Below are 144179 nucleotides of genomic sequence, written 5' to 3' on the forward strand. Positions count from 1 at the left end.
TCCCTAATCGTGTCTATAGGTTAAAGAAAGCCCTTTATGGATTAAAGCAAGCTACTAAAGCTTGGCATGAGAGGCTCACAACCTATCTTTTAGAGAAAAATTTTGAGAAGAAATGGGGGTTGAAAAAACCTTGTTTATTCATAAGTCTAAGAATGAGTTGTTTGTGGCTCAGATTTATGTAAATGATATAGTTTTTAGAGCCACATCTAATGACTTTGCCCTTAGTTTTGTGAACGAAATGAAGATTGAATTCGAAATGAGTATGGTAGGTGAACTAACCTTCTTCCTAGGATTGCTTATTAGACAATTAAAAGATAGAATATTTCTTTCCCAATCCAAGTATGCCAGGGAGTTAGTTAAGAAATTCAGTCTAGAATCCACCAAACACTCTATGACACCTATAAGCACTACCACTAAGCTTAGCAAGGATGCATTTGGAAAAGATGTTGAAGAAAAGCTCTATAGAAGTATGATAGGAAGCTTACTATACCTCACATTGAGTCATTTTGACATATCCTTTAGTGTTGAAGCTTGTGCTAGGTACTAAGCATATCCCAAAGAGTCATACTTAACTACTGTTAAAAGAATTATTCGTTATATAAATAGGACTTTTGAACATGGTTTATGGTATCACTATGATTCTTCTCTTGTGATTATTGGTTATTTGATGCTACCTAGGCCAAAAATGTTGAAGATAGAAACAACACATCTGGTGCTTGCTTTTTTATTGGTGATCGTCTTATGGCTTGGCTTATTAAGAAATAAAATTCTATATCTTTATCTACTACTAAAGATGAATATATTGCTGTTGGAAGTTGTATGAAACTTATGTGGATGAAGCAAATGCTAAAAGACTATGGAATTGAGCAAAAGACCATGAACATACATTGCAATAAATTTAATGCTATAAATATCTCAAAGAATCATATTCTTCCTTCCTATACTAAACATATTGAAATTCGTCATCATTTCATTAGGGGTCTTGTTGAAGAAAATGTTGTCTCTCTAGAGTTTGTCTTCACTGAATTAAAATTGGTAGATATTTTATAAAACCCCTGCATTTTCTTAGGTTTGAGTTCTCTAGGAAATCCCTGGGCATATACCTAAATGACTAGTCTTCAAGAGTTATAGGCTTCAAAGGTTTTGAGTTTATTGTCTATTTTCTGTTTGTTACCTGATTACTACTCAAAAATTGCTATTTTATAGCTTGTAATTAACTCTTTTAAACACTTTTGAGTAGTATTTATTAACTTTTAACTCAATTGGCAAGTTAAGGACCCTTGCAATCGTTTCTAATCAAATTGTGTTAAGTTTTGGTGTTTTTGATAGCTTTTTGATCACCAAAGCAATCTAAGATGAGGGAGAGTTCTATATAATCCATGGCAAAGCAAATGGAAGCTCATTTACAAGAAGAATCCAAGCTTTGAAGCTTTATAGTCCTTTTCCATAAGCAAATCATGAATGCAAGGAGGGAAAGCAAAGAGAGAAATCTAACATGAAGAATTCAAGAGGACAAAAACTGTTGGACACATTTCGAGTACTTTCTGGAGTCTATTTCATGCATACTATATGTCATTTCGAAGCTCGGGAATTTAGGAGTCCAACGCTTCAAACGGTACGCAAATTGGAGTTGAAACGAAGAAGTTATGGCCATTTGAAGACAACCGCATCAAGTTGTGCGAAAATTTCGCAGCTATCAACCTTTCATTACGAAAATTTTGCAGCTACGAAATCAGCTTGTGAAAATTTTGCAAGGTGTTTCGCAGCTGCGAAACCACCTGCAAGCACACGTGTGCCACTTCGCAAGTTGAAACTCCATCTTCGCAGCTGCGAACCACGTTGCGAAATCACCTCCAAGCTGCGAATCAAGTTGCAAATCATCTCTAAGTTGCGAAATCACCTCCAAGTTGCAAAATCACAAATTCAACTTGCAAAATCAAAGTTCAAACTTTCAAAATGGATAATTCAACTTGCAAAATCCACCTGTGTAAACTCATATATTTGCAACCGACTCAGTTAGGTTTTTTCTCAAGATATTTTGCATAAATTTCTATTTTCTCCTTGTAATAAGCTAAAGATATTATTGGGATATTTCTTATAAAATATCTTCTATATATATATATATCTCTGAACCAATGTAAAGAAAGGATCATAGATCATATATGTAATCCGACAAGAGAAGGATCATAGTAAGAAATATATCTACAGAGCACTTGCTCTGCTTTGCCTTCATATTTTTGTTTTCTCGTTATTTTTATTTCTAGCCAAACAAACTCTAAGGATGTTTCCTCAGAGGATGAGTGGCTAGGCTTTTTGTCTCTTGGAGTGAAGAAAGTCGGGTAAGCTTCAGAATGCAAAAATTGGAATTTTTGTTGTTTCAAGTTTTTAATGAAGAGAAAGTGTGACCCGTTAATGGTTTTTATCTTTTTAGTTAACTTAAAACGCCTTAAAATCACCTAGGCCAACACTTGGTAAGGCAAGTGGTCTCCATCCATTGAGATACACTAGTTTATCTCTTACGAGCCTTTGGAAGGTGGTTTAAAGGTAGGATTTTCTAGAATAGCCAACACTTGGTAAGCTTTTGGACTCTAAGGAGACATCCATTAGTTATCTCTTGCGAGCTTTTGACGGGTAATCCAAGGTTAAAGATCACCTTGAATGGCAAGTGTTAGGTGAGAGGTATGAGCCATTGCAAAATGCATCAGTGATAGGGATTTAGTGTTTAAACCCATTAAGGGGAGGCATCTGCATCACACCGGTTCGGGAAATAACTATATGTTAAATCCCCAATGCGAGGAAAAGAAACAAGTGACCGAAACTCTCTTTTTGTATTAGGAACCTGAGCCTAGTGATCTGAAACTCCAAGAAACATTTTTCTTTGTAATTAAAATTAGTTACTATTTTTGGTTAGCTTAACACCAACCTTTTCAAACATCTTTATCTTTTCTTTTAAAACTAACCTTGAAATGAAAAAGCATCAATTCAGCTTTGAATTAATATCAATTGTGGAGTGAAAACCCATCCCAGTGAATGATCCTAGAGCCACTATGCTATGCTAGCTGAGGCTATCCTAGTACATGGTGTAATAGGTTATAAATTTTGTTGATTACTCCCGTCTGAGGACCGAAATCAAGATACACTAGCTGGGTACGAATCAAATGGCGCCGTTGCCGGGGATGGTGCCACTTTACAATGATATCACCTTTCTAGAGTACTTGTGATCTTCATCACAAGTTTGGTGACTTTTCTTTTCCTTTTACTAACTCTTTTTATTTGTTTATTTTTCTTTGTTCATATTTTAGTATATCTTTTATTTAGTTTTTAGTTAATCTTAATAATTTTCTTTTTTCTTTAGAATTTTTTTCTTTTATTTTCTTTGTTTTTAATTCACAAATTGCTAGTTGTGCATGCCATATTAAATACGAGATAGCAGAGGAAGCCATGAATTTCATGAGTTATGTGGCTGAAGTTTCAAGAGGATGGGATGAACCAAATGCTAAAGATATGGGGAGAATGAAGTCTCAACCTAATGCTAAGGGTGAGATGTATATTTTGAATGATGACATAGACATGAAGGCAAAGATTGCAGCTATGGCAAGGAGATTGGAAGAGCTAGAAATAATGAAGATGCAAGAAGTGCAAGCCATCTCTCAGACACTCATTGCAAGCTATGCCTTGTTCCATTTGTCAATCTTATGAGCACTTGGTGAAGGAGTGTCCTACCATTCCAGCGGTGAGAGAGATGTTAGGTGATTGCAACACCTACAACTCCAATTGGAGGAACCATCAAAATTTCTCTTGGAAACCACAGCCACTTAAGTACACACAACCTGCTCAAGCACTTCTGCAAGCCTTGAACCTTGAACAATCAATAGTTAATCTTAGCAAGGTTGTGGGAAACTTTGTTGGAGCTCAGAAATCCATCAATGCTCAGCTCAGTCAAAGAATTGACAATGTAGAGAGTTCATTGAATAAAATGATGGATGGAATACAAAATGATTTATCTCAGAAGATAGATAATCTCCAATATTCAATCTCAAGGTTTGCCAACCTCAACACAGTGCAAGAAAAAGGAAACTTTCCTTCTCAACCTTATCAAAATTCCAAGGGTATCCATCAAGTGGAGGCTCAAAAGGAAGAATCTTCAATGGTGAAGGAAGTTAAAGCGGTTATTACTTTGAGGAGTGGTAAAGAGGTTGATCTGCCCGTATCCAAGCTAGAGCATAAGGAAGAGAGTGAACCAGAGAAAGAAAAGAGGGAGGAAATCAAAGGAAATAAAAATGGGAAAAGCATAGAGAAAGATGACTATGATCTTAATATAGATGAAGAACCACAGAGGATAGTCATCAAGGAAGAAATCATGAAGAAACACATGCCTCCACCATTCCCCCAAGCTTTGTATGGCAAAATCATACAGAGCAAGTCTCAAGTGAGAGATGCAAACTTCATATGGGATCCGGGCAAGCTAAATCAGGATCAAATTTTTTGATGGACTTAGTCTTTTTAAAGACTAGCTAGTCCATATCTTTTTGTTTTATTTTATTACTTGTTTTAATTTTGATTTCAATGCTTTAATTTTAATTTGTTTTGATATAACTTAGACTTTTTGAATGATTAAATTTAGGAGGAAATGCAAAGGAGATGAAGGAAGGTCTCAAGGAACCAAAGGAACTCAAAATCAAGGAAATTCATTGGCCTGCGAAAATTTCGCAACCAAAACAGCCCTTCTGCTAAATGAGGCTTCCTCTGCGAAACCATTTCGCAGCCAAAAGCCCCCCTCTGCGAAATTGAGGTCTCGCTGCGAAACAAGCCTCTCTCTGCGAAATCATTTCACAGCCACAAGACCCCCCCTGCGAAAATTTTAGCAGCTGTGAAACCACTCCCAGGCACACGTGTGCCATTTCGCAGCCCCCCAGGCCTATTTCGCAGCTGTGAAATGAGCTGCGAAATCCCCATTTTGCTGCGAAATGGCCTCCAAGCTGCAAAATGAGCTGCGAAACCCCCTGCGAAATTCCCATTTTGCTGCGAAATCACCTTCGGGCTTCTAAATGGCTACGAAATCACCTCCAAGCTACGAAATGGCCTCCAGGCTGCGAAATTGACTTGCGAAATGGGAGTGGTTTGCGAAAACACCTTGCAAAGCCAATGGAAGTTACAAAAATGCCAACAGAGCCTCACAACCATGCATCTGAAGAAGAGAGCCCCGTGCACCCTGAGATCACACACACGAAGCCTCTCACTCCATTTCTGACCTCCCTAAAACCATTAGAGCCCATAGCTCCAGCTGAGAAGACTATGCCACCTAAGGATACTACTAGAACAGAGGTCAAAGTCTTGATCCAACCCACTCAAGAGGCCACCACAGATGCATAAGCTCCACAGGACCCTACCATTACTTGATCATTTCTTTACTTTTTGTCTTTACATATTATATTAGTATACATAGTTCCATGTTTTGATGTTTTATATTCTGGGATTGGATGTATTACTGATGATACATCATATATAAACATCATTTTTTATTTAAGCTTGGCATTTTTCTATTTCCTCTACTCACTAACTCTTTGTTTTTTTTTTTGAAACATGTGGTTTCTCCTATATGACTCAGACTCCATGTCACTCAGGAGGTACCACTTCCTCCCTATTTTTCAATCGCGTTTGTCACATTGAGGACAATGTTCAGCTTGGTTGGAGGGAGAGTTGAGGAAGGAATTTTTGTGGTTAATACTAAGTTATTTTGGTAATTTAGTTGTTTTTTGCTTAATTTTTAAAAAATTATAAGTTTTTATTCTACTCTCCATGGTTATTAAGGAAAAAATTTCAAAATGAAAAGGGAGAAATTGAATTTTTGTCTTTTTACTTGACTTAAAGTTTGTATTATTCTTACTAAAGTTGATGAATTGTTGAAACTTCTATTGAATTCAACCTTAGTCTTCCACTTTAAGCTATTCACACATTGTGCACAATAGGTTCCGATTATAAGATGAAAAACTATTTCCTTCTTGACTTAGGAAAATTTAGACTTGGTATCTTTGACCTCATTTAATAGTGTTGGGACACCTTATAAAAGGCCAATGAGCTTTTGAAAAAAAAAGAAAGAAAGAAAAATGTTTGCTTGCCTTGAAACCTGAGCAAGGTCTGATGGGTATATGGTGAAAATCTTTAAAACCTGGTGCCCTAAGCCTTCATTGGTTGGGAGTCACCGACCTCAATGCTCGTTACAAGGGTGAAAAGGTGGAGTTTAACATACTGTAGGTGCTTGGGTATTAAAATTCATTCTCAAAAGTCTGGGGTAAAATCCAAGGAGTTAGTGATTGAAAGATCCTTAAAGCTTGATGCCCTAAGCCTTAATTGGTTGGGAGTCATCGATGGACCCCCGTTACATGGACAATTTAGAAAAGAATACCTTTAAGCTTTGTACTCCTACAAGAAAAAAAGTGTGAAATAAAATAGGTGCGTTCTTAGCCTATTAGAGGTTGATCAGTTTGTTAAGCTTTGAAAAAGAACTAGATTGGGAGGAGAGATTAGTTCAACATACTATATTCGGAAGCTAATAAATAACACTTAGATTTTTGTGGAAGAGTAAGGTTTGACCCTTTGGGAGTGGAAACTCTTTTAAAGCTTAAATTTGCATAATGTCTTCTCTTTATGAATTGTTATTAGACAAGTTATTTGATAACTCTTGTTGAAGTTTGAGTTTTATTTCTTTAATGTTCCATGTGAGAGTTAGATCATCATGCCACTTGAAAATTGTTTTTTGATCAGCATGATGTTGTAAATTATAGTACTTTTTATTTTTATTTTTCTCTCTTTCATTGCTAAGGAACTAGCAATATGTCGGTTGGGGGAAGTGGTTCCCTTTGGCCTTCTTTTAATTAGCTTGGGCATATGACTTTTGTTTAATTACTTGATATATTAGCATGATCTTTAATATCGTGAGTTTGTGAACTAGAGAAATATACTAGATCTACATGACTTGATGTGGATTGATTTATAGATATTTGTTAATCACTAGTGATGTACTTGATTCCTGATAATTATCTTTGTACAGTGGAATTTCAACCTTAGTCACATTTTGTACTTGATCAAAATGGCGACTTCTTAAGTTTAACTCATGAAGTAGACTTTGTTCTCTTTGGAAGGATCTATTGTCATGCTCAAATCTTATTATCTACATTCCTTATTTGACTAAGATCATTATAATTGTTTCCCAAAGTGAGTTAGTGCAAAATATTGAATCATAGGTTAAGCAAAACTCTCATACACTTTCCAAGATTCATGTTCTCAACTTTAAGCTGCTCACTTACAACATTTGGAAACACCTTCAAAGTGGATACAAAGGCAACCATAAATGAAAACAAAATGAAAAATCAATATTGATCATGGTGTACAATGCCTTTGCTTTCAAAAGAAAAAAAATAAAGAAACGATATCAAATTAAGGGGAAGTCAAGTTGTGTTGTATGTAGATCAACGAGGCCATGTTAAATAGAAATTTGGTGATCTTAGATCAAATTAATTGGATGTGTACTTTAATTTGAACAAAGGCATGATGATTGGATCTCTTCTAAGTGATCAATTTCGAAATATGGAACTAGATAGTAAGTCATATTCCTTTGAACTTCAATACTTATGTTTCTATGTTGTCCTTTTTATACATTAATGGTTATGCATTAGGTTTTGAAATTGAGATTATGATTAACTCTGACCTTTGAACTTGAACCTCATTCTTAATGGATTGATGTGTAATATTTAAAGTAACTTACCTGATTTATTATTAATTAAACTAATCTTGAGAATTCTTGAACATGATGATCTGCCTGAGTGATTGGAGCCAAAATATGTGCTCTAATGGCACATATTCGATATGATTTATGCACTATAAGACACTCAAATCATCCAACTTGACCCAAATTATTGCTAAGGCCCTAGCCATGAGTTTAACTTGCATTTTGGAGATTTATCTCAGGTTTAAGGAAAGAAAATGGTGCAAGTTAAATCACTTTAGACTTTGAAAGATCAAGAAAGGGTTTAAATGAGGAAAGAGGAGAATCAAGACTCATGGACTATGAGAAAAGGCAAGCAAACATGGATAATGAGGCATGAAGCAAATTCATCAAGTTGCATGAAATTTTGGAACTCAAAATTTGGTGGCAACATGTACTTTGACTTTGAATAGAAATTTAGAGTACTTCCCAAATTCTATTTTAGGCAAGCTATATAATTTTTGAAGCTCTAGAAGTTAGAAATCCAATGCCTCAAACGGTGTGCAAATTAGAGATGAAATGAAGAAGTTATGACTATTTGAAGATAATTGTGTAAAACCAATGGACCATTTCGAAATTTAACTTATGAATTCAAAATCCAATTTGAAATTACCCCAATTTCGAATTTACACACCGCCACATTGATATTTTGCCTCCTCTACTTTGGGAATTGCATCTTGGGCACTTCATTTGCCCTAAGTGGGTCTCACACAACTAGAAATTTTGATTTTATTATTGTTTTAGTCATTGTTAGGTAATTATTTGTGAAATAAGTGGCCAATAAGAACATGCCACATGTTAGCTTTTTTGGTGGAAACTATAAAAACTCGATATTTAGGTTTTCTAGGAGTTATTGATTTTTTTTTAGGAGTAGAGATGACTTGACGATTCTTAAGGGAGAAGAAGAAGACCTTGAAGGTTTTTCTTGGTTTGTTTTCTTTTCTTTTTTTTTTTTTTCTTTTTTTTATTGAATAAATTATTGTTTTTAATTTATTTGATGTCAAAAATGGTTCTTTCTTATTCTTTTATAACCTATGTATGTGAGAACATGCCCATAAGAGACTAAAAGCCATCTTAGGGTGAAACATGAAAACCTAGGGTTAGATTCAAATGAAAATAGTGGGTGAAATTGGATTAAGAATGGAATGAATGACAAGTTAGGGTACTAGTATTGAGATCAAAATACCCTCTAATGTTAGTTTGACTTAGGAGATGATACAATCCCATATTCCTTGATACTAAGGATTCTTGGTAATGTTTTATCTCTAGTTATCAAAGGTTTTGTCATTGTTATCTACCCTAAGGCAAATCTACACAGAGGGGTAAAAGCTTAAAAGCCTTAGACCTAAACCTAGATTCCATGTTCATTCATCTATTAGGCAATTCAATGGAATAAAATATTAGAAGTTAGGATATAGATCAACTCTTAGGTGCGGAACTCAGGTTAATCTCATTAGACCTTGCATTTTGATTACCCTAAGACTATTAAATTATTATATACCCTTGTTTCGCGTAAAGGTTTATACTCGAAGTTGGATTGTGGACCCCTAATCTTGATTAATTGAATTAAAAATCAATAATTATTCTATAATTTAAATAGGTTTATTTAGGAAATTTTCATCCATATTTTATTATGATTTATTTGAATTAAATATTTTTTACCTTTAGTAAATAATTAATCCTTTGAATATAAGAACAAATAAACATATTAGAGTTGATCTCATTAGACGATAACCCGGAGCACTACAAAGTCTTGGTAACTCTATCTCTGGTTTTTATTTGCCAAAGTTATCATGTATTTAGGCTTTAATATTTTATTTACAACATAGATTTGTGGCCACTAAGTTGATTGCTCCTGTGTTTCATTTTCTCTTTTTTGTTAATCTAGTTCATTTTCCTAAGTTTCTCTTATGAATTTTGTTTTCTCCTTGAACTAGCTTGAAGTTCCTAACACTCAAGCATTGTTACCAACGCTCAAGCACTCCATCTAACACTATTACCAGCACTTAAGCGTTGTAAGTTGTCTCTAGCACCACTTTGAGCATTTGTGACGCTTGAGCACTAATTTGCATTGAGTGCTCCTATAGGATATTTAAAGGTCATTCAACACGCCATTTGTTCATTTCACTATTTTTGAGTTGTTTTGAGCTCTCTGGGTTTCCACTTATTTTCCTTTTGAGGTAAGTTCATTTCATATGTCTCATTTCCATACGCATAGTATTATTCTACGCATTGTTTTTAGTATTTTTTTTAGTTATTTAATTTCTCCTCAGATTTTTACCCATTTTATTGGTTTTTAGTGTCCTTTCATATTTCGCCTTAGTTATGGCTAATCATAGACTTTCTCGTTAGGCAACCCCTCTTAGGTCACCTGAGCTTGTCTAGGACATTCTACTCTAAGGTCCTTTTGACCTAGGAGCTTTTTTGATTGAGTGTTTTCCCTATCAAGAGACATGAGACCATTATTACACATCTTTTCATGATAGATGCGAAGAGGTCAAGTATGTCATAGACCTCCAAGCCTTGCAAAACACTCATCTCCCTGCCATCATCAAAGAGCAAGATTATGAGACTTTTTTCTCTCTTCAGGGGACTTACTATCCCCATCTTGTTCGCATGTTCTAATAATACTGGCTAGAGTGACTTTTCGGGTGACTATGTATGACCAATCATTCTTTGTATCATCCTGCTCCATCAGGTGTGTACTTGACATGCTTAGATTAAAGGTTCGTGTTCTTTTATTTTCTCTAGAGGTATAGGCTCTCACTAGAAAGGAGCTTGATACCATTCCAACTTCACTTTTTGTACTCTCTGCCCTCTTCAATTTTTTCTTTTCCAATTGTTGGCTTCTTCAAGCCAGCATGGTTGATTGCTACTTTCTTTTATCTACTCCTTTTACCCGTCTATTCATCACACCTAGATCTGTTGGTTATCTGCTTAGTTTATGCACACCATTCTTTTCAATCAGCAATTTGACATTAGCCAGGTCATTTTAGACACGATGACTCCACTTCATGATCCATTTTTCAGATGAGGCACTTTTCCATTCATCCTCCTCATCTCGCAGATTATTAAGGATGTAGGAATCAAGATCGACCATACACTAGGGGTCCAAGCTATCCCTGCTCTTCTAGATAGGAGCTCTCAAGCGAAGCATTACAATCACGCGTACAAATTGATGACGCCTCCAACTCACTATGGTCCACAAGATTTAGCCTAGTAGGCTGATTAGGAGGCAACAATTGAGGAAGATGAGCTTCAAACTATGGAGCAAGGCACATTTCCCAAGGTAGAGTATCCTAAGCTTGCTCCGAGAACTCGCTCTAGTTAAGGTTGTGCGAGTTTTTCTCGAACTACACAATGGGCATCTTCTTTCGTCAACTTAACTATCTAAGAGACACAGGATTCTATGCCCGTCTTCATCAGATGATGGACTCACAGAATCTTCAGCTCCATGAGATCCAGGGACAACTTAACTACATCATCTCCTAGATCCATTCTTAAGGCACTTCGAGCTTTGCCTTTTTACCAATGCTTAGATGTTTATTATTTATATTTTCTTTGTATATTTGATTTGGATTTATTCTTTATTGCATATCTTATGTATTTGGAATTTTTTTTTGTTAAATATATTAAATGATCTTATTTCTCTTTATCTCTTGTGTCTTTTTCAATGCTTATAATTCATATGCTTTGCCATTTTTGTGACAAAATGGGGAAATCATTGAGATAATTGTCTCACTTAAATTGGAAGAATATAGGGAACATAGGCATCAGGATATTTGAGAGAAAATAAAGAAACTCCTTGACAATTAGGGGGAGTTAATAATTTTTTTTTGAATTTTTTATTTAATTCATTTAATTCTTAAGGGATATTAATTGAAATATTGGAGAAAGTTAAACCTAAGACATTGGAAGAAATTAAATCATCATTTGGAAGCATAACTTAGAACTCTAAGAGAGATACTTGACATAGATGTTTCTTGTAAGATATTTATGTTTGAATTGTCTATCTCTCTACAACTATTCTAAGTCACAAAAGCTTCTTTCCATGGTTTTCACTGTCTATTTTCTAGTTGGAGATAAACCTCTAGGCATTATAGTTGATTTATTGTGTCTTATCAAGCTTTAGTTATGTTTGGTTGATTTGCATGCATATATACTCCTCTTAAGCTTTAATTTGTACCTCGGTGTCACTATAGGGATTTGTTCCCTTTTCATGGTTTCACAATGCATCAAGCAAAATCTCCAATTATCTTGGTTTGTTTTCTTGATCATATCTTATCTCACACATTGCTTTACCTTTGGTATAGTTTTCAATATGTGCATAGGTTACAAGGTTCAAAGATTTGTACTACAAGATGGTGAAAAACATTCTCTTAGTTTATTTTTAATTGAGTGTTATTGGGTTTTATGTAAACTCCATTATGATAGTTTGGGTGGGCTTATGTAATCATGTTTTGTCACAAAATTGTCAAATGGATAGATTGTTAAGACATTGAGTCTTATTTATATGGTATCAATTTTGATCTTTTTAATGTTTGTCCATAAAAGTCATTTTAGATAGTGACTTGGTCTCCATTGAAGATCAAGGATTGTTGTTTATTCAATAAAAAAAGTCATAGGTATGTCTAAAAAGATTTGGCTTGTGGCAATATTAAGCTTCTTTGAGGTATAAAGATAATTGATTTTGTTTTAAACTTAAAATGATTTAAAATTCACTTTTGAAAAAAGGCAAGACCGCTCACGCGGCCTGGAGCGCTCAAACACTCAAGACCACTCAAGTGAACCTTACCGCTCAAGCACTCGAGGTACTCAAGCGATGGATGAGTTAACTCGAGCAGTGATGTTATTTCTACTGAGAATTTTTCACACAAAATCAATTAAGAAACCTTTTAAAACCAAAACTCTTCGGCTTAGTTTCCTATCAATACCTTATTATAACCCCTTGAGGGTTAAAGATATAATATTATTCTAAAGAGTTTCATTGTGGAGAAAGCCTAAAGTGTCATACCATTCCCGGTCTCCCACTCAAAGGATTCAAGTGTTGAATCTTGGATTGAAGACCTTCATCCCTTCGGCAAGGCTGAAGTGATCCACTAGAGCAATTAAAAGTTGTTGCGTTGCGAACATGAATCAAGTTGTAGGTACTGGAGAGTAAGTTTTTTGGGTAAAGTAGTCAAGTAAATCTATGTAACTTGATTTCGTATAGTGGATTTAGATTAATTAGTAGGTCTTAAACCTTGTGGTTTTTTATCTCCACAATTAGCGTGGGGGGTTTCCACGTAAAAATCTTTATGCCTCATCATTTATATCTTTTCAGTATTTGGTATATTGTTTGAATTGCATAAAAGAAAAGATTTGATAATCTTTAACAACTTGTAAGGTAAATAATGGGGATAATACATATCAATCTTTATTTTAAATTTTAAAATCACTTATTCACCCTTCCCCCCTAAGTGTTCCCTATTGGATTTTTGGTTTTTCACTAAGAATAGCATGGTTGGAAACCATTCTATTCTTCTCAAGCTTTAGTTATGTTTGGTAGATTTGCATGCATATATATTCCTTTTGAGCTTTAATTTGTACCTTGGTGTCAGTATAGGAATTGTTCCTCTTTCATGCTTTCACAATACATTAAGCAAAATCTCTAATTATCCTAGTTTTCTTTCTTGATCATATCTTATCTTACACATTGCTTTGTCTTTGGTATAGTTTTATGTATGCGTGCGAGTTACAAGGTTGGAAGATTTCTATTAAAAGATGGTGAAAAGCATTCCCTTAGTTTATTTTTAATTTATCATTATTATGCATTATGTAAACTCTGTTATGAGAGTTCGGGTGGGTTTATGTAATGATGTTTTGTCACAAAATTGCCAAAAAGGGAGATTGTTAAGATATTGAGTCTTGTTTGTATGTTAGCTATTTTGATCTTTTTAATGTTTGGCCATTTTTTTAGATAATGACTTGCTCTCCATTAAAAAATAAGGGTTGTTGTTTGTTCAATCGGAAATTCAAATGTATGTCTAAAAAGGTTTGGCTTATGGCAATATTAGACTTCTCTGACGTATAAAGTGAATCGACTTTGTTTTGAACATAAAATGATTTAATATTGACTTTTGAAAAAAGGTAAAACCCTTTAAGCGGCCTGGAGCACTCAAACACTCAGGACCACTCAAGTGAACCTTACTGCTCAAGCGCCTGAGGCGCTTAAGTGGTGGGTGAGTTGGCCCAAGCAGTTTTATTTCTACCAAGAATTTTTCACAAAAATTCAATTGATAAACCTTCTAAAACCAAAACTCTTTGGTTTAGTTGCCTATCAATACCTCATTATAACCCCTTGAGGGTTAAAAATATCATATTATTTGAGAGGGTTTCATTGTAGAGAAAGCTTAAAGTGTCATACCATTCCCGATCTTTCACTGAAAGGATTCAAATGTTGAATCTTGGGTTGAATACCTTCATCCCTTCGACGAGGCTGAATTGATCCACAAGAGCAATTGAAGGTTGTCACGTCGAGGACATGAATCAAGTTGTAAGTACTAGAAAGTAAGTTTTTAGGGTAAAATGGTTAAGTAAATCTATGTAACTTGATTTCGTACGGTGGATTTAGATTGGTAGGTTATAGACCTTGTGGTTTTTTATCTCCATAGTTAGTGTGGGGGTTTTTTCTTGTAAAAATCTTTGTGCCTCATTGTTTATATCTTTTTATAATTTGACATATTGTTTGAATTGCCTAAAGGAAAAGATTTGATAATCCCTAACACTCGTCGGATAAATAATTGGGATAATGCATATCAATCTTTATTTTAAACTTTAAAATCACTTATTCATCGCCCCTCATCTGGGTGTTCCCTATTGGATTTTTTGTTTTTCACTAAGAATTGCATGGTTAGAAACCGAAATGCTCAACTCATGATTGTTTTGCAAGTAACTTGGAAACGGATAGTGAAAAAAAAAAGGTGCAAATCTTGAGCTTGGATGGCACTCAAAGGAGGAAATATATAAAGGAATGTGCATAGGTTTGTGAAATTGCATAAGGATCAAGTGTTTTGCATTGGGGCTGATTGTTGTTTTTCCTAGAGATAATTAGCTTTGCATTTTTCTTTGGTATCGATTTTTAGATTAAAATCAATGAATTAGTTTGACATTCAAATTAATGGCATTGTTATGTAATTGCCTCTCAAAGCTAAAATAAAATTATATCATAAAAAGTAAAACAAACTGTTACTATAGTTTTTTTATCATCTCTTTAAGGAACTAGGTGATTTTACTCAAAGATTAGCATAAATTCCATAAGATCTAGTTATTAAGTTATTTATGAAAACTCAAATATAAACACATCATATGAATTGAATTATAAAAAAATAAACTAAAAAATAAAATATTAAGTGGAAATAAAGCTAGGGAAATATTTAGAAGAATAATGAACTTTAGATCTAATTAAGGCATCAAATAGATTTCTTTTCAATTGATTTCAATCATACTCTATCAATTCTAAATCTTGAAACGGTAAGCCCTAATTCATCTTTAGATCTAGTAAAAACCTAATGAACTATAATGAATCTAAACATAGAAGAAAGTACTCAAAGTATCTACAAAGCATCACATATGTCAAGTTTAAAGGAGATTTTAAGAGAATTCAACCATTTATTGTTGAAATCTAAAATTTACCAAGAAGAGATGCATTATTATTCTTATTCTTCACCTTGGAACACTCATTTTTTATATATGAAGTATAATTTGGTCTTCATTCTCATGTTTGGTTTTAGAGAAAGTATGAGAAAATGATGTAGAAGTAGAAGGAAAAGTATAGTCTAAATTCAATTTCAAAATTACCAAAATCCAAGTGTAAAAAAGTTCTTTCAACTCTAGAAATAATCAATATTTATAATATTAACAAATCCAGTAGAGACTGTAGTGCATCACCTCCTAATTGGAGGGATAACTTGTCTTGTCTGTCGAATTGGTTTCCCATGGTGAGTGCACTAGTGTATGTTATGCACACTAGACAAGAGCTAAGATGAATCATGATGCCAGGCTATCAATTGTCATGATTTACCAAGCTACTATACTACATGGACCCTTAACCTTGAGAGGATATTGAGTATGTGCCAAAATCGACAAAAGGCTTTGACCTTTGGGTAAGACCCTACCAAATGGAGAGGTTATTCAAGTCAATAATGATGTGGTGAGAAACAACTATGTCAAGGAGCTAGTTAGAGCTTGATCTAGAACCACTACTGATAGTTATGTGGTTGGTCTAGGTGGCATAGGTAATCAAAGTTTTCATTTCAAGGAGCAGTATGACTTTTTTTTTTTTTAATAGTATTAATAGATCATAGGGCCTTTGTTGAAGTTTTTTCCCTAATTATTGTTGTCATATCATTTACCACCTTGGTTGTTGCTATCACACCTCAAATTCTAAAACTATGATTTAATTATAATACAAATGGGTAAACTCATAATTCTAGAATTTGAAATGCGAATTAAAGGATAATGAATAATGTTTGTAATATAGTATTCAATAATTTATTATCATATTTAGAAATTTAAATTTTGATGTACAAATAACAACTAGATTTTTTTTTCAATTATTGTTAAATATGTATTTCCAAATGATAACAAAAGCACAATACTTTATTTTACAATTTTCAAATTTTAAATTTTATTTCTTTTAAAAATTTAGATAACTTGGTCTCATGGATTAAAGGATTATATACCCAATATGTTACCTTAGCTATATAGAAATCTCACTATGGAAAATAGATCATTTTCAAAAGTTACAAAATTTAAAATAAAAAGTGGCAAATTTTTGTTGTTTTCATATCAACAATGCTCAAGATAATTTTTCTAGGTTTTTATCTTTGATAATTTTACTTGGGTGAACTTTTTTGTAAAGAAATTCAAAAAAAAAAGTTGTCAATATATAACTAAAATTGGAAAAACAAATTTTGATTGACCTTAAATTAAGTTTTGAATTTATTTTTCTTAGATTAAAATGGAAGGTACATCGTTATTTACTTTGTAAACTAGAATTTTATTTAACTATTTACAATATGAATAAAAATATAGTGTTAGGAGTAAAATTGTGTAGAGGCATAAATATAGTGTTGAGAAGTGGTGCACTATGCCTAACTTGCACACGCTCAAATTGCACACCTCCTAACTTGTGCACCACTCAAATTGTACACTTTTTTTTTTTTTTTAAAGAAACTACCATTACCATAGTTTACTTGAACAAACCTTCTTAGGATCACTTAAGAGGACACTCCATGAGTTATTATTGTGTCTCTATTAAGAATACCTATTGTTACCAGTTTTCATCAATAATGATCCAATCCATAAATAATATATAATCAACTTACGATCACACCAGTAGGTCAAAGCCACTATTAAATTTAGCACAAGCTCAGTATTCTCTCAAGTTTGAGAGATAGCATAAAGAATCACCTTAATGAAGTCATGACTACTTAATAGCCTTATGTCATGACTCACTGTAGGTCTTGTCCAATATGTAACCATACATACTAGTACACTCACCATAGGAAACCTATCATGATGACCAAAGACCAACCATCCTTCTAATTAAGAGGTAGTGCATTACAACCTCTAATAGGTTGCCTAGACCCAAAAACTAATTGTGAGCAAGTCATCTATTTGCAAGGATCTTGTGACTTGGATCTTTCGTACAAATCCAAATGCACCCAAGTCATATACGATGCAAGAAATGCAAGCCAGAATACTTACAAGATATAATGCATGGAATGAGAATGAATAAAAGTGAACTAAAAATTTATTAATAAATAATAAAATTCAAAAGCCTATTATATTATGTTATGCTTCTAGAGGCTCTATCCTAATATTGTGCACCTTCCAAATTACACACCTCACTCATTTAACAAATTGCACACCATTCCAATTTAAAATAGTTTATGCACTTTCAACTATGCATATTCTCTCTCTCTCTCTCTCTCTCTCTCTCTCTCTCTATATATATATATATATATATATATATATATATATATATTGCTCTCTCTCGGTCTCTCTCTTTTATCTTAGACTTGTGTACCAACACCATGAACCACCTACGCAATCTTTCTTCCCTTGTTTTTAGTTTAATATTTTTATTACTTAACCAAGTTTTATATGTTATCTTTTCCCTCTATTGAAGGATCTTAAACACCTTAGAAACTTTTGTTAGAAATCTCATATTGCTTTATTACTTGGCCCTAGATCACATAAGGTGCATGCATCAATCCTAGGCTTCTTTATATTTAAAGCAGCAAAAACCTATGGCTATAAAAGCTAAAAAAAATATTAAATCTAAAGAGAAAAAGCTCAAACCTACGATCTAAATGTTCCAAGATCAAATTTTATTAAATGAAAGCATTGTGGTTATCATAGAAATTGTCTACCCAACGATTTTTCGCCTGATCTCTTCCTCCATGGATGTTAGGCAAGAGATAATGGTCGATTTCTCTCTTTCTCTTTCCCCTTGAGGGTGGCTAAGGTTCCTCTCTCTAGAATATCATAAAATTGAACTACAAGCTGAAGCCCTATCCCTTAAGGGAGTTTATATAGGCTTCCTTGTGGGCTTAAGTGACTTGAGCTCAAATTGGGCTTGGGTCACCTAATTTAGCCCACTTAGGTCCTAATTAATTAACTAGTCCTAACAAACTCTAATTAATTAATTAGTCCATTTCAGAAAGTTAATTCATAAGATCTAGTGCAACCTTGCAATTTTTACCAAAACACTCTTATGAACACTTATGAATTTCATACCTAAAATACTCTCAAAATGTGTGCCACCATGAACTAGGAGCTCGAGCAAGGATCATTAGAACCAATAGGAAAATAATAGCTTCCTCATAATCCAATTCTGAAGTTGACTTAATACTCCACTACAAAGAGTCAATTGTACTCTAGTATTCTATGAAATTACAATGAGACGAAGCTTGGGTCTGTGACCTATTATTCAATGCATGCAGACTCATCATGAACTAGTATTTGTAATCTAATAGGGTAATGTTATCAACTTATCAAGTTTACCTCTTCAATCCTTGAGTTATATATCTTACTATTATATGATTAATTAAGATGCTCTAATTTCAAGAAACATATGTCAAATTCTACTAAAGGAATTACTATGGCCAAATATTTCATTATCACTTATCCTTTGAATCACCCAAAGGGTCTCGTTGTCTCAATCCCATGAGATGTCATTATGTCTCTATTGAGAATACCTATTGACACCAACCTCTATCAATAGTGACCTAATTCGTAGAGATATATCACCACATTAAGGTCTCAACCATTGGCCAAAGCCTCTTGTCAATTTTCGCACAAGCTTAATATCCTCTCAAGATTGAGTGCTCTTGCAACATTGTAGCTTGGTGAATCATGACAATCTGATAACCTTATTTCATGATTCATCATTGGTCATGTCCAAAGTGTAACCATACACACTATTGCACTCACCATGGGAACCCCATCTCAATGGCTAAGATAAGTCATCTCTCAAATTAGGAAGTGATACACAAGAATCTTTACTAGATTACTCAAATCCATGAACCAACTATGAACAACTTATCATCTTGCAAGGAACTCATGACTTGTATACTCTATGCAACTCCTAATGTACCCAAGTCATTTATAATGCATGTTATATAGGTTGAATGATTAAATCAATATAAATGCATAAAAGGGATAACAATGGGACAATGTCTTGTTTTTAGGGGCTCAATCCCAACAACTTTCTAATGTAAAAATCATGGAACAATCCAATAATCAATTGATAGACAAACTCAACCAACATCAAACCCATTTCAACCTATAATATTGGAATTTTGTATTTTATTTATTTCATCAAAGCATTGTGCATATTGTTTAAGTTACTTATATACAAGTATAACCATTTTATACAACTAGAGTGCTTTGTTTTTATTATTATTACTAAACTTTTCAACATCCAAAACACCTATACTTTAAAATTTTGGCATTCAAAGAGTCTAATCATCAACATAGAAAATCAACTCCTCCTCCCTCCTTGAACCCCTTCAGCTTGGTCTGGAAAAAAAAAGGATTTTAAATAATAAAGGGTGGTCTATAGCTCAATAGAGAAGGGTTCAATAAAATAAACAAGTTTGTAATATGATTTTAAACTACTTTGCACAAATCATATCAACAATTCAAATAAGCATAAAGTTATATCACATCCAACAGTACATATCACACCATATACCTTTCTAGAACATCTTTCCACAACCTATAACAGTTATGGAAGTACATAAAGTATTTTGGGGCTCTCACTCAAGGACTGCGTCATGCCCCCTATTAATCCATGCATGGATATTTCAGTAAATGTTTTAGGTCTTTCAACCTAGGGTGTTTAACACTTCTTCCTTTAGGGACTCTCATCTAGGGACCATTCTCCCTATTACCTTTTACCTTTCTTTCAACTCACCCATCACAATGCCTTACAATAAGATATAATTGTACTTTCTACACTCTCCATGTTGGTCATGCTACATCAAACAAGTTAGTTCCAACAAAACAGAATATACCTCATTATAGCAAAGTATTTCTCAATCATGGGCAACAAGTTTCAATAAGAGTTTCTCATATTCAAGTGTCATACATAACCAAAATTCCTATAACTTCACATCTCTTTCAACAATTTGCTTAACTTCTATTTCCTTCTCAAAGAAAGTCTTGCTATTCACCGTTTTGATTTTCCCAAACAAACAAAGATTATGGCTAGCAATTATTTATTCACAAAAAGTCATTGTCGAGTGTTTAATTTTAAAACGATCTTGGTGTTCCTTACCTAACCAATTTCCTAAACCTATAATCAATTTTTGCATGAATTTCAAGGAGGCAAATGACTATTTCAGCTAAGAAATTCGTCACCAGCTGCTAAATTTTCAGCCACCCACTCACGTACACAACTAAGTTGCTAGCTTGCTTCCCAAAAGAACACAAACTCTTACTATTGCCAATTTTCCATTATCTCAAGTTGTTAATCTTTATCAAGAGAATAAACAAAATTAACTAACCCTTAATCAAACGCAAGTCATTACAACTGCAATTTTGAGAGTTTTTTTCTCAAATTAATTTTTCCTTGATATTATTGATTGAAATGAGCAGGACTAAAATTCATACCAACAGTTGTGGTCTCTTCATGGTTGAGGATTGTTTCATATTTTATAAGCTTGTCATGAAGCTCCTTCAGGCATTGAAGAATGAAATTGGGGGAGGTAGCAGTGAGTCAAGGATAGAGAGTTCATCAACAATGCTATGAATGAAGCCAAGATATTCAGTTATAGATCTTGTTCCTTGATTTTCAAACAGTTGATCTATTAGTCTCATAGCCTGAGAAGATGACCATTTAGCATAAAACATTTTGTAAGGTAATTCGACGTGAGAGTCATAATTTTTAACGAACTAGAAGCTTGCAAAGGCTTGGTTTGTATTGGGGAAGTCGAGTTTGAAATCTGAAAGTGGAGTTCAAAATTTTTGAACTTTTAAGGCATGACATTTTCCCAATGCTAGAATTAATATGTTTATTTTCATTTTCTATGAATTAAAATAAAGGGGAAAATATTTATTTATAAATAAATCTAACTTTTTATATTAAAGACTATTATATAGATCATTTTAAAGACAATGAATATTAGAATGGGAATAAGTCTATGAACTCAAGTATCAACAAACTAAATATATACTTCAATATGGTTTTTGCTTTTTGCTTTCGCTGCATGTTTGTATTAGAAAATAACTATTTTTAAAAATCAAGTGAAACAAAAATAATTTTTAAAAAATAAATATGAGTTAGTTTTACTGGTTTTAAAAAATGAAAGGAAAACATACCCATTTAATCATATTTTTTAAAACTTGTTTTTAAAAATTGATTCTAAGTTAAAAAATAAATAATATTTTTAAAAACAATTTTCAGAAAACATGGTTAAGGTCCTAAATATTAAAAATATAAAACCACTTTGAAGAAATTCTTTATAAAAAGCAATAAAATAATGGAATAATTTATGAAAAACTTTATCCAAGTAATGCTTTGTTCCAAAAAAATTTTGTGGAAATAAGGGTTTATTTGGAAACATCCTTCAAGACCGTTACTAAAAGGAGTTTTTAAGAACAATTTTTAAAAAACAACTCTACATGATATATTTTCCGAAGCAAAAATCCATTTGATAACATAGAATGTTTTTAACTCATCTTTCATGTTTTCAGATATCTTTTAAAAATAAATTTTAAATATAATACTTTATTTTCAATTATTCTTCATATTTATTCCATTAATTTAAAAAATAATTATCAAAAAACAAGTGAAAAAATAAAAACAATTAAAAAATACTATAAAAAAACAGTATGCTTTCTATTTTTAAGAATAAAAACTTGTTTTTTGTTTTTTGTTTTTTGGTTGTCAAAACATGTTTTCTATTTTTCAAAATAATTACTATACAAGCCATAAATCACTCCAAGACAACAAATTTATACCTACTTCCCTTCTCTCTGTTTCCATCTTTTGACTTATCAGAAAGTGGAACTTCTGATTGAAAATTTGATTATGACCATAAGGATGTCATGTTTTGTTATCAACCATTTTCTTGGAAACCAAACAAGTAGAACAGGCAAGAATGGAAAAGATAAAGAGCTAAACACGCGAATGAAAGTAAATGGAGAGTTGGGCAAGTGCAGATCCCTGCAAACAAGTAAAATTGTGTATGTTGGAGGTGGGGGCCGGTATATGCAAGTAACATCGCAAGCATCTAAGCCAAGCAGTACATGTCTAAATTGAGGGCTTCAATTTCACAAGGCCATACAATTACAAGGATTACCTTGCTCCCAAAACACCCTACATTCTACTCGTGAAACTGTGCTTTTTTGCTTCACCTTCACCCCTATTGTTATCCCAACAACTGCTGCCCGCCCAAAGACCCCGTCAGCCCCCTTAATCAGGTTCAAGGTTTCATGGCTAGGGTCGTGTTCGATGCCATCCATTTTGCATCGGCCTCATTACAATCTTAAATTGGTCTAAGGCCCCTTCTGTATAACACCAACACCAAGTTTTGGTTCGATTCAAACTCAAGCTACAAGCTATGCCGCACACGAGACTGAGACCATGAACCGATTCAAAAAGATAAAATGCCACCCCACCACCAGGCTCGTTCCAAATACACCAAGGCTTGGCTAGAGGCCACAAGCTACAAGCTACAAGCTACGCCCAACATGAGACCACAAATCAATCAAAATGATATAACATATCTTCTTATCAAGCATCATCATCCAAAAAGAAGAATTTGTATGATTGACATATCAACCTAATGATTTTCTTTTCCCTAGTACGTCTAACAGAAACCAAATTAACAGAGGACAGTCCCCCTCCATGTTCAAAGTTCCAATTGCAAAAAGTTGTAAGCAGGAAACCAAAACGAATTTGTGATTACCTTCAGTACACAATCAAATCCTTGGATTTGATTTAACCAGCTGCAAAGAGAGATCGGAATTGCCAGTGCAATCAAGTGATGGATGACTTGCAAACTGGGCACGAAGTGCTCCTCGCGAGCCATGGATCAATACACTGCCAAAACATCATTAAAAGAAAAGGACAAAGCTGTTTAGTGGTTTCTTTTTCTAGAAACAAATGTTTCTTGAGTTGAAAGGGGAGAGTTTTTACATCTTTATGAAATTTGTGCAAGCAAGGAAGATGGCGTATGGTATCTCCGATAGTTGGGGTCTCAAGACAAATTGCACAAGATTCTTCAAAGTTATCAGTCTGCATGACACAACGGAAAGACAGAACAGGATTCAATCGTAAGTAAAGATGCAGATCTAACTGTCGGTTACATACATTACCTGTACTGTAGACTGTGGCAAGCTATTCATCTGATTGACTGATGCACCAACATTGTGATTGTTCTCATCAAGGGCTAATAGCATTTCATAATCATTCCTGGACAGAGATTGAGAGATCAGCTCTACATAAAAATCCCTTTAAAAAAAAAGAGAGAGAGATGCCTATAAAATAGCACAACACTTAAAACAAGTGTCCCACGACCACCCTAACAGAACTTTTATAGATTTGCAATAATGCATTCAATATCCTGACTGTAGCACTTCATTTTTTATTTAACATGCAATGTTTTCACATTCAAATTCATTCTTCAACTTTTAACATATAAATTAACAGCCAAACTAAGAATACCATTACTGGTGATCAATAATTTTCATATCAATGAGTCAATAATCAGCCAAAGAAACTTCTTCCTATTAATATACCAAATGCAGATTCTGACAAGATCCATTTTACCTCTTTCTATTTGCTAACAAAAATACACAGCTTCAAAGTCACCAAATATCAGTAAATAATATAAACATACACACGAAGAAATACTATTAAATAAGCATAGGACTTGCTACCGTACGAAAAATAGCATGTAGATATCAAACCAGATTTTTCTTTTGGTGCCATTTGGCTTTTTCATACTACATATATACTTGGAGCAAGCCTCTTCCATTTCTAATGAAGTCACTTTTAGCTACCATTTCTGTTTTCTTCTTGGAAAAAAATATTTAGTACATGTAAGAAAAATTTGTCAGAACCAGTTACTTCACCTACCTGTAAATTTTTCTTCACCTTTTTAATGGATAAATATGTATAAGGAACCTACAGGAAGTGCAACCCAGGCATACATAATAAAGAAATTAATATTAAAAGAGGAATTCCTTATTTAGGAAGCAACTAAAAACGCTGAAGAATAATCAACACAATGAAATTACTATTTAAAAAAAAAAAACATCAAAAAGATATCTATTACATAAGCATCCATAACTGAAGCACAACTTTTCAAAATAAATATCAGGATGCAACAATACATAGGCAGAATACAGAGTCCTACATCTTAGAAATTTGGATGGGAAGGAATAACTTCTTGTTATGCTAGTTACTAATCCCAATGTATGAGGTAGCAGTAGTTAGGTTCATACACAATTGGAGAGGAGCCAATTGAATCTCTAATCATAATGAGCTTACATCAAGGTCAGCATTTCGCAATACCCATGTTTGCAGACATATGGACTCTTCAGCTCTAAGTCATAAGACATGCAGATAACTTTCAAATTTTCCATGCACATATGTCTAGTATAAAAATGGAGACAAGCAGCAGCCACCTTTAAAAGCTTATCAAAGGCACAAAGGAATGGGCTCCAAGGCCCAAACATTAATTTGGCACTCTCTAAATGATAATGGGCTTAGTGGAATCTTATATAATTCAATATGGGTTCCGCCTAGAAGTACTTTCCAGAAATCACATTATGGGACTAGTCAATGGTCATAAGTTACTACTTTCAGTCACTTATCAAAAAAAAAAAAGTTACGACTTTCAGTCATTAGTATTGTCATTTTCCACGAGTCTTTAATGTGGTCTGGCAATCAATCCAAGTTATTTTCAAGTTGCATTACTACTGTGTGACTAGTTCCAATAAGTTATAAGTCCCGAGAGAAGTTCTATATAGTAGTTGATCTGTCTTTTGAAAAGGAATCAATGAATGAATGATAAAATTTCCAACAGTCACTATTTTCTTTGCGTAATACAAAGATCACTTGGGTGTGAAGCCTGGAGGTTTCTAGGAGTGATTCCTAGAGTTCTTATGGTTACACTACTACTCTCCTTGCATTAGAATTTCCTGTTCTGCATCAAAAACAGAAAAATGGGAAATAAGCTTCTGAATTTAAGAGCAAAATAAGGTTATCTTAGAATTATAACAGCCAAATATAATACCCAGATTGAGGTTTATATCGACCAAAAGCTGGATGTGAAGACTAATTTGCTCACCCAATTGGCAAATACAAGTGGCACCATATTCTATCACTGTTACAGAAGCCTAAATGAATGGAAATATAGATCAACTAACCGGTATACTAAAATCTTACTCATTGAAATCACGTTGAATTTGAAGGATGTGACCAGGCATTCTCATATCACCAAAATCACCAACTGCAGCCTCTAATGCTTCCAATATATCAATTCTCTGCATGAGAAAGCAAGATATTCATCACAATTTTAAAATGACACTTGCACAAATGTAAAACTAACCCCCAATCAACACAATAATCACCAATATGAAACAGAATAAAGGGGATGAAAGATACAGTAACATTAAAAAAATGAAGGAGAAGGTTCTATGTAGAAACTTGTAAACTACAAATTAAAAGCAGCTTCGGTAAGAAACATACACCTCTGCTAAAAATCTTGTGGGAAAAGGAATATTGAATAGGAAAAAAACTTATTAAAAACTCTCACCCAAACCTGAACTATGTACAATGACCACTTCCTTTATCATTTGAAGCTTCTTTTGATCAATTAAATCCATAAGGCAATCCAGTTTATTGAACCAAACATTTTCAGCAAATGCTTTTTGAAGTCATCAAGATAGTAAACTAAAAAAATGATCAAATTAATTTCAACAGGATGAAGAGTCAAATCCACCTTCAACTGACTTGCCTGAAAATAACAAATCAAATTTAACTTGTATAGATTCCAAGGCATGGATAGATAAACCGCACAACTCATAATACTAACAAAAAAACATCACAAAGAACACAACCAAAAAAAAATGATAAAAAAAGAAGAAAGAAAGAAAGAAATGAAAAGAAAGAAAGGCACAATATGTCCAGAATCTAATTTGGTAGTAAATAGATCTCAACCACTATGGCTCAGTCCCGATCCAAGGAAAAGGTCCAACAGTCGTTGACATCAAGAAATCATGTGAATAAAATCATATTACAGGAGGGTCATGTGTAAAGCATGCAGGTGCAACTTGCATCAGCATAAAATAAGATTCAACTTTGAACTGTGTTTTGGTTCTATAACATCATAAGCTGATTTAGTTGAAAAGTGAAAACCATTCCATGGTTTTCAGACACATTATGATGGTCATTCGATGGATATATTATACTATATCTCATGGTCAACCAAACAGAGTATAGGATATATTATCTCATCTTACAAGGAGTCAATTGACTAATCCTTTTGCATTGTAGCAAGGCAAGGGTGTTGTGGTAGCTTTTCTCTCTTTTTGGTATTTCACAGGTGATTCACTCCTCTGTCAGAGAGACTCTATGAGGTTGGCATGACTCTTTTGTCAGGAGGAAGCAGAAAAATGTTAGGGGAACTACTCCTTTATGCCTTTTTTTGGATAATTTGGAAGGAAACAGAAAATTGTTTAAGAATGTAGAGCTCTTTGATCATAGACTGAAAGTCCAATTTCTATGTAGCTTGTTTTCTTGGTCCAAGCTGTTTATAGGAGAGATTGTTGTCCTTATTTGATTTCATTGATTGGTTGGGTTCGGCTTGAGGGAGGGGAGTATTTTTGTTTTTCCGTCCCTTTTTTTGGCCTTTTTTGGCGGGTGTTGCATACATCCTGTGTGCTTTGGTACGCCCCTTTTTTGGTGCTTTTCAATACTATTGCTTTTTATCAAAATAAAAAAAATAAAAATCCAATCAACCAAACATGGCCTTACATGTTTATATGCATATTTGCAGTAATGGAAAATATAATATAATATATATACTGGCATAAACCTAGTGCCAATATCTAGCATCTATTGAACAAAATTAAAAATGAATAAATACAAAACCTGGAAAGATTTTTTAGTGTAACAGATCATGGCGAAAATTTGAAATTATCTCCCATTAATCTGATGTCTATCTTTAAACATAGTTAATTCCTATCAACTGACTTTCCTGAAAATAATAAATTAAATTTAACTAGTATAGATTCAAAGGCATGGATGGACAAACTACACAACACACAACGCAAACATAAAAATCACAAAGAACCCAACCAAAGAAAAAAAAAACAATTAAAAATAAGAAAGAAAGAAAGAATGAAAGAAAGGGACACAATATGTCCAGAATCTATTTTGGTGGTAAATAGATCTCAAACACTATGGCTCAGTCCCAATCCAAGGAAAAGGTCCAATGGTTGGTGACATTAAGAAATCGTATGAATGGCAAGGACGGAAATAAAATAAAATTACAGGACAATATGCAGAGAATGCGGGTGCAACTTGCATCAGCATAAACCAAGATCCAACTTTTAACTATGTGATTTGGTTCTATAACATCATAAGCTGATTTTTAGTTGAAAAGCGAATACCATTCCCCAGGTTTGAGTTCTACAGTGACACCTTATTTTGATCATTCCATGGATATATTATACTATATCTCATTGTCAACCAAACATAGAATAGGTTATCTCATCTCTTATTCTATCTCATGTTATATCCAACCAACCAAACATGACCTTATATGTTTATATACACATTTACAATATTGGAAAATATTACATAATATATACATAGATAGATAGATACAGATATTGGTGTAAACCTAGTGCCAATATCTAGCATCCATTGAACAAAATTAAAAATGAATAAAGACATTCTGGAAGATTTCAACAATTTCAGCATAACAGATTAGGGTGATTTTAGTGTAACAATACTGTATCAACCTCAAACTAAACTTCATGTCTACTCTTGAAATAAGAATCATCATAATAGAGAGCATCAACCTACTATACTTTGCCAGAAAGCCTTTGCTAATAAAGGGAACAGGAGAGAGAGATGATGTTGTAGAAGCCAAGAAGTGGAGAAACCATGCTAGTGTTGGGTAAATTATTTTTACTTTCCTTTTTTGGATTCTTCTTAAGCATCTCCTTCAATCATCTCCTTTCAGAGTTTCAGCAGTAAATCTAGATGTAGTCTTTTATGGTACCATCACATTATGCATTAGCCACATTGTGGGAAATTTGATGGCTAGAAAGGAACAGGAGAATCTTCTGAGGATAATAAAACTCTATGTGGGATCTGTAGGACCAGATTGGTTTCTTGACTTTCCCACAGGTTTCAACAACAAAGGAAAGTGTTGTATGACAATTATTTTGATATCCATGAGTTGGAAAACAATTTGTTCCAGTTCTAAAGGGAGGAATACTAGTTGTCAATGATGTACTCCTGGTTGGATTAAACTTAATGTTGATCTATGTGATGAAGAGAAGTGGCAGCCACCTAAAGAAGTATACTAAAGGCGCAAAGAATGGGCTATGAGGTCCAAGCTTTAATTTGGCATTCTTTGGATGATAATTGGCTTTAGCTGGAATCTTATACAATTCAATATGGGTTCTGCCTAGAAGTGATTTATAGAAAAAAAGATTATGAGCTTAGTCAATAGTCATAAGTAATTATTTTCAGTCATTAATGTCATCAATCTTGAACAGAATCATCATTCTAGGTTGGCCGAGTTGCTAGATTGCAAGGCTTCTAGTTGACCTATACCCTACTTGGGTCTTCCTTTGGGAGGGAATCCCAAGGCTTGTGGCTTTTGGGATCCGGTGATTGAGAGGATCTTGAGAAGATTAGATGGGTGGCAAAAGACTTATTTATCTTTTGGAGGTAGGATAACTCTTATCCAATCTTGTCTCACCCACATGCCTTGCTACTTCCTTTCCTTGTTTAAGATACCCGCTTCAGTGGCTACAAAAATTGAGAGATTGCAAAGGGATTTTTTATGGTCAGGGGTTGGGGAAGGTAAAAGAGATCATCTTGTTAATTGGGATGTAGTGTGTAAGTCGAAGGCAAGAGGGGGCTTGGGATTTGGAAAGATTGTTCTAAGGAATGTCGCTCTCTTAGGGAAATGGTTGTGGAGGTACCCTAGCGAGGGTTCAACTCTATGGCATCAGGTTATTTTAAGCATTTACGGATCACACTCTAATGGTTGGGATGCCAACACCATAGTCAGATGGTCACATCGTTGTCCTTGGAAGGCAATTGCACAAGTCTTTCAGGAGTTTTCCAAGTTTATTCGGTTTATGGTAGGAGATGGGGAAAGAATTCGGTTCTAGGAAGACTTGTGGTGGGGGGACCAACCTTTGGGATCCCAATATCCAAGACTATTTAGAGTAGTCACGGATAAAAATATTTCTATTTCTTCAATCCTCGGATCTACTTGTCCCTTATCTTGGAACTTTAATTTTCGTCGCAACCTATCCGATTCTAAGATAGAAGATTTAGAAAGCCTCATGCGGTCACCGGATTGTTTGCATTTGTTATCTTTGGTTTCAGATGTGAGATCTTGGTCTTTATCTTCTTCAAGGCTTTTTCTAGTCAAATCTTTCTTTCTTGCCTTATCCCAATGTTCTGAATCTCCTCCAATTTTCCCTACTAAGTTTGTTTGGAATTCTCAAATCCCTTTCAAAGTCAAGTCTTTTGTCTAGTTGGTGGCACACAAGAAAGTAAATACTAATGACTTGCTACAATTGAGAAGACCCTACAAAGCTCCTAGTCCGGATATTTGTAAGTTATGCATGAGACATGGAGAACCAACATATCATCTTTTCCTACATTGTTCTTTGACGATGGAGTTATGGCACAGATTATTTCAATTAGCCAAGACGGATCGGGTTCCCTCGAGGAGCATTTCTGATATGTTGTCCATCAATTACAATGGTTTTGGTTTATCTAAGAGAGGGGCAATTTTGTGGCAAGCTGCGTGCATAGCTATAATTTGGGTTGTGTGGCGGGAAAGAAACACGAGGATCTTTGAGGCTAAAGCAAGGAATTCAGAGAATCTTTGGGATTCTATTCATTTCCTTGCTTCTCTTTGGGCTTTTTGTTCCAAGGTCTTTAAGGGGACTCCCCTTATTGTGTTACAACTTGATTGGCAAGCGGCGTGTAATTCCTTTGGGTTGGTCTAGTCTAGAGTATTTGTTTGTTATTACATTGTATTTATTTGTTTTCATATTCTTGTAGTTTAGTTTTCTTTGGTGGGAGGATTCCTCATCCTTCTCTTGTACTTCTTTTTTCTTTAATATATTCCATTGTCGTTTCCTATAAAAAAAAAAAGTCATCATTTTCCAAAAGTCTTTTAATTTGGTCCAGTAGTCAATCCAGGTTTAGGCTATTGTCAAGCTACATTACAACTATGTGAATAGTTACAAGGAGTTATAAGTCTCTAGAGAAGTTTTAATTTGAAAGAAATCAATGAATGAATGATAAAATTTCCAACATCCACTATTTTTGTGTGGTAAAAAAAGCACCTAGGTGTGAAGCCTAAAGGTCTCTAGGAGTAATTCTAGAGTTCTTTCAGTGATACCAAACATCTACCCTCCCCTTGTATTTCACTTCCTTGTCCCGCATCACTATGCTACACAGGTTTAGTTATAGGTGTCAGATGTCAAATGGTAGGTGTCAGGTATGTATAGACATCTGATCCTTCACGTCTCAAATATGGGAACTTAGCTGAAAGGTACTTGCAAATAACATAATAAAGGGAAAAAAAAAAAAAAAAAAAAACATTGATATATTCAAAAAAAAAAAAATCACTCTCTTTTTCTCATTTTTGGAAAAGGAAAATGAAAAATCAAAATAGTGAATATCTAAAGCAAAATAAGTTTATTCATCAAGGATCCCCACACCCTTGTCACATTGTGTCAACACAGTACATTGGGTGAAGTTGAGGAGTCTAGGTATATCACATATGTTCATGGGTGCTTCCACTACAACCTAGGAATTTGGGCATTGATGTTCTTTTAGAGATCAAGATCAGTGTTGTCAAAGGCAAAAGGTGATGCCAAGGCGATAGGACTCCTTTTAGCCTAAGGCGAAAGGTGAAAATTAAGGTGATCGCCTAACTATAATAAGGCAATAAAATAGTATATATATTTACCATTTTACCTATTCTATACTCAACCAAAATAAATATTCTTCAATATTCAATACTACTAAATTTTCATCCCCTCTAATGGCTTATAAAATTAGGAAAATAGTAATAATCATTCAAAGTGTTAAATATAATACCCCAAATCATAAGAAAAGTCATATATTTAGATAAATTCATCATATCCATATGCATATTCTAATGTTCCAAACATCCAAAAATTAAAATAAGAAACAAAACAAGATAATGAACGTCCTAAAGAAGCTTTAAGCATCACCGTTGTAGTCATCATTAAAATTAAAATTGTCATCACTTTCATCAAGACTAGATTGGTATCCCTCCATCTCATTATCATCCTCTTCAATGTCCTCTAAATTGCTCTCTTTCTCTTCAAAATCACGTTGTGAAGTAGCAGCCACTAAATCCCCCTTTAAACTTGTCTTTGATCTTGGTCGAAGTCTAGTGGAAATATTTGCATCTCCAACACCTAATGCACTTGCCACTACACCCCATGTCAAGCTATCATCCTCAAAAACCAAGTCATCCTCCGCATGAATGGTGGTGTCTTCTTCACTTATTTTTCCAATCAACCACTCATTACTTTCATCAATATCTACTAATGAGATGGGGTCAATGACATTGCATCTATCATATCGTCCTTTAAGAGCTTGGTTGTATTTAACAAACACCAAGTCATTTAGCTGTTTTTGCTCTAGTTTGTTCCTCTTCTTGGTATGAATCTGTAAACATTTATTAGTAAATGTTACACAAGCTATATTAGTTATAACAACTTAAGTTACTTAACTGATAAAATTTCTAATGTTATAAATTTACATATTATATAATCAACAAAGTATTAAATACTTACGTGCTCAAACACACTCCAATTACGTTCACAACTTGATGCACTACAAGTCAAGCTAAGAATCTTTATGGCTAGTTGTTGTAAATTTGGGGTTGTGTTGCCATATAGTTTCCACCATTCAGCTATAATGTTTCAAATGTAAACAAAAAATTAGTAGACTAACAAGTAATTTTTTATCTAATAGCTAACAAAATAAGTAATTTAATATCTTATTTAGAAATATAAACTTTCTTAAAGTACTTTATAGTTTATACCTGGAGCTAACATCTTCCTTGATCTAATGGCTATTCGAATACCGAAGAGACCCTCTGCATTCTTATAAGTCGACAACTCACGAATGATCTTATCTTGCACATCAATGTCGGAAACTAATCTATCTATACAAGAATATAATCCTGATGTCACTTCTTCATCAAACTCCACACAAGGGTTGTCATAGAAAAATTCTGGGTTTAAGACCTACTGCATGCAAGGGACGATGATGGAGTTGACATTCCCATCTCTTATCAATGATTGAGAAGATCTCCTTGTACTTATCCTCATTCTCATTAAATGACTTTTTGATAGTCTCTTTACATCTATCCATAGCTTTATATATGTACCCCATAGCTGGTTTTCTTTCATTGTCAACAAGTCGAAGAACTTTAACAAGAGGACCCATCACCTTAAGAATATAGACAACATGATTCCAAAATGAAGACATCAAAACTATTTCGGAGACTTGTTTTCCCTTTGCTTCCTTTGCCCATTTACTAGCTAACCACTTGTCAGAAGTGAACATCAATCTCAAATTACGCTTTTGCATATGGATACTTTGTAGGGTAAGAAAACATGTTGCAAATCGAGTTATGCCTGACCTAACCAATTCTCTTTGGTTAGTGAACTCGCTCATCATATTTAGCACCCCCACATGATTGTAGATGAACCCATTCAATGTGATGGCTCTAGTCAAAGTCCTCTTAATTGTAGGAAGTTTCTCAATATCTTCTAAAATGAGGTCTATGCAATGAGCTGCACAAGGTGTCCAATACAAATGTGGTCATTTTGCCTCAAGGAACTTTCCTATATAAAGTTAAAATCATAAAAACCATAATAAATAAAAATGATTAATAATATCTTAAATTCATAATAACATGTTTCAATTCAAATGGCACAAATAAATCCTAAACTTCATCAAATAAAATCTTACCTACCAATACATAGTTAGATCCATTGTCAGTTATTACTTGAACAACATTCTTCTCCCCAATGCGCTCCACAAACTTGTCCAATAATTCAAATGTCTTCTCCCCAGTTTTCATGAATGAACTAGGATCAATGGACTCCATAAACATTGTTCCAACTAGGGTATCTCATTTGCAATTTGTCGATGATACCATCTTCTTTTCTAACACTAGGGAGGAAGACTTGCAGACTCTCAAGAGTCTTTTGTTAGCATTTGGGCATATTTCTGGGCTTAAGGTCAATCTTGACAAGAGTAATATTTATGGTATCAATTTGGATCAAGCTCATCTTTCAAGATTGGCTGAGACGCTTGAATGCAAGGCTTCTAGCTAGCCTATACTCTATCTGGGTCTTCCTTTGGGTGGAAACCCCAGGGCAGGTGGATTTTGGGATCCAGTGATTGAGAGAATTTCAAGAAGATTAGATGGATGGCAAAAGGCATACCTATCCTTCGGAGAGAGAATAACTCTCATCCAATCTTGCCTTACCCATATGCACTGTTACTTTCTTTCTTTATTTAAGTTACCCGCTTCAATCGCTGCAAAAATCGAGAGGTTGCAAAGGGATTTTTTATGGTCAAGGATTGGGGAAGGCAAAAGAAATCATTTAGTCAAGTGGGATGTTGTGTGTAAACCGAAGGAAATAAGGGGTTTGGGTTTTGGGAATATTTCTCTGAGGAATCTCGCTCTTTTAGGGAAATGGTTGTAGAGGTACCCTAGAGAGGGTTCAACTCTATGGCATCAGGTCATACTAAGCATTTATGGTTCACACTCCAATGGTTGGGATGCTAACACTTTAATTAGAAAGTCACATCGCTGTCCTTGGAAGGCTATTACACAAGTCTTTCAGGAGTTTTCCTCATTTACTCGGTTTGTGGTAGGAAATGGGGAAAGAATTCGGTTCTGGGAAAATTTGTGGTGGGGGGACCAACCTTTGGGAACCCAATATCCAAGACTAATTAGAGTAGTCTTGGATAAAAACATACCTATTTCTTCAGTTCTCAGTCCTACTCGTCCTTTCTCTTGGAATTTAAATTTTCGTCGTAACCTGTCAGATTCTAAGATAGAGGACTTAGAAGGCCTCATGCGGTCTCTCGATGGATTGCATTTATCTCCTTCAATTCCAGATGCCAGATTTTGGCCCTTATCTTCTTCAGGGCTTTTTTCAGTTAAATCTTTCTTTCTAGCTTTATCTCAATTTTCTGGATCTCCTCAAGTTTTCCCTTCTAAGTTCGTTTGGAATTCTCAAGTACCTTTCAAAGTGAAGTCCTTCGTCTGGTTAGTGGCACACAAGAAGGTGAATACTAATGACATGCTACAAGCGAGAAGACCCTACAAAGTCCTTAGTCCTGATATTTGCATTATGTGCATGAAGCATGGGGAATCAGTAGATCATATTTTTCTTCATTGCTCCTTGACGATTGGGTTGTGGCACAGGTTATTTCAGTTAGCTAAGATGGATTGGGTCCCCCCCCCCCCCCCCCCACCCCAAGGAGCATCCTTGACATGATGTCCATCAAATTTAATGGATTTGGTTCTTTTAAGAGGGGAATTGCCTTGTGGCAAGCTGCAAGCATCGCTCTTATTCGGATTGTGTGGTGGGAAAGAAATGCGAGGATTTTTTAGGATAAAGCAAAGAATTCAGAGTATCTTTGGGACTCTATTGTTTTCCTTGCTTCTCTTTGGGCTTTTTGTTCCAAGGTTTTTAAGGGGACTCCCCTTAACGTGATACAACTTGATTGGATAGCCGTGTGTACCCCATAAGGAGTGGTCTTTTTAGAGTGTTCGCTTGTTTTTCAGTGTAATTTACTGTAGTTTAGCTTTCTTTGGCGGGAGGATTCCTCATCCTTCTTTTTGTACTTATTTTTATCTATCAATAAATCTGTGTCGTTTCCAATCAAAAAATAAACATTGTTCCAATTGGGTAATTTACCAAAAAATTCATCCAGGTTCAATTTCTTCTATCTATCCACCCATCAGACATAATAGAAACTCCATACTTCATCCATGCAACATTATGATCTTTCAATAAATTTTTTGTGTACTCCACTTCTTCCTAAAGGATTGGAACTCTTAATTCATGATAACTTGGAGGTTTCATATTTGGACCATATTGTCCAATAGCTTCAACCATCCATTTAAAACTATATAAATTTGCACAATTAAATGATATTCCTACTTGATAAAAGAATCGACCAATGTATTGACATACAATTTCTCTTTTCTTTTGATCAAATTGTTTCATCTTTCCCTCTTTCCGAAGTTGAATTACTTTTTCTGGCTTTTGAGACACAAAAGCATCAATGGGACCTTTTGTTGTTGACATCATCTTCTTGTTACTTGCTATGCCACTTCTTCTATTATCAATCACTTTTTTTTCATGCAAATTGACTTCTTCAAGTTCCTCCTCTTCATCAATATCAACAATGTTTTCTAAGCCACCAAATTCAGGAAAAGAACTATAGTTGTCTTTTTTATTCTTTTTATTGGTCATATACTACTCAAGCTCTTCTCTTACTTCCTCTGGACATTTTAAACACCTTGCAGTTTCCTTTTTTTCCTATTTTATGTTGCTTTGCTCTAAAAATTCCACCTTTTGTCTCCTTCCCACAAAATAAACATGTTACTGAATTTGTATCTTTAAGATCTTTCAAAAAATTATATTTCCAAGCCGGATCTTTTTTGTTCGATCCTTTTGATGATGTGTCATCTTCTGATGTCATTTCCAAAATCTAAATTTAGTTTTAAAAAAAAAAAGAATTAAAAATTTAAAATTTAAAATATAAGGAAAATAAGACAACAATGTAAAAAAGTTATAAAATACAAAACACTTTTATTTTTTATAACAAATAATAAAATTCTCATGCAAGAAGTATGGTCTGTTGAATGATATATTTTCAATGATAAGAACTTATAAGTGATGAAAGTGGTGGGACCCATTGAAATGATGAACAAATAATAAAATTCTCATGCAAGAAGTATGGTCTGTTGAATGATATATTTTCAATGATAAGAACTTATAAGTGATGAAAGTGGTGGGACCCATTGAAATGATGAGTCTCAGGATGGATTATGGCTCTCTACAAATGTGCAATGGCAACAGAAAATTGTCGAAATCTTTGCAGTGTGTGTACTGTGTAGTGGAAATGTTACAAGCATAAAAAAAAATATGTCTCAGGAAGGTAGAGTATGGGTCTCTACAATGTGTAGTGGGCCTAGTGGCAGCAGAAAATGGTCAACTCTCTGTGTAGTGACACTGTTACAGGCAGCTTTGTAGTGTGCAGTATAGTGTGACAACACAGAGCAAAAAACATAAACAAAAAGGGTCCATGTGAGTCTTCACATCACAAGCAAAGACAAATTTTTGCTTTGCAGAGAATAAAATAAAAAAACAACGGTCAATAGCTATGAAGTGTGTAAAAGAGGGCAGTCTTCTTTCTTCAAAACAAAAGCAAAGATAATATTTTTCTTTGCAAAGAATAAAATAAAATAAAAACGGGTCAATTAAAAGGTGCAGCAGTCAGCCAGTCATAACATGCTTTTTTTCTTTAAAAAAAGGTTGGCTTCATGGTTCAAAACTTCAAATCGTGAAGAACAGAAGACAAAAGCCATAAGAAGAGTTATAGAGAAGAGAAAGAGGAGAAAACTTTGCCGAAGTGAACGATGAAGCTGATGAAATCTTCTTCCTTCCACCTTGTCTTCTTCTTGCTAAAAGGTAACAAAAGACTTTCTTTTCTTCTTCCCTCCACTTTGTCTTTTTCTCAAGCCCTAAATCTTGTTATTCCTTTTTTTTCCCTTTTATTAAGGCTTTGTTATCAACCTTTCAGCTTCTCCATATTTAAACTTTCCAAACTTTATTTTTAATATTTTATTTTATTTTTTTTCCAAGTTTTCAGCCTTATGAAAAAAGACAATCGCTATTACACATTAAACTTTATCCTAAGGTGACTGCCTAGGCGTCGCCTCTTTCAAGTCGCCTCGCTTGGGTCTTCAAGAGGCGTTTTTTATTTTTCTCGCTTCGCCTGGTGGCCTAGCAAACCAGGCAATCGCCTTTGACAACACTGGTAAGATGGAGCTAGTTCATTCATTTTCTTTTTTTCTTTTTTTTTTTAGTTGATGCATTTTCTAAGCCAGCTAGCCAAGGTTGGTGCACTGAGCTGAAATCATAGTGTGGTTTTGAGGCCAGAAATAAGCTCTACTCTAGAAACATATTGGTAAAAAGGGATTCTTCGATTGTGATGTGTTTAGCCCCCCCACCAAAGGAGGAGGATACCAAGGGATGCTCATTAAAGGCAAACTCAAGAGACTAGTTGGAACCAACAATTAAAATATCATAAATCATGGAAAAATTGAAGGTTGGATTTTATGCAAATATTGGAAAATATCAAACAAAAAAATATTAGTGGGATGAAAATTGATCAAAAAGTCATAAAAATAATAGGAAAGACTTCAAGAAATGATAAAACAAACAATAATAGATATATACATACATACATTCATAGATATTAAACTTGTTTTGATATAATTTATGACATTCAACTATAGTATACATATTTATTTTATTTTTTTATCAGAAACAAACAAATATATTAAAAGAAAAAAACATACGAAGGATGAGAGATCCTCCTCATAAAGTACAAACCTGATCAAAAGTAACTAAGTAAACCTCCACAAAACAAGGAAGGCTATACAATAAGGACAAAAGGCCTACACAAGTATGACAACAGCAGCCCCTATAACCCAACCCTAATGTGTACAAATTGAGAGCCAACTAAGTTGAATTACACTCAAAGGGTAGGGTTTAAAAATGTCTATAGTATACACATTGAAGTTGTTTTATGGAAGAAAACAATGTATGTATGATAAAAATCACACAATAGAGAAGATTTCAAACATTGAACAAATTAAGCTAAACCACCATCTAGTGACTCATGGTAGGAGAGTCATGGTAAACATTTTATTGAACTTTTGTTATAACCAATACGCATGAACCTTTTATAACAAAAGCACTACTACTAGAGTTGCTTCCACCATCTTTTGAACATGTCAAATAAGCTACTTTTAAAAAGTGGAAATAGACAAAGCAGCCCTGGCAATAGGATTTCCCTTTTCCCCTAAGCCAATTGTGTAATTCTGTAGGAGGGAAAACCATATCAGTTGTGATTTGGACAGAGATTAGGAAGAACCACAATTACTTATTCTAGCAGCAGTATGATAATTAATAACAGGGAATCATATAACCAATTATATAAGGAAGAGAAGAGTAGTGGGGGGGGTGGTTTAAGGGGAGGCTGTGTGTGTTGATTCCATGGAGAGATAAGAATCAAGGGGAAAACACAATAAACACAAATGACTGACAGAGATATAAACAAATACCATATCCAAGTCCATGTTCAGAGGGAAGTGAAGATTCCTTTCTCCAGAAGGAATTGCATGACTCTGGTTGGGAAAACGGCTCCTCAACTGTGCCATTCTAGTAGATGTAGGACCTCGAGCTTGTGTTCCTCTCCTAATTGAAGGGTTCTGAGAAGACCGTGATTGTGATTGTCTGTACAAACGCGATATTGCAGGGCCACTCTGGACAAAATGGAAAACAAATGATATTTAATGAGACAAATCATAAAAACCTGACAAAAAATTTATTAATAATACTGAATAATCTGGAAATGAGGTATATGCTTTTCTTGGGCTTTTATGTGTAGGTTTTATAAGTTTTTTATACACAATTCAATGTTATAAAAGGCCATTGAGACTTATTCTTTGAAGCTACAACCTCATTTAGGGTATTTGAGACTATAGGGCCAAGGCCATTGAGGCTTAAGCCTCATATATCCAAGGGTTTTAATGGGCTTCCAGCCTTTGTGAGATTTTGGCATTATATTTTATAAGAGACTTGAGCCTTAATATTCAATAATAAGTTTCAATGAGTTGTATGCTTTTTTTTTCAGCATTTGGGTCTAGATTTTATATGTTTGGTATTATGTCCTGATTTGGATTTAAACCTTTTACAAAATAAAGGTTCAGTTGACTTCCAATTAACTATTTAAATGGAGTGAAAAAAGAGAGATTGAGAAAAAGGAATAAGGGAATTGTTACTGGTGGCTGAGCACAAATATATTTATTATCTTATTATTGATACATAACAAAAAATACCATTGCAATTTATGGATGCAAAAGAAGAATGAATAGATATTAACATTGATGGGGACGATAACATAGTAATTAGATTTTTTTTTATAGGTAAATAAGCAAATAAATTAAAAGCACTTGAAAAAGGTATACCAAAGTATACAGAGTATACAAATAGCATCAATATGCAAGCAAAAGGAAAAGATCAATAACAAAACACCCATCAAAACAAAACCAACGCCCTAAAGATCGAGAAAAGCATAATGCCCCTAGTCACTCGTCTTTATGCAATCTAATCAAAAGCCTAGATAATCTTCCTCACCCTTCAACATTACAAAAGATGAAATTTAACATCATCTACCAACTGCATCAATTTTCCAACTACCTGATGATTTACATTCTACCCTTTTAAAATTAACAAAATATTCCAACTTTTTTTTTCCCTTTCAATTTTTGAATGAGGAGTATTCTTTCTCCTCTTCCCACCCTTCCATCCCCTCACCACTTTTCTACCCTTCATTTTATTGAAGAGAGTCAAAATCTCAACCACAAAACCTACTGTCAACATACCTAACTAGTTACTTGAGGACCAATCTTCCAGAGGCGCCTCCTACCTCAGAATCTAACCAAGACCTACCCCTTCTTCCCTAGTCTTCTCACTCACTGCAACGTCTTTCAGCCTCGCCTCAACCTTTTCAAACTCCAAGGTGTAATCCACCAAAACCATATTTATAGAGTCACAACCCTCTCCTAAGGGAGCAACTTCAGTGCCCACCTTATGACCCTCCAAACCAAGTGTCCCTAGAAGAAGAAGCTACCCGATTTTCGAAAAAGGAAACAAAGATCCACTTCCACCATGAGGGTCTTGTTAGTGCTTGTGGGGCAAACCACCAGGGGTGAGAGCTTCAACATGTCATCCATAAAGCCTTAAAACCTTCACATAGAACAACATTCCACTAAGGAGGATGGCTTCAGGGTTAAAAGGAGCCCTAAAGCACCTTAAGCCCAATTTGGCATTGCCTGCCTGCACACCTAACCCACCATCAGACTCACTAGGGCCTACAGATTGATGGCCCAATCCAGAGCATGACTTCCTTGACCTTCAGCTTGCTGCTACAAGACTTTCTTCCAATCCCAATAAGCCATGGCAAAATCTCCCACCAAAGTTGAACAGTAAAACACGAAAGACTCACCATCACTTGCAAAGAGCTTGGGACTATTCTCCTATTTGAGCGAACGAGAATCTTTGCCCACTATAACTTATGTCAATGCATTGTGTCTTCATCCATAGCTACAAAGCCCCCTCAATGATTCCCCACCTTTTTAAACAAATCCTTCCCCCACAATGAAGAGGCAGCCTAATTAATCTTAGTCACACTCCTTGAGCGTTAGCATCATGCCTGAAGCATTGACCTTCTGGAGACCACCAATCCAAATGCAAAGGCTTTCCCCTCAAAGCTCTCTCACCCCCCACTTGCATCACCCTTTCAGCTTTTGATCCCTCCTCAAACTCAAACAAGATCAGGGAAGCATTCATCAAAGCCAAGTAAAGGTTCCCTTTTAGCTGTCAGTTATACAATGCCTAATTTTTCAGTGAGAATAGATTAGGACCCCTATTTGAAGAATCATCCCATCTACCCATAAGGCACTGCTGAAGGTATGTCGAATTTTTGTCGATTCCCCTTTCCCCACACCCCCATTTGAATTTGCACTGCTTCACTCCCACCAACACTAGCATTACAACTACTCTATCCAAGAAGCTCCCTTACTTTGGGATATCAGAGCATTCTTCTACCCCTTCCAATAACAATGCACGGCCTTTCTCTCTAAATATGATCCATGAAGAGAGCCCTTGCCCCTCCTCCAGCACCTTGCCTTTGACAATCTCTACTAAAATCTCAAATGATTTTGAGTGAACACTGAACCTACATCTACTTCCCTTCACTAGTTTACTCTAGACAAACACTTCCCCTTTCTCCATTGCTACTCAAACACCCTTTTTTACACCGTCCACTAAATAATCATCAAAGACATAATTTTATTATCCTTATCCAAGATCTGGATGGAAGAATTGATTATATTCCTTGAAGGATCCAACTAATCTTAGTAACAGTAGTGCTCAAAATTATTTGATGAATCTATGAAAGAGAACTAAATTCTAGAAGAGAGAAAAATAACTAAATTAAAAACTATTAACAATGACAAATTATTATTTTTTTAGGCAATAATAAATTTTATAAAAGCACCAGAAAAATAACACACCAAGGTACATAAAACGTATACAAAAAGCGGCAAAGGTACAACCAAAAACAAGAAAACACAAAAAACAACTCCTTCCCTTAGCGAAAACCTAACCAATCAAAAAAACCCGTTAAAGCTATTGGGCCTTCTTCCATATACAACTTTACCCACAAGAAGAGATAACAAAGGAAAAAGCTCTTTGGAACATGGTCAGACAATTGCTCATTCTCAAACAACCTTCAATTCCTATCTTTCCAAATTACCTAAAAATGCACAAAGGAGTAACTCTTCAACCTTCTTTACATCTTCTTCCACAAAGGATTCATGTCACCTTAAAAGAGTCTCTTTGATTGTGATAGACAACACCCAAGGAAAACCAAGTAGAGAAGCGCATCCATTAACCAACAACCACTCTCTTCTCTAAAGTTGGTTTAAAGTCAATACCTTCCCCCAGTAAGCTTCCTACATGAAGAAACCTACTATCGTCGGAGCCATGGATTCCAAATAACACTCGGCAAAAAAAGAACAGCATATAGAGACTTCATGGATCATTCCTCAAATCCAAATAAACCACCACGTTGTCCTCCTCTCTAGTCACTACCTTACCTTGCAATCTAAAAAAGAATTCTTGTATATCATCCAACTCGTAATCATTTAGATGTCCAAAGAAACAAGAGTTCCAATCTATGTTAAATAGGTTCAAGTGTAAGTGTTGGGTGCGGATACGTAACTAGGTGTTAGATCTTTGCATCTCAAAATCTTAGGACAAAAGGAATCAGATCAAAACAATCTCAATCATAGGTGTCAATACTTGGATACAATGTTAATGAAAGTTAAATTAACACTAGCAATAAGATAAGTCATCTACAATACTATATGGTTAATTGTAGTTGGAGAATATATTTATAATATATTCTTTATTTTAATAACATACTAAGCATTATTTTACTTTGTTGTTAATAATAATTGTACATGAAGAAATTATTTATTGCAGTTTATTTTAATAGAATGCTGAGAAAAATCTTTAAGAAAATATTAGATCACATTATTAGTAAACTTTGATTAGTTAAAAACTTTAAATATCTATGTGAATTTTGTAATAAGAATCTCCTAAAATTGATAAAATATAATTCATATTTAATTTCTTATCATGCGAAAATTTTAATTTTTTTATATTAATTATTATAATTTATCCTTAAGTTTTTTAAGTTATTAATTTTGATATTTATCTTTAGATTCTTTATGCTATTAAATTATATTCATCTTTAAATTTTATACAATATTAATTTATCTTTAAACTTTATATATTATAATTTTTTTTAAAAAAAATTAAGAAAGAGATAAAGCAACTATTAATTAAATTCATCTTTAAATTTATACCATATTAATTATTACATTTATCTTTAAATTTATCTACTATAATTTTTCAAAAATTAAGAAAGAGATAAAGCACTTCTTCACTTATAAGAGAATTAATTCAAAAATTCTTTTTTTAATACAATATTTTATACTATTATCCAATATAATTTTATAAAAAATTAAGAAAGACCTAAAAAAAGAAGGCAAAATAGATGCAACATACGTGAAATTAAAAAAAAAAATTAAAGAAAGGGATAATACAACTAAATAACTATATTTGATATATCTCTATAATTTTCCCTAAGGTTCTCAGGAGTGAGATGGTTGCTTTCTCGGAGGGGAGAGGAGTCTCGAAGGGTGGTAAGAGTTGGTTTGCAGTGGAATCAAAGACGTTTACAATCTCCATTGAAGAGATTCGAGGCAAACCGAGAGGGATTATTCTGGAAATGAGCAAAGGCTTCTCCTCTTGGATAAAATTTGGTGAAAAAAGCTTCAGTTTTCTGTTGGAAGGGGTGGAAGACTGGTGTAGAGGAGAGTCAAGCTCGAGGCGCCTTAAAGTTTGGGAAGAAGGAGGAAGAAAATATAGGTTGGAGTGTCGTTCAAATGAAGCTGGTAGGTATCTGCTATCCTCGATGAGGGATTTGGAAGCAAAGAGGTTTTGTCTAGTGTTCCTAGAAGGTAAAGGCTTAGTAGGAGGGTGGTTTCTGCTGGCTCAGAAGTTAAGGGCCCTTGGAGTTTCTACTTCAGCTTTGAGCAAAGGTGAGCTGGATACTTCCAACTCTGAAAAGAATGGTTATAGAGTCAAAGGAAAAGAGAAAGGGAAAGGAGTGTATGCAAAAGTCGTGAGAAAGGAGACATGGGAATTAGGGGATGCATTGTGGGTGCATATTGGGGATCGTGACCTGCTCAGTAGGGAAGAGCAGCTTAGTCCTTGCCTGCTAGGATGCTTTGGTGATAGTGTCGAGGCCATTCCTTCTTTGTCCTTATTGAAGGAGTGGGCGTATGAAAGGTGGTCTCTCAAGGGAGGTTTAAAAATCTCCATTTTGGGTGGAGCTCTTGTGTTGTTCGAATTTGAAGATAAAGTCGAAGCGGATTTGGTGCTCTTAAGGGGTAGTAAATGTCTTAAGAAGAGAGTTTTTCTTGCAGAAATGAGGACCTGAAGTGGGGTGTTTTAGAAATGAGAGCCACCCTAAGGAAGTGTGGGTGAAAGTCGTCGGACTTCCACTTCACCTTTGGAGTAGAGAGGTGTTCAAGAGTGTTGGAGAGAGATGTGGGGGTTTCATAGCTGTGGATGAGGAAACTGCTTTCTTCTCTAAGTTGTAGTGGGCTCGTATCTTGGTGAGAGCCTCTAGGAAGTTTAGACCAGGAACTTTGCAGGTGGCAGCCAAGAATTTTTGCTGGACGGTGAGTCTATGGTGGGAAACTCCCCCATGGTTCTCGGAGGTAGTGGCAAAGTCCGCCTGGTTTAAAGATGAGAGGCGAGAGGTCAGGGATGAGGGTGGGGTTGAAACACTGGCCAATGTTAGCGTGCGAGATGTTCAAAATTTTCAAACTGAGTTGTAGTCTCGGGGAATAGGGGAGAAGGTAGTGTGTGGCAGAAGGCAAAGGGAGGCAGCAGTTGCAGTGGCTACAGAGGGTAGGCTGCCTAGTGTAGCTGATTTGGATGCTTCTTGGGTGGGTCTGGGCCCAGAAAAGAAAATGGGAAGGCTTTCAAAGGGAATGGTTGTTTGGGCTTAAGTGGCGAAGTGGTTTGGGCCAAAGGCCCATTGTCCGTCAGCCTTGAAGAGGCGGGCTAGGGTGGGTCTCCTAGGCCCACTTTTAATAAGGATGGCACGGGCTTGTTGGAGCGTCCCTCCTCGGCTAGGGCTCCGTCTGTTCCCGCGGGGGGTGTTGGGGGGATGGATGCGGAGCTCTGGGCTGTTGAAGTTGCAGTTGTCGCGGAGTTGCTGCCGCGCCGGCGGAGGGTCACCGACGAGGCTCTAATGGAGGAGGCTTCCAGGTATTACGCTGTTCCCAATTCTTCTTCTTCTTCTTTGGGGCTTCGGGAATCCTCTTCTTCTTCTTCTCTCTGGGGCAATGCCAAAGCTGCAGGGGTGTTGGGGGGGTTTGCTTATGCAGCGGAAGGGGAGTTGGGTCGGTTTCCGCTAACTGTGGTGCGGAATAGAGCTGCGTTGGCTTTCGGAGGCTGGAGTGAGCCTTCTTGGGACTCAGTTGACGCTGAGAGAGTGAATGGGTTAGCACTTGTCCTGATGGGGTCGGACTTTATGAGTCCTTTTGAGAAAAGGAGTGTCTGTCACCTGGAAAAAGGGGGATGTGATGAAGGGTGGAGTTCAAGCAGTCTTACGATGTTTAGTCACTGCTTGGGTATGCCGACAGAAGGCTTCGAAGAGGAAATTTTGTACTTCTTAAGGAGAATGAAGGGGAGAATTGAGCAAAAGGGTAAGGAAGGGGTGACTAGAAAGACGAGTTTAAAATCTTCAAAATCCAGTAGGGAACTCAAGAAGCTGGAGTGGACTGTTAGCTACAAAAAAGCTAAAATGGGTTCTAACGTGGGTATTTTCGGAGGGGCTTCAGGATCAGGGTGTAAATGAAGATAAGAATTCTATCATGAAATGTTAGAGGAGCTAATGATAGGGATAAAAGGAAGATTATCAAGTCAGTCATTAAATCCCAGAGAGTGGATGTGGTTTGTTTACAGGAAACTAAAATTAAATAAATGACTACGGGGCTTGTTCGTAGTCTAGGGGTGGGAAGAAATCTAGAATGGAGAGCAATCAATTCTAGGGGTGCAACTGGGGGTATTCTGGTGTTCTGGGACAATAGACTGGTGGAGCTGGTTGGTTGGGAAGAAGGGGTTTTCTCAATTTCGTGTCGGTTTAAAAATTGTGTGGATGGTGTAGTGTGAGTGTTCACTGGAGTGTATGGGCCAGTATGCAGTAGAGATAGAGAGGAATTCTGGGAGGAACTCGGGTCAGTTAAAGGGTTATGGAGTGACCCATGGTGTGTGGGAGGGGATTTCAATTTGGTAAGGTTTTCAGAGGAGCATAGTAGGAGAGGTGGGCTTACTGCTTCAATGAGGAGATTCTCAGAAGTGATAGAGGATTTGGAGCTGAGGGATTTTCCTTTGACGGGGGGCCCATTCACTTGGAGAGGAGGCTTGAATAACGAGGCCCGGTCTAGGCTTGACCTGTTCTTAGTGACGGACAACTGGGATAATTTGTTCAATGGGGCCGTGCAGGGAATTCTCCCCAGACCTGTCTCAAATCACTTCTCGGTCCTCCTAGAAGGAGGAGGGTTGAAGAGGGGACCTTCCCCTTTCAGATTTGAGAATATATGGTTGGAGGGGGAGGGCTTCAAAGACAAAATGAAGATGTAGGGGGTATTTTAAAATTTACAAGGACATCCAACTACATTTTAGATGCGAAATTGAGGGCCCTTAAAAATATTCTGAAGATTTGGAATAAAGAAGAGTTTGGGCTTGTTGAGACTAAAAAGGGTGAAGCTCTTATGCAGGTTGAGTATTGGGATGAAAAGGAGAAATGTGCAACTTTAAATATGGAAGAGTGTGAAGCAAGAAATGGAGCAAGGGAGTCCTACAAGTCTTGGGTGATGAGGAAAGAGATTTTTTGGAGACAGAAGTCTAGGGAGTTGTGGCTGAAGGAGGGGTACAATAATACCAGATTTTTTCATAGGATGGCGAATGCTCACAGTAGAAGAAACTGGTTGTCTAAGGTGAAAGTTAATGACTGTTGGCACTCAGAGGAAAATGATTTAAAAAACAGTGTGGTGGGGGCGTTTCAAAAGTTGTACTCAGAAGAAGAGGGGTGGCGCCCTTGTATTGACGGGTTGTCCTTTATGGGGTTAGATAGCAGTGAGGTTGAGGGGTTGGAAAATCCTTTCTCAGAGAAAGAGGTGTTTGCAACTCTTTCAGATCTAGGCAAAGACAAAGCCCTGGGGCCAGATGGTTTTACCATGGCATTTTGGCTTTTTTGGTGGGATGTGGTGAAGGTTGAGATTATGGGCTTTTTTAGAGAATTTCATGAAAGGAGCAGATTTGTAAAATATCTAAATGCCACCTTCTTGGTTTTAGTCCCTAAGAAGGGAGATGCAGAAGATTTGAAAGATTTCAAACCGATTAACCTTGTGGGAAGCCTTTACAAGTTGTTGGCCAAGGTGTTGGCAAATAGAATCAAGAAGGTAATGGGAAAAGTAATTTCGAAACCCCAAAATGCCTTTGTGGAGGGTAGACAAATATTTGATGCAGTTTTGATTGCAAATGAGGCTGTGGATTCTAGGTTGAAATGCAATCAAGGGGGTGTGATGTGCAAGTTGAATATAGAAAAGGCCTATGATCATGTCTGTTGGAAGTTCTTGTTGGTAGTGCTCAAAAAAATGGGCTTTGGGGAGAGATGGATCAAGTGGATAGAGTGGTGTATCTCTACTGTAAGATTCTCTGTTCTTATAAATGGTTCTCCCTCCAAGTTTTTCCAAAGTTCAAGGGGTTTGAGACAAGGAGACCCCCTATCCCCTTATCTATTCGTGATAGTGATGGAGGTGTTTAGTTGTTTATTGAGAAGGGCCATTAGTGGGGGTTTTTTATCAGGGTGGAGGGTAAGAGGCAGGGGTGGAGAGGGGATTCTAATATCTCACTTGCTTTTTGCGGATGACACCTTGGTGTTTTGTGAGGAGTCTCAGGATCAGTTGACGCATCTAAGCTGGCTTCTCATGTGGTTTGAGGCTTGCTCAGGGTTGAAAATTAACTTGGAGAAGAGTGAGTTTATTCCGGTGGGGAGGGTGAATGATATAGAGGATTTGGCTTTGGAGTTGGGCTGTAAAGTGGGTGGTTTGCCTTCCTGTTATTTGGGGCTGCCTTTGGGGGCACCCTTCAAATCAGAGGTGGTATGGGATAGTGTTGAAGAGAGGTTTCGAAAAAGACTGACTATGTGGAAGAGACAGTATATATCAAAAGGGGGAAGACTCACCCTAATTCGGAGCATTCTCTCTAGTTTGCCGGTTTACTTCATGTCTCTCTTCTTTTTGCCCAGAAAAGTAAGGCTGAGGTTGAAGAAGATTCAGAGGGGCTTCCTATGAGGGGGAGGAGCTCTGGAACAAAGGCCACATCTTGTTAGGTGGAACTTGGTTGGTCTGGAAAGAAAGAAAGGTGGTTGGGGTGTGAGAAATTTAGCTTTGATGAATAAAGCTCTCTTGGGTAAGTGGAATTGGCGCTTTGCCATTGAAAGTGAGGCTTTGTGGAAGCAATCGATCAGTCATAAATATGGTGTACAGGAGGGGGGATGGTGTACTCGGGCCGTAAGTGGGAGGCATGGTGTAGGGTTTTGGAAAGCTATTAGAAAGGAATGGCTAGGTATGTATAGCAGTTTAGCCTACCGCGTGGGCAATGGTAGGAGAGTGAGATTCTGGAAGGATAAGTGGTGTGGAGATGAGCCTCTTTGCGAGTCCTTCCCTTCTTTATTTGCCATTTCCCTGGCTAAAGATGTCTAGGTATCGGATGTGTGGAACCCAGATGGTGTAGGGGATGGTTGGACCCCACTTTTCTCAAGGGCGCTTAATGATTGGGAGATTGAGATGGTGGAGCGGTTTATGCTAAAAATCCAACCCTTTAGGGTGCAAAGGGAGGTAGAGGATAAGGTGGTATGGACAGCATCTAGAAGTGGAGTTTTCTCAGTCAAGTCACTCTATTTTATTATGGAGCCCGGAGGTTTTGCGGAGAGCGTATGTGCCTCCTAAGGTAGCTTTCTTGGCTTGGGAAGCTTCCTAAGGCAAAATCTTAACTTTGGAGCAACTTTAGAGGAGGGGGTACTCTTTGGCAAATAGGTGTTTTCTTTTGTCTTTATGAAGCAGAAACGGTGGATCACCTTTTACTTCATTGTGTTAAGACGCAGGCATTGTGGAATCTTTCCCTCTTTGGTGTGGCTTGGGTTCTCTCTGGTTCAGTTAAGGAAACTCTCCTTGGATGGCATGGAGCGTTTGTGGGGAAAACCCATAAAAAGGCGTGGCAAATGGCCCCCTTATGTATATTTTGGTCAGTATGGAAGGAAAGAAATTTGTTGGCTTTTGGGAATGAGGTGCTTTCACTCCAAAGGCTAAAACATTCTTTTATATGTAATATTTTTTTTTTGATAAGTAAACGATTATATTAACGAGGCCAAAAAGCCAAAGAGCATACAGGGAGTATACAAGGCTACAAACCCTAAATCAAAAAACAAAAGAACCCAACCCCTACTTGGAAGCTATCCACTCCAAGAAACCTATAAGGGAATTCGACTCCATATCAATGTACACTTTAGCCCAACCCCAAAAATTATACACAAACGAAGTCTTTAATTTTTGAAAGGCTAACACACCCCCTTTAAAGGCAAGCCTATTCCTCTCCTTTCAAATTGTCCAAAAAATAAAAAGCGGGATGGACTTCCACACTTTCTTCCTTTTTCTCCCCACAAAAGAGCCTTTCCAACTACTAAGAACCTCCTTTACAGAATTAGGAAAGACCCACTGTACACCACACAACGCAAGAATAATATCCCATAAGCCTTTTGCCACCGTACAATGAATTAACATATGATTGATAGTTTCCTCTTCACATCCACACAAGAAGCACCGATTAGGGAGGTGCCATCCTCTTCTCTGCAACCTATCCAATGTAAGAACCTTCCCCCAAGTAGCTTCCCAAGCAAAGAAAATAATTTTTGTTGGAACTTTGGCCACCCAAACATTGCTATGAGGGAAAACCGCTTCATCAGCATTAATCAACACCCTATACGCTTCTTTATATGTAATATTTGGTCTTGGGTAAGGGTGTTTATAGTTTTGAGCCCTTATTCTCTTGTTAGCTTTTTTGAGTGGCTAGGCTCTAAGTAAGGGTAGGGGTTGTTGTTTCTTTCCCCTTCCTTGGTTTCAAGTCTGTGGGTTGCTTTTGTATACTCCCTGTATACCTAAAGGGCACTAGTTTGGTGTTTCCTCTTTCTGTTTAATTTATTTCTCTTTACCTATCAAAAAAAAAAAATAATAGGAGTGTCCAACAAGGATCTCACACTCGTACTTGTGTCGTATCATGTCGACTTAGGTATTTTGGTTGAAACCAAAGTGTCCATGTATCATAGATTCTAATGACCTATCTCACCTATTTGATCCCACAAATATGAAAAAGAAAGATGAATTCCTTAGAACTTGGATTCTAAGCCTGTTTGGATAATATTAAAGCATACAAAGATGAAAAAGAAACATATATAAAGGTTCATCCCCACACCACCTATCCTTTGAGAACTCCTTCCTAATCGCTTTCCAAAACCTAACACTATATCCATCTCACATATCACAAGACCATCACCCTCCTTCCTCCCCCTATTTTTCACTTATAACCTATCTCCAAAGAGCTCCCCTTTCAAATAAGTATTTTTTTTTTTTATAGGTAAGCAAAGATATATTAAAGCGCTTGCAAAAAGGCGCAAAAAAGTACACACGGAATATACAAATTAGGCCCAAAAGCAAGCCAAAGAAGGAAAAGAGGAGAAATACCCACCACCCTCACAACAAGCTGCCCTAATTAAACAGAAAAAAATAGAAAAACAGAACCAACGAGAGAACCCTATAACCAGAAGCACCCTCTTCCCTCAAACCCCAGCCCCACTCCCCTTTCCCTTAGCAGTGAATGGAGAGCTATTATAATTAATTGAGCACAACTTTCGAATTTCCCTCTCAAAACGGGAAGAACACCTTTTCTTACCCCCTGACATCCTTATCCCCCGCCCTTTTCTTGACTCCATTTTTCTTATTAGAGCACAAATTTCCTTCTCAAAGCCAGCTATTTGCATCCCTAAACAATTACTGAACTCAACAAAACCACTGGGAAGGTTGTTAATATTCTTCCCCTCCAAGACCCCGATTTCCACATCCCTTGGTTCCATCTCCTTCACCCTGGAAACTAACTCCATACCAAAGGGTTCCTTCACAACCTTCCTTGAGAGATCCAGCATGCTGCCATCTTGCAGAACCATCATCAGAGGCTGACAACCGGGGCTTTGAGGACCCAAGGAGAGGGGAGAAGACCCCATAAGCCTATTTGCCTCTACCACAAGTGCCTCATCAGTAATCGCAACTCGAGAAGATAACGAATCCACAAGAAAATGCTCACTGCCCCCATCACGCAAGAAAAGGACATCGGGACCATAGGGCAGCTCGACTCTAAGCTCCTCATCCGAAGTCGTACCTTGCCCTCTTCTCTCAACTGAACCACCAAAACTGTCCCCTCCGCTACTCTCTCACACAAGAACATGCCCCTACTACACCTTCTCCGCATAAGAAACGAGCCCTAGCAAGCTCGCTTCGCCTTTTAAAGCTCCACTTAATGGCCCATCCTTCGCAAAGGCCTTTCCCACCTTAGCTTCTGTACATGCTTGGGCCAAGCCCAAAATAGTGGACCCACCCCTCTTGAATCCAAAGACGAAGAGGCATCCCCAAATACACCACCGCGGGCCTCTTCCAACCCCTGTCGGCCCAAACAAGGAGGCCTAAGAACCTCCCCACCATCCTTCACAAAGGCAACAAGCCCTACTGCCCCACTTTCTCCCATTACAGCTGTAACCCTCTTGTCACATGCTAGGAATCCCCCTCCTCAGCAGAAATTGTTGTAGAGTCCACTATAGCCTCTTCTACCAACCCTGGCCTGCAACAAGTCAAACCTACTGCAACAGCTTTTGTGTCAAAGCTTGCAACACCCTCTCCTGCTGCTTTAGACCTACAGCAAAGTGGCTCGACAACTGCTACAGTACTCAAGGGATGCATCCCCATCCCACTCGCTTCATCGGCGCATGAGACCTCCACTCCTCCCCCAACCTCTTGCTCACGGAGCACACAGTTTCTTCTTATCGGCTCCAGAAACAAAAAACCCAACGGAGCTTCCCACCACAATTGTAAAGAGAAGTTGGAATTGCCCACTACCAATTGCAACGAAATAAGTAAAGAGCTCCCAACAGGATGCACCAAAATCCTAGCCTAATGCAGATTAGTCATCAGAGCTATGTCTTTATTCACAGCGACAAACCCTCCACATTCATCCCAAATTTTCTTAAACATCACCCGACTCCAAAGATGTAATGAGAAACCCAACACCCTCACCCACATCTCCTTGGCACGACCCCCCTTTCCTAAACAACCAGTCTCGGAAGTCCACCTCACCAAGTGCAGCACTTTCTCCTTAACCCCTTCGAGAACCTCTGGCAAGCACCCTTTATGCCTCAACAAGAATCTCAAAATCAAACAAGAGCAAGGTACCTCCTTAACCCCCCCCCCCCCCCCCCTCTCTCTCTCTCTCTCTCTCTCACTCACTCACTCAAAGAGCAATCACAAAAGATTTCAAAAAGGATAAGTCAGATGGCTGCTCTGAGCCCTCATCAAACCAACCGATCAGACAACTTCATAGAAAGTCCTCCCTGCCTCGCTTTCTCCAATTGAACCCAGACCGCTTCCCCTGCCACTCCACAAGGCTTCCTTACAATATCATAAAAAGACTCACGGGTTGTCTCCTCCCTATAGGCGATCCTTCTCCACTAGAATTGACCATCCCCCATGAAAATCCCTCCCTTCGGGGAAAACCAACGAGAACCTCTTCAACCACAACAAAGCAAAGTAAAAACCTCCCTGCCTCATTCGAGCGTCATTCCAACTTGAACCTCCTGCCCTCCTCCACCCAACCTTTGCTCCATCTTTCCAAATCCTCACCCCTACAACAATCTTCTACCATTTCCAACAAGAGTCTCAAACTCAAATCCCCGAACCTAATCAAGTCAGAAAAACCTCTGCCCTTTTCCACAATAACCCCACTCAGTTTTCCCCCAACCTACTCCATAGAAAGGTCGAAAGTTTTTTACTCCATTGCAAACCAACACCGTCCACCTCTCATGGCCAACAACCTCCTCACAATTTTCCACAAGTTTCTCTCCTACTATTGACTCTCATTTTCTCATAAAGAGTTCATATTGCTGACAGGAGAGGTTTCAGACTTGGAAATTCCCCCCTTTCAAATGAGTATTACCAACTACACTTACATAAAAGAGTTTTATTAATCGAGGAAAGGCATCTAACGCTCAAACCCACCTTTCTTTTCTCCATGCCGACAATCAACCACTTCACTAGACAGAGGTTTTTCTCCAAAGCCCTACCTCCCTAAAAGAAATCTCTTTGAATCTTCCAAAGTCTCAAACTGACTTCTCTTTAAATGCTAAACAATGACAAAATACACAGGCAATCTAGATAATGTGTTCCACATCAAAATAAGCCTCCACCCTTTCAAGATAAATTGTTTGTTCCATATCAATAGCCTAAGGCAAAACCATTTTTCCATCCCATCCTAAACTGCCATTGATTTAAAAGGAGCACCCAATGGAAGCCCAAATAAGTATACGACAGCTGTCCTACCTTGCACCTTAATTCATTGACCACCTCCTCCACATTATCCACCATTCCAACTAGGATCAACTCGTTTTTTTCTAAATTATTCTTTACACCCGAAATGACTTCAAACCACATGAGCAAGTAGCTTAAATGGACCATTTAATTTGGAAAAGTCTCACAAAAACAAGGATATGATATGCAAACAACAAATGGGACACCTCTTACTCGTTACCCTAAATCCTGACAGGTAGCTTTCCTCCTTAGCCCTCCTTAGAAGACAACTAAGAGTTTCCATTGCTATTAGAAATAAATAGGAGAAAGAGAATCTTCCTACCTCAAACCCCTAGAGCTTGAAAAATGCCAAAAGGTGTGTTATTAACAAAAATAGAAAATTTTGCAAAAAATATGCACCATTTGATCCATCATATCCATTTCTAAGCAAAATTCATCTTTTCAAGAACTAATTGCAAGAAACTCTAGTTGACGTAATCATACTTGATACGTCTTTTTAATGTCTAACTTACACATAACACAACAAGCATCGCTTTTCAACATGGAATCTACAACCTCATTAGTCGTATAAGAACCAAATAAAGAATTTGTCTTCCCTCTTCAAAATCACTTTCTTCGGTCTCTTTGCCAATATTTTAGCAAGAATTTTATACAAATTGCCCACCAAACTAATAGGTGTGAAGTCTTTCAGATCCTCTGCACTACTTTTCTTTGGGATTAACATTAAAAATGTAGTGTTTAAGACTTTGCTCAAACCTCCCTCAATCATAGAACTTCTTGAGAAATCTCATCACCTAATCTTTTACAAAATCCTAATTAAATAGCAAAAAAGCAATTGAGAACACGACAAAACCCTGGGGTTTTATCCTTATTCAACTTAAACCAAGCACAGAACACCTCCTCCCCTAAGAATCGTTCCCCCAATTTTTCTGCTTCCTACCCATCCAAAGTATAAAAAGCCAACCCATTGATGCTAGGCCTCCACCCTTTTATATAAGATAACAAGTTGCAAAAAGTCAAAATCTCTACCTTAAAGCCCTCCATCAACATGCCTAGACAATTGTTGAAAGCAACTAAATTGCAAGAGGACTAAGGGCCACCTCCTTCGTAACCATCCCATAAACCACACCCTCTTCCCTAACTTTCTCACCTACCAAGATTTCATACACCTCATCTCACACTCAAGGAACTCCACCGTGCAACCATTCTCAAGGAGACCTTGTCCTCACCAACCAAGCCCATATCATCACTTTGAGATGTATTACCAAACCTCTCTTCTGGAATCCTTTAGATAGCGGTCCATCTTCGTACCCTTAAGAATGAACCCACTCTCAAAGAGAAAAAAAGAAAAAGAAACCCTATTTCCCAAAGAAATCACAAAGAAAGGAAAACCTAGGAATTTAGTCATTTCCACCATGAATGCCTCGATGGTGATCATAGGCGCAAAAACAACAGCACAAACTACATTGTCACTTCCTTGATGTTGTTGGACTCCGCTCCTTTGCTCGACATCCCACTTAGAAGGAGATACTTAAAGACAAAAGGAGCCCTAAAGCCCTCTAAGCCTAAAGGGACTATGCCTAACCCATAGTCCACTTAAAAATCCACCATTTCCTTTAAGCTAGATCCACACCCATTATATTCAACAACATCCCAACTCCGCCCACAACCTAGTTGCAGATTGGAGCTTCCATTTCTCATCCCTTTCAATCAGGCTCTATTGCCTAGCCCACTACACCACCCCTTTCCCTCTTGCAATAGGCCTCTTTCAAGTCCACCCCCTCAAACCCACCTCTAAGCCCACCATCTTCTAAGGGCTTGTCACTAGCCACTATCCTCTCACTTTAGGCCTCCTTTAAGCATTCTTGGCCCCAAGGTTTTAGTCCCGCACCCTCTACAACCCTACATCCCTCATCTAATCCACCTAAAACAACCTTTTCAAAGCCAACAATAGCCACCATGTCTTTGCCCCTATTCCTTGAATTAAAGGACAACAAATCCCATGCACGCTCCTCTTTGACAAGTATCATGCCCCCCACTATCCCTTCAGCTTGTGACACCCTCAACATTTCCCCTTATCTCTAACCCATTGCAACTGATCCTAAAAGCAACTTGAGATAGACATGGTGCAACTTCCCACTAGAGCTAGATCACAAAGCACAATAAGCCCACCACCAACTATAACATTCCTAGTAGACCCTTCCATTTGATTTCACCAAAACTCTTGCCCATTGCAAATTGTGTTGTTGGGCAATATCTTAGTCTACTACCACAAATCCACCACAGTTATCCCCTAGATTTCTAAATACCTTCCAACACCATAAATGCAATGGAAACCACCCACACTTCCTTCACAAACACTCTGCTTAGAGAACACCCTACCTCTGAAGCCCATCTTTCCAGAGGCAAGAGCTTCTCATACCTTCTTAAACCTCTAACAGACATTAATTGTATGTCAGAGACTTCTTAAAAATAAAAAAGGACAAGAGCACCTTCTAGTAATCCACCTCTTTAATGCAACCAAATATGGAACGGAACTAGATAACTCCCCCCATATTCCCACTAAGCATCACTTCAAAAGCTCCTCCCTATATTGCACCTCCTTATCTCCTAGCTGAATTCACACTTCACCCTACACTACATAAGCCTTCTTCACTCCCACTAACTTGTTGCAACCCTCAAATGGCCTCTTAGACATCGGTGCACTTCTAGAGACTTCCACTCCAAGATCCCAAAGCTTCTTGGCAAGAATGGAACACACAAGCCCTCACACCACAATCAATGTAACCTCACCCCCACCCCCCATATGTAGAATACCTCTCCTTCTAGGAAAATCAATATGAATCTCTTTGCCTTAACAGAGCTAACCGTAAAATTGAATAAATCTCTCTACCTCATTAGAGCATCTTTCCAATCTATAAGACCTTCCTTCTTTATCCCATGCCTTGCAAAACTCCTTCCTATCTTCCTCCCTATGGAAAGATTCCACACATTTCAACAACCGGGATAAATTAACCTCAGAAAATCTAATTCAGCTAGTGAAGCCTCACCCCTCTACAAGATTTTTCTGCACAAGCATCCATTTACCTCCTCAACAAAAATTCCAAAAAACTTTGAATCAACACCAAACCAGGTCTTCCCTCCTTTCTCCATCCTTGTCCAGTCCTAAATCATGTAAGAGTTTAATTTTAAATTTTTAATGACAAATTTTGTTATTTTGAAGTTTATATATTTCTTATTATTCAATTTTCTTGTGACTTTATAAGTATTTTTCTGATTTTTTAAGAAATTTTCATTATTTAATTATTTAAATTGAGGCTTACACCTCCGGCTACCTCAAGGCTTATGCATTGCCTCATTTGCACAAAATGTCTCAAGATTGCCAATTACACATGGATACACATTTCCTTGTATAGGTTCTACCTGCTAAACACACATAAAAGGTACCTAAAAGTGAAGAGGAAACCATCTTTTATCATCTGGGAAAGATATAAACAAGAAAAGTATAATCGGCATGCCCTCAAAATGATCAATAATTAAGTGCTTAAGGTAGAACCCTAATTTGTTAAGTTGTGCAATGGTATTTTAGCATTTCATATAAAATCACAATTTAAATGATAGGCACTAGGGAGGAAAGGGGGGAGGGGGGAAGGGGGAGGAGGGAGGGAGGGAGAGAGAGCGAGAGATTCAAAGGCATCATGGCATTTCCCATAAAACTATCACTAAATTTTGAAGACTTCACATTTTATAAAGTTAGCTGAATGGTGTAGAAACAGTCAAGCAAATACAGTTTTTAAGTCGTGCAACTCTGGCAACCTGGCACAGCAGATTAGCTAGCTGCTCATAAAAGAATCTCTACACCACACATGATATTCATACTATAAATGAATCCTGGAATTTTCCGAATGATACATGATAATAATTATCAACATGCAGTTAATGTTAAATGTCATGTTATTAGTGAATCTCAATATTCAGAAAAGCCAACTTACAGCTCTAGGCACACGGTGGTTTCTACTTGAAGAAGTAGGCTGCACTTGCTCCTGCTGCTGCAGCATCTGTGCGATATGCGCATCAATCTGTGGATAGGCCAATTTAAAATAAAAGGGAAAATAAAGCATCTTTCAAATAATTATCACATAGAAAATGAGCATTGCATAAAAAGAGAACTGACCCCAACACCTCCATCCACAGGCATTTCATGATATAATTGCTCTTGAAGTTCACGAGCCAATATCTCATCTGCTTCTATTTGTCTTGCCCTGGCATCTGAGTCGTCATTATTCATGCTACCTCCATTTCGGGAGGCAACATGCCTTATTTCAGGGGACTGCTCATCAATTTCAATAACTGGCTCCATAACACCTTGACCATGATGACTCTGGCTTCGGGTTGATCCTGAATTTGATGGTTCCCCAGATGAACCAAGAAACATGATCTCTGAGTCATTGAAAACTGAGGTGGAGCTTTCACCAGTATTACTAGTAGCTGATCCATGCTTTCTTTGTCTTTTAATAAGAATGCTTCTTGCACGATGCCTCACATTTACTTGGTTTGACCCTGACATAAGATTGGAAGTTGTTTGAGCTCCAGATGGAGCAGGCCCATGCTGTAAAGACATAGCCTGAACTTCAGGATCATCTTTTTTCTCCACTCCATTATCATTTTTCTGGTCCAAAGAACATTGAACAGCATTATTTCTCCTGGGAAGATGCCCACCCCCATCGGACAAGAGGACATCTACTTTCTTTGATCGATTACGTGTACTTCTCCAACCACTCAGTCCTTCAAAGCACCCAAATGCATCTCTGCCAGTGTCACTGTTGTCATTAGCTTGTTCATTATGAACTATTGGACTCCTGCAGAAAAAATACATGGTTTTTATCGGGGTCTTAGGATAAAAAAAAATTGTTGGAAAGGAAGATTGACATAAATAACCCACCACCAAACCTAGCAACAGCAGTTCTTAAATTTTTAAGAATTGCCCATTTTTCAAGGTGCCCTTCAACCATGAGTTGTTTGAAATTTCCACTGAGTTAGGTATCTCCAACTATTTATAAAAACAGTTACCATTTCCAGATTTCATTTCTTTTCTCTTCCCTTATTTGATAGATAAAAGGATGGGTTTCATAACAACATAGACATCCACAATTGCATATCCACATACAAGGAAAGAAAAAAGGTAATTCAAAGTAACTTTTGATAGTGGGAATCAAAATAGATAACTTGCTGTATAATTAGTACCACCAAACCAGTAGCAGAGAAGAGGACGCTCAGAAAGAGAAGGAATGCATATAGTGAACCCATATTCAAGTGTCATGATAACAAGGGTATGTAATGCAAAAAAATCAATCCCATTTTCAGAAAGTTAAGACGGAATTTGGAAGTGGACATTAACTCAATCTTGTCAAGTGTGAATAGAATCAAATAGCAGTTCCATAACAAGAAGAAGATCATGAAAAGAACCAAATGGCAAGCACGTCAAGCATAGTGACTCAAACTTGTCAAGTGTGAATAGAATCAAATAGCAGTTCCATAACAAGAAGATGAGCATGAAAAGAACCAAATGGCAAGCACGTCAAGCATAGTGAACATGAGAAGATGGTTAAGAAAGAAAGTCAGAGGTCTCTAATCTCTTCAATTTTAGTAGAGAAGTGAGTAGTTCCATGCACAAGAATCCAAATGGGTTAATGAACAAAAAAAGGAATCTCAATCGAGCAAGATGGAGATCTTGAAGGCTCACAAGAGAAATAATTTCACTCTCCCAAGGAACCAAAGATGTAATAACCAAAGCTGCATATCACATCCCTTCCTGGTAGTAAAATAACTTCTACCATAGTCCGTTTTTCCATAGGACCCTTCAGCTCAGCTCTTCAGTTCTAGGAGGGGCATGACTTGGAATGGTTGCTCTCTCCAACATAGATATCAATCAAGTTTTAAAGAATACTACTTCACAATCAAAATTCAAGGAAGAAAGACAAAACAGCCACATAACACTAACATTATACAAGTGGAAACCACCAAAAAGGAGAAGAAACTAAAAATAGAAAAGGAAGCATGGAAATCTAATTCCTAAATTAAAAAAGAAAAAAGGAAATAAAAAATATAACATCAATAAACAAATGCATTTAAGCAAATTACCTAGTTACAGTTCCGAAGTCATGCTGCTTTGATGTACAAGGATGACTTATTATGCTTTTTCCTTTGACCCTACTAGAATTATTGATTTCAGCAATTGGATCTTTAATATCCATCCGAGATGGTGAAGCTCTAGATAAAATATCCTTAGCATCATTCTGTTCAACATCTTTGGAGCTGCTACTTTGCTGTTCAGCTAATTGTTTAGCCCTTGCAATAATATTATGTGGAGAAATACATCCATTCCGTACCAACCTTTTTTGCCCAGACACTCTAGGTGAGGTAATATATTGAAGAGATGAGGAGACATGCTTTTCACTTCTAGGTTGAATATCAATAGAGATATCAAAAGCTTCACGAAAACCTATACCTGAACCAGAACCATCACATGCACCATTGTCTGTTTTTTCTTTCCCTTTCCAGGTATTGCAGGATGGCTTTGGAGAATTTTCAATGCAATGCAAGGAAGAACAACCATTGGTTGCCATTGATCCTTTTCCTATTTCTTCATCCAGAAGATCTTTGAAAGCACCATTTGGTCCAATTAAATCCAAAAATTTGTTATCATTTTGGCATGCAGATGATTTGGAAGGAAATCCATTGCAGAAAGCTTTCCCTTTATTTGTATGTTGAGGTCCAATAGAATGTTTTGCTTCATGCTTCGAGATCCCGTCTGATCTCATTCTCCTAAACAAATGAGCACTTTTGGGAGCAGAAGAATTCTCCAATTGGGAAACCATGGATTTACTGCAGCACTCAGTTTCACCAGAATTGGCAGAGCTTTCCCGAGAACGAAAATGGAGTCTTCTGCTGTGCCCGTTTTCAGTGACCAGTCTACCCCTGCCCCTCAGCTGATTCAGAACTCCTTTATCCTTAGAATTTCCTGAATGAGCAGATGCTAATGAACTACTGTCATGTTTATCACATTTTCTACCATCTATGTTCCGCTCAGCTGATCTATCGGGGGTGTCTGGAACATCCATTACTTGATCAATGTCCATGTCCTCCATAATCTGTATCACCTAAAGAATTTCATTTGTTAAGATTCAATAGACAAACCAGCAACAGCAACAACTAACGAGCAACTTTACATTCATAAAAAGCCTTTCATGATGAACATCATATTACAAGAAACAAAAAATAAAACTCAATGTGCATTAAGCATAACAGATGCAAGCAAAAACACTTATAACCAGATAACGAACACGATACTAACCATTTACAATGTAAAGGTCAAAAATCTTGATCCTTAAGAGATCAAACCATAGGAATCAGAGTTGTGATTTCTTGTAGAGAAACATGCTAAAAGAGCATCAGGAGACATGCCTGCAGCAAAAGCAAAGAGTTTTGCAGGACCTTCAACTTTCAACTTCATTTCGACAAGTTGAAGATGCTGGTCCAGGAGAATCTAATTCACATGATCGTTTTTTTAAACAAAGCATTCTCATGGAAAACTAACTCGGAAAGAATAGATCCTTTTACAATGAAAGAGAAATAATAGGAGAATACAAGGAATACCATATATAGGGAGTTGAAAACTATAGTTGCATAGGCTACAGAACAGATGCCAGACTAACATCATTTGAGAAATGTGTTAGATATAAAGAACATGTTCACTATGACATATCTCAGATAAGATTAGAAAATAGCATGATTGGTCAGCATTGAACAGATATAATTAAGAACATATATGAACAACAGGGTTGAAAGATCTAACGCAGATTTGTGAAGGATATTAAAAGGGTATATGCTTCTTAAATCCTATGAAGATGGCCTACTCACAGCTACTGTGTAAGTTGAGAGGCATTAATCACCTCCTTCAGGAACAGATCCAAAAGAAGGTCCCTTACATAGTACAGGTCCAATTGCCAAGGTTCTAGGAGGTGTAGCCAGGAAATGGACCTAAAATTCAGCATCTTAGCCTGAAGTGACCACAAGCAGATTTGCATCACAGCCAGGGAAGTAACTGTGATACCAAACTTTAACCCCTGTGTAATAGAAGCCAAATTCATAACTTCATTTTTCAGGTAGAAAATAAGTGCAACAATTTCTTAGAGAGTTTGGCTACACAATGTGAACTTTAGTTTTAGATGTCCACATAAGAAGATATGGTCCATGTTAGAAACCCCAGTGTAGGTCTCATGAAAACATCCATTTCATGCAAAAGTGCAGGAGGTTAGGACCAGCACCAGGTGATGACACTTTCTTTTATATTAGAAGATTGATAAGGACAACTAATGAAGCCACATCAAGGAGACAGAAAACTTTACATAGATGTAAAATCTAAAGGTATGCTCCATTATGTCAAGAACCATCAATTGCAAAAGAAGAAGAAGAAAAGCCATATCTTTGTAATAAGAATCTTCATGACATAAAATAAAGGGGCCACTTAAAGAGTTGCTAAATGAAATTCTGAACTCCAGAAGCAGTCTAGGATTAGCAGAAAATTGATAGCCCTTGCCAATTTTATTGAATCATCACAGAGCAAAAAATGGAAGAAACTCATATAAGATGAATAAAACAACAGCCCTAGGCCTGCCATAAGCCACTAAAACAACCAAATGTAGACAATGTCAAACATCAAAGGCAATTCAAAGAAACTAGAAACAAACATCATAACAAACTTTTGCCCTTATAAAATAGCACTTAAAAACCCTACCATAAATCATCTTTCAATAATTTCTTTACCAACCAAAAATTGAAATTTATACAAAACCAATGTAGACTTGAATCTATACCAAACAAGATGATCCATCAATCACAAAAACAAAACAAAAAAAACAAAAAAAAATCGATAAATTCAAAACAAAGAGTAATCACCAAAAAGTACAGAATTTCCAATATTCTGAGAAACCCAATTCAAGAATCACGCAGAAAGGGATCCAAAAAATTCAAAACTAAAGAGGCCCTACTTTTATTTTGAAAAATTTTGAGATTTATTGCAAACCCTAATAAATATTTATATGATATAACAGGGAAATTGAAAGAAGAAAATGATCAAACCTGATTCAAATCTAAGATTGCCAGAAGCCCAGAAGTGGATTGTGAGCTTGACGCGTCCTGGTTAGGGTGAGGTGCCACCCACACTATTATACCCTATCTCTCTCGCGCGCTCTCTCTCTAAAATGGCAGTCTCTCAACCATTTTTCCCACTCGCATTTAGGGTTTGTGAGAAACACTCGTGTGGAAAATAAATTTTTGTATTGTGAAGATGTTAGTGCACGCTCTCCAAGAGGGCGTGCGATAGAATACCTAGCCTCAATTTTTATTTTTGTTTTTTATTTTTCCTGTTTCACCGGCATGGTTTTGGAACTTAGGAATCCACGATCAATCGGTTTGTTTGCCCTTAGACTCCCCACCTTCGTCACACTTTTGGATTTTCTCGTCAAAAATTTTATATATATATATATATATTTTGAGGAAAAAAAAAAAAAAGGAAAGACTCGTTCTTTTGCTATTATAAATAGGTTTTTTGGGAACGTAGTCGCCATTTTTACAAATTGTTTTATAAAAATTATTTTTAAAAAAATATTTTTAAATAAATTACAAATATTTTAAATTTTTAAATAGATTTTTATTTTTTTAAAACATCACAATCAATTTTCAAATTTACTGATGTCAAATGTAGAAATGCAATTTTGTTTTATCTTATTTTAAATTGCAAATTCGGGTGTTTTTGTATTTTCGTTCCTACATCTTCTATGAAATTGATGGGGGCCTTTTGTTGTAATTTATATAATATGAAATTATTTTTATTGAAAATTTTGTTTTCTCTAATATGGACTTTGTTTGGAATTTGTTTTCTTAGTTTGGTTTTGGGATGGGCTAAGTTATTTAGTTAATGAAATTAGTCTCAATTTGTAAAATTAATCCTTTATTTTTTTATCGTAAAAAATATTTATTTTGAACAAAAATGCCCTTAATTTTATTTTTTTACAAAAATAATATTTTATTTTAAAACACATATGTAAATAATCCAGATGTTAAAGAATATTTATATAAAAAAAATGTATTTCTCTTTCAAGTAAAAAAATAAGAGATGTTAGTTTTATAAATTTGGGATGATTTCATCATTTTTAATCAATTAATCTTTCTTTTATAAATTACAAGCCGTTTCGTTATGCTTTTTAATGGTGTTTTTAAGATAAAAAAAAAATATGTTTAGCAATATTTTGAAAAACACTTTTAAAAATTTAAAGAAACATTTTTAAAAATTTAAAAAAACAATTCAAATATTCCTAAAATACCCTAAATGTTTCCCACTACCCTTCTTTCGTTTCTTACTACCCTTCTTTCATTTCTTACTACCCTTTCTTTTCCTTTCACTCTCTTCAATTTTTTTATGAAAAATTCTCACCAACAACCGGATTGAGAAAATAATTTTGAAATTTTGTACAATTTCATCAAAAATCACTACAAGCTTGTTATGTAGTAAGTTCAATGAAATCAATTTCTAATTTTTCGTGTACTCTACATTATTACTATTTTATAATCATAAGAACAAATTTTTAAGTTTTTTAACAATATAAATGTTTATTTTTTTTAATAAAAGTTTTTGGTTTATTATAATACTTTCTTTTTGTAACAAATGCTTTTTTTAGTAATTTATTAATACTAAAAGCATTTTTGTACTTATGTGATATATTGTCAAAAACATTATTAGAATCACTTTTTTAGATTCTCATAAAAGCGTTTTTCACAAAAGTGTTATAGAAAAAAACATTTCCAATAAAAACATTTTTACTACAAGCACAACTAAATGGGCTCTTAGTCTCACTCTCTTTCTATTTTAAGGTTGACCTGAGGAGGCCTACTTTGCGGTGTTGCCAATGAAATCAATTGATAAAGCAAATGGAGCTGCAAGGTCGAGTCTTAAGATTTTGAGATATAATGCTTACTTGGAACAACAAATATGGCATGGAAGTTGAAGGTAACTAAAGTTGCATTTGGTAGTGATTTAAAAAAACGTTTTTAGTTTATTTAACACTTAAATAATTTAAGTGTTAAAAATTTTAAAAACACTTTCTAAAATCATTGTCAATGTATTGAATCTTCTAGCAATACCTAGGGCTTTTTGCATAATTATTGTAATTTTTAATTTATTTTAAAAAAATCATCTATTAAAAATAATTATAAAATTATCATAATTTAAGATCATATGATACTCATCTTTTCAAAAGATGAGTTCAATATAAAAATATAAAAAGTGAATTTGTCTTTTTGAAGTCAATATAAAAAGTAAATAAAATATATAGGATAAAATGGAAAAAAAGTGTTAGGATTTATTTGGTCTTTTGATTTAACAAGAAGTTTCTATTTTTCATAATATTGTTTAGTTGTTGTTACAAAACAATTTTTAAGAACAAAGTAAACTAAAGAACAATTTTTAAAGAACAAGTAGAAACTATTTTCATTAATTTTAAAAACAAAATAAAAAATAGATAATAAAAAAACAAATAAAATTGAATATAATATCATTACCTTTCTTGTTTCACGATCTATCGATGTTAAAAATCCTCAAATATGATTTTTCTTTAAATTACATATGGTTTTCTAAATTTCTTTTTTTTTTAAAAAAAAATTGCTAAACATTCTTTTATATTCTTATATTTATTTTCTAAACTATTTTTTTTAATAATATTAAAAAAAAAAATCAACAATGCCTACTTCCAATAGTAAATATGCCATGGAAGTTGCTTTACCTAGGATTAAGATTTGCATGCTTCTCCGGGGTTTAAAAAGGTAGGCAACCCTTGAATGATTAATCTCTTAGTTAGGACATTTTAGGATGTGGACACTTGTTGGCTAACAAGTTAAATTCTACTCAACTTATAGAAGTACTCATTAGATCTATTTATTATTTATGTCCCCTTCTTATATTTTAATACTTTTAGGCTATGTTTGTCTCTCCAAATATCCAAGGGAAAATATGAAGAAAAGAAGAAAAATAAATAAATAAATTCAAAATTAATAAATTATTTTTATATGTTCCTTCAAACTCAATTAGCTTATTTTTTTTATTATATAAAAATTAAATAATAAGAAAAGTGATATTTGATTTACTAATATGAAAATAAATGGAAAAAACCTCAAAAATTTTAAATTAGTATTATCTCCATCTATTTAAAAATAATTTGAAATACATGTACTTTTTAATGAGTCATCCAATTATTCTAAAAAATGTCCTTACTTGTCATGTCATCCTAATTAATTAACAATTAGACTCCTCTAGATGGATGTTTCCCTTCCTTTTAGATATTTTATTATTTTATTTCTTGGAATTTTTTTTTCTAGAAATATTATCAAGTAAAATTTTGAAAAAAAAGAAGTTTATTCTAATATTAATAAGTTAAAAATAAATTCATATTTTTGATAATAAATAAATCAATGATAAATTTGTATTTATTATATAATATTAATAATTGCATAATAGAAAATAAAATGCATTGTAAGAGTTTTTCAGATATAAAATTTTACGATATAGTTATACTTTGGTATATAGTATAAAGATAAATAAATGGATAACTATTTCATATTAAATAAATTAATCATAATTAAAATAATGATATATTATTAAATTTATTATTTATTATTTATTATTTAATAAACAACTTTATTACTTTTTGAATTGATAATTATGATTAAATATGATTTTTTCTTTTTTACACAATATTTTCTAAATTTTTAGAAAACTAAAATAAAAATCTGAACTTTTTTTTTGCACACATTTTTGTCAAAGTGATCATGCCGCTTTAAAAGTCAATGAAGAAAAACGTTGACGTTTATTGAATGTAAAAACTAACCTTTAAACCAGGTTTTCTTTGTCATAATGTTAATACAATTGAATGATAATGTTTATAAAGTGTCATAGGCGACCTTGACCCATAAGAAGTGTCTAGGAGCTGAGGTTGATGATGAAAGGACAATCATCTTTTAGGCCTTTTTTCTACAAGTGTGCAATGTAATTTTTTTTTTTTTAGCAATGATTTTTTTTTCCTAATTTCATTGATTAGCGAGGTTTGAATGAATTATTGTGAAGAAATTAATTATTTGGTATTTTATATATATTTATTTGTGTAACTTTGTAAATATATTTTGTTTGTTGTATAAAATTTCGTTTTCATAACATGATAAGAAAACACATTAATTTTGGTTGATTCGGGGTGTTTCTTTGATAAATTTTTTTAAATAAATACAATCACACTTTAGTGAGTGTTATTAAGGTAGTGTTTGATAAAATTAAAAATTAAGCATTCAAAAATTTGAATATGAGTTTATAAGTACTGAAAATTATGGTATTGAAATAGTGAAAGTGAAAAATGTTTGATATTTTTATTGGAATATATGGAAAAATTCATTTCAAGTGTTGGATAGAGAGGTTCCATGCATCTAAAATCCTAGGGATATTAGATTTAAGGGAATGAAGCATTTAAAGATAAAAGCTTAGATCTAGGGCAAAAAAAAAAAAAAAAACAAAAAACAAAAAACAAAAACAAAAACCTTTACCTTTGATCTCGATGTTTCCCAATCAAATTTTGTTGGTAAAAGTGATCTCAAAATCCATGGACCTTCTAGTCTTGGATCCTTAGCCAACGTGTACTATAGCTACACAATTAGAGGGAGAGATGGCAGCTAGAGCTTTCTCTTTGAAAGAATGGAATGAATGAGTTGTCTAACCCTAAAGGGGTTTATACAACCACTTTTGTGGGCTTAAGTGTATTTGGCCTAACTTGGGTTTGAGTAACTTAATTGGACTCAGTAAGTTCTAATTAATTAATTAGTAATATTGAGCTCTAATTGATTAGTTATTCCAATATAGGAAAACCTAAAATAATTAATCATTAATACATCTACAACCATATGCTTTTACTAAAACACCCCTACACAAAATGATTAATTCTTTTTAAAACCTCAAAATAAATAATCATAAGTTATTGTGTAACCTTGAACTTTTATCAAAATCTTTTTATGCATGCATGTGATTAAACATCCAATATCCTTGAAACTGTTGTGCTAACAAAAACTATGAGTTTGAGTGGGATCATTGGAACTCATAGGAAAATATTAGCTCCCTAAGAACCTAATTTTGAAGTTTACTCAACACTTCACTAAAAAGAGTTAATTGCACTCCAGTACCCTATGAAATTACATAGAGATAAAGATTGATTAAATCTAATTTAATCAATTCCTCGAGTTTGTGACTGACCTATTAGGATTGAACCCTTAAAAGCAAGATATGATGTAACAAAATCAAACTTGATTGTTCCCTAATTATTTCTTTTATGCATTGATATTGATTTAAACATTCAACTTATATTTCTTACATTGTACATGATTAGGGTGCGTTAGGAGTTTGCATAGAGGATACAAATCATGAGTTCTTTGTAAGTAGATAAGTTATCCATAATCATTGCATGGATTTTGGCAATCCAATAGAGATTGAAGTGCACTACCTCTTAATTTGAGGGATGACTTGTCTTTACCATCGGGATGAGTTTCCTATAGTGAGTGTATTAGTGTATGTGATGCACATTGGACAAGACCTACGATGAATGATGATGTAAGGTTATTAATTGTTATAAATCACTAAGCTGTTACACTTTATGGACTCTCAACCTTGAGATGATATTGAGCATGTGTTGAAATCAATAAGAGGTTTTGACCTATGAGTAAAATCTTTAAGTGGTCATATATCTTTATGAATTGGGTCACCGTTGATGGAAGTGGGTGACGATAAGTATTCTTAATAGAGACACCATGATATCTCATGAGATTGAGACACTGTGTCCCTTGGGTGATCCAAAGGACATGTGATAATGAAATCTATGATCACAATAATTCATTTAGTGGAGTTTGACATATATTCCTTGGAGTTAGAGTATGTCAATCGATCACATAATAAGTAAGATTTGTAACTTAAGGGTTTAAGAGGTAATCTTGATAGGTGATAACACTGTCTTGTTAGATTATAAACACTAGTACATGAGGAGTTTGCATGTAATGGATAGTAGGTCATGGACTTGAGTTTTATCTTGTTGTTATTTATATAAGATATTAGAGTGCATTTGATTCTTTGTAGTGGGATGTTGAATCAACTTCAGAATTGGATTATGAGGGATCCAACACTCCTAGGTATAATTATATTAGTTATGACTAATTACTTTAATAAAAAAATAAGTAATTAATTTTTATTTGATATTTAGATTTTTGTTACAAAATAAATATATGCATAAAGTTGTCATAACACTACAATATGTTTTTAAATTCAAATAATTAAAAGTATAAGAATTTTGTTTATTTTTTTACTAAAATATTTTTTTATAATTTTTATTAAAGAATTAAAAATGTATATAATATGAACCTTGTTATCCAACTGTCCACGTGCAAGTGCGTAACACATGGAACAAACCTAATAAGAAAAAAGAAAAACACCATTAATTTCAATCAAAGTTACAATCCCTTTAGGGGGCATGACTTTGAAATCAATTGCATGCATGAGTGGGTTATATCCTGTCTTCATTCCATGATTTAAAAGCAAGTAGAAAGATAACCAAATTAAAGTGAAGCTTGAGTTGCATAAATATTTGAGTTGATGTACTTGCAAAGGAAATAATGAGGTAGAAAGTTTACCAAAAGCGAAGGTGAGGGTATTTTTAAGGCATAAAAGGCCAAAAAGTCATACCAGCCATGAGTACATGAGTTTGGACCCATGATTTTAACACACTCCTTGGAGTTAGGCTTTTTGGAGAATTTTTTTTAAGAGTTTATGATCATGAGTAATTGGGGGTTGAGATTTTAATTTATGTGAGAATACTAGCATCTCATGGATGGATTAGGGTCATTAAACTGAAATCAAACATGTATGGTCTCTTAGAACATGACCATCCTTTTAGGTACTCAAATATTTTTCTATAGAGGAATCTAATCACTTGTTTCACATACACAAATAAAAACATTCCATATCAAATATCATTACTTGTTCTAAAAGAAATGAAACATAAACTTTTAAAGTAATATTCAAATTTTTTGTTTACACCAACACAATTGTGCCTAATAAGAACAACTTGAGAACTAAGAAGAATTATCAATTCAATTGAACAAAATATTATAACTCCTTAGAAAAATCTTAAACTCTAATATATATTTATTAGACCTCTTATAAAACCATAAAACATCTAATATAAATTAAGTTCTTGATCCCTCTCTTCACTCACATTAATTTAGAAATATTTTTTATATTCCTTATTAAGGAGTGTATAAAAGAAAAAGTAGGTGAGTGAAAATTAAGGGTGTTATTAAAAAAATTTCAGACTACACTAAAATCAAGCATTATAGATTAATGTGTGTTTTTTTTTCATATTCTAAATGTTATTTTAAAATTTAATATTAAATATCACGTGAAACTTTTTTATTATGTAATATAACTAAGATATATGAAAAAATTTAAAATAACAAATAAATATTTCTTGAATTTTAAAAAAAATCATTCCATAAAAAGAAAAGAAAAGGAAAAAAAGCCCTAAAATGGTCGACTTTATCTTCTCTCTCGTTCTCTCTCAAATGGCCACAGTGGTGACTATGATGAGTCACTCTTGTAGCCCTAAGAAAGTAGGTGTGTTATATGTACTATTATGATTAACACAATACTAAAATTTCATTTTATAGAAACAAAAATTAGTTTAATCATTTACTCTTTAATCATGCCCTTATTTTCAATGTCTCTTGCCATGGATAATAACAATAAGTCCACCTCGGAATTCTCAAGACTCTCAACTAATTTGAATTATCAAAGACAACTTATAAGAAAATTATTTTACTTTTTGAATGACTTTTTTTTCTTTTTTTTCCCTATTGTTGCTTATAAATATGTAAAAAAATAAAATAAAATATGATATAATGGTTCACTTATATAGATTGTGAAAAACAAAATGGAAGATGCTTAAAATAAGAAAACCATAACAAAACCCTAAACTCTAAACTCTAATTGTTTGATCCCTTTACCGCTGTCATAGTAATTCCTTTTCTCCCTAAACAATATGGAAAAGCTTAAGAAAACTCTTTTTTCACAAGGTATGCTAACCTTTTTCTCTATATGGATCCGTTCTTTTTTTTTTTTTTTTTTTTTTGAGAAATCCCTTTGTAATGATTTGAATTTCTAGGGAATCATTTTGGGTGTTTAAGAAATTCAAAGATTTCAATTTTGAGGATTTCATTTGAATTCCTTATACTATTTTCACACCTAAAAAATGGGAAATTCTTCAGAAAACACTGTTATTCAATCTTACACCCATTTTTTTTTAAGGAATGAGTAATGGGAATTAGGCTATTTAGTTTTGGTTTGTTTTGAAGCTTCTTTTTAAATTGATTTTTTTTTAAAAAAAAATTCATCATCTTCTCTCTTAGTCTCCATTTTTTAAAAAATTTATTATTATTATTATTATTATTATTGTTATTATTTTATCATTACACTCTCTTTTATTACCACAAATTTTATTTTTCAATGTTAATTTTTGGGTTTTGGTTATGGGTTCTTAGTTTCTCATTATTTATATGTCAAAATCTTATAGCTCCATATGTACAAATAATAACTTCATTCTGATTCTCTTATTTTCTATTTATTCAATACAAGCTTTAAGGATAGAATCTTTAAAAGCATGATATGATATAATATGGTTCTAATTTCCCATTTATCTATCTATCATTTTCATGTTTTATATTTTTTTGAGTATTTAGGCATAGGAGCGCTTGCATTGTAAATAATTTGGATGTATTAGGAGTTATATAAATGATCTAAGTCATAGGTGTCTTGAAAGTTAATTACTCATTCACAACATGATTAAGTAATCCATTTACGGTTGTAGTACATTATCTTCTAATTACAGGGATGACTTGCCTTTATCTTCAAGATAAGGTTTCCATGGTGAATGCACTAGATCAAATCTATAATGATTACACAATAGGCAAAATCTTCTCATTATATCTTTATCTTCTAATTACGGTTGTAGTACATTATCTTCTCATTATATGATTACACAATAGGCAAAATCTATAATGAGTCATGATATTGACTACCAGGTAGTCATGATTGTACCAAACAACTATGTTGTATATGCTCTCACATTGAGAAAATATTGAGTTAGTATTAAGATTTTAATGACTTTGACCCACATATGAAACCTTAAAGTCATCGTATATTCCTTATGTAAATAATCTTATAACATTTATTTTAAAAAAAAACTAATTATGTGATAGGTCCCTGTCAGAACACAATGAAAAACACAGGATACTTGACTTTCTTTGGGTGAAAGACAACCACAAGTTTGAATAAAAATCTTCTTATCCTTTTTCAGCTCCACATAAACTCTTTAAATAAGGTTTCTGCAAAACTGACTCCTAGACTTCAGCTATGCAAGACCATGACTTAGCTATTATTTAGGAAACGACTAACCACCTAACCACCTATGACTATGACCAAGCAATAAAACAAAATAAAACAAATTCAAGACAATCATTTAGAAAAGACCAATTCAATCCTAAACTAAAAACTTGGGATTTTTCTTGGGAATCCTAGAGGACCTTCTCGGTGTATCAATACTCCCCCCCATAAGTGGAACCTTGTCCTCAAGGTTCAGTGTAGAAAATTGATGCTTGAGCATCTGCGTATCTTCCCAGGTAGCATCTTCTACAGGCAAATTCTTCCACTGCACCAAGCTTTCTTCAATGAACTTGGTACCATGCTTGATCCATCTTGTATTGACTACCTTCTCTGGTGTAACTTGAAGCTGCCCTTCATCAGAAATTGGTGGCAGATCAACAAGCGCAGGCAGAGAAGTTCCCACATACTTCTTTAAGAGAGAAACATGAAACACCGGATGAATCTTAGCTTCAGGTGGTAAACTGAGACGATATGCTACCTTGCCCAACTTTTGCTCAACTGGAAATGGACCATAGAAACGATTAGCAAGTTTTTGATGGGCATGTTTGAACACAGAATGCTGGCGGTAAGGATGCAATTTAAGTAGCACCAGATCTCCGATTTGAAACTCCACTTCTCTTCTCTTTTGATCAGCCACATGTTTCATTCTAGTGGCAGCCAACTCTAAATTCGTTTTCAATTGCTGCAATACTTCATCCCGTGTAAGGAGACTTTGATCGACCTCATTAACACGTGACAACCCATCTGCATAATGAGGAATTGATGGAGGAAGGCGACCATATAAGGCTTGAAATGGTGTCATCCCGGTTGAACAATGATAGGTGGTGTTATACCAATATTCTGCCCATGATAGATAGCTAAACCATTTTCGAGGCAATTGATGGACAAAACATCTCAGATACTGTTCTAGACAACGGTTCACCACCTCCGTTTGTCCATCCGTCTGAGGATGGTAAGCTGAACTTAGCTTCAACTGAGTACCCGACATGGTAAAAAACTCCTGCCAAAATTTGCTTACAAAAATGGGGTCTCCATCACTAATGATGGACTTTGGCATCCCATGAAGTTTAATAATATTTTCCACAAATTTTTCAGCAATCATTTTCGCAGAGAAAGGATGAGATAAAGCAATGAAATGAGCATACTTACTAAGTCTATCCACTACCACCATGATACTATCCTTGCCCTGTGAAGATGGCAATCCGTCGATAAAATCTAAGGAGATGTCATCCCAAACTAAACAAGGAATTGGGAGGGGTTGGAGCAATCCAGCTGGTGCTAGTGTCTCAGATTTAGTCTTTTGGCAGGTTGCACATTGTTGAATGTAATCTTGGATATTTTTGTACATAGAAGGCCAATAAAACTGCTGAGCTAGTCTCTTGAAAGTTCTTAAAACTCCAGAATGTCCAGCCACCTTACTGTCATGAAACTCCTGGAGCAACTGACCCCGCAATGCAGTGGGAACCACCACCCTTTGTTTGTAAAAACACAGTCCATTCTTCACTACATAATGGCCTGTAGGATCATGTGCTGCCTGCTGGAATATTTTTTTCATATACAAATCAGTTGCTGTTGCCTTTCGAATGTCATCCCATAAAGAAACCTGTGAAATAAATATTGGGTTGAGGAGAGGGCTATTGGGGCGGCGAGACAATGCATCAGCTGCTGAATTTTCTTTCCCGGGTCGATATATTATCTCATAGTCATATCCAAGAAGCTTAGCCACCCATTTTTGTTGCTCAGAAGTGGCTACTTGTTGCTCCAAAAAATACTTGAGACTGCGTTGGTCGGTTCGAATGAAAAACTTTCGACCCAAGATGTATGGTCTCCAAGTCCGAATGGCCTCCACAATTGCTAACATCTCTTTGGCATAGATTGACCAACTACGTTTAGTAACCCCCAAAGCTCGACTCATGTATGCAATTGGTCTTCCTTGCTGAGTTAGAACCGCTCCAATTCCATCCCTAGAAGCATCAGTCTCAATTGTGAATGACTCATTGAAATTAGGCATTGCAAGAGTGGGTGTAGTCGTCAAAGCTTGTTTGAGCATTGTGAATGCAGCAGCAGCATCTTCATCCCATTTGAAGTTCCCCTTCTTGAGCAGGTTGGTGAGAGGACGAGCTAATACTCCATAATTTCAGACAAATTTCCTATAATACCCTGTCAAGCCTAAAAAGCCACGCAATTCAGTAATAGTAGTGGGTTGTGGCCATGCGATCATAGCTTCAATCTTCTTACCATCTACCTTGACCCCATGATTCGTCACAATATGGCCCAAATACTCCAATTCCTGCTTTCCAAAGTCACATTTGGTTGCTTTGACGAAGAAGCTGTGTTTCTTCAAAATCTCTAATGTTTTCCTTACATGATTCAAATGCAATTCCCATGTAGGACTATAGACTAATATGTCATCAAAGAAAACTAATATGAATTTTCGGAGGTAAGGACGAAAAATAGAGTTCATTATGGCTTGAAAAGTCGATGGAGCGTTACATAAGCCGAAGGGCATAACAAGATACTCAAAGTGTCCATTATGCGTCCGAAATGTAGTTTTTGGAATGTCGGGAGCATGAACTCGTACCTGGTGATAACCAACTCGAAGATCTAGCTTGGTAAAATAGGTAGCTCCGTACAACTCGTCCAACATGTCGTCCACTGTTGGAATAGGAAATCGATCTTTAATCGTAGCTGCATTTAGTGCTCTGTAATCTGTGCAAAACCTCCAAGTATCATCTTTCTTTTTCACCAAAAGGACAGGGGATGAATATGGACTAGTGCTTGGTCGGATGATCCCTACGTCCAGCATTGCCTGCACTTGTTTCTCAATTTCTGCCTTTTGAAAATACGCATACCGATATGGTCGGACGTTGATGGGTTGAGTTCCTTCCTTGAGAGGAATATGATGATCGATTTCTCGTAGTGGAGGCAGCTTACAGGGCTCTTGAAAGACATCCTCAAATTCGCCTAAAATTTGCTGCATATCTGGTTGAGTGCCATCCCAAGAAGATCCTTCCACTGTTTGCACATATACAGTAAAAACCATGTGACCTTGTCGGTGCTCCTTTGCAATGGTCTCAAGTGAAGTAGCTTGAATGGGCCCTTGTATCCCTTGTAGTCTTCGTGCTTGATTTTCCCAATTGAAATCCATTGTTAGATACTGCCAGTTACAAACTACAGACCCAAACATCTCCAACCATTGTATTCCCAACACCATGTCTAGTCCTGCTAACGACAAGGAGTAACACGTAAGAGAGAATGGTATGCCTTGTAAATCTATCGGTACCTTCTCAAATCGCCCTTGACACAAGAGTCGTTCCCCATTGGCAACATGGACTGTGAAGGATTTCGTAGGAACTACTGGAAGCCGCAATGTTCTTGCCACTTTGTCGCTCAGGAAATTATGTGTAGATCCACTATCGATTAACACCATTATGGGTTGGGATTTGATAGTGGCAGTTACTCGCATGGTCCTTGGGGATGCCCATCCCGTCAAAGCATGTATAGAAACTTCAAGTTCATCTTCTCTGTTATCGCTTATTTCTGCCTCTTCTTCTTTATCCTGGACCTCATCGTGGCCTTCAATGAGCAGCAGTCTAGGTCCCTGGCATTTATGGCCTGGTGTGAATCGCTCGTTGCAGTTGAAACATAGCCCCTGAGCTCGTCGTTTTTGCATTTCTTCCCAACCCAATCGTTTAGGAACTATCGATGTTCTTTGATTGATCGAAGTGACGGCTGCCGCAGGACGATTTGGTGGGATTGGGCAAGCAAATCTCCTTTGTCGAGTAAGTTGTTCATCTCTGGTCCTAGCCAAACTGATGGCCTCTTTTAACGTTTTTGGCTTGAACATTCGTATCCCATCAGCTATCTCTGGTTTTAATCCTCCCATGAAAGTTCCAACGAGAGCCTTTTGAGTCCACCCTTGTACTCGATTGCCTAATTTCTCAAATTCTCTTTGGTAATCCCGAAGTGAACCACTTTGTTTTATATGTGAAAGAGCCTCATCAAAGTCTTCTCCATCAGTTGGACCGAATCGTGCCCACAACTCGTCGGCAAACATAGTCCAGGTTACGGTTCGATTTTCTTCCTTGTATGTCCGATTCAGCCATTGCCACCACTGGTTTGCTTCACCTTCCATGTGGAAAGCTGCCAAACTCACCTTTTGATCTTCAGGAGTTCTTTGAAATTCAAAGAATTGTGCTACTCTATTGAACCACTCTGTGGGATCATCCCCTGCAAATCGCGGAAACTCGATTTTGGTTCGAAGAGGGGGTATGTTCAGACGAGAACTTTCTGTTTCTTCATGTTGGTACTGAGGCGTGTGTCCCTGTTTCACTGAGTGCGAGGAATGCGAGGGTTGAGCTGCCTTTGAGGAGAGAACAACATCAGATAAAGCCTTCAAAGACTCTTCCAGCCGTTGCATACGATCGTTCATTCCAAGTCCAAGTCGCTGCACCTCATCCTGTAAGCCTCCCACTCCTTGCTCTAATATTTCAATACGCTCTTTGTTGGTTGTCATTGTGGCTCTGATACCAATGATAGGTCCCTGTCAGAACACAATGAAAAACACAGGATACTTGACTTTCTTTGGGTGAAAGACAACCACAAGTTTGAATAAAAATCTTCTTATCCTTTTTCAGCTCCACATAAACTCTTTAAATAAGGTTTCTGCAAAACTGACTCCTAGACTTCAGCTATGCAAGACCATGACTTAGCTGTTATTTAGGAAACGACTAACCACCTAACCACCTATGACTATGACCAAGCAATAAAACAAAATAAAACAAATTCAAGACAATCATTTAGAAAAGACCAATTCAATCCTAAACTAAAAACTTGGGATTTTTCTTGGGAATCCTAGAGGACCTTCTCGGTGTATCATTATGTATTCAATCTAAGTAAACTGGTGGCACATAAATTCAACGACTAGTTTAAGTGTATATGGTTGCAGTAAGGGGTTAGGTCTTAAGATGTTCTAATACATCAATAGGGCTCACCCTTGAAATCACAGTCATAATAGGTGGAGATGTAAGAATTTTATGTGACCCTTATTTATTTAAATATCAAATTAAATATTATGGTTTAATAAATAATAAAGCTAAAATCCTATTGGTTAGTTTTCTAAATTAAAGGCACTTTGATGGAAAATGCACTTCTAATTTTATAAGGAAACCAATCCGTTCTCTACCCTATAAAATAAGCTTTCTATTCCATCAATAACACACATAAGAGAAAACCTAAGGGTGAAGGGATTAAGGGAGAGAAACACGGTCTTTACTACACTTATTGTTTGATCTCTTAAAAAATTCTCTAGGATTAAAGGTGCATTTTTTTTTCTTAATAATAGAATTGTGAAAATCATATTATTCTAAAATCCTTGGCTATTATGATTTGTGCAACATTAGGACTTGATTTGCATAATTAAGGAATTTTCTTACACGTGGCATCAAAGCCATGATTCAAGAACTTATGATTTTCCTCTAAAAATTATTCTATGTTTCTCTCTTATGATTTCAAATTTTGATGAGAATTAAATTTATTGATTGTATTTTTCTACTGCAATCAAAATATTTTGTTGATATTCTCTATTTGATTTCTTTTCAAAATCATTTATGGTAGCTTCAAGTTATTATATGAATTATGATTTTGTGTCAATTATTATTTGCTTCAAATTACCACATAATTGCTTACTGCTATTAATGCACGACTTGAATAAATTGAATTCTTTATGGCTTTATATTATGAACTTGATTCTTTTATGAAGGAATTGCATATTATACAACTTGGGATAATAAGTTATTCTTTGGCGAATTATTGTTTATGCTTCGATAATAGTATTATGAAGGTTTAACATGATTAAAATTTTGATTTAATTTGATATTCATATTATGTTTGTTTGTAGTCACCAAAGTGGCCAAACTTTAATGTTTTGAATATTGAATTACATTATATTATATAATTTGAAATTTTCTTATGAACGGTTTGTTAGTCACCAAAGTGGTCAAACGTTAAAGTTTTGTTTCTACCAAATTGTATAATAATATTATTGATTACTTATTATGTAGTGCTTATAAATGAGATGATAGAATGACATATAAGAATGATTGAATTGAAGGTTTTATTATGGGTAATTATTTATATGAATTATACATTATGGATTTTATTGTCAATGTAATGCAAATTGGCACTTACGAGACTTTGAAGTATAATTCACATAAATATAAATGGAACTAATTATGTGAGAATTTTTTATATAATCTCATCTTCTTGTTATAATAACATGCCTTGCATATTTATAATTTTGTATTATTATTGGTGTATAGAAAACTCTATGATATCATAATGCTTTGTGATATTTGAAGCTCTATGATATCATAAAGCTCTTTTGATTTAAGAAAACCACTATCATTTAGTGAATATATCCGAAGATCAATGGGAGAAAAATTAGAATGTCTTGTTAGTTATTATTGGATTTTTATTTAGTACATTAATTAGGTTATGAAATAAAATCTCAAAATTTTATGGTAAAATATATAAAAGAGACAATATTATGTGATGGGATAACATATCTTATGTGATTACAAGAATTATTAAATTGTCTCATAAAGTATATATTTAAAGGTTTTAAGGTATTTGATGGATTGAAAGTGTTATGAGAGAGGAACCCTAATGATGCATCATTCTATTTACTTTCAGATTCAATTATACTAAATGATAGTTAAAAGTGCATTTGTTATTTGTTCCTATTAATTGAAGATTATGCAAAGAAATAGTACTATGTAAAGGTACAACTATCTTCTATCAAAGTATGCATTGTGGCATAATGTGTCACAAATTATGAATTATGGTTCTAAAATATTATTTTAGGACTTGGAATATTTGTCGACTTTATTACCAAGTTGCTAAAAATAATATATTTCCTTGTCACTTCTCTTTTAACAACAAATATTCTATGATCATCGAGCACATAAGGTTAAGGTTTTGTTGTATATGAGATAATTCAGAAACATGAGTATTGTTAAATTAATTGATTATGTGTACAACTTATGACTAAAGACCTAATGATGAAAGAAGTGCTACTAAGACATTGAATACCACGTGGAAATTGTGAGTCTTTGGCACATTATAGTATTGGTTTCATGATGATTATTTATCTAACACTCTAGAGCTCGATTATAGGTTTATGAAATGCCTTTATATCTATTTTGTATACATAATTGCATATAGATTAATGATAAAAGGAAAGTCTTTGACAAATACATTATTATGGACTATTATTATACTTCTCATTTAAAGGTCATGTTAAGTGGGAGCTAATTGTTTAGTACATGGAAGGGAATATATCAAAATAGTGATGTATAACCACCATAATTCTTATTAGTTTTTACTTAATTATGATTTATGATGTGGTTAATGTAAGAAAGTTTTAGTTTGATGTATAGCACATTATGTTTTATTCATTTAGCCATGAAGTGAAAGAATATCACATGGGCTAAGTGAGATAATGTAAGAATTTTATGTGGCACATGTGTATATTATTATGTGATATTTATTTAAACATCAAATTAAATATTATGCTTAATAAATATAAAGTTAAAATCCTAATGGTTAGTTTTTAGGAAGGTCGTTTCCTAAATTAAAGGCACTTTGATGGAAAATGCATTTCTAATTCTATAAGGAAGCTGATACTCTCTCCACCTTATAAATTAGGCTTCTATTCCATCCATAATACACATAAGAAAAAACCAAAAAGTGAAGGGATTAAGAGAGAGAAACATGGTTTCTGCTAGGCTTATTGTTTGGTCTCTTAAAAAAATTCTCTAAGATTACAGGTATGTCTTTTCTCAGTGCAAAATTAGGGTTTGATTTGCATAATTATGGAATTTTCTTATAAGAAAGGCCTTTTGAGGCTTTGAGGCATTAAAAGGGCTCACTGTTGACTACCTTGGAGACATCCATTCATCTCTAGTGGAACGAGAAGATAAATTTGATAGTCTTTCATTAGGAATATTAGTTTGTCTATTATGAAAGAAATGTACTAACTGAACAGTCTTCATCCAGACACTTTCATCACTTGGATTTGCATGACTTATGGATGCTTGGTGATGATTAAAATTGATGAGTAGGAAATGGAAGAACAGTAGAAAGCAGAAGGCTGAAGTGGTGCCACATAAAAGGTAGAGAGCCATGAAGTTCCAAAGGCTCAGTTTACCAGTTTCAGTGGTGGAATACTACACAGAACGAGGAAACCACTTATCTTCTAATGCTTTTAGAATCCCCTTCTTAGATATGGTTAGGATGGCTTTAGAGACATCAATAACTAATGGAGAACTTTTCTGAAAGGCTTGTGTGGAGAGTAACAAAAATGAAATGGCCGAAGGTGATTTTATTGTGAGAATGCTAAGCAAATTCCATTATATTATCCTATTTCACTGAGCAAAGGTCAACTAATTCCTACCCAGACAAGGGATAATCCAATTTTCTTTAGGGAAAAAGGGCATCGACAAGGGAAACCGGTTTGGGCCACTCCATACAATTGGTGGCCTAAACTTTTCTGTCTCAAGCATTTTTCCGAAGAAAAATTCAACAAAAATTCAATTTGGTTAAACATATCCAAGAAAATCTTGGGCTAAGAGAAAAAAGAAGAAGATAAAATTAGAAAAAATAGCTCAAAGGATACCAAAAAAGAGAATATTGGTTTTATTTTTAAATTTTTTTTTATCTTAGAAAGAAAAATAAATAAAATAGGATTTTGGTAAATTACGATATGGTAGAAAATAAATTGCTTCCAAATCTATGTAGATATGTAGAAGTTTATTTTTACTAATTTCTTTGTATAAAAAAAATAAAATAGGATTTTGGTAAGAAAGATTTACCCACCAGCATGAATGTTATTATGTTAGGAGATGTATTATAATCATTTTAGAGATGGAGAAACTTATTCCAAGAATAAAAATTCTTAACTTTTTTTTTCCATTTTTTTTTATTGTTTATGGCCTTTCTAATTATTTCTATGTAATGATAGTTAGGATTATCAATTTTAAAGTTCTTATAGGTAATCGTTAAAACTTAATAGTTTTATCGTCAAAGTACTAATTTATTCGACAATAAGAGAAATTGAAGTGAATATATATATATACTACTTAGCATATATATAAAAGTGCTCTTATCAAAGTTTATAGTTAAACACAAATTCTTAATTTGAGTAAAAAAATACTTTGACATGTTACACACCTCACATATTTTAGTTTTAAAAAATGAATGGATTCATATAACTTGTACTCCAAGTCTAAGTTATAATTTAATATATAATGAGACTTAAATATCTTTTTGTTGAGTCACACCGTTTTATCCTATACAAATTGAGATGATAGTTAGACTTATTAAAATAAGAAATAAAAAAATTAAGGTAATTTAAGCATTTAAAACCAAAAGAGAACTTCTAATATGTCCAAATCATCTTAGTGAGAGTTCAAGGGTTTTGTGTGGCTAATTTTTGTGTTTACCTTAATTATGGGAATTTAACATAATTCATTGTTCAATAATGTCATGATGATGATCAATCATGCATCATCTAACCACTATTCTTACTCAATAAATCTAGATTCAATTTGGAAACGATTTGCAAAAGTAATTTTTTATTATTTAAATAAAAAATTATCTCCTAAACTCAAAAATACATTCAGAGCATATATTTTAATTATTTTTTTTCATTTTTAAAAATTATTAAAAAATAATTATACAAAAATAAAAAAATTATCAATCTTGTCACATGATTATTTTTCATTTTTGACAAAACGCATCCCAATTGACATTTCTCATTTTCTAGTCTCATTATGTAAAACACATCCCAACACTTCCCATTCTCAATATGTAAAGACCAAACATATTCTTATATATTGTGTCTGCATCATTCTATCCTTTAATCAAGGATTTTTAGTTAGCAATTACCATACATATTATAGGATTGTATACTTACATATTTGAAAATGGTGTACAAAAATCCAAAGAAAAAAAAATTTGTTCAATATTTTTCAATCTGGTTACTACTTGGTATCAACTCACCACACCCAACTACACTTCTTGGCGTGTTCAATTTCACTCTCTCTTCTTTGGCTACAATCTTCTTGGATTTCTTGATGACACTTTTCCTTGCCTATCCCCCACCATTACTGTTAATGCTAAAATCCAACCCAACCTAGCCTACATGTTTTGGCAATAACAAGACCAACTCATCTTTCATTCCATATTGGCCTTCTTATCTGAGATACTAATTCCTTTTGTTTCTACTACCACCACTAGCCGTGAGGCTTGGACTCATCGAGCTTGACTTTATGCTAATCAATCCAACACCTGGGTCATTCATCTTAAAGATAAACTTGGTAAGATGACTTGTGGTGACCAACTTGTTACAAAATTTCTTTAATCTATTAAATCGATTAGTGATGAACTTGCAATTATTGGTACTCTTTAGAGTGATGTTAATCTTGTTTATTACTAACTTTGGGGACTTAGCCTCACTTATAAAGAAGTTGTGGTTGCTGTCAAGAATCGGGAAACCTTGATTTCCTTTAAGGATCTCTATGACCAACTTGTTGACCATGAACCTCTTTGTTGAATGACCAACTTGCAATGGAGCCTCTTCCTATCACTGCTTATTTCACCACCAACTCAAGGGTATGATCCTCTAATTCGAAATGTAGGCAACATTCCAATCACAACAATTCCTGAAAACAATTTAATTTGTTCTCTTGGGGACTTTCTCCCATGCCTATGCAACCACAAATCATGTAGTCAATGTCTTCTCATTCCACCAATGTTTTAAAAATCGGATCGGACCGACCGGTCCAACCGGTTCAACCGTCGACCGGCCATATTTCCAATTCGGTTCACTTTATTGAACCGTTTAACAATTGGACTGCTCACGAACCGCTTAAACCAGCTGTCGGACCGGCGACCCGGTCGAACCGGCGACCCGGTCGAACCGGACGGTTCTAAACGAACAGAACGGTTCAAATTAACCCCCTCATTTTGGGAAGAGAAGGAGTTGCACTGGATAAAGTATCTTTAGATGCTGGGCCCTTTCACATTATATGACAAGGCCCACACCCACCCAACCATTTTATGGGCTGAGACTTGAGCCCACAAGTCCATTTAATGCCTTTGATCTCATTGAGGGTAGCTTTTATAGGCACCCTTTGCATCTTTGTTCCTCTCCATATCCGATGTGGGATTGCTAACATTATATCAATGAAAAAAAAAGACAAATCTCCAACCCAACACCAAGAGGGTTTGAACCTTGGACCTCAAGTTACTTAACCAAAGTTGGACACCACTCGGCTACATGCATTTTGTTATCAAATATGCCAAACAAAATAATATATATATTGGATTTTAAATTTTTTTATAATATCAAATAAAAATAATATAATATTTTTAAAAATTATAAAATTAGTTTAAATTTTCATTTTTAATATATTTACATTTAAATATTATACACATTTCATTCAATAAAATTTAAAATATTAATATGATTTAATTTGATAATATCAAATATATAAAATAATATTATTGATTTTTAATTTATTCATATATATTTTAAATCTTTTATAATTATTTTTAATTTAATAATATATAAATTACATATTTATGACGTCACCGGTTCGACCGCCGGTCCAACCAGTGAACCGTGAACCGGTAACTTTTCCAGTTCAATAACCGGTCCGGTTCTGAAAACATTGCATTCCACAACTCAGCATCATCGTAACAACAATCATTCTACTGGATCTTCGATTGTTTATTGCCAATATTGTGGCAAACGGGGTCACAATGTTCACTAGTGCTATGAACTTTTTTCCCAGAATCGCTCATAGCCCATGGTCAATCACACCATCACCTCTCCTCCCAACAATGACACTTGACTCATAGATTTTGCTATTTCTCATCACATCACATCTGACCTCTTAAATCTATTTCTACATCATTACTATGAGGGTTTAGATGATGTTGTTCTTAGAGATGGATTAGGTTATGTTATCTCCAACAGTGGCTTAACTGATATCTCTTTCTCTAACTCTTATTTTTCCCTTACAAATGTTTTATGTGTTCCTTCCATGCAAAAGAATTTAATTTTTGTTTATCTATTTTGCAAACCCAATAACACCTCTATTGAGTTTTTCCCATTTTTTTTTATTGTGTAGGACTTATGCATGGGGACACACCATCTTTGTAGGTAGAACAAGCATGATTTCTATGAATGGCCTCGCTCTATGGAATTTTTAGTTTCATCCAAACCATCCCCTATTGCTCTTAATGAAATAAAAGCCTTCCCACAAGTTTGGCACAACTGTCTTGGTCATCCATCTAGTTGTATTGTCAATCATTTAGTTAACTCTACTTTATTGTCCTTGTCTTCAAAACTTTCACCCACCTTTTATTGTGAGTCTTGCCATTATTATAAGTCATTGCCTGCCTTTTGGTACTTTGTCATTGCAGAGTTGTGGTCCTTTGGATTTTAATTACATTGATGTTTAGAGTCCTTCTCCAATCGAGTCCATTGATGGGTTCAATTATTATGTAATTTTTATCGATCATTTCACAAAATACATTTGGTTGTATCTATTACGTTATAAATATGATGTTATTTCTATATTTAATCGTTACAAAGCTATTGTTGAAAAGTTCTTTAAAACTTCCATAATGACTATTTACTCAAATGGTAGTGGTGAATTTCAAGCTTTGTAATCTGTTCTTGAAAACAATGGTATTCAACACCTTAAAACTTCCTTTCACACACCCTAACACAATCGCTCTACTGACGTCAACATTGCCACGTTGTTGAAACTGGGCATTCCCTTCTACACACTTCTTCTTTACCCTTATCCTTTTGGTTTTATGCCTTCCAAACCACTTCTTACCTCATAAATTGCCTTCTCATACCTCCATTGGCACACAAATCCCCATTTGAGAAATTATTTCAAAGTCTACCACATTACTTTGAGGTTTTTTAGGTGCATATTCTTTCCTTGGCTTAAACCTTACACCAAACACAAATTGGAAGCTAAGTCAAAACCTTGCATTTTTCTTACCTACTCCAATAATCAAAGTGCTTATGAGTGTTATAACCCAGTTTCTCAAAGGATATTTCTATCTTATCATGTGTAATTTGTTGAGCATGAGTTTCCTTCGCGATCTCAAGACACGTCTTTATCTTCCATGTCACTTACCCTAGTAGATCACCAAGCCTCTCAGTCATTTTTTCTAGTCACCCTATTTTTTGTTCATTTAATGTCCCTATCACCCATTCTCAAACTATAGATTTGTTGGTTGGGTTGCTGCCATCCATAGTCTCTACTTCTTTTACCCATGATAAGTGTGCTTCTACCACCTTCTCTAACCTTCCTGCCTCCCCACCATCTTCACCCTTACCTAGTCGAACCCACCCTATGATCACCTGATTCTGTAACAACATTTTCAAACCCAAATAGTTGAACTTTATGACTAAGCATTTTTTTCCTGATTCTGTTGAGCCCAATATCATATCTTAGGCTATTAAGGATCCTTTCTGCCGATGTGCAATGGAAGATGAACTTAATTCTTCTCATCCCTCTCAAAATGTTGTTGGTTGCAAATTGGTATTTTGCATTAAACGAAATTTTAATGGTAGTATAACCCATTACAAGGCTCGTTTGGTTATACAAGGTTTCTATCAATGATTGGGTCTTGATTACCATGAAACATTTAGCCTAGTGGTCAAACCTACCACCATTTGCTTTGTCCTAAGTATTTCTCTGGCTCATGGTTGGCCTATTTTTCAACTTGATGTCAATAATGCCCTTTTACATGGCACTTTATCTGAAGAGGTATTTATGTAGCAACCTCTTGGATTCATCTACACCACCTATCCTTTTTATGTATGCAAACTTCGTAAGAGCCTTTACGGTCTTAAGCAAGCCCCTCATGCATGGTACAATGAGCTTAAGGAGTTCTTGTTCTCCTTTGGGTTTGTGAACTCTCGTGTTGATCCATTTCTCTTTATCTATAATTCTCAAGGTATCATAATATATTTTTTTGGTGTATGTTGATGACCTATTTGTTGCAAGAAAATCATGGTGCCTTCATTAAGTTATTTCTACATACTCTTTCTATGAAGTTTTCTATCGAAGACTTGGGTGCACTTCATTATTTCCTTAGCGTTGAAGCTATCCACACACCTACTAGTCCATTCCTAACCTAACACAAATATATTCGTGATTTGCTAACACAAACCAATTTTTCTAGGGTCAAAGAACTTAACACTCCAATTACCTTGTCCCTATCGCTCACTTTGAATGATGACTCTTCTTCCATGAATGTGACTCAGTTCTGAAATGTTGTTGGTGCATTACAATATCTCTCTTTTACTTGAATAGACATCTCTTATACAGTCAACAAACTCACATAGTCCACGCATCAACCCAAAGACATTCATTGGTCAGTTGTTAAGCATTTGCTATGATATCTCAAAAGTACCATGTATCATGACCTATTTCTCAAATGATATCAACCCCTTATCCTCACTGTCTTTTCTAATGTTGACTGGGCTTGTAATAAGGATGATCTCCCCTCCAATATTGGCTACATTATATACTTAGGTGGTAATGCAATTTCTTGGTACTCTCGTAAACAGAAATCTATCACTCACTCCTCCATAAAGGTTGAGTATCGTGCCCTTGCCTCCACAATTGCTGAAGTTCTATAGGTCATTCTCTTCTAGGTGAACTTGGTGTCTCACTATCTCACAAACCAACCATTTACTGTGAAAATATTGGTGCCACCCATTTGTTGGTCAATCTGGTATTTTATTCCAGAATGAAACACATTGCCCTCGATATTCATTTTGTTTGTGATCATGTTACCAAGGGTCTTCTCAATGTTGCCTACATTTTTACTAAAGACTATTTAGCTGATGCCCTCACTAAGCCAATTTCACACTAATAATTTTCTATTCTTCAATTCAAGATTGGGGTTTCCAATGGAAGCACCATCTTGCGGGGGCATGATAGAACATACCCTGATTGACATCTCTCACTTTCCATTCTCAATATGTAAAGACTAGAATACATCTTGGCATTTCCCATTCTCAATATGTAAAGACCAAAGATAATCCCATATATTGTGCCTACATCATTCTATCCTCCAATCGAGGATTTATAGTCAACAATTACCATACCCATATTATAGGATTGTATACTTGTATCTTTGTAAACTGTGTACATAAATCGAGAGAGAAAAAAAAATTCATTCAATATTTTTCAATCTGGTTACTGCATCTTCAATTTTATACTAATTATATAATTCAACAAGTCAATATGTCAACAAAAAGAATCTTATAAATTTAAAATATCTTAAAAAATATTTAATATTCAAAAATGAGAAACAATTTGGTGCTTATGTGTCACATACTGAGATGTACAACTCCATTTATGCTCTGCCATGCTAATTGATCATCAATTAGTTGAAGACTAATAAATGGAAAATTATTTCATTAAAAAATTCTTAATTTTTTTCACTAATAAAAAATTTTCCAGTACAAGAAAAAATGGAATTAATGACGCTTTTTAAGCGTCAAGAAAAGTATAAGATGACTCTTCTCTAAAGCATCATCTTCTCTCCTGTCATTGTATGTTTTAGTCAATAATGACGCTTCTAGGAAGTGTCATATTTGATTTATACTTTCAATGACACTTAAAGAAGTGTCATATTTGAATAATGTTAATGATGACACTTATAAATGCATCATCTTTGAGTATTTACTAAAATGATTTTTATAGAATTTTCATTGTTGACACTCATACGGGGCGTCATCTTTGGATTATTTTTTCAATGACACTTTTAAGAGCGCCATCTTTGGTTTATGTTAATAATGACACTTGATAGAAGCGTCATCTTTAAACATTTTATTTTAATAATATTATTGCTATTATGTTTTTAAAATAATGAATTTCCTATATAATTAAATAAAAGAAAAAGCAATTATAAATCATAAAATAAATTGAATTGTACAAATTAAAATATCTCTAAATATTAATATACAATGGCTTAGTTTGAATAATTAGTATAATTACTTGTATACAAATTATAAATTTGTTCATTAGATCAAAATATTTCAATGAGAATTTTTAAATCCAATATAAGAACAAATACTGGTGCAATAACTACAAAAAGAAACCATCATCAACAAAAGCTTAGTTCAACCTCCTAATGATTTAAATGATATCATCTTCATGATTTTCAGCATCGCTTCATTGTAATGATTTCTCTTCTTCTTGTAACCCAATTTCCTTCGCAAGCCGTAAATAATATATATATATATATATATATATATGTATATATAACTTTTAATTTATACATATAAAAACCAATATAATTGAAACAAAGAGGATATAAGAATAGAAAATAATCCAACACGTTAATTAGCTTTTGTTCAAGTAAGCAATAAAACAAACATACTAATATTCTTCTTATTAGGTCAAAGGTAAGAAGTTTTACTAGAGTAAATAAATTATTAGTGTTAAAAAATACTGCTACTAAGTAAGATAATTATCTCAATTATTAAGTGTACAACCACATGAATATGTCTTAGTTCCGTTAATTACTGAAAAGATCCATTTTAAAATGATTTATACTATGTTGATAGTGAAGAAAAATAAATCTTCATTTACCTTGTCGTTGGCATCATTCCTGTCAAAGTCTTCACTCTTGTTTAAGAGAGGTTATCAATAACATTAGAGTAATATAAAGCAAAAGAGATTAATTAAAAAAAATAAAAATAAAAATTGATAGATTTACCTTTTCACAAAATAGTTATATTCTAAGATGCCTTAAAAATTAAAAGAGATTGTTTATGTAGCTCACCCATGTAAAGTTATTCAATTCATGTTTAAAGAGAGGTGAATTAAAAAAAATAAAAAATAAATAAAGATCAACATGTTTACCTTTATTCACAAGATAACTATATTCTAAAATTCCTTAAAGATGCCTAAAAAATAAAAATTAAAATAGATTGTTTATGTAGCTCACTCATGCAAAGTTATTCAATTCATGTTCACCCATACAAATAGGTTTCAACATGCATTTATGTTCCACAACCTATGTAATACACTAATTTGGCATCGGTTTTGAATTTAGGAATGTAGGCAATGGGGGGCTAATATCCCATGATATCAAGACTTGCCAGTGTTATTGGCAGCCTTAAGGATTGAAGCTTAGGGTAGGAAACAATATATAGGTGCTAAAGAGAGATAACGTTTTGGGGATCCAGGGAGGCTAGGGATTTTAGCTCATTTATCTGAAAATTAATCATAAGGGTATCTAGATTTCAAATTATATTAAATGGGAAAAAACACTTAATTATTACCCTAATAAAAAAAATACACAAGCATTTCCACAACTACTAATGTTGCAAGTTAAAACTCATGTGACCTTTAACTTTCAGCTGCCCTACAATCACTATAATTTTTTCTAATAAATTTTTCAACTAAACTTGAATTTGAGAGGGCTTATTATCTTATCTGTTGTTTGTAAATTCCTAGCCCCATTCCTATGGTAGCTGCGTGTGGTTTATCTATAATTGTTTTGTGAATATTCCAATATACCTTTTACATATATCAAGACTGTCATACTAACTTTCAACATAGATGAAAAATCTACTTTAAAATGGAAATTAAAAGAATTCAATTACCTTTTTCATTTTGAAACTCCAAGCTCACGGCTACCCACGTGTCCTCACCAATGGCCGACATTGTAATCCCCTTGGAGAAGCTAACATCTAGAAAGGATAGATACACTTTGATCTTGCCATGGAGCAAGTAACTCATTTTTTTGGTGGTCATCTTTGCGCTAAAAAATTGAAAAATTGAAAAATGAAATTTTTACTTAAAACCAAAGGAAAGTAATTAATAATGATTATATACTTTACAACCATAATTAAATTGCAATTAAACTAAAGGAAAGTAATGGCAAGCTAGCAAGCACTAACCAAACGGGGTTAGGTGAAATCTCATTTACAAGTTTAGGAAATTCAATTCCAGATAGTTTGAGAGATGAAGAGCATAACAGAAATGGTTTATCAAATGGAGTCTCAACAACTTAGGTTGTACTAGAAATTCCAAAGCATGTCAACTCTACTGGACTTGAGAAAATTACCTTCAAGTTTAGTAAGAGCAAAGAGGCTTATAATAGTAAGTTATCTTTAGTACCTTCGCCTATGCCTTGTAGGGTTGATAATTCCCATTCATATAGAGGATTTCCTGGTGAGCTTAGACGAAACATTGCATCACCTGATATAGGAACAAATATACATGTAAATACAAGTTGGAATCTGGAAACTAGAAATCTTCATTTTCATGCTCCTAATATGGAGTTGAAAATGTCTAAAAAGGTTGCTCCAAAGAGCTACCTTACGAATGTTAAAAAGTTATTATTATCAATTGGTATTCTTGATGGGGCTTTGGTAAAATATATTTCTACTTCACAAGAGGTTAATATTGGTTTGATACATTTTTATAGAATATATTTAGGTTTATTTGCTTATTATTTAAGACTCTTTTATTACATTTAATGTTTATAAAAAAGGTCTACATAGAGTTATAATAGAAAATGGATATTTATGTGGTTGTTCAACATGCAATTTCTTCAAAATAAGTCATTCATATATAATTTGATTTGTTCTCATCATTGTAGTGTTTGGCACATATTCAGGTTTACTGAACAATATCATATTTAATTAGTTTCTTACTGCCTATAACTTTGAGCAACATGGTGATGATAGAACTAGACACCTAAATAATCACATATACTTGGAGAATGGCAAGCCAATTTATAGTATCATTTTAAGACCGCCCTACTCAGTGAATTACATGAAGTGATAAAACCAATAGCTTTTAGATAGATAAATGCAATCTACCGATAGAAATAAGGCAACAAATAAAAATCAAAATTCATTGTTAGTATTGAAAAACTCACAATTTATCCTTATCACTTCATCCCTAAGCCTTTTTATGGCAACTTGAATTCCAAGCCATGATACAATAAGGTAGGTTCCCTGGGATATTACTTTGTCCAATCAAATTACTAATTAATGGATGGAAATTAACTAAATAACTAAGATATAGTGTTATGACATTTGGAATGTAAGTATCAACCCACTATAAGAATATTAAACTAATTTGTTTAAAAGTTGAAGTGCATCACTTGCTAAAAGGAAATAACCTTAGCCACTGCTAGTTGTTTGCTTCCATCCTAGGTAAGAAGTTTGACTTACATGCATATTTCTAAGAAATTTAAATAATATAGATTTATAAAATGAAGTTAGTGATGCAATGAGATTGAACCCAAGAAAGCAATTGTCAGTGACTTTCCTTGTTGATTCCCTTAATTTCCAATTATTCAAAGAATGAAGAGTTAAAGTAGCATTGGAAAAACCTTTTCTCTTTCTTCAGGTGAGAGGTGCACATTGCGGGAACTCATAGTAAGTCCATCAACATCACGAGCATTATTTTGAACCTATTACTTTTATGGCAAAGTCAAGATCGCGAACTTGTAGGAGTCAATTAAGCAATAAATCAATAAGTTGAACTCCAATATCACTCTAAAGATATCAGAGGACATCATTTTAGTCACCAAATATTACGGGTGTTACTTGGTTATACAAGGGCAAACGAAAGAAAGACCCTGAATATTGGTTGAGACTGAATCGCATTGGGATTCATTCATGCTAGAAACTGACCAATAGTAAACTTCTCTATTTATTATCTATTTATTTTTAGGAATCAATGATAGACTTTGTTAATCCAAGAACACAATTCTAATGTTTGTACTTTTAATTTCGGTTGGTTTGAATTGGACTCTATAATATGAGACTTTATACATAAGAAAATACTGATTTTTGAACAAGCTCTTATATTTTCATTGTTTTTTGAGCTCTTCCATTTTTGCTAATTTATTATTCCAAAGAACAAAAAAAAAAAAGAGTTGTACAATGAAAAGATGTCTCTACTCACAAGGATCCACACATTAATGTGATGCAACAATTGGTCACTAAAAGAAATGACAAAAAAGAAAAATGAAAAAAGAAAAAAGAAAAAAAAAATAATTGCTAGAACTGAAATAGAAAACCCACTACACTACATTATAATGAGTTGTAATAAATTATATTTTCTTTTAATATTCTAATTAACATCCTACATAAATTATACTTTTTTTAAAGCTATTAATTAATTAATCAAAAGGTCTAAAAATAAGTTGTAATTCACTACACTACATTTAATGCATGTATCTCAAGTTTTAACTTATTGTAACTAGCATTCATTTTTAGTCAACACTTTTTTTTTTTCATTTTTTAATTTTTTTCAATAATAATAAATAATTTTATATTTGACAAAATAAATAAATATTAATACCATAAAAATAAAAATATATAAATTAAACCCCAATTCTCTATTTACTGCCAAAAAAATAAATCAATAAATGAAAATTATGAAAAAAAATCCAAACAAATTAACTAAAGGTAGGGAAATTTTTTTTGTTTCAACAAGTCCAATACTAAAAGAGTCCTAATGGAAGCCAATTACATCAAATCAATGGGTTAGTTTCACTTTCTTTTCTCTCTGTATATATTTTCTATGCTTTTCCCTCTGTTTTCCCATGTTTTTCCCCCTTCCCATTCACTAGTTGTTTTCTCCGCGTCCGAGTTTCATGGGGGAGAGAATTGGTGCGTAAAAGAGGTGGGTTTGTGGAAAATTGTTGAGAAGTTAGTAGAACAAACCGGCCATGGCTAGAGAAGATAGGTGGTTTAATGAGAGGCTTCTCCCTACACCTCCTGGAGGTGGAGGAGATAACAATGGTGATTTTGGTGATCCAAATATCCCCTTATTCGGATTTTCTCTTCCTGTTTTTGGGTTTCAGAGCCCTGGTTATGGGTTTTCTAATACCTAAAGCTTTCCTAGGATTGGATAAAACCAGTGTGACTTGACTTCTCTATGATTGGGAAAGCTTCAATGATGGATTGTTCAAAGGGGTCGAGTTCAAGAAGAATTTTCAGTCACACACAAGGAACTTGATTTCTCTCATTTACTGTAGAAGAGAAGACTGCGGGGACTTTGAGAAGGATGCAGGGGTGCTTGAGAGGATGAGAAGATGAGGTAGTTGTTGGTTTACAGTGGACTCCAGGTCTTTCGAAATTTCTGTGGATGTGTTTGGGGAGAATCTTAAGGGGATCGTTATGGAAAGAAGTAGAGGCTTTACTTCGTGGATCAGGTTTGGGAGCATTAGCTTGTGTTGTCTGTTGGAGGGAGTGAAGGCTTGTTGTAAGGGTGAGTTTGCTAAGAGATATCTTAAAAATTGGGAGGATGGAGGTAGGAAGTTTAAATTGGAATGTCGAGAAAATGAGGCAGATAGATTCTTATTGTGCTCTGTGGTTGACTTGGAAGCAAATAAATATTGTTTAGCATTCTCAGAAGGGAAAGATATTTTGGGAGGGTGGACCTTGTTGGCTGAAAAGCTCTGCTCTTTTGGAGTATCAACTTGTGATGTGCCTAATGAAGTTCTTGTATTCTTTAGAACAGAGAGTAGAGTTGGGGCTTATGAGGGAAAGACAAAAAATTCCTATGTTGAAGCGGTGAAACCAAGAGCGAGAAAGTTAGGGGAAGCAGTGTGGCTACAACTGGGAAAAAAATATGTGTTAAGTGGAAGGAAGATGTTGGACTGGTGTCTGGTTGGGAGATGTGGAGAGTCTCTCGTGTTGGCTCAAGACCTGTCCGCTTTGGGAAGATAGGGAAAATATCACTGGAACCTTAAAGGAGGAGCGAAGTTTGCTAGGCTGAGGGACCCTTTCATTCTGATTGAGTTTGAGAATAAAGGAGAAGCATACAATGTGTTATTAAGAGGGTTTCGTTGCTTTAAGGATTTGTTTTTGCACTTGGAAAGATAGGACCCAAAAGTGGGGTGTTCTCAATATTGTGAACGAATTAAGGAAGTTTGGGTGAGAGTAGTGGGATTACTGTTGCACTTTTGGAGCTGGGAAGTGTTTAGAAAGATTGGGGATTGTTGTGGGGGTTTTGTTGCAGTGGATGAAAACATTGCTGCTTTTAAGGAGCTTCAATGGGCCAGATTATTAATAAAATCTAAGGGGTTAGAGTAGCCAAGTTCTTTGCAAGTGACAATTGTCTCTTCTTGTTTTGTTATCCAGCTATGGTGGGAGGTGCAACCAAGGGTGTCAGAAGTGATTTCGATGATCAGAAATGGGTTGGGAAAGGAACAGGAGGTTAGGGATGAAGAAGGGGTTGTTTCACACGCCGGTTATAACGTGGAGCAAGTTCAATTCCATGAGCAATCTGCAAAGGTGGCTATGCTGTGTAAGAGTGGAGAAGCCTGCTGCAGAAAAAATAGGAAGACTATTTTTTTTTTATGCGATGTCGGCAAGAGGGGCAAAGGTTGAAACGGTCAAAGACAGGCTACTTTCTGTTTGGGAGAGGGCTTCAAAAAATGGGCCTACAGCCTAAGGTAATAATCCTTTGGGCAAAGAGTTGGAAACAAAGGTGGAGAGGAGGTCCATAAAGGAGGGCCTTTTTTACGCTACCTTAAAAAATCTCTTGGAAGTGGGTTGGCCCACGACAGAATCTTTTAAAGGCTGGCCCAGCTCTGGTGGGATGACCCACCTTTGAAGTTTTATTTGGGGTTAGGGCTTACGGGGGACTTTGAGAAGTGGACTGTGGGGGACCAGATGAGGATTTTCTTGGCTTCCAACTGGAGTCGTCTCCACCGGCGCTTAATCTCATTGAGTTTACCGACGAAGCTTTGATGGAGGCTTCCAGGTACACAGTTTCTTATCATCGGGCTCTACTCTCTTTGGGGAAGTGGGATTTCTCTTCTTCTACTACTCTTTCTGGGTGGGATGGGGTAATCGTCGCCACTGATGGTAGTTGCAGTAGGGATTTTAGCTCAGAAACAGTTGGGGGAGTAGAGTTGGGCCCTTTAAGGATGATTTTGGTAGATGGAAGGGAGCCGGAGGTCTCTGGGATGTCGGGAATGGCTAACGGGGTTGTCGAGAAGAAGATAGCGGATGTTTTGAAAAGGGTTTTTAAAGAAGTTTTGGAGGAAAGAAACGAAGTGGGTGAACCGTGCTGGCAGTCCAGTTTCTTGGCTAAGTTCAACCGATGCCTTGGAATATCGGTGGAGGGTTTTGAAGAAGAGATTTTATTTTTGTTGAAAAGAATGAAAAAGAGGAAAACACAAAATGGGAAGTTGGATGGTAGGAAAAAGAAAAAATTGGAGTCGTCAAAGTTCGAAAAGGAGTTGAGAAAATTGGAATGGACTGTGAATTATCTTGGAAGTGGAGGAGAAAAGGGGAGAGATGGGGTAGTTTTTGCAAGTCTAAATGAAGATTTGTTTGCTTTCCTGGAATGTAAGAGGGATAAATAATAGTGATAAGAGGAAGGTGATCAAAGCCTTGATTAAGAAGAATATGGTGGATTTGGTTTGCTTACAAGAAACTAAGATCCAGGAAATATCAAGGGGCATTATTTATAGTCTAGGAATGAGAAGATTTTTAGAATGGGATTATGTGGATTCAAGGGGTACTGCTGGTGGTATAGTGGTGTTATGGGATAATAGGATGTTGGAACTGATCGACTTAGAGAAGGGAGTGTTCTCAATTTCATGCCATTTTGAGAATTGTGAGGATGGTTTCATTTGGACTTTTACTAGGGTTTATGGCCCGACCTTGAGAAAAGACATGGAGTGTTTTTAAGATGAGCTGGGGGCTATAAAAGGCCTTTGGAATGGTCTGTGGTGTGTTGTTGGGGATTTTAATGCCATTTTAAGCTCTGAAGAGCGCAGTAGAGGAGAGAGTTTGAATGCATATATGAGAAGGTTTTTAGAAGTAATAGAAGATTTAGAGTTAAAGGATTTACCTCTCCTTGGGGCTCCTTTTACTTGAAGTGGAGGGGCAAACAACCAGTCATTCTTAAGGCTAGATCGATTCTTGGTTAATGAGGAGTGGGATTGTCGTTTTAGTAGTTAGAGACAGCATGTCCTCTCGAAACCAGTTTCAGACCACTTCCCGATTCTGCTAGAAGGAGGGGGTTTGAGAAGAGGCCCCTTCCCCTTTAGATTTGAGAATATGTGGCTAAAAGTGGAGGGTTTTAAGGACCTGTTGAAATTTTGGTGGAAGGAGGACAACTTTAATGGTTCTGCAAGTTTTATTTTGGCGGAAAAACTAAAGGTCGTGAAGTCTAAATTGAAGGAGTGGAATAAAGATGTTTTTGGCAAGATTGAATACATGAAGAATTTGGCTTTGGACTAGATGGAGTTTGTGGATGATAAGGAGAAGACTAATAGACTGTCTTTGGAAGAGATGGAAGCTAGAAGAGAAACGATGGAAGAATATAAAAAATGGATTTTACTAGAAGAGAATACTTGGAGGCAAAAATCTAAGAAAGTGTGGCTGAAAGAGGGTGATAGAAATACGAGCTTCTTCCACAAAATGGCCAATGCTCACAGAAGAAGAAACAATGTGGATCGAATTAGGATTAATGGTGGAGAATGAGATTAATGAAGGGATAGTCAATGCCTTCAAGACTTTGCTGTCCAATCTGGGAGACTGGCTACCTCCTTTATCTGGGCTGTAGTGTGAGACGTTGGAGAATATGGATGCTTGTGCTTTGGAGGTTCCGTTCATAGAAGAGGTGTATGATGCGCTATTGGGATGTAGTAAGGATAAAGCTTCGGGAACTGATGGTTTCTCAATGGCTTTCTGGCAGTTTGCTTGGGACTTTGTGAAGAATGATGTGATGAATTTTTTCAGCGAATTCTATGAACACAGTAAATTTTTTAAAAGCCTAAATGCAACTTTTATGGTATTAATCCCAAAGAAAGCAGGAACTGAAAATTTAAAGGACTTTAGGCCTATAAGTTTAGTGGGAAGTTTGTATAAGTGGTTGGCCAAGGTCTTAGCCAATAGGCCAAAAAAGGTGGTTGGAAAGGTGGTTTCTAAGGCTCAAGGGGCTTTTGTGGAGGGAAGACAAATTCTAGTTGTAATGCTGATAGCTAACGAAGCCATTGATTTGGTTCTAAAAAATAATGAGAATGGTATTTTGTGCAAACTTGACATAGAGAAGGCATATGACAATGTAGAGTGGTATTTTCTCCTCATAGTTATGCAGAAAATGGGTTTTGGGGAGAAATGGATAGGGTGGGTTAAGTGATGCATATCCACTACAAGCTTCTCTGTGGTGGTTAATGGCACTTTTACGGGTTTCTTTCAAAGCTCAAGGGCGTTAAGGCATGGCGATCCTTTTTCGCCTTACCTTTTTATGATTGTCATGGAGGTTTTTAGCCTCTTTCTTAAAAGGGCTGTGGATGGAGGTTTTATGTTGGGTTGTAGGGTGAAGGGTAGGAGTGAAGAAGGAGTTGAGATATCCCATCTATTGTTTGCTGATGATACTCTGGTGTTCTGCCAAGCTTTTCAGGACCATTTGACTTACCTAAGTTGGTTGCTTATGTGGTTTGAGGCTATGTTAGGGTTGAGGATAAACTTGGAGAAGAGTGAATTCATTCCAGTATGGAGGGTAGAGAATATTGATGATCTCGCTTTGGACTTTGGTTGTAGAGTGGGTAACCTCTCGTCCACCTATTTGGGTCTTCTCTTGGGTGCTCCGTTTAAGTCAGTGTCAATGTGGGATGGAGTGGAAGAGCGTTTCCGTAGAAGGTTGGCCATGTGGAAGAAACAATACTTATCTAAGGGAAGAAGAGCAACACTAATCCAAAGCACCTTGTGAATTAATAAGAGAATCTATCAAATCCATTATTCAAATGCCCAAAAAAACTTTAAAACTTTTTTTTCCAATACATAAGATTAACCAAGGCTAAATATTGAAAATTGATAAAATATTGGAGGATGGATTTATGAAAATTTGAAATATATATATATATATTGGAAGTGACATATGAATATTCAAAAAAAAAATCAGTAAAATAAAAATTAACAAAAAGTTAGAGAAATATTGGAAGAACTCCAAAATAATCAAAAGTATAATATATATATATATATATATATATATAATAAAATTTATGACGTTTAACAATAATATAATATTCAATAACAAGAAATATAAAATTATAAAATGTACACTCATTATTAATATAAAGTAAATATTTGATTTAATTAAATGTTGATAATTTATACAAATTACATTCTAGCGATTCTATCTAATATTAAAATAAAAACCATGTCCTTTCATGACACTTTGGATGTAAACAATTTTAGACCTATGATATAAGCACAATTCCTCAAGGTTCCTTATTCCATTAGAGACAAAGGAACCAATATAGCCAATTTGTGCATGCATGTTAAGCTCTCATTCGATAGGTTGACCTTGCATGTATTTGTTTTCCTCTATGGTTTTTTAAAGGAAAAACTTTAGTAGTGATAACATAGTGGACATCTTTGTCCTTGATGAGATAGGTTGACTCAAGTAGAAGAGCTAGCTAGGGCTAGTATTTAACTCAAGGGATGGCTGAGCATAAGAAAGCAATGGCTGCTGCGAAGTTTGATGAAGCAAATAATAACTTTGTGAGTTTACTATCTGAAACTTGTGCGGTCTCCTATTGAGATATTCATTTGCTGTGTCACTTACCACTGTATTCCTTCATAATCTAAGGAAACCCCAAAAACAGAATACTACCAAGTGGATTGCATGGCCTTATTTAGAGTAGTTTATTTGGAGAGGATTGTTTTGAATTGTGTGATAATATGACCTTCCTTTATGTTACTTACGGAGTTTTCACATGCTACTGTCCAAGTGAGTAGCTTAGATATGTAGTGGAAGAAACCACAACTAGGATATGCAGTTACTTTGTCCTTTTAACAACTTGCTTGTTTTTACTAATGTTAAACTTCAAAAGGAGGATATTTTACCTCTTGATCTTTCTTGCAAAGAGTTTTCTTGCTCAAGTTATTCTGTATGAACCTTTTGGTGCAGAGGAAAAAGGCCTGCAAATACTACTAATGGTGCCAGCAATGTTGCAGCAAAGAATGGCCGTGGAGTTGGTGGTTTGCAAAACCAACTTGTTAACAAGGCATTGGAAGGTTTATCTCGTGGTGGAAGAAGTGGTATGAGTGTTAATGTTACCGTATACAATTTAGGAAGTTATATAATTTATGACTCTATCAATATTGGCTATATTAGGACTCTATCAATATTAGTTGTACAGATTGGCTTACCATGTATAGATGCTGAATATTAGGAATTAGTTAGACTCTATGTATAGCATATATTTCTATATATAGATGGATGCACGGGATAATAAAAGAGAAGGTGGAGAGTTCTCGGTTTCTGTGGGGTTTTCTAAGTGCTTTGACATGGTATTAGAGCCAGTTTTCGGCACCTTCTAAGTGGAGTTCGTGCTTTTTGGAGGTTTTGACACTTCCTGTTGGTGCATTTGTGGTTTTCTTGCTGATTAATGTGTGTGTTTTTCTGGGTTTCAATCCCTTCAGTAGCTACGTTTGAGGGGTGTATCTCAGCAACTTCTATTCCAATTTTCTGGTAGGCTATTTCCATTGTCTCTCGGTTGCATTATGTCATCAGATAAGTTGGAATAGTTTCCTATTAGATTTACTGAAAAAAATTATTATGCTTGGAAGTTTCAATTTAAATTATTTGTCAAAGAAAAACAATTTTGGGGTCATATTGATGGGAGTAATCTTGCACCTCGTGTTCAAACTCTTTGAATTGATTATTCTGACATTGTTTATGCTAATGTTCTCGCTGCATCTCTCTCTGCTGTCCAAGCAGTGCATGCGACCAACAAGCAAGATCAATTCTTGATGAAACTACGACCCGACTTTGAAATTACATGGTCTAATACGATGAATCGTCATCCTGTACCATCTTTGGATGCCTGCTTGAGTGAACTTCTACGTGAGGAGCATCGTATTGTAACTCAAGCTACCATGGAACATTGGGTTAATGTTAGTGCACCTGTTTCTATGGCTTATGTAGCACAGGGGCATAATAAGGGTCGAGACATGCGTGTTGTCCAATGCTTTAGTTATAAAGATTTTGGTCATATTGCCCGGGATTGTCCTAAGAAGTTTTATAACTACTATAAGAAACAAGGTCATATCATCTCTACTTGTCTCATTCGACCTGAAAAGAAGCAAGGTACTACTTATCATGCCTCTATTGGTGCCTCTAGTTCTGCTACATTGCCTGCTGCCTCATCGGTTGTTCCTATTCCTGCTCCTACAGCCTTAGCTAGCAAACCTTAACACACTCACTCCTGAAATGGTACAACAAATGATCATTTATGCTTTTTCTGCTTTTGGGTTCTCAGGTAATCATACGATTTCTTCTAAGCCATGGTATTTTGACTTTGGAGCCTCTAACCATATGACGAATATTGTTTTTTCTCTTTCCAATGTCAGAAATTATGATGGAAATCTGAAAATTAACACTGCTGATGGTAGTTCTCTGCCTATCAACGTTGTTGGTGATCTTTCTTATTCCTTAATTGATGTTTTTGTGTCTCCTGACCTCTCCACAAATCTTATTTTTGTTGGTCAATTGGTTGATAATAATTGTAATGTCAATTTCTCTTGTTCTAGTTGTATTGTGCATGATCAAGTGTCAGGGAAAATGATCGCGAAGGGGCCTAAAGTGAGACGACTCTTTCCTCTTCACGTTTCTCCTTCCACTATTATTCCTAGTTTTCCTTTACTTTCCTTTGCATGTAATATTGTTGGTTATGGACATAAGATGTGGCATAGACGTCTTGGCCACCCAAACTTTGATGTATTTCGTACTTTGTTTAATTCTGGATTATTGGGAAATAAACCATGTTCTTCTCTTGATCTTTCTTTTGATTGTACATCATGCAAACTTGGCAAAAGTAAAGTTGTACATTTTCCTCATCATGCATCTCGTGCCTCACAATGTTTTGATATTATTCATAGTGTTGTTTGGGAGATTGCACCTATTGTTTCTCATGCACATTACAAGTACTTTGTTACTTTCATTGACAACTTTAGTAGTTTTACTTGGGTTTACTTCCTCTAGGCTAAGGTTGAAGTTTTTTCAATCTTTAAGCACTTTCTTGCACTTATTGAGACTCAATTCTCTACCAGCATCAAGGTCTTGTGCTTTGATTCTAATGGTGAATACATGTCTAATGAGTTTCAGGACTTTCTTCAAAGCAAAGGGATCATCTCTCAAAATTCTTGTCCTTCGACACCACAACAAAACGGTGTTGGTGAGAGGAAAAATCTCCACCTTCTTGATGTGGTAAGAACTCTTTTACTTGACTCATTCATTTTTCCTCGTTTTTGGTGTGAAATACTTTCTATTGCAGTTCATTTGATCAATCGCTTACCCTTTCCTATGTTAAATCATGTTTCTCTTTTCTCTAAGATGGTTGGTCATTCTCCTTTATATTCTGATCTTCGTACATTTGGTTGTATTTGTTTTGTGTATCTCCCTACTCATGAACTACATAAATTTACTACTCAGTCTATTAAGTGTGTTTTTCTTGGTTATGCTATCCTTCATAAGGGTTATGTTTGTTATGATCCCCATGCTCGTCGTATACGAGTTTCCTATAATGTGATTTTATTTGAAAATCAATATTTCTTTCCATCTCATGTTGAGCTGTCATATGCATTTGTATCCCTTTTGCCTAGTTTTTCTGAATCCCCAACAATTGTGGAAAGGTTCAAACCTAGTTTTGTGTATGAAAGACGTAGTCAACATGAATCCGATTCTACTTCCTTTGTGGCCCCTTCTAATCTTGAACCGACGCCTGATCCTGCTCCTGCTTCCACTATTCTTCATCGGTCTACTCGTCTTTCTCGACCCCCTGATTGGTATGGATTCTTCTCTCCTGTCTCTCTTGTTGCTACTTTATCCACTATTTCTATTCCCTCTTGCTACAAACAGGCCATGGAACATGAGTGCTGGCAAAATGCAATGCAAGTAGAACTTCAAGCACTTGAGGAAAATCATACTTGGGATATTGTTTCTTGTCCTCTTACAGTTAAACCTATTGGGAGTAAATGGGTTTTCTCTATAAAACTTCATTCTGATGGCTTTTTGGACCTGTACAAAGCTCGCCTCGTAGCTCTAGGCAACAAGCAAGAATATGGGGTTGATTATGAGGAGACATTTGCTCTTGTTGCCAAAATGACCACGATTTGAACCGTCTTAGCTATTGCCACTTCACAGTCATGGCAACTGCATCAGATGGATGTGAAGAATGCTTTTCTTCATGGTGATCTCCAAGAAGAGATTTACATGAAGCTTCCCTCTGGTATGACTAATTCTTCTCCTCATGATGTCTATAAGCTAAAACATTCTTTGTATGGGCTCAAGCAAGCGCCTTGAGCCTGGTTTGAGAAGTTTCGCAGTATAATTCTTTCCTTCAATTTTACCCAAAGTCAGTATGATTCTTTCCTCTTCTTCCACACATCTGCGTCAGGTATAGTTCTTCTCTTGGTTTATGTGGATGATATTATCATTACTGGCATTGACTGTGCTTTGATTACTAAGCTTCAGCGGTTGTTACATACAACTTTCCATATGAAAGATCTTGGACAACTCACATACTTCTTAGGATTGGAAGTTCATCATCGAGCCAATGGTATTTTCGTGAACCAGCATAAGTATATTCAAGATCTTATCACTTTGGCTGGTTAGGAGGACACTTCCTTTGTTGATACTCCTATGGAGGTAAATGTCAAATACAAGAAAGATGAAGGGGACTTTTTGGATGATCTTACTCTCTATCGGCGCCTGGTTGGGAGTCTTATCTACTTGACAACTACTCGACCTGATATCTCCTATGCTCTTGATCAGGTCAGTCAATTTATGTCTTCTGCTCGGCATCTTCATCTTACTGCAGTTCGACGCATCATCTGCTATCTTCGAGGTTCACCTACTCATGGGTTGTTCTTTCCTACTGGCTCCTCTCTTCAACTTGTTGCCTATAGTGATGCCAATTGGGCTGGGTGTCCAGATACACGTCGATCTACTACGGGTTGGTGTATGTTTTTAGGTGATGCCTTAATTTCTTGGAGATATAAGAAACAAGATCGTGTTTCTAAATCCTCTACTGAGGCCGAGTATCATGTCATGTCTACTGCTTGTTCTTAAATTGTATGGCTACACGGTCTTCTTGAGGAGCTTAGGTTTCCTCAAACTACTTCTACCCTTCTTCATGCTGATAACACTAGTGCTATTCAGATTGCCACAAATCCCGTTTTCCATGAACGCACCAAGCACATTGAGGTTGATTGTCATTCTATTCGAGGCACCTTGGAAAGTCAGGTGATATCTCTTCCTCACATCTCTTCTGATCTCCAAGTGGTTGATGTCTTCACCAAAGCTTTAACTCGACAACGACATCAATTTCTTGTTGGCAAATTGTTGCTGGTTGACTTACCAACATCAATTTGAGGGGGGATGTTAATATTGTCGTATACAATTTAGGAAGTTATATAATTTAGGACTCTATCAATATTAGCTATATTAGGACTCTATCAATATTAGTTGTACAGATTGGCTTACTGTGTATAGATGCTGAATATTAGGAATCAGTTAGACTCCATGTATAGCATATACTTCTGTATATAGATGGATGCACAGGATAATAAAAGAGAAGGTGGAGAGTTCTCGGTTTATGTGGGGTTTTCTAAGTGTTTTGACAATGAGGAGCAGGGGCAGAGGGTGGGAAGGACATGGACGAGTAAGGAGCTACTAGTAGCTTTGATTCCCACCCATATTGTGTAAAAGAACCATCAGAACAATGGATTTAGTATGAATCAAAAGAATAGGAACAAGAGTCATTGATGTATTAGAACTCTCTTCTATTGGAACAATTTTTTTTTTTTTTTATATATATATATATAGGGGCAGATAATGAGTTTTTAGATTCATTGAGGACCAACACTGGATACAGTTCTGCAGGAGCTGCTCTACTTTGACAGGCTCCAGATGACTCGAGGCCCCCGTTTCTCAATCCTTTTTAATTTTGCCCATTAGAACCACCGTTGTTTAGAAAATTTGTACATGGCTGTTGTCAAAAATCTTTGAATGTTTGCTTTTTGCATGTACATGTGGGAAAGGGGATAAATTTAACTTTAAGAGCTAGATTATTCAAATTTGATAAAATAGCCTTGGTTTGTTTGTTGAGAAAGAAATTTTTTATCTATGTGGAGCATTCATATATAAAGGAAAGAAGACCTGAGTATGCATCTTCAAACATTATCATCCTGCAATGCATGAATCAACTATCCTTGTAGTTCACAAAGTTGAGGGTTAGCACACAATTGCATTCAGCCTCCTTCGTTTCTGGTCGTTTGAGACCATTGGGTTCTAGTTGTATCAAATGATATATTAAGCTTAGTAATACTTACATTATTTCAATGTTGTAATGACATATTGCTTATTGTGAGTTTCATATTATCTTTATACCCTCATCTTCCACTTATCATTTCATACAATTTGTTTTGCAAACATATTTTGTCAATTAACTATCTAAATGAACTTATAACATTAGTTCTTTCAAAAATTAATTATTTATTCAATCTGAGTAAACAAGTACTACATGAATTCAACAGCTAGTTTCTATCAAGTGTACATGGTTGCAGTTGGGGGAGGGGCCTCAGGAGGCTCGGGCGCATCAGAAGGGCTCACCCTTGAGTTCATAGTTGCAGTTGGTGGAGAGGCCTCAGGATGCTCCAGGGCTTTAGGAGGCTCCGGGGCTTCAGAAGGACTCACTGTTGACCACCTTGGGGTGATCCATTCATCTCCAGTGGGACGGGGAGACAAATTTGACGTTCTCTCATAAGGAATCTCAGTTTGTCTACTATGAAAGAAACGTACTAATTGAACAGTCTTCATCCAGACACTTTCATCAATTGGGTTTGTATCACTTCTGGATGCCTGGTGGTGTTTAAAATCGATGAGCAGGCTGTTAGAATTTGAGAAGGCAAAACTCTGTTCTTTTCGTAGGAGAACAAGAGTGAAAGAGAGTTTATATATTGTTCAAGAAACTCTATTACAAGAAGTAAAGATAGCTGTAGAGATAGCTGTCATAATAGAAAGTACAGCTCACAAGAGCTTCTAGAAAGAAGTTGTTACAACAGAACAACACAAATAAAGGAAACAGAAAGCAAGTAAAGACTATCACGTGGGATCTGTAACCACTTCCTCTATCTTTGGCTTATCATCCCCCCTCAAGTGAAAGGGTCTTGGAGCTATGCAAAGCTGTGACTTAAGAGACAAGAACCGAGAACTTGTAAGATGCTTAGTCAAAAGATCAATTGGCTAATCTTCAGTAGGAACAAAATACAGCTGTATCTTGCCTCGTATGACTTGATCTCGGATGAAGTGAAGATCTATTTCAATGTGCTTCGTTCTAGCATGAAACATAGGGTTCTTTGCCATATGATAAGCACTGATATTATCATACCAGAGTAGGGGAATCGCAGGTATAGGAACACATAACTCTTGCAACAAGGCTTGCATCCATATAATTTCTGCAGTAGCTAAGGCAAGGCCACGATATTCAGACTCGGCATTGCTGCGAGACACCACCTTTTGTTTGGTAGAGGACCAAGAGACTAAGTTACCTCCCAGATACACCAAATAGCCACTGGAACTTCACCTATCATCAGGTTGAGCACCCCAATCTACATCTGAGAAGCCTTCGATTGTCAAATTGGTTGAAGGACTCAGCAATAACCCATCTTGCATTGTTCCTTTAAGATAACGAAGGATTCTTTTGACTGAAAGCCAATGAGCTGAGGTAGGCTGTTGCATGAATTGACATGCCTTATTAACTGCAAAAGCTATATCAGGCCTAGTTATTGTTAGATACTGAAGTGCCCCTACCACACTTCGATATTAAGTGACTTCGTTCATAGGATCACCATCAAACTTGGACAAATTCTTCCCAACAGCTCCGGGTGTTTTTGCTGGTTTGGTATCAAACATTTCAGTTCGATGAAGTAAATCAGAAACATATTTGGTTTGGCTTAAATTCATAGAGCCTTCATGGTAAAAGACTTCTATACCGAGGAAGTATGATAGCTGTCCCAAATCTCTCAAAGTAAAAATAGAATCAAGCTTAGCAATGAGTGAGGAAATTTGTGTTGAGGAGCAGCCAGTGATGATTATATCATCAGCATAGACAAGAACAATCAAAGTAGTAGACTCACCAAAGTGTAGAAACATAGAACTATCAGTTCTAGAGTTGCTGAATCCCCACTGTATAAGGGCAGAACTAAGTCGTTGAAACCAGGCTCGTGGTGCTTGTTTCAAACCATATAGAGCCTTCTTCAATCAACACACTTTGGTTGGGAATGTAGTATCTAAGTAGCCAGGAGGTTGAGACATGTAGACTTGCTCTTCTAACTCACTAATTCATACCCAATTGGTGTCTCAGCTGATTCGTGTCCAGCTGGTGCTCCTTGATTGAGGGAGTAATCAACAAAATTCATAACCTATAACACCATATACTAGGGTAGCAAAGAAAAAGCTACTATAGTATAGTGGCTCTAGGATCGTTCACTGGGAAGGATTAACAAGCTATCAATGATACCAATTCAAAGTGAATTGGTCTTGTTTCATTTCAAGGTTAGCTTAAGAAATAAAACACAAACTTTGATTGGTAAAGATTTAGACTTAAACTAACTAACACAACAAGTAATGGGAATAACTTAGGAAGAAAAACATTCCTTGGAGAGTTAGGTTCACTAGGGTGGTTCCTCACGCAAAAGACATAGCTCCGGTCAGATGGTTCATTTCCTAGCGTTAGAGATTCAACATATAGTCAATTCTCTAACCGGTTTTGTACAGATACATCCTTTAATTAGATTTCAGCTTTAATTTTCTCACTGATGCAACTTGCAATGGTTCAAGCCTCTCACTAAGCCTTAACCATTCAAGGTGATCTTTAACCTTGGACTTCCCTTCTCAAGCTCGCAAGAGATAACTAATGGATGTCTCCTTAGAGTCCAAAAGCTTACCAAGTGTTGGCAATTTCAAAAAATCCTACCTTAAAGTCACCTCCCAGAGGCTCGCAAGGGGTAAACTAGTGCATCTCCATGGTTGGAAATCACTTGCCTTACCAAGTGTTGGCCCAGGTGACTCTAAGGTGTTTTAAGTTAACTAAAAACATAGAAATCACTAAAGGATTTCACTTCCTCTTCATTAATGGCTGAAACCACAAAGCTTTGCATTCTTGCACTTGGAACCTTCCCCGGCAACCTTAGCTCCAAGGAACTAGAGGTTTAGTTACTCATTCTCTGGGGAAAATTCCTCAGAGAGTGCATAACTTAGTAAGAAATAAATAATACAAAGTGAGAAGGTAAGGCAAAACAAAGGGCCTGAACTTTACTTGCTTTCCCAAAACTTTTACAAAAGGATCTCCTCCCCGAGAACAGGCTCCCGAGAGGTACTTATATGAACATAATATAAAACTAATTATTACATAGATATTTTCTCTTTTTATAACTTAAAAGCTAAGGAATCTTGTAATTGGTGGCTTACAAGGAGTATTTTGGGATTTAGACAACAAAAATCTAATAGAAAATATCTCCAAATGTCGGTAGCAAATATCGGGATGCTCCAGGAACCATTTCGCAAGAGAAAATGGTGTCTGCGAGATTTCGCAGACACTCAAGAAGGGCTGCAAAATCACTTCGCAACAAAAAGCTATTCTCGCAGGGCTGCGAAGTTGGCTTCCACCTTGAGGTTCTCAGCTCCCAGCTTGCGGCATATATCGGGTAACTTCAGAAGGAAATACACCCTACTGTACAAAAAGGCTGCGAAATCACTTCGCAACAAAAGGGTGATTTCGCAACACTTTGCAAAATGCTTCCTTCAGCTTGGAGTGATTGGCTTGCAATGGCTGCAACTTCTTCGTTTCAACTCCGAATTATGCACCATTTGAAGCATTGGATTGTTGACTTCCTGAGCTTTGAAATGGTATATAGCATGCATCAATTGGACTCCAGAAAGTGCTCCAAAAGTGGCTGCTACGACTGTCATCAAGAATATGCTTCATGGCAGATTCTCTTTACTTTTTCTCCTTGCATTCCGGATTTACTCTTGGCAAATGACTTCCAAGCTTTGCCCAAGATTCCTCAAAATTCTCCTCAAACTTGAATTGCTTTGGTGATCAAAAAACTAACAAAACACCAAAACTTACACAAAATGATTAAAATTGCTTTCAAGGGTCCTTAACATGCCAATTGAGTTGAAATGCCAAAACTACTACTCAAAAGTGTTTAAAAGGATTAATTATAAGCTATCAAATAACACTTTTTGAGTAGTAATCACTCACCATTGAGAAAAGCATTGTGAACATCAAGCTGCCTAATTTCCCATTGAAAACTGAGAGCCACAATTAGTATGATTCGAATGGTTGCAGCCTTAACCACTGGACTAAAGGTCTCAAAATAATCAAGACCATGAGTTTGGTTATACCCCTTAGCCACAAGTCGGGCTTTATATCTCTCTATGCTCCCATCTGGCTTGTGTTTCAACTTGTATACCCACTTACAACCTATTAGATTAACTTCAGAAGGCTGTTCAACAAGATCCCAAGTTTGATTCCGATGAAGAGCAGCAATTTCTAAATCCATAGCTTGAATCCAATTTGGATCCTTGAGAGCTTGTTTGAGTGTATACGGTTCTGAGATCTTTACAGCAGAGAGATCAAGAATGGTCTTCTTCTTGGTTATACCTCGCATTAGCCTTGTTGTCATGCGTGGAGCAGGGGAAGGAGAAGGAGGTTGATCCTCATGTATAGCTTCGGGTAAGGTACTAGAGGCAGGAGTAACAGTAGGACTACTCACAGAATCAAAAGCTTCACTCGTGGAAGGAGAGGAAGAAAGTGAAGATGTGTGGCTGCCATTAGAACAGAAGGTTGGAGAAGGAAAGGAAGTTATAATAGCTGGAATTAAAGTATCTGTTGAAGTGTCTTTGGTTGGGGAGAGAAGGTGAGTTTTAGCTAGAGGAAATTGTCTCTCATCAAAAACAACATGAGGAGTGATGTAAACTCGTCCAGTCAGAAAGTCAAGACACAAAATCCTTTGTTATGAAGACTATAACCAAGAAATAGACTTTGAACAGAACGATATTGAAGTTTGTGACTGTTGTAAGGACGGATGAATGGGTAACACAAGCAGCCAAAGACTCTAAGGGACTTGTAATCTGGAACCTTTTGAAAAAGTGTGAAATAAGGGGAGTTATTCTGGAGTACCTTACTTGGCATTCTATTGATGAGAAATGTAGCTGTCTGGAAGGCATATTGCCAGAATTCCATTGGTAAGGAGGCATGAGCCAACAAGGCCAACCCGGATTCAACAACATGCCTATGCTTTCATTCAACTCTCCCATTCTGAGCTGAGTTATACGGCAAGAAAATCGATGAAAAATGCTTGTTTGCTGAAGAAACGTCTTGAAAGATCTGAACTCACCACCATTATCAGACTGTAGGCATTTGATTTTAGCATCAAATTGATTTTCTACTTGGAGTTTGAACTTCTTAAAAGCAGGAAGGGCTTGGTCTTTTGTTTGAAGAGGATAGAACCAGGTGTACCGTGAGTAGTCATCTAGAAACAAGATGAAATATCTAGCACCAGAGGTAGACTTGACTAAGGTAGGTCCCCAAAGGTCAGTGTGAACAAGTTCCAAAGGTTTGGAAGCACAAGGAAGTGAAAGATGAGTAGGTAATCTGTGACTTTTAGCAAGCTGACAAGAAGAGCAAACAGTAGAACAAACAGTATTTTTATTCTTTTCAAAAGAGACATTACAACTCTGCATAATTAGGGTTACAATGTCAGTAGAAGCATGGCCTAGTCTGTGATGCCATAACTTCACCTTATTATCAAAGATACTGGAATTATGAGAGTAAAAAGTAAAAGAATTAGTAGCACCAACAAAGGCTACTTTCTTGCTGTTCAAAACTGGGAATTGGTAAAGTCCATTCTCAAGCTTGCCTTGAGCAAGCACCTTCTTCGTATGTAGATCCTTCACAAAGAAACTATTAGACCGAAACTTAATTAAGGCATTATTGTCTGAGCAAAATTTAGCAACACTTATAGTTTGATGATATAAAGGGGACATGAAACACCTTTTTGACATGAAAATAACGTGAATCAGAAAGTAAACAATGAGAACCAGTGTTGGAAATGGATAGGTGCTTACCATTACCAATTGTCACCTTATCTATGCCCATGTATGGTGAAGAACTGGTCAGATTGCCCACACTCTGAGTCAGATGATGACTGGCTCTAGAGTCAAGATACCAAGTGTCATATGCAAGATTATTAGAAGAGGCAACCATAGCAGGTATAGAGTTTGGATTACCAGCATTTGAGGGAGAAGTATTACTGCTCTGAGAGCTTTGATAGGAGATATCAAATCTGTGATAACAGATTTGAACGGTATGACCAAATTTGCCACACAACTGGCATTGTGGCTTCTCAGAACTGTTGGAATTGTGCCTCCCATTTTGGCCATATCGACCCCCTCGACCACAACCTCTGTAGGTATAGTTGCTGATGTTTGGGGTATGATTCTGTCATCGACCGCCATTATACCTCCTTCCACCACCTCTGTTATTAGATGAAGAGGCATAATTAGCTGATATAGGAGAGAATTGTTCAATCGAGCTTTGTTGCTCAAGGCGATGTTCATACGCAAGAAGCATACTGTAAACAGCTTCAATAGAGATCTTGTCATCTCTAATATTAATAGCAGTTACAACTGCATTATAGTCGGATCCAAGTCCGCCGAGGAGATTCATAATTGATTCGACTCATGGTAGCTTAGCTTTAAAGGCGTATCAACAAAATTTATACCTTAAATACTATTACTAAAGTAGCCAAGCTACTATAGCATAGTGGTTCTAGGATCGTTCACTGGGAAGGGTTTTCGCAAACACAAGTGATATTCAAATTAGGAAAATAGGTGATTTTCTTATGGATGTTAGCTTTAAAAGAAGATGTAAATGTTTTAGAAAGATTTAAACTAATCTAAGCTAACATTAAAGACTAAAATGAAAGGGTGTAAAAACAAGTTTCTCAAAGATAGGATAGCTATGCTCTGGCTCTTATGCAAATTGGAAATCTTAGGATAGGCTCCTCGCGTTGGGGTTGCAACTATGGTGATGCTTGCTTCCCGAACCGGTATGGATTTAGCAAATCAAGTTTTAATCATTTAAAATGGCAAAACAGATGGTAGTGAATTTCATCAATGGTTATTCACCTTAGACTTCCTTTGAATGGCTCGTAAGAGATAACTAATGGTCTAAAGCCAAAAGCTTACCAAATATTGGCAACTCAAAGTCATTCCAGGTGATAAACTCATCTTTCAATGGCCATTGAAATTGGTTCTAACGGATTAATGCAAAACTTGGAATTGAAAACCTCACCTTCCAATAGCTCGTAGGAGATAACTAATGAATAGAAATCCAAAAGCTTATCAAGTATTGGCCGTTGGAAGTTGTCTAAAGGAAATAAAAATCAAACTTTGCATTAATGAACCATTAATGAAAAACGACAACCTTACCTTCCAAGTGCGAGAAATTTCCATGGGATTGCATCCAAGTCATCACATAACATCGATACTTTGAGAAACTAAAAGTTTTAGCCAATCATCCTCTAAGGAAAAGCCCTTAGAGGCTGTTTGGCTACTAAGAAAATAGAAACGGGAGAGCTCTGTAAATATTCTAAGTGTCAAACGTAATATGTATTCTATATCTATATATCAATATATGTTACAACGGATGCAAGGGGATATAAATAGAGAAGTTTTTCCAACCTTCCTAGCTAAGAAATCTTATGATTGGTGGATTACAAGGAGAAGAATGGAAATTTATACAAAAATATCCAAAAGAAAAGATCTCGTGTGGAGTCAGCAGAAACAGGGGAAAATTCGCACCACGCAAGGGGGTGTGCGAATTTGGAAGGTGTTGTGCGAAATTTTCGCACAAGCCTAGAGCAGTTGTCTTCCGAAGGCCATATCTTCCTCATTTCAGCTCCAAATCGTACACGGTTTAAAGCGTTGGATTCTAGACTTCCTGAGCTTTGAAATGGTATATAGCATGTAGAAAATGGACTTCGGTAAGTGCTCCAAAAGTGCGAAGGAAGACTGCAGCTGTGTCCCCTATTTTCCTTGCCCTGTTTTCCTCTTCTCCATCGTTCTTTCCTTGCCTACTTTGAACGACTAAGGCAAAGGGCTATGGAGCTCCAAAGCTTGGTTCTTCATGAATTTGAGCTTCCAAAAGCTTTGCCATAACTTGTCCAAGTAGCTCCTCCATCATTTGGCATGCTTGAATTGATTCATAAGCTGATAAAAACATGTAAACTTGCCACAAAATGGTTAAAACCAATTACTAAGGACCTTAATGAATTAATTGGGTTAAATGAATATGATTACTACACAAAGGTGCTTAAAACCATTATAATTAGATCTACAAAATAACACTTTTTGGTAGTAATCAATAACCTGGTCTTGTTCTAAGACAGGTTCTCCAATTGCTGCTAGACTATCTGCAGCTCCTTTAACCTTCATGATATAATCGATCATAGACAGAGAACCTTTCTTGGTTGACTGTAACTCGAGCCTTAGCTGCATAATTATGGCTTTGGAGGAAGATGAGAAGGTTTTCTCCAATGCATTCCAAGCAGAGTGAGAAGAGTTGTGACCAATGATTTGTGCCATGATCGCTGGTGTGAGAGACGAGTAGAGCCAGCTGAGGATCGTTCGATCTTGTCTTCTCCAAGCAACAAAGGCAGGATTAATCAATCCTGAACTGAGTTCTTTATCTGGACAGATGGAAAATCCGTCTATGAAATCTTCAAATCCATTGGCAAAAACAACATTATCAATCTGAGATTTCCACAGAATGTAATTAGTCCAATCAAGTTTCACAAGTAGAGTATGATTGAGCATCTGATAAGAAGGATGGGACGCCATTGTAGTGCTTTGTCCAGATCCAATCGAGCCAGATGATGAAGAGGATTGAGTGGAAGCGGAATCCATGATTGGATCTTAAGGAAAGAGATGGAAAACTGAGAAAAAAGAGGAGAAAAAAAATAGGAGAATACTCACACCTTTGATCGAGAGGCTCTGATACCAAGTTAGAATTTGAGAAGGCAAAACTCTGTTCTCTTCGTAGGAGAAACAAGAGTGAAAGAGAGTTTATATATTGTTCAAGAAACTCTATTACAAGAAGTAAAGACAACTATAGAGATAGCTGTCATAACAGAAAGTACAGCTCACAAGAGCTTCTAGAAAGAAGTTGTTACAACAGAACAACACAAATAAAGGAAACAGAAAGCAAGTAAAGACTATCACCTGGGATCCGTAACCACTTCCTCTATCTTTGGCTTATCACAGGCAAAGGAAGAACAATAGAAAGCAGAGGGTGGAAGTGGCGCCACATAAAAAGTAGAGAGCCCAGAAGTTCCGTAGGCTTAGCTCATCAATTTCGATGGTGGAACACTCTGCAGAACGAGGAAACCACTTATCTTCTAATGATTTTAGAATCCCCTTCTCAGATATGGTTAGGATGGCTTTAGAGACATCAGCAGCTAGTGGAGATCCTTTCTGAAAGGCCTGCATGGGGATTAACGAGGATGAAATTAAATGACCAAAGGTGATTTCATAGTAAGAATGCTAAACAAATTCCATATACCGTATACTATCCTATTCCACTGAGCAAAGGTTCAACTAATTCGTACCCCAGACAAGGGATGGGCAACTTTTCTTTGGACAAAAAGGGCATGACAAGGGAAATCAGTTTGGGCCACTCCATACATTTGGTGGCCTAAACTTTCCTCCCTCAAGCAAATTTCCCAAGAAAAATTTAGTGAATGCAAATGGGGAAGAGCTCGAGTTACTACTCACAAATCCTAATCCTCCGAATCTGTTGAGGGGTTGGTTGGCAGTGTAATTCTTGCAGAACTGATTGATGAAAACTTTTGCGTAAGGGAGTTCAAGAAAGGCAGCTGAGATGTTCCCACTCTGGAATTCGCCAGGATATTGGTATTGGTTGCTAATATTCTTGATATCAGCCCCTTTGAATTTAATCACATTCTCCAAGTATTTCCTCACAAATGAATCACCATCACAACCAACCACAGACTTGGTAGCTTTTAGCCATTCCACATCTGTCACATTGGATTCAAGTCGTCGGACAGTGAGGATTGAAGAGAGACTAGCAGTGTAGCTGGAGGTTAAGACGAAGACAACAAATAGCCACACCACTATCACTACTCGAGTAATATTGCTATGAATTGCCTCCCCTGGAAAATGAAAAATGAAACAACAGGATGCTAAGTAATTTAATTATTGAGCAAACCAAAATGTCTTCCATTTTTATTATTACTACTTACTATGAGCAAAGAAAAGAGAAGAGAAGGTGAACCAAAGAGCAGTCCCAAGCTGATTCTTCCATGGGCCTCTGAATGCCGGATTATTGGATTGGTACTCCAGTACCCATACTATGAACATGGTGTAGATCAAGAGGGCACCTGTGACTACCCACATTTCCATGGTGAAAGGCTTCAGGAACATCCATGCCTTCTGAGGTTCTTCAGAACTTACTTGTACTATAACCAATCCCGACTCAGCATATGGCACTGTGAATTCCACTTTTTTTGAACGGTTGGCTAGTATGGTCACATCCCCAACCACAGCATCATAGGTCTTCCATGTATTTGATTCACAAGAGATGCACACAAAATTTCTATCAGAAACAAATGATTGAAACAAATACAAAGTCTGATTCAGGAATTCTGAGAGTTAATCTTCTGTCATATGTTCACTGCTGTCTTATGACGACAAAGTCAAAAGTTAATATATCAGAAAAGTCTACTAAGCAGTATTTCTTCCATAAAAAAAACTTTGTTAAATTCCGGCTCTCTTGCTGTAGTCAAGCAGGCAAATATTGACTAGGAGAGAATGATGTTCAGTCAGACTTTGATTGGCTGAAGGCAACTAACAATTTGATTTTCATTTATCAAATACCTGTTTCAGTTGTTTTCGTCTAACCAACAACACGTTGGTCAGTAAGCCAGACAGATGCTTTAAGCGTCATTAGAAAAGGAAGAGGGACAAAAGGCAGCTGAAGATAGAAATAAATTAATCATGGACATTACAGGGATCGAAGTTGAGATTTACTTCTAGTGTGGGGAATCTCATGATTATTGAGAAAGATTTAAAGATCAAAGGCTAGAGATAGGAGTAATTACCTTGTTATAAACAAAATCAACCAGCTCATCGTATGTGCCAATAACTGGATGGAACTCGTAGGGTAGAGAGTAATTTTGCTCCAAAATTTTTAACACCTCGCGGAAAATATCAATACAGAAACCACTATATCTTTTGTCAGCTTCGGCTTCGGCTTCGTCCACCTTCACAAACTTGTCGAAAGAGGTTTTAGCTGGAATTCCAATCTTCAATGGTTTTGCATCAGTGGGCATTTCCCATCCCTTGGGGACACGTTTTATTAGGTACCCAGGCCAAATCACTGGACCATCCAAAACCTTTGTGGTGTTTCTACTGCTATTTTTGTCTCGACCTTCTCTTCTGAAAGGGTTGTCTAAGTCCTGCGTCCAAAAGTCAAGCTCCTTGTAGCCCGTTCTAACAACGTTTATAATCCTGAACAGCAACGAATTTGAATTTGATAGATCACCCCCTTCAAAAATAATGTTGCCACTTAAACCACTGAAGTTTCTTGCTAATATATTTTTTAACATCATTTTTGGAGTATTAGTATCATCACTAGCTAATCTCTCCAGGGCCCGTGCGATGACAGCAATGCTATCATCTGCTCGCAGTGCATGAATTCCCGGCTGGGTGTTGTTTTCCTCTGGGTTTTCGGATTTAAAATTTTTCTGAAACTGAGCAGAGAATTCTAGGAAGGGCCTATTGGATTTGGAATAGTAGGACTTGATTCCTAGAGCCCCTTCCATATAGGGGATAACAGAGGTATCCATGGAATCCAGGAAGCTTGAAATGCTATCTGTAATGATCCAGGCTGAGTCTTTCCCCATAAAATCCATTCGCCTTGCTTCTTGGAACAAATGGGTAGCCATTGGTAATGATGATTGAAGAACAATGAAAACCCTGGATTGTGTGCTCAGAAGCTTCAAGAGCTCTTGATATACTGATTCTCTTGGATCAGATAGAGATGATATGGGAGGAAGAGACAAATGGTACTCGATCTCCGATCCAACTCTTTGAAGAGCTTCAGAGAAAAGAGTTAACATCTCAGCGTTTCCACCGTACGCATCATCTTCGTAGATTGCAATGACCCCTCGCCAGTGATAGGAGCGAACGATGGCTGAAATGCACCTTACCTGTTCATAAATATTGCTGCCCATTTGTATCAGCGTGGGCCTTCCAAGCCGCCTCGACGGCCGGACACTCGCTGATGCCGCCAATGAAAGAACTGGTACTTGAGCTTGGTTTTCGATTTCAGCAGCTAAAGCCGCTTGCTGCCATGTATTCATGCCCACAATCACTTGCACTTTCTCCTCTTTAATCAATTCTTCAGCTGCAATTAAATGTTATGAACTCCATCAATTGTATTCCATTTTTATTCTGCCTATTTCATTCATATTCAGTACTTAGCAGTGTTTTTCACTACATAGAAGCAATAAAAATCTATTTCCACCTATTTCATTTGTTTTTCCTTTTTCTTTTCTTTTTCCTACTTAAAACAAGTTTTTCAAGTTATCCTAAGTTTATTTCGGGAGAATTATCTAAATATATCCTATCTAATATGGATAAATTCAGAACCCAGAAAAGTTACTTTCACGATAATATATTGGAATAATAATTTTGTACATAATTCCAATGAGCTCCAATGAGCTCTAGGTCGTCACTCTTTTTTTACCTTAATTTTATTCATTTTTTCTTTTTTATTATTATTTTTTTTTCACTTGAAGACCCAATTAGTGGCCTTCCCCCACCTCTTTTTTTTTTTTTTTTTTTTTTTCATTTTTTTTTGTTTTCCTTTTTTCCTTCCCACTAATAGCGGCCCCATTCCCACCTCCTCCCCAAATTGAATTAAGTTTTATATCAATTAAGTTTTATTCTTTTTTAATACTTTGATTTAATTAATTTTTTAAAATAATTCACATTTCTCCCTATTTTGAAAATCTACTTAATTTAAAAGGCAAACTTTATTTTTTAAAAATACAATTCATTTATTCATTATGTTTTTTACTTTTTTTATTAAATTTTTATTTTAACATCATATGTAATTAATGCATTATAATAATTAGTTTTTAATATAAAAATATACTCACCTATAATAATTAATAATCTAATAAATAAATACTAATATTTTAAATGATATTGATTTCAAATATATATATATATATATATATATATATATATATATACACATATAATATTTAATTTTGTTTTGTATTAATATGTTTATATTTATAATGTTTATAATTTTCATATTATGGATCTCATTTTTTATTTTTATAGGACATTAAACCTAAATTTTAAAAATTAAAAAAAAAAAAAAAAAAAAAAAAAAACCATCCACTGAAACTAAATTTTTTTCTTCAAATTAAAACAAAAAAATAATATTAAAAAAATATTAATTTACCTTTAATTTTATTCTTGGTAATGATCATTTTTTAAGAGTGTTAAATTTTAAAAGCATTATTTAAAGGTATGTAGAATTAAAATTTTAAAAGTGTTTGCATTAGAATTTTAAATATAAATTCACCATTCTCACACATTGATATTTAAAAAGAAAAACTAATTTTTTTTATTAAATATGTAAAAAAAAAGTACATTTTTGTTTAATTAAAAAAGCAAACCATTACAATTGTTTTTATTTTAATAAATAATGTTTTTAAAAAGTACATTATGTTTATTTTTTTGGGCATATTATTTAATAATTGTTCTCAAAATTATAGCAATGACAATAAAAAAACCTAATGGACTTAGTATATCATGTTATTTACAGTGGTATTTTTAATTAGTAACATTGTTACTTTTAGGTATAATTAATATTACTTTTGATAGTGGCATGTTTAATATAAAAACTGAAATGGTGATGAGTGATAAATAATTTAGTACATGTTTCTATCTATAGCGGTACTTTTAGTTACTAACATTGTTACTTTTAAGTAAAAACTATATTATTATCTCCAATAGCATGTTTGAAGTGATATGTTCGATGTAGAGATTAAAGTAGTGACAGGGAATATGACAACTATATATATGAAACCAATCAAGTGTACCTCTCAGCTTGTCTTATATAGGTGGTAGTCACCTTTAGCTGGTTAGAGGGTACTCTTGGAAACATGCACAAAGTTACTATTATAATGTATGAAATTAGAATTATTTTTCCCAAAATGTATTGCCCTATGAAAGTGATTTTTTTGGATTTTGAATTTATATGGATGGTCGTCAAGGATGAAAATATCAGTAATTATGGATACATAGGATATATCGAAGATATATCGACGGATATTTTGACACAAAATATCGGTGGACGTAAAATTAATCAGAAATTATAAAAATATAAGAAAAAACTCTTAAAAATAAAATTAGAAGTATAATAAAATTGTAATTAATATATATATATATATAATTTATTATATTTGATAATAATATTGTATGTGATAACAGAAAAAATATGAATTTCATAAGTATATTAATTAAAATTATAATTCATATAATTCAATTGTATTAAATGATATAAAATAAATAATAATATATGTATAATTTTTAATACTTGATTAATATATTAATGATATTAAAAATATTATGAAAAAAATTATCATGATAATTTTTATATTTTTGTTATTCAAATAGATGAAAATTTTTCATTTAATTATATAATAATTATAATTAATTAGTTTTTTAAAATATTTTTTAAAAATTATGTTTATACGTTGAATTAGAGTATATTTATATTTTGTGCAACTTATATAACAAGGGCCGGCCACGTTGATCACTCCAAAATATCACGATAAATAAGTAAAATATCGATAAATTCTAAAAAACTATTTTTCCACCGAATACTCGACTTAAGGAGGTAAAAAAAAGGAAAGAAAAAGGAAAAGCATCATAATTTAATATTTTTTATGCTACTGTGATTGCAAAATGGCCAATATAAAGACATCCATGTCTTTATCTTCCTACTTTTATTTTAAAAAATATTTTTGTCTTTATCTTCTTCATGTCCATTCAAATTTCCTCTTCCTTTTCATTGTGTCATGAATGATACAAAGGAAGATAATGAAAGAATGGGACGGGAAAAAAGAAAAACAGGAAAGGACAGATTAGAATCAAGAAGATGAGGATGATTTCATCCTTTCATATTTAATTTTTAATTAAAAATAAAAATAGAAGATATATAAGAGGCATAGAGATAGTTTGGGTGGTTGATGGATCAATATTGAAAATAATAGGTGATCAGACAGCTGTAGAAGGGATCAAGGAAGAGATGACCAACCTATTAAGGCCGCCCGGTAGAGTTCTCCGGTGAAGTTCCGGAAGATAAGAGAGAGCTTATGATTATTGGAATTGTTATTGAACTTGTCTACGGCTATCTTCATGGCGGTTTTTTCCTCTTTACCTTTACGAGAATTAGCATCAATGATTGCCCCAATGACGGTGGAGTTGTCATCTGCTGCAGTACCTGTGATGTATCCCAGATGGGAGACAATTAAAAGAATGGAGGTAAGTGAAAAGTAGATGAAACATGGTGTTGGAGAATTTAGTGGGGAGGGCATTTCGGCTCTTTGCAATCAGCAAGCTAGTGCCTGAAAGGAGTTCCTTCTGAGCTTACATAAATATAAATCCACAAGTAGAATCCTTCATTTTGAATCCCCAGTACGAAGTTTCCTGCTTACTTCGAAAGTCAATTCTTGCTGTGTTGAAATCACCGAAGGATGGACATAGAGAACTCCCTTCCATTACTTTGGTCCTCTTTCTTATACGTGGTTTTCAAACCTAACCACATGGATTTATGGCCAAGGACAAAGATGATTAAAGAATGTGCTGTTTTTATTCAAGGACTTCGTCTGAGTTCAATATTGAGACTTGTCTCTGGGAAATAATTATCGAACACGGTTGTGAAGTTGCAGGCTCTGGAAGTCGTTGTTCCCCGTATGGAACACGGTTTTGAAATCTATTTCATTGTTTTGGGCCAGGACAGAAAAATAAGTCCGGTGGTTTGGCGTCCATTCCATCATTCACTCACTCCTGTGTCTCAGTAACAAGCCCCTTCTCCTTCAGCTGCAACCCAACGTCCAAATTGGGTTTATTTTATCTTAGAAAGGAAAATAAATAAAATAGGATTATTATGGTAAATTAAGTGATGGTAGAAAATAAACTTTTACCAAATCTCATATAGATATGGTGAGGTTTATTTTAACTAATTATATGTATATAATAGGATTTTGGTAAGAAAGATTTAGGTTATGTTTGGTTCATGAAAAATTTGAGATAAAATCTTTAAGGAAATAAAATATAAAGGAAAAGTAGAAAAAAAAAAGTGAAAAAAAATAAAAAATAAAAAATAATTTTAAATTTAATAAATTATTTTTATATGTTTCTTTAAACTCATTTTGTTTATTATTATAGCAAAATTAAATAATTTGAAATATATAAATTTCAAATTAATTTTAATTATATTTGATTTTCTTATATATATTTTTTATAATAAAACCAAATATGAGAAAACCAAAACTTTTTTTTTTTCTTTCCCTATTTTTTTTTTTTTTTGGGAATCAAACATAGCCTTACATACTAGTATGAATGTTATTAAGTAATGTATTATAGTCCTCTCAGAAAACTTATACCAAGAATTAATAAAAATTCCATGCTTTCTTTTTCCATTTTTTTATTGTATTTGTTTATGGCCTTCGTGATTATTCCTATGTTATCGATTTTAAAGTTCTTCTAGGTAATACATTAAAACTTGCCTAGTGTTTTAAGGTTGTTTTATTGTTGAAGTACTAATTCATTCCGTAATAAAGAGAAATTGAAATTTTTAATGGATAAGTTATGAAAAAAAAATACTACTTAGTATGATATAAAAGTTCTGGTGTCAAATTTAGAATTAAAAGACAAATTAATAATTTGAGTAAAAACACTTTGACATGGTACACATCACACATTTTAGGTTTAAAATATGAAATGATTCAAATAACTTGTACTCCAAGTTTAAGTTCAAGTGGGGCTTAGAGGGGCACATGCCCCCTCCTAGGTTTTGATCCTATGACCTCAAGCTTTGGTGAAAAATTAGGTTATCAATGAACTAAATCTTACTTTTTGCCCCTCTTAATCAAATTCTTGGCTCTTTAATTCGAGAACAAGTTACTTAAGACCCTCGATTGATATTCGAAATCAAGAAATTTTTTTATTATATTTCAAAGTGATCAAAATGAAAGAATTAAAGAAAAAATATTCGTTTTAAAAAATACTAACACTAATATTATACCCCATAATTATTAATTTTAATAAAAAAAATTATTTGCATTATTTTTCTTATAGTTTTACTAATTTTTAGGACTTCACGAAATTTGTGCATGTACGTGTTAATATGATAATAACAAATCTATATGTTCCAAATCCTATAAATTAAGGGTGAGATATCAAATTAATGTTTCTTTAGTATCTTAATCCAAAGCAAAGCTCAAAGATTAAGATATTGATTTAATGTCATTTGCATCTTGGTGGAATTGAAATTTTATTTCATAAACTTGGTTTTATCCATTGAACTTTTAGTTTTAATTATTTTTTCTTTAGAAAATTTGTCTTTCTTAGAGTTAATATTATTGGGTAAAAAGAAAAGTATTTCCCTTCTAGATTTTTTCAATTGGATCTTAAAAATTAGGTCCAACTTTATTTTGAAAAAATCAGTTTTCTTAAATTCAAAATTGTCATACTAATTATTCTAGACAGAAAGAAAATGAGCACATGCATTCTAATTCCAAATGCTTTGAATGTGTTGAATTTTCAAGATATCAATCAAGTTCACAATGACTTGGTTGAGTCATATTTGACCTAGTCATGGTTGGTCTAAGATTAAGATGTGAGTTAATTTTGGTGCGATTCAACATTAACTTCCATCCAACTCGGTTTGTCTTATTTAACTGACTAGCTAATTCATAATCAACCCTTAAAATGATTGTATCATGAATCATATAATTTTTGTTTCAAATATAGAGAATTAGTGATTTTTCAAAAACTCCTTATATCAATGTAAAAATAAATAAATAAGCAAAAAGAGTTGAAAAGATTTTAATCCACTACTTTTATAAAAGGATTAATCTTTCAAAATATCCACCTATAAATTCTTCACTTTCTTCTCCTTTCCTACTAGTCTTGATTGATTGTAACGACATCAGATTTTTTTGTCTTGGTTGGGGATTTCATCTTCTCTCTTCTAAGTATTGGCCATGGTGGAGACTAGACTATTGTAAATGACTTATTGCAAATGTTAGTTGTGAAAGAGTATTTTTAGAAAAAAAAAAAGTTGACAATTATGCTAATATCATAATAAGAAACCTGTTTGAGTAAATACACATTGATATGTTTGGTCACACGTTTTAGATATAAAAAATGAATTGATTTATATAACTTGCACTTCTCGTGCATGTGCATTAAGGTGACATTTGTTTTTTTAACATAAATGTAATTTACTTTCAACTTCAAATTGTTTGTTTTTTGTCTACTTATTACTTAATTTTTTTTTAAATTTATTAAATAAAAAAAGTCAAAATATTTGACTTTTTACTGAATATTAAAAATAATATTTTGAAACAACCAAAATACAATATCAACACAACCTTCACTTTATTAATACTTAATGCTTAACAAAAGAAAATAATAAAAAACAAATAATTTAGTACTTAATAGTATTATATTGTATTTAGAGTTAAGCTAAATTAAGTTCTATTTGGATTTAAGTAAAACAAGAAACAAAAAAAATAAATTTTTTCTACTTATTACTTAATTTTCAAATTTTTTTATTAAATAAAAAAACAATTTTTTATTTTTATTTTTTACTTTTAGCTGAATATTAAAAATAACTTTTTGAAACAACCAAAATAAAATATCAACACAACCTTCACTTTATTAATACTTAACGCTTAAAAAAATAAATTAATAAAAAAAAATAATTTAGTATTTAGTACTATTATATTGTACTTAGAGTTAAGTTAAATTAAGTTCTATTCGGATTTAAGTAAAACAAACACCGCCTAATTTATAATTTACTACACAATGAGACTTAAATGTTAATATTGTTGAGGCACACCATCTTACAGAGTACAAAATGAGATGATAGTTATAATGAGGAAAGTCAATTTCAATCAAATACGAAAATAATGGGATTGTAATTAGTATATCCTTTATTTTAGTTAATTTTATTTTTTTATTTGTTTAGTAGTGTATATACCCTTTATTTTAGTTAGTTTCATTTTCTTATTTTGGTGGTGTTTATATAATTTATTTTATCTAGTTTCCTTTTCTTATTTTTGGTAGTTTTAATTCGACTACATACCAAGACAAGTATATATTGTACAAAAACTTCATCAATGAAAGCCAGAGACCATTTCATAATTTCTTCCTCTTCTTGTATTTGTCTTATGGCATCAAAGCATCTCTAAGCTCTCACAAGCAAAATTTCTCAAATGGTTGAAACTACACAAAATTAATCTTTCTCTCCCACCTCTTCAAATACATCCCTTTCTCCTCAAATACATCCCTCCATTCTCAACCCCTATGATAATTCTTCACCTTTTATATCAATCAACATGACAACCCAGGTCTCTCTCAAACTCAATTCAACAAACTACTCATCATTGTGTGGACTCGCATTTTTCATTTGTAATCCCACTCGACTAGCGAGACTCACTTTTATTTAAGGTGAAAAACTTTATTTTTATTATAAAATAAAATAAAATGAGGTCACTACTTTTATTTATTTTTAAAGGATAAATTAAGTAAGAACAAAACCCCTAAAATGACTCATGACTTTTGGATAAGTTGTCTACAAAAAAACTCAAGTATGAGTCTATGGATTAGGTTACCTATTAGGAAGGTACCTCAAAAGATATCACCCTTCTAAGCCCTAACAAGATCTCTACTAGTTAAGTTGAGAATGTTATAGCAATCAGTTTGATCAATAAAGTGGATACCAAACAAGATAAAGCAAATATGATATAACAATAGGCAAACCTACTTAAACCTGGGAATCAACAAGACCAAAATGTACCTGAATGTTAGTTTGCAAGCAATAATTTCATAATATTCACAATATGCATTTATCCAAACCCTGGAACATCACTTCCCAAAGTAAGAATTTTAATCTAACAACCTAAACAAATAACATGCTTTATAATAAGAGAATACAAAAGAAACTAAGAATTACCATTGCCACAAGTGAAAACTTCAAATTTCATAACATAATCAAACAATAGATAATTGACATGAAACATACTTACTGACATTCAAGAAAGATCATTATCATGAAGCTAAATAGGTGACATTTTATAAAAGTTATTTAACATAAAATCAACCTAAAACTAACTACCAACAGCTAAATGTCAAAATATTAATCAAGAAACTAATTTATTCTACATTCAAGAAAAATCGTTTAATATACAACTGTTGAATTAACATCTCAGAAAAACTATTTTGCCTCAACCTAAAACTAAAATTTTCAAATTCTAATTTCCAATTATCATCCAAAATTAGCCACAAGTAAAATTTAAAAATTCTAATTTTTCACTATTTTCAAAAATTTAAAACTAAAAATTTTAAAATTCTAATTTTCCACTATTATTCAAATGAACCAAAACTAAAAATTTTAAAATTCCAATTTTATACTATTATTAAAAAAAAGACAGAGAATTTAAGAAAACTAAATTACATGATTGATAAATAGTAATTAAAGTTTTAAAGAAAAAAATAAAGAATAACGTGAATCATTAAAAAAAACTAGGTAGATATGTTGCTATTATTATTATTTTCTTTTAATTTCCAAAATGAATGTTAAAAATTATTTTAATTGTTTTCATGTTCAAATGAATTTATAAAGAAATAAAATAAAATTTCTTATACCATGAGATCAACCTAACAAACGAACACTTTAAATAAATAATGAATACATAATTGCTTTAAATCTAAACTACAATAGCCCAAAATAAATAAATAAATAATAACATAATATGGTTCATGATCTAAGCACATTATTGCTTGTTGCATATTATAATATAAATCCTACATGAAATGCCATGATCACTATGCATCAACAATTCTTTAAACAATAAAAGTTAGTGGACTTTGGATGTCATGCAATGTTATAATAATTAATGAACGTTGGCAATGGTCATTTGACGCGTGCTAGACAACTTTCTTATGCATGTTGCCTTCAAAAAAAATCTTTGGTAGTGTCTTTCAAGTTGTGTGTTTGGAGCCCATTTTCAAAGGTACAAATTGTTTCTCTTTTATGGCTGCATCCAACGTGAATAGAGATGCCCCAACAGAAAACGGTTCTATTTTGAGAAAACAATCCTATGGAATTGCAAACCGTGTTTTTCACGTGACTCCCCACTCGACGGTGAGACTCGTTTTTTATTTGGTGAAAAATATGATTTTTAGAAAAGACTTGGAGTTGCTACTTAGTTTTGTTTTATTTTTAAAGGGAAAAACAAAATAAGAAAAAAAAAAAAAAACTTTAAGTGTAACTCCTTAAGAAAAAACATGTCTGTAAAAAATCGAATCTAGGTTCGAGGATTAGATTACCTATTGAGAAGGTATGATGGTGAGTCGTAGCATTCTTCTAAGCCTGTATACATACGGTCTATATTAAACGAATTGAATGAATTGTAACAATTAATAATTAATTATGAATACCAAGTAAAATAATTACATAAATGAATATGTACAAGTCATGGTAAAAATCGATATTCACAAAAATAATGGTGAAATCTAATTACAAGATTACACAAAATAAATGACAAGGTGATTATACAAATTGATTTATTGAATTAATTAAAAAATATATTTCTTACAAGACATTTCAAAGGAGTTTATTAAAAACAATTTCAAATTAATGATTCCAATTTATTTATTTACAAAAAAAGAAGTTTCAATTTATTTTCAATTAATGATTTGATTCAATTTCACTTGTGTCCAATTATCAAGAAAGTTATTTACACTTATTTTATCAAAAGAATTTATTACAAAATTTCAATTTGACAATAAAAAAAATGATTTTCACTTTAAAAAAATGACTTTTTACAATTTTATTTACAAAAGTATTTTGATTCATCTTCATTTAAAAAAGTGATTTATACAAATTATGAAGAAAAAAACATAACTTTATTTGCAAACGAATTCTTAATTAAAAAGAAAAAATTTAAATCCCTTATTTCTAGAAATTACTTTTAATCTCATTTTAATTAAGGAAAAAAATTTATTTTTTTAAAACAAAAAAAAAACATTTTTTGGACAATTTTATTAAAAATTAATTTTTGGGACAACTTTATTTACAAAACAATTTTTGGACAATTTTTATTAAACAAAGAAATTTTTGGAAAATTTTATTAAAAACAATTTTTCAAATTCTATTAAAAACAATTTTTTTGGATTTTTCTAAAAGCATTTTTCTAAATTTTTATTAATAAAAAACTTTCTTTTATTAAAAAGAATATTTTCTGAACTATTATTTTATTAAAACATGTTTACTGAATTGTTCCTCTTATTCAAACAAAATTTTTGGTTTGTTCGATGTTCAATTCTGTACATAACAAGTAAATATATTCAAACAAATATTTATAGAAATCTATATAAATAAAACCAAATATAAGTGGGAAATCAAATATGTACCCTAACAAGCTTACAACAAGTTCAATATCTTTCTACAACTTTCTGAGTCTTACTTTTTTTCATGAAATTCCATATTCCACATGTCATAAATCCGTACTCAGCCAACAAAATTACAAAATGGGCCTATGCCAAAACAAAAATAGCCCCACATAAATATCCTCATGCCAATAGCCATAGTGCAAAATTTCCCAATTAATTACCAAAATAAAAGTACAATTAGTTAAGCCTAAATACAATAAATCAAAATAAATCCAATTAAACCAAAATTTAATATCTCATAATTCAAACCTAATTTAATAAACAAACCCAAATTCACAACTAAAATTAAGCTCAATCTATGTTAACCCAATTCACAATTAAAACCAAACTCAATTTAATAAATAAATATCTAAATAAATTAAGCCTAAAATCACAAACCATTACTGCACAAATAAATAATAATAATAATAATAATAATAATAATAATAATAATGGGAAATGGGTGTGATGGGAAAATAAGGGAATGAGAGAATGAGATAAAAGAGGAAGGGGTCATCGGCCAACAGTAGCTCATCGGTCATGACTGGCAGGTGGTCCTGCTGGCAGCGGTGAGGGATTGATGGGGTTTTGAGAAATAAAAAATGAAAAAAATGAAAAAGAAAAAATAAATGGAATGAAGGAAATGAGGGGGGGCGTGTGGTAGTGTGCGGAGGAAGAAAAAAAAAATATATGGGGCCAATTGGTGTATGCTAGAAGTGTCCGTGGAGTGTGGGTGATAAGGGGAGGAATAAGAATGGGGGCTGGCCACCGAAAAATGGGAAGAAAAAACTAAAAGAAAAAAGGAAATAAAAAAATTAGAGAAACGGGAAGAGATAAAAGGGATGGGTCTTTGTACGTGGGGGTATGGGTGAGAGAAAGAGAGTAGGTGGGGTTGTTAGGGAAGGCATAGGTGAGAGAGGAGAGATGAGAGATAAAAGAAAGAGAAAAAAAAAATATAATATAATATAATTATAATAATAATAATAATAATAATAATAATAATAATAATAATAATAAAATACAAAATAATAAAAACTAATAATTAAATGGTGAGTGGACCAAAAATATCATATGTAATCAAGATTTAATTTTAAAAGTAAAATTAGGCTAAAAATTAATGTAAAATTAAAATTGGGACAAATTTTGGGGTTTACAAATATGCCCCTCTTTGATAGAGTCCACGAGTAAAGTGAGTATATACACAAGCGAAATGAAGTGAGCTCTGCCGAAGAACAAGAAAGACCACCAAATTTGTTCTAGTATGACACGGGCTCTCTTAAACCAAAACAAGAACAAAAAGGCTCTAACACCCTATAAAAATGGCAAGAACGAAAACTCCTAAGGCGCCTCTAAAGTTACACTATGGATCCAGAATCCCTCAGAAATGTCTTCAAAAATGAGTCGAAAATTGATGTTGAAGTCGAGTAGCAGCTAAACCACCAAGGAGCATACAAACAAACACATACAGAAGGAAAACTACATGTGCTCTATACAAGGGCACGAGGTGAGGGGTACCAATGATACGATCAAAACACATGTTATAAGCTCAATGGACTATATCACACACAAAATGGAAGAGGGAAGACTCTAGAAAACTACAACTCTGAATGCTTGAACTGATAAAGGTGGCTCTGAAGGCCTAAACTGAACGAGGTGGCTTTGAAGGCCTAAACTAAGCAAGATGGCTTTGAACGCCTAAACTAAAGAAAGTGGAACTAAGCAAAGTGGCTCTAAACTTCTAGTGAGGAATATGACTTTAAACACCTACGAGAGAAATGGCTTTGAACGCCCATGAAATGATAGTTCTGAATGCCTATGGGAGGAATGACTTTGAAGGCTTGTGGCTTTGAATGCCTTTGAAGGAAATGACTTTGAACTCCTATGAAAATGGTGGCTCTGAATGCCTATGAAGGAAATGGATTTGAACGCTAATGAAAATAGTGGCTCTGAACGCCAATGGGAAGAATGACCCTGAACGCCTGTGGCTCTGAATGCCTATGAAGGAAATGGCTTTGAATGCCTAAGAAAATGGTGGCTTTGAAAGCCTAAAACTGTGGCTTTGAACGCCTATGAGAGAAAATGGTTTTGAATGCCTGTGGCTCTAACACCTATGAAAGAAAGTTGTGGCTTTGAATGCCTATGGGAGGAATGGTTCTAAATGCCTATATCTTTGAACGCCTATGGCTTTGAAAGCCTAAGCTAAGTGAGGTGGCTCTAAATGCCTAAATTGAAAAAGGTGGCTTTGAACACCTAATTAAGGAAGGTGACTCTGAACACCTAAACTATAGAAGTTGGCTCTGAACGCCTAAACTAAAAGAAATGGCTCTAAACATCTAAGCTAAAGATGGTGGGTCTGAATGCCTAAATTGAGTAATGACTCTAAATACCAAACTAAAAAAAAAGGGTTATGAACGCTAAATTGAAAAAAAAAATGGCTTTGAACCCCTAAACTGAAGAAGATTGCTTTGAATGCCTAGTGGCTCTAAACGCCTAAACTGAAGAAGACATCTTTGAACGTCAAACTGAAGATATGATGGCTCTGAATGCCTATGAAGGAAAATGGCTCTGAAGGCCTATGACTCTAAATGCCTATGAGGGAAAGTGGTGGCTTTGAACTCTTAAAGGAGGAAAATGGCTCTGAATGCCCATGAAAGAAAATGGTGGCTGATTACTACCAAAAAGTGCTATTTTGTAGACCTAATTATAATGGTTTTAAGCACCTTTGAGTAGTAATCATATTCATTTAACCCAATTAATTCATTAAGGTCCTTAGTAATTGGTTTTAACCATTTTGTGGCAAGTTTACATGTTTTTATCAGCTTATGAATCAATTCAAGCATGCCAAATGATGGAGGAGCTACTTGGACAAGTTATGGCAAAGCTTTTGGAAACTCAAATTCATGAAGAACCAAGATTTGGAGCTCCATAGCCCTTTTCCAAAGTCGTTCAAAGTATGCAAGGAAAGAACAATGGAGAAGAGGAAAACAGAGTGAAGAAAAAAGAGGACAACAACTACAGTCTTCTTTCGCACTTTCGGAGCACTTCCCGAAGTCCATTTTCTACATGCTATATACCATTTCAAAGCTCAGGAAGTCAAGAATCCAACGCTTCAAACTGTGTACGATTTGGAGCTGAAATGAGGAAGATATGGCCTTCGGAAGACAACTGATCCAGGCTTGTGCGAAATTCGCACAACACCTTCCAAATTCGCACAACCCATGCGTGGTGCGAATTTTCCTCCGTTTTTGCCGACTCCACTTTAGATATTTTCCTATGTATTTTTTGATGTAATTTCCTTTTTTATCCTTGTAACTAACCAATCACAAGCTTTTGCTTTTGTAAAGACTATATAAAGGGTGGAAATCACCTCTTGGAATATATAGAACATGCGTGTTACGTTTTACACTGAGTGATATACGGAGCTCTCTCATTTCTCTTTTATCTTCCCCATTTCTATTTTCTTAGTAGCCAAACAGCCTCTGAGGGCTTTTCCTCAGAGGATGATTGGTTAAAACTTTTAGTTTCTCAAAGTATGGATGTTATGTGATGACTTGGATGCAATCCCATGGAAATTTCTCGCACCCGGAAGGTAAGGTAGTCGTTTTTCATTAAAGGTTCATTAATGCAAAGTTTGGTTTTTATTTCCTTTGGACAACTTCCAACGGCCAATACTTGATAAGCTTTTGGATTTCTATCCATTAGTTATCTCTTATGAGCTATTGGAAGGTGAGGTTTTCAATTTCAAGTTTTGCATTAATCCGTTAGAACCAATTTCAATGGCCATTGAAAGGTGAGTTTATCACTTGGAATGACTTTGAGTTGCCAATATTTGGTAAGATTTTGGCTTTAGACCATTAGTTATCTCTTACGAGCCATTCAAAGGAAGTCTAAGGTGAATAACCATTGATGAAATTCACTACCATCTGTTTTGCCATTTTAAAGGATTAAAACTTGATTTGCTAAATCCATACCAGTTCGGGAAGCAAGCATCACCATAGTTGCAACCCCAACTCGAGGAGCCTATCCTGAGATTTCCAATTTGCATAAGAGCCAGAGCATAGCTATCCTATCTTTGAGAAACTTGTTTTTACACCCTTTCATTTTAGTCTTTAATGTTAGCTTAGATTAGTTTAAATCTTTCTAAAACATTTACATCTTCTTTTAAAGCTAACATCCATAAGAAAATCACCTATTTTCCTAATTTGAATATCACTAGTGTTTGCGAAAACCCTTCCCAGTGAACGATCCTAGAACCACTATGCTATAGTAGCTTGGCTACTTTAGTAATAGTATTTAAGGTATAAATTTTGTTGATACGCCTTTAAAGCTAAGCTACCATGAGTCGAATCAGTGGCTCTGAACACCTATGGGGGGCAATGGCTTTGAAAGCCTAAACTAAAAGTGGGTGGCTCTGAACACCTAAATGAGGACGGTGGGTGGCTTTGAACGCCTTAAATTGTGTAAGGTGGATTTAAACGCCTAATTGAGGAAAGTGGCTCTGAATGCCTAAACTAGAGGAGGTTGGCTCTAAACACCTAAACTGAAGAAGGTGTCTTTGAACGCCTAAACTAAGGAAAGTGGCTCTAAACACCCAATATGAGAAAGATGGCTTTAAACGCCAATCTGAGACGGTGACTTTATATGCCTAAGTTGGAGAAGTGGCTCTAAATTCCTGAGCTAGAAAAGTGGCTCTAAACGCTTACTTGAGAAAGTGGCTCTGAACGCCTAATTGAGCAAAGTGGCTCTGAACGCCTATGGGAGGGGATGACTCTAAAGGCCTAAACTAAAAGTGGGTGGCTTTGAACACCTAACTGAGGAAGGTGGGTGGCTTTGAATGCCTAAATTGGAGAAATGTGGCTTTAAACGCCTAAACTGTGGAAGGTAGCTTTGAACACCTAACTAAGGATGGTGGCTCGAAACACCTAGTGGCTCTAAACACCTAGTCCAAGGTAAGGTGGCTCTGAATGCCTAAATTGGAAGAAATGGCTTTGAACTCCTAAAACTATAAGAAATGGCTTTGAACGCCTAAACTAGAAGAGATGGCTTTAAACGCCTAAACTGAAAGAGATGGTTCTGAACACCTAAAACTGTGAGAAATGACTCTAAACGCCTAAATAAAAAGAGGTGGCTCTGAACACCTAAAACTAAAAGTGATGGCTCTAAACACCTAAAACTGTGAGAAATGGCTTTGAACGCCTAAACCGGAAAAGATGGCTCTAAATGCCTAAAATTGAAAGAAATGACTTTAAATGCCTAAAACTAAAAAAGATGGCTCTGAACGCTTAAACTGGAAGAAATGGCTTTGAATGCCTAAATTGGAAGAGATGGCTCTGAACACCTAAAACTGTGGCTCTGAACGCCTAAAATAAAACATATGGCCCTGAATGCCTAAACTGAAATAAATGGCTCTGAATGCCTAAACTGGAAAAGATGGCTCTAAATGCCTAAATTTGGAAGAGATGGCTTTGAATACCTAAAACTGTGGCTCTGAACACCTAAAATTATGGCTCTAAACGCCTAAAATTATGGCTCTGAACGCCTAAACTAACAAAGATGGCTCTGAACACCTAAAACTTTGGCTCTGAATACCTATGAGAGAAAGTGGTGGCTCTAAACGCCTAAATTGAAAGAGATGGCTTTGAACACCTAAACCAAAATAGATATGGCTCTAAACGCCTAAACTCAAAGAAATGGCTCTGAACACCTAAACTGTAAGGGATGACTCTGAACGCCTAAAACATGGCTCTGAAAGCCTAAAACTGAAAGAAATGGCTCTAAACACCTAAACTAGAAAATATGGCTCTGAACGTCTAAAATTGTGGCTCTAAATGCCTAAACTGAAATAAATGGCTCTGAATGCGAAACTAAAGGAAATGGATCTAAATGCCTAAACGGGAAGAGAAGGCTTTGAACGCCTAAAATTGGAATAGATAACTCTAAACGCCTAAAACTGTGGCTTTGAAGGCCTACGAGAGAAAATGGTGGCTCTAAACGCATAAAGGGAGAAAATGGCTTTGAATGCCTATGAAAGAAGTTGGTGGCTCTAAATGCCTAAAACAGGAAGAAATGGCTTTAAACGCTTAAAATTGCAGCTTTGAATGCCTATTAGGGAAAGTGGTGGCTCTAAACGCCTAAATGACTCAAGAGAAAAAGTGATTAGGATAATGAACTCAATGAAAAGAGGGCATGCCCCAATAGAAAAGCTTTAAAAAAGGGGAATGCCCTAAGTGATAACTCATAAGAATTGGCAAACGGGAACGACCATGAAATCAACAGGAGATATAAAGAACCCAAAGAGGGGGTATACCCTAGTGTAATGACTCACATGTATAAAAAAACATATCAAGTAGTGAGAAAATCTGCAAAAGATCTTATGAACTCAAATATTGGGGGTACACCCTAGTGTAAGATAACGACCAACATAAGACACAAAATGTCACCATACAAGACACTTTAAGATATGCTCAATGAAAATGCAATGAAAAAAATAGCCTCAGTCAACAAATGCTTAAACAAAACCAATACAACACTGAAACTATGCTGACAAAGCAAAACTAAAACAATGGACTAAACAAATGTTGACCAAGACTCTTAAGTCTAAAATGTAAGCAAGTCAAGACATGACATGTCAACTACCAACATGAAAACATCATCACAAATACAATAGGCCCTACCATCATGGAAGATGTTAAACCTAATGTCCAAAGGCATGTGAAAACTCAACCAGAAAGCTTAACATTAGTTTGTATCCTCCTCTAATCAAGAGAATGTGATAAGGTCATGTAGGATGATGAAATAGACAGGCTCATTATTGGTTAGGCTCTACCAAGATGGATGCAGGTATAATGGTGTCAAAGGTAGGAAGTCTGGATATCCAACGAAGAAAAATGGGTATCCAAGTCGAACCAAGAATGTTGAGAAAACTGAACCCATGGGTCAATAACTCTATGATCCATTGAAAATAACAATCATGAACAAAAGGTCGAGTCTCAATGTCAAAATCAGCAAGGTGGCTATGCCCCAGTATGAATACATCTTATCAAAATGGGTAAGCCCTCTGTGCAAGATAATCTCTGGAAAGTATTTGTCTAGAATAAATTGTCATCTCATAAAATCTATCACCGATGAGTAGGCTATGCCCCAGTGTAAGCATCTCCAAAGCAAATATCGATGAGAGGAGTACAACTGACCATACATCATCTTATCAAAATGAATCATTGCTCCTCAAAGTCATCATGGTAACGTGAAAAGAGTATCTGACCTCTTCTAAAGAAAGATCATGTCCCAATATGAAAAAGATCAAGCAAAGTGGTATGCCTCAACAAAAATGCACTCTGACATGATCATGGCCTAGATATAAGTTGGTATCTTTAAGATCAATCACCAATGAAAGGGTTATGCCCCAGTATAGGGCAATATTTGAAATTACTAAAATCCTCTGCAAACTCTCACAAGTGTCCGTGTCTTGATCCAGTCATCTGAAAAATCCATCAATACTAATGAGAGGGTTATGCTCCAAATATATATATATATATATATATATATAGGGGTATGCCCCTATGTAAGAACATCAAATGAAATCTCTCATCCATGCCTTATACTCCAATGTAAAAGGAATCTGATCACCTCCAAGGAACAATCATGCCTCAAAATCCATCATCGATTGAAAAATATGCCCCGACATAATGGTCATCTCAAAAACTCAACCATTGACCAAGAAAGGTGCGCCCCAATGCGATGCATCAAGCAGAATGGTTGCATACCCGAAAAAAAAAACTCTTTGAGGTGGCTATGCCCTAGTGTAGGGTCATACCACAACTCTTGGTCCATCACAATCAAAATGCTCTCCAATCAATCCCAAGTATCGCCCATATAAGAGTTATCAAACACAATGTGTGATGTCATGGCCTCAAGGAGTTCTTAAGACTCAGGACTTAACGTAAGCTAAGGTAATAAGGTGAAAAAATGAAGGGAAACTAGGCTCAACAATCCCAATGATAAAACCCCATACTCTCTGTATAAAATGCAATATGTACAAAGAGTCTCATAAATCATGGATCTGAGGACGTCTAATGTGAATATATCGGTGATGAAGAAAGAATCCAAATGAATATATCAATGATGAAAGAGAACAAAGGAATAATATTGAATTACTGAAGGGATGTACAAAAATGATGTGTGGAAAATATTGAACATAGAATGTAAATCGATATGAATGAAGATTAATGTAGGCAAGATGAATCGGATACCATGAGAAAAACAAATAGATCAAAGGAAAATGAATGAGTACTGATCTACTCAAATCAAGTCATGAAGAATAGTCAAATCATCAACATATGGACTAATGGAGGAGATAATAATTCGAAGTCCCTAAGAAAGGGTCATTTGTCTCTCACACATAAGATACATAATGAGATAGGCACAAGGAGAGGTGGGTGTTTGAAAGCTCTCACATACGAACTCTCATAACAACTAATTAAAAAAATAGCTCTCAATGTCCAATATCTACACTCAATGGAAAATAACATTGTATACATACATAAATACATGCGCTTTTTTTTTTTTTTTTTTTTTACCATACTCTAAATATCAACAAATGAACTCCATTGAGAATACATAATGAAATGGATATACTCTCAAACAATGATGTAGACGAACTCTCTTTGACAAAATAACCTTCTCAACTAAGGTTCTCCAAACCAATTTCCATAAGGTAGGAATAGAAGGGGACATGACTGTCCTCCACGCACTAAAATGTGAAAGATCATCACTCATGGCATAAAAAAATGTGATGACAAAGACAAATGATGGAACAAATGATATAACCAATGAGGTATGATGAAAAAAATGATGGTAGGACAACAAAAAAATAATGAAAAAAATGAGTCAATAAGTTCATGGCTCATGAGACTCCCAAATAAAGCATATATACAACAAAAGGCCCCTATCTCGGTGTAAAAGGTGAGCGAGGCTATAAGAAAGAAAAGGCTATGAGGCTCATGCGAGACTCAAAGGGTTAGCAATAGTCTCAATGTCAATAAAGGTAATGGGGTGTGAGCTAACTCAAATGAAGGTCACCCATCCTATAACCACGGTCTCAAACATCGTGCTCTCAAACCCTCAAATGATCGATATTGAAGATCAATGTCCATTTGATATAACCACGTCAACCCCCTAGAATCATGCACCAAACCGTACTCTAAATGCTCCATAATATTCTCAAAGATAATCCTCTCAAAGCAAAGTAAACGACAATCTCATTAGGCACAACTGCTTATCACAAGCCAACTCTCATCATATAAGATCAATCTCTATACTCATGGCAGAATAAGTGATAATTCCATTCGGAAATCGACCAATCCTCACATCGTAATCTACCCAAAGATCACAAGTCATCCCTCGCCATGCAAAATCAATCCTAGGCTCAAACTCCTCACACTCTACTTGGTCAGATCAAAGAAGGGATATGCAAAGCTAGAACAACTAGGGATGGAAAAGTCATATAATGGTATCAAAGGTGAGGTTGTGTAAAGCTCACAATGGATGGATGCAGGTCAAAGCAAAGTTAAGGTGTGAGTGTGGGTAAGGTACTGCTATGATCATAAGAGGATGGGTCACAGTCTCAAACTCCCTAGGTCAAATCTTCGATCCTAGGCTAATAAGCTCAATATCCGCCATGATAGACCAAGCCTTAAGACCACAATGTGCAAGTGAATAGATATCTCAAGTCAAAAGTATAACACATCATATGATATATGGTCCTGTGATGGCAATCTAAAACTAGATAAATGACAAAAACTTTAAGGTTATAAAGGTGTCCACTATGAGATGGCTACAAATACGACTAAAGATTTTTTATCAATAATCCAGAAAATGAATGAGGTGTGAAAAACAACACTATCATGAGATCGATACTCCATATATAATAAAATATCTCTAATTCACTTTCAACCCAAGCTCCATAAAGAAAAATGATAAGGTGATAAAGGTGAACCTTTCAAAAATGGTTTGAATGAAAATATTGGGTTGAAAATAAAGTCAGGCAAATCGACCAAAGAATGAAGTATCGAGCCCATGACAGGTGAAGAATGTAAAAACATGAGCATGATCAATGAGCATATCCCAAAATATAAAGCAAAAAGTGGCAACAAATTGAAAAAATGTGTCAACTCAAGAAAAAAAAAAACTATCTAAAGCCTTAGGAAGAAAGTATGCTAGACTCAATGAGCGACAAGAAGAAACCAAAACCATACAACAAGGGATGGTCCAACTGATACTTAAACTCACACAAATACCTAAGCACTCTTGATGGGAGACCAAAAGATGGAGTATTGGATCCATGTTATGACTATAGTAGCCTTAAAGGTTCTTAGATGCACCCACGTGTAGGAAAAGAATCCTAATCAAAGGATTTAAGGCTCAATCTACGAGATCAAGGCGACTCTATAAATAAAAATGGGTGGACTTTAAAAAAGTTCCTAGCAAAAGCAATCATATTCTCCGGTGGTACGTAACCTTCTACACGCCTCCGAAGAGACGAGAGCGTTTCTATGCAAGGTGGTCATCACTTCCACACATGCACTATCGCATATCTTTGAGGGTTTCCTAATGGTGAAGGCTCTCACATCTCTTAGTTCTCAGTGGTAATATAAGATGCATAGTGAATGGTGTGGGTGCATCCGAAAATCATATCAAACTAAGTGGAAAGAAAACACACTGGTCACGCAAATATCCTGAAATATAACTCTGGGCTATACAAGTCTTCAAAGATCAGACTCAAATTAGCATCAATGTGTTGACCTTCTCCAAAATGCTCCCAAACATAGATATAGTCCATCACTAAACCCTATTCTGAATCACTAACTCGATCGAAGAGCAAATAAAGTAACAAGTCTCGTATCAAATACAAGATCAAGGGAAACAAGGTCAACTGAGACTAGGGAGTTTGAGGTAAGAGGATAAATGTGTGTCCCACACAGACAAGCGATACATATATTACATAGAAGAGGAACAGTCATGCACCAAGAAGTCATGCAAATAACAAGTATATCACTCTTATCTACACACAATCTAGGCAAGAATATGATAAGCAAGATAAGTATATAACAAGAATAAACAATATGTTGAGATAAACAAGATAATATACAATAAAGAAAATCAATCACACCAATATGAATGAGACATACAAAAATGAGAATATACATGTCAAGGAAAGCAAGATAATCATACAACATGAAGAGTCGCCATGCAAAAGTAGGTAAGAGAATCAATCGATATAATCAGTATGTGAACATCTTCAATGAACAATAATAACCAAACATGCAATACAAATAAACATATCAAAGCTCTCAACGTGTAATCAACACCCAATCATACAAACACACATAGAAAGGGGTATCCACTAATCGACCAATCAAACATCACATTTCCCTCAACTCAAGCTCAAGTTTGACCCTCTAAACATCCTCAATGGAGTCACCATTTTGTGGACCTGCGTTTTTCACGTGCGTCCCCACTTGACGGCGAGACTCGCATTTTTATTTGGTGAAAAATATGATTTTTAGAAAAGATTTGGAGTCTTCACTTATTTTTATTTTATTTTTAAAGGGAAAAACAAAATAAGAAAGAAAAACCCTAAGTGTAACTCCTGAAGGAAAAACAAGTCTGTGAAAAATCGAGTTTAGGTTCGGGGATTAGGTTACCTATTGGGAAGGTACAATGGTGAGTCGTAGTACCCCTCTAAGCTCGTATACATACGATCTCTACTAAACGAATTGAAGGAATTGTGGCAATTAATTAATTAATTATGGATACTAAGAAAAATAATCACACAAATGAGTATGTACAAGTTATGGTGAAAATCAATATACAAAAAAATAATGATGAAATCTAATCACAAGAATACACAAAATAAATGACAAGAGGTTTATGCAAATTGATTTATTGAATTGATTAAAAAAAATATATTTTTTTCAAGAAATTTCAAAGGAGTTTATTAAAAACAATTTCAAATTAATGATTTCAATTTATTTATTTACAAAAAAGAAGTTTCAATTTATTTTCAATTAATGATTTGATTCAATTTCACTTATGTCCAATTTTCAAGAAAGTTATTTACACTTATTTTACCAAAAGAATTTATTACAAAATTTCAATTTGATAAAAAAAAAATTATTTTCACTTTAAAAAATGAATCTTTATAATTTTATTTACGAAAGTATTTTGATTCATATTCATTTAAAAAAGTGATTTATACAAATTATGGAAAAAAACATAACTTTATTTGCAAAAGAATTCTTAATTAAAAAGAAAAAAATTTAAATCCCCTAGGAAAATATATTTTTGGACAATTTTATTAAAAATTAATTTTTGGGACAACTTTATTTACAAAACAATTTTTTGACAATTTTTATTAAACAAAGAAATTTTTGGACAATTTTATTAAAACCAATTTTTCAAATTCTATTAAAAACAATTTTTTTGGATTTTTCTAAAAGCATTTTTCTGAATTTTTATTAATAAAAAACTTTCTTTTATTAAAAAGAATATTTTCCGAACTATTATTTTATTAAAACATGTTTACTGAATTGTTCCTCTTATTCAAACAAAATTTCAGGTTTGTTCGATGTTCAATTCTGTACATAACAAGTAAATATATTCAAACAAATATTTATAGAAACCAATAGAAATAAAACCAAATATAAGTGGGAAATCAAATATGCACCCTAATAAGCTTACAACAAGTTCAATGTCTTTCTACAACTTTTCGAGTTTCACTTTCTTTCATGAAATTCCATACTCCACGTGTTATAAATCTGTACTTGATTACTACTCAAAATGTGCTATTTCATAGCTTGTAATTAACTCTTTTAAACACTTTTGAGTAGTAGTTATTGCCTTTTAATCCAATTAACATATTAAGGACCTTTGCAAGCACTTCTAATCAATATGTGTTAAGTTTTGGTATTTTGATAGCCTTTTTTATCACCAAAGCAATCCGAGATTGAGGAGAGTTATGAGGAATCTTGGGCAAAGCAATTGGAAGCTCAGAAACATGAAGAACCAAAGCTTGGAAGTCCTTTTCCATAAGTAAATCCGGAATGCAAGGAGAAGAAGCAAAGAGAATCTGTCATAAAGCATATTCTTGATGACAGTCATATCAGCCACTTTTGGAGCACTTTATGAAGGCCAATTGATGCATGATATATACCATTTTAAAGCTCAGGAAGTCAACAATCCAATGCTTCAAATGGTGCACAATTCGGAGTTGAAACGAAGAAGTTACAGCCATTACAAGTCAATCACTCTAAGTTGAAAGAAGCATTTTTCAAAGTGTTGCGAAATCACCCTTTTGTTGCGAAATGATTTCGCAGCCTTTTTGAACAGTGTTGTGGATTTCCTCCTGAAGTTGCCCGATATATGCCGCACATTGGAAGCTGAGAGCCTCAAGGTGAAAGCCAACTTCGCAAAGCTGCGAGATGAGCCTTTTGCTGTGAAGTGATTTCGCAGCCCTTTTTGTGTGTCTGCGAAATCTGGCAGACATCATTTTCTCTTGCGAAATGGTCCTTAGTGCTTCCTGATATTTGCTACTGACATTGGGAGATATTTTCCATCAAATTTTTGTTGTCTAAATCCCAAAATTCTCCTTGTAAGCCACCAATTACAAGATTCCTTAGCTTTTAAGTTAGGAAAAAGAGTAAATATCCATGTAATAATTAGTTTTGTATTATGTTTATATAAATACCTCTCGAGAGCCTGTTCTCGAGGAGGAGGAACCCTTTTGGTAAAAGTTTGAAAGCAAGTAAAATTCAGGACCTTTGTTTTGCCTTACCTTCTCACTTTGTATCATTTATTTTTTCTCATGTATGCACTTTCTGAGGAAGTTTCCCTAGAGAATGAGTAACTAAACCTTTAGTTCCTTGGAGCTAAGGTTGCCGGGAAAGGTTCCAAGTGCAAGAATGCAAAGCTTTGTGGTTTCAGCCATGAATGAAGAGGAAGAGAGATCCTTTAGTGATTTCTATGTTTTTAGTTAACTTAAAACACCTTAGAGTCACCTGGGCCAACACTTGGTAAGGCAAGTGATCTCCAACCATGAAGATGCACTAGTTTACCCCTTGTGAGCCTCTGGGAGGTGACTTGAAGGTAGGATTTTCTGGAATTGCCAACACTTGGTAAGCTTTTGGACTCCAAGGAGACATCCATTAGTTATCTCTTGCGAACTTGAGAAGAGAAGTCCAAGGTTAAAGATCACCTTGAATGGTTAAGGCTTAGTGAGAGGCTCGAACCGTTGCAAGTTGCATCAGTGAGAGAATTAAAGCTGAAATCTAATTAAAGGATGTATCTGTACAACACCGGTTAGAGAATTGACTATATGTTGATTCTCTCACGCGAGGAAATGAACCAACTGACCTGAGCTATGTCTTTTGCATGAGGAACCTCCCCTGTGAACCTAAATCTCCAAGGAATGTTTTCTTCATAAGTAATTTCCATTACTTGTTTTTCCGTTAGCTTAAATCTAAATTTTTTTAAACCAAAGTTTGTGTTTTATTTCTTGAGCTAACCTTGAAATGAAAAAGCACCAATTCACTTTGAATTGGTATCATTTGTAATTTGGAAACCCTTCCCAGTGAACGATCCTAGAGCCGCTATACTATAGTAGCTTTGTCTTTGCTACCCTAATATATGGTGTAATAGGTTATAAATTTTGTTGATTACTCCCTCAATCAAGGAGCACCAGCTGGACACGAATCAGCTGAGACACCAATTGGGCATGAATCAAATGGCGTCGTTGCCGGGGAAGCTGTCAAGTTTATAGTGATACTATTTCAGAGCACTTGTGATTTTCATCACAAGTTTGGTAACGTTTCTTTCATTTTACTAATTCTCATTCTTTCTTTACTAATTCATAATCCAAATTTATCTTTTAAATTCAACTTAGTTTTATTTTGTTTTTGTAGCCCTGTTTTCTTTTGTTGTCCTTTATTTTCATTTTAGTTATAGATAGATACTAGTTGTGTATGCCAAATTGGATACGAGACAGTGGAGGAAGGCTTGTTAAACGTGATACACCTCATAACAAAGAATTGGAATTGAGCTTGAATATCATGGAAGCTACACCTGAAGATCAGCATAGTCACCAAGGTCGTCAAGACAATCTCAATGAATTCAGATCAATGAGGGATCGCATGCATCCACCTCGTATGAGTGCACCATCATGTATAGTGCCCCCTACAGAGCAGCTAGTGATCAGACCATATCTTGTTCCACTTCTACCAACTTTCCATGGGATGGAAAGTAAGAATCCCTATGCACACATCAAGGAATTTGAAGATGTTTGTAATACATTCCAAGAGGGAGGAGCTTCAATCGATTTGATGAGGCTTAAGTTATTTCCTTTTACTTTAAAGGATAAGGCCAAAATTTGGCTTAATTCTTTAAGGCCAAGGAGTATCCGTACTTAGACTGACTTACAAGCTGAATTCCTCAAGAAATTTTTTCCCACTCATAGAACAAATGGCTTGAAAAGGAAAATTTCAAACTTCTCAGCTAAAGAGAATGAGAAATTCTATGAGTGTTGGGAAAGATACATGGAAGCTATAAATGCTTGCCCTCACCATGGTTTTGATACGTGGCTATTGGTGAGCTATTTTTATGATGGGATGTCTTCTTCAATGAAGCAACTCCTCGAGGCAATGTGTGGAGGAGATTTCATGAGCAAAAATCCGGAGGAAGCTATGGATTTCTTGAGCTATGTAGCCGAAGTTTCAAGGGGATGGGATGAACCAACCAAAGGAGAAGTGGGAAAGATGAAGTCTCAACTGAGTGTTTTTAATGCTAAGGCTGGGATGTATACCTTGAAAGAAGATGATGATATGAATGCAAAATTGGCAGTTGTGACAAGAAGATTAGAGGAGCTGGAATTGAAAAAAGTGCATGAAGTGCAAGCTGTTGCTGAAGCACCAGTGCAAGTGAAGTTGTGTCCTAATTGCCAATCATATGAACATTTGGTGGAGGAGTGCCCTATAATTTCAGCTGAAAGGGAAAGGTTTAGAGATCAAGCAAATGTTGTTAGACAATTCAAGCCCAATAACAATGCGCCTTATGGAAATACTTACAACTCAAGTTGGAGGAATCATCCAAATTTCTCATGGAAGGCCAGAGCAACTCAGTACCAACAGCTAGATCAACCATCTCAACAATCTTCGAGTCTTGAACAAGCAATAGCGAATCTCAGCAAGGTAGTGGGAGATTTTGTTGGAAACCAAGAAGCCATCATTGCTCAAATCAATCAAAGAATTGACAAAGTGGAGAGTACTTTGAATAAAAGGATGGATGGAATGCAAAATGATATGTCCCAAAAGTTCGATAATCTCCAATACTCAATTTCAAGGCTCACAAATTTGAACACAGTGCAAGAAAAGGGAAGATTTCCTTCTCAACCCCACCAAAACCCCAAGGGTGTCCATGAAGTGGAAAGCCAAGAGGGAGAATCATCACAGATGAAAGATGTCAAAGCCTTGATCACTCTAAGGAGTGGTAAAAAAATTGAGAAGCCAACACCCAACCCATATGTTGAGAAATAAGAAGAAGACATAAAGAAAGGGGAAGAGATGGAAGTAAAAGAAAGTGAGATCAGTGAAAAGAAGGAGGACTATGATTCAACAATGAATGCAATTCCAGAGAAGGAACTCCTGAAGGAAGAAATGCTGAAGAAATCAACTTCTCCACCTTTTCCTCAAGCATTGCATGGGAAAAAGGGGATTAGAAATGCATCTGAAATTCTTGAAGTATTGAGACAAGTGAAAGTCAATATCCCACTGCTGGATATGATTAAACAAGTTCCAACATATGCAAAATTCCTAAAGGACTTATGTACTATTAGAAGAGGGTTGACTGTAAATAAGAAAGCCTTCTTG

General features: G+C 35.1%; 2 protein-coding genes and 1 long non-coding RNA gene across 9 annotated transcripts; all 3 read right to left on the minus strand.

Moving 5' to 3' along the window:
• Positions 1-22420: 22420 nt before the first annotated feature.
• On the minus strand, positions 22421-63236 carry LOC100247656 (uncharacterized). Of its 7 annotated transcripts, none has more exons than XR_009465693.1 (10): positions 61094-61270; positions 59881-60899; positions 57914-58598; positions 57732-57818; positions 38965-39165; positions 25716-25813; positions 23639-23735; positions 23460-23558; positions 23230-23363; positions 22421-23000 (listed from the first exon to the last, which is right to left on the minus strand). XR_009465693.1 is itself a non-coding variant. In XM_059736967.1 (10 exons), exons 2-10 carry the CDS (start codon positions 61094-61096, stop codon positions 23301-23303), a joined length of 2352 nt encoding a protein of 783 aa, XP_059592950.1. In that variant the 5' UTR covers positions 61097-61203; positions 62881-63234; the 3' UTR covers positions 22421-23300. The 7 variants fall into 7 exon arrangements, 6 of the variants coding, with proteins under 6 accessions (XP_059592950.1, XP_059592949.1, XP_059592952.1 ...); XM_059736967.1 differs by adding an exon at positions 62881-63234 and having other exon boundaries at positions 22421-23363; positions 61094-61203; XM_059736966.1 differs by adding an exon at positions 62881-63234 and having other exon boundaries at positions 22421-23363.
• Positions 27263-32800, minus strand: LOC132253812 (uncharacterized). Its single transcript, XR_009465694.1, has 2 exons — positions 32620-32800; positions 27263-32487 (listed from the first exon to the last, which is right to left on the minus strand). It is a non-coding gene; the product is annotated as an uncharacterized LOC132253812 (long non-coding RNA).
• A 50399-nt stretch (positions 63237-113635) lies between the features above and the next one.
• LOC100266584 (glutamate receptor 2.7) lies at positions 113636-116927 on the minus strand (the record flags this gene model as incomplete). Its single annotated transcript, XM_002283258.5, has 4 exons — positions 113636-113976; positions 114268-114665; positions 114756-115068; positions 115614-116927. Coding segments are annotated over 4 exons (2250 nt in total), but the record flags the coding sequence as incomplete, so codon positions are not given.
• Between the last annotated feature and the right edge of the window lie 27252 nt (positions 116928-144179).

The sequence above is a fragment of the Vitis vinifera genome, chromosome 5 (assembly GCF_030704535.1).
Source record: "Vitis vinifera cultivar Pinot Noir 40024 chromosome 5, ASM3070453v1".
NCBI lineage: Eukaryota > Viridiplantae > Streptophyta > Magnoliopsida > Vitales > Vitaceae > Vitis > Vitis vinifera.

Excerpts from the sequence above, each read along its gene's own strand:
- LOC100247656 (XM_059736965.1), bottom strand. The coding sequence starts at position 60,887 with ATGGAGGACATGGACATTGATCAAGTAATGGATGTTCCAGACACCCCC. Across the intron at positions 58,599-59,880 it reads GACTTCGGAACTGTAACTAG|GAGTCCAATAGTTCATAATG; the intron begins GTAATTTGCTTA and ends TTTTTTCTGCAG. Across the intron at positions 25,814-38,964 it reads TGAACATGGACTTGGATATG|AGAATTGATATATTGGAAGC; the intron begins GTATTTGTTTAT and ends TTTCTCATGCAG.